The sequence below is a fragment of the Loxodonta africana genome, chromosome 8, assembly GCF_030014295.1.
Source record: "Loxodonta africana isolate mLoxAfr1 chromosome 8, mLoxAfr1.hap2, whole genome shotgun sequence".
Taxonomy (NCBI): domain Eukaryota; kingdom Metazoa; phylum Chordata; class Mammalia; order Proboscidea; family Elephantidae; genus Loxodonta; species Loxodonta africana.
Genome location: NC_087349.1, coordinates 36646674 through 36790852, shown reverse-complemented (window position 1 = coordinate 36790852; position 144179 = coordinate 36646674). Strand labels below are relative to the sequence as shown.

The 144179-nt window shown below is 37.3% G+C and overlaps 2 protein-coding genes and 1 non-coding gene across 6 annotated transcripts in view; 1 reads left to right on the top strand and 2 right to left on the bottom strand.

Annotated features, from left to right (window-relative positions):
• Positions 1–46454, bottom strand: part of TMEM168 (transmembrane protein 168) — a 47287-nt gene extending 833 nt beyond the window's left edge. The window contains exons 1-5 of one of the 4 annotated variants that reach the window (XM_003407217.4): positions 46011–46454; positions 39582–40836; positions 20816–20958; positions 18387–18661; positions 1–10065 (exon numbers count right to left, since the gene is read on the bottom strand). The exon at positions 1–10065 is cut by the window's left edge and continues 568 nt beyond it. In XM_003407217.4, coding sequence (XP_003407265.1) covers positions 9518–10065; positions 18387–18661; positions 20816–20958; positions 39582–40709 — 2094 coding nt within the window. In that variant the 5' untranslated portion in view covers positions 40710–40836; positions 46011–46454 and the 3' untranslated portion in view covers positions 1–9517. The other 3 variants (XM_023544563.2, XM_064289795.1, XM_064289796.1) reach the window with 3 other exon arrangements.
• A 15913-nt stretch (positions 46455–62367) lies between these two features.
• BMT2 (base methyltransferase of 25S rRNA 2 homolog) lies at positions 62368–143937 on the bottom strand. Its single transcript, XM_003407218.4, has 5 exons — positions 143753–143937; positions 122941–123082; positions 107702–107872; positions 80749–80863; positions 62368–75582 (listed from the first exon to the last, which is right to left on the bottom strand). The coding sequence occupies exons 1-5, from the start codon at positions 143910–143912 to the stop codon at positions 74953–74955; spliced, it is 1218 nt and encodes a 405-aa protein (XP_003407266.1). The 5' UTR covers positions 143913–143937; the 3' UTR covers positions 62368–74952.
• Positions 127015–127133, top strand: LOC111749770 (5S ribosomal RNA). Its single transcript, XR_002784963.1, has one exon. It is a non-coding gene; the product is annotated as a 5S ribosomal RNA (ribosomal RNA).
• Positions 143938–144179: the final 242 nt, after the last annotated feature.

Genomic DNA, 144179 nt, shown 5'->3' with positions numbered 1-144179 from the left:
AGATATGTATTTCTTAAGAGACTTATTGCAAGGAACAGGCTTGCACAATTATGAGGACTGCCTAGGTAAGTATGAAATCCATAGCACCTTTGCATCCTCTCCCACTCTGCTCCCTCCTTCAGTTCACTGTGCTGCAGATTCCAGCAGCTACAGCTACCCCAACCCCAACTTCTTCCTCCTCAGAGGGACTACCATCTCTGCTTGGACTTCCTCTCACAGTGCTGCAGTTAATTATCTCCAGGCAGAAATTCAAGTCCCAGGTCCAAATGGTTAATGCCCAAAAGTTGGCCGTTTAAGCCTACCCAGTGGCACCTTGGAAGACAGGCCTGGTGATCTGCTTACGAAAGGTTACAGTCTTGAAAGTTCTATGCAGCACAAGTTCTACCTGACACACAAGGGGTTGCCATGGGTAGGAATCCACTCTTGAAGACAATAAACAGAGGGTCAGGGTGGTTGTGCAGTTTACCTCATGAGTTTCCTTTTCAGGCATCACAATCTTAATGCTGTCTATTGTCCAGTGCCTGACAACAATTGCCTCATATGTTTTATGCAGTTTTTATTTGTTTGTTTATTTATTTACCAATTACCCCGAAAGAGTCGGAAGCAGAAACGTTTCTTATTTGGTTTTGTATACCCATTATCTGGCAAAAAGAAGGCAACCAATTAGAAATCAACATAGGAATAAGTATAAATCAATGAACTCAGAGAAGGAAGAGAAGAGGCGGATGGAAAGAATGAATCTATATGTTTAGGAGGCAGTGACTAGATGACTGTGTACTGAAGTAAATTAAAAATTTTAGTGTAGAATGTAGATCTTTAATAAATCCTAAATCAGGAATTAGATTCAATATCTTTAGAGGAAAAACCTATTCAATTAAGGCTCACCTCTCTCCATTTGACAAAATAATAAATACAGAAAAATCTGAGCCAAAATTTCTGGATTGCAATTCATCTTTTTTTGTTTTTTTATCCATGTAGCCAATCAAAGTTCTATTGATTCATATATTTCAATGTTAGCAACTGACAAGGTAGAGGCAGATTTTGAAATCTTTTAAGTTTTGAGGAAATCTGATTTTTAGAAATTTTTTAACCTTGCTGTCTACCTCAGAGATAGGTTTCCGGCCATTTGATTCAATCAACCAATTAATTATTTCATTATTATTCATTTATTGTTACTATGTGAGAAAGTAATACATTTGCTTTGTGGACTTGAAATATGTAGCCAGGCCCATATTTATGTGTATCCATATATTTGTTAAAGTATACTAAGCTGAGATATATATACAAAAATAAAGCCGTGAGCTATCTGAAAGCATTTTTTTTCAAGCTAATATTATTTACATAGTATCAGGTGGCAACAACTTGATAGGATTTCTAGATGCTGCTGTTCATTTAAATGACAACCATCTCCTTCTTTATTCATCTAAATTTATTTCCTAATTAGCAAGCTTTCATTTATATTTTACACTGAAGATGTTACTCTCTTGCTAATGTTTTCTGAAAATGAATTAAATGTTTTGGAATTCCCATTCTTTGCAATGTTACCCACAATTTGTTATGATCCACAAGTCAAATGCCTTTGCATAGTCAATAAAACACAGGTAAACATCTTTCTGGTATTCTCTGCTTTCAGCCAAGATCCATCTGACATCAGCAATGATATCCCTCATTCCAAGTCCTCTCCTGCATCTGGCTTGAATTTCTTGCAGCTCCCTGTTGATGTATTGCTATAAATTGTTTTTTTAATCATCTTCAGCAAAATTTTACTTGAGTGAGATGTTAATGATAGTGTTCGATAATTTCCATATTCTGTTGGATCACTTTTCTTTGGATGGGTACAAATGCGGGTCTCTTGAAGTCTGTTGACAGGGTAGCTCCCTTCCAAATTTCTTGGCATAGACCAGTGAGCACCTCAAGCACTGCATCCTTTGTTGAAACATCTCAATTGATGTTCTATCAATTCCTGGAGCCTTGTTTTTCATCAATGCCTTCAGTGCAGCTTGGATTTTCCTTCAATATCATCAGTTCTTAATCATATGCTGCCTCCTGAAATGGTTGAACGCTGACCAATTCTTTTTGGTACAGTGACTTTGTGTATTCCATCTTCTTTTCATGTTTCCTGCATCGTTCACTATTTTGCCCATAGAATCCTTCAAAATTGCAACTAGAGGCTTGATTTTCCTCTTCAGTTCTTTCAGCTTGAGAAATGCCAAATGTGTTCTTCCCTTTTGGCTCTCTAACTCCAGGTCTTTGCACATTTCATCATACTTTTATCTTCTCAAGCTGCCCTTTGAAACCTTCTGTTCAGTTCTTTTACTTTGTTTCTTCCTTTCGCTTTAGCTTGACATCCAGGAGCAAGTTTCAGTCTCTTCTGACATCCATTTTGGTCTTTTTTTTTCTTTCCCATCTTTTTAATGACCTCTTGTTTTCTTCATATATGGTGTCCAAGCAGCACTGTTCTATTTACTAGTAGAGCTCAGATTGTCAAGTTCCTGCCTCTGGATTTAAAGGAGACTTGGCAATGCTGCATGGCCTTGTGGACCACGTCCTAGTCCTCCAGACCTAGCTGTCCACAAGATCTAATGCTCTCCACTCTACCTGCCATGACCCTCCCATTCCAAACATGATGTCGTGGGGACCAATGACACAAAAACTCAACTCACTCAAGCTGTTATATCTGTTAATCACTGTTTATGCTTCTCCTCTTCTCTGGGCATCTCATGTGAATGCAAATCTATGACCCATATATATCATGTCCCCTTCTTCATGCCAGCTTTATGACACCAGCACTGTCTGTTCACCCAGCCAAGCTCTGCTTCACCTGTGACTGATGTGCTTAGAGACCAGTATGTTCCCAACCTACGTGGAACTGTTCTTAAAAATAACATGACAAAAAAAGAAATAACAATAACGTGACATTTTCAGGGATTTGGAAGTGATTTTAAATATCAGGACAGAGGATGATTGGGATGAGGAATGGCAAGAAATGAGCCTAGAGATGTTGAAAACTGCCAGACCATAAAGGGAGGCCTAATGTGCTAACGTAATGAATCTATCCTTTATGGTGATAGGGAGTATAGATTGTTCTGGCAAAAACATGGAGGTTATTTTGAAACAGACACGAGACAGGAGAAAAAGAGACCAGTTAAGGGTCTATAACAATAACTACTGGTTGAAAGAAATGAAGTCCTTTGTACGACAGAGGCAGTGAGAATGTAGTCAAGGGGGTGGCTACATGAAATACTAGAAAATACAATTGGTAGGGCTTGGAGGCTAATAGGGTATGTATGTGTAATGAGAAAGGGGGAAGGTCAAGGATGAAGCAGACTTTTTTGCTTTGGGTAATAAAGTGGGGGCAGTAATAGAAAGAATGAAGCAAATTGGAGATTAAGATGCTGGGGCTCTGATTTGCACTTGAGTTTGAGGAGCCTGGGAAAAATTCAAGTGGAGATGTTCACTATATAACTGAGTACACGTACCTGGACTGCCAGAGACATCTGGGCCGGAGACAGAAATTTGAGAGTCATCAGTGAATATACTTCAAATCCGAGGTGTGAAAGAGGTAACTGAAAGCAGGTAATGGAATGAGCTGAGTCTGGGGATGGGAAAAACCAAAATTCCTTAAGTAGAGAAAGGTGTGGCAAGCAAAAGCATGTCCAGAGAAGTAGCAGGAAAACCAAGAGTAGCATTACAGAAGCCAAGGATAGAGAAACTGGAGAAAGGAAATGGTTAATGCCCCAGAGATCAAGATATCCATTTATCAATATGGAGGTCATTGGTGATTTGGTCAGGACGCAGTCAGTGGAGCACCATGGGTGGAACCCAGATTGCCATGGATACAAGATATAAAATGGAAGCTGAGGAATTGTAGACTAGGTGTAGAATATTTATTCTTTAATGTAACTTGGCTATGAACAAAAAAGTGAAGCTCTGTTGTAAGATCGAGGGAGAATTTCTTTACTACCGAAAAGCCTTGAGAACATTCATACTGTATTCCAAGGGGAAAGTGCCATTAGAGGTGTTGATGACACAAAATTGATAGATGGTAATGGTTAGGTCTGGAGTCAGAGCTGAGTTACAGACCCAATTTCTTAGATATAGCTGTGTAATTTTGGGAAAGTTACTTAAGTTCACTGCCTCTGTTTCCTTATTCATAAATCTACATTAGAAGGTGGCTGTGAAGATTTAATGAAATTATGTATATAGAAGTGTTTAGCACAGTGTCTAGAACACAGTAAACACTCAGTAGATGATAGTCATTGTCATTTTTATTGTTATTGATAAATTGTTTTATGTGGAAAGGAAGAAAGGGATCTAAAGTTTCGACAGAAAGAGGAGTATCTTTTTTGTTAGGTAGGAAAGAAGGGAGAGCCTGTGGATGTGGGATTACAAATTAAAATCCCCACCCCATTTCCCTTACAAATACCAGTCATTTAGAACAAGAAATCAATATGTATAAGGACTCCAAAGAACCTACAAATATCTCTTATAAAATTGCAAGGGAGCGGGCTGACTCATTAGGGGGAGAGTAAGTGGGAGTATGTAGTAAGGTGTATATAAGTTTATATGTGAGAGACTGACTTGATTTGTAAACTTTCACTTAAAGCACAATAATTTTTAAAAAAAGGAAAGAAAAAAATTGCATTAAAATGGCACCATTCTAAATTTCCACATATATACATACCCACTGCTGTTGAGTCGATTCCGACTCATATATACATATGTATATATGGATAAAGTGATTTGTTTAGAGAAAATTTATTGTGCTATCCGAATTCCAAGCCATAAAACAAAGGATTTCTTTTTTAAAAACATCCTGCATGAAGCGTCGTTAATATCCAAATTGTGTCCAAAGAACCTGCAGTGTTCTGGGGTGAGGAGACTAAAACAGAAATAATTCACTGCAAGACTAAAACTGCTATGAATTCTTGTGGTTTATATTAAAAATTAACGCAAATTTTGCATAGTACTCATGGATACACTGGTATGTGTTTTTTTAATATAAAAATATTTTTACTTAAGATGGAGTAAACATTGCTGGTCTAGGAAGATATGCCACGTTCCTCACTTATCCCTGCCACACCGCTAAAAATCTTTGACTTGGGATAAGCAGGTCCAAACCAAAAAACAAATCAAAGCTTGCCAAAACTATCCACTTCTCATTACTTTAGGTTCGTAATTATAAAAAAAGTATCTAAATATTGTACAGGCATCGCACAAGATGGGTCAATCTGATGAATTGTTTTCTTAATCAAGCAAAAATGGCTTTCATATATTAGATATAAAAAAAGAAAACTTTGTGGTGTCCTAAAGTTTTCCATTTCTAATCACCTTTGGTGTATGTAGTATTTCCTAATAAACATAAACTTCTTTAATCAATAAAATGGTTGCCCAAAACAATGCTATTGCTTGTATTTTAGATTCATACTTTATCTCTATCTATTGCAAGTAGAACAGGGAAGATACTCCAAAAATGAAATACTTACTAGCTTGTCCTTAACATGCATATGTTTACAGGCCTATTTTTCTGACCTGACAATTTGGTTGTCATTGATATGCATAGCCAAATTCCTTCTTTGTTCATGAGTCACACTTCCTTTTTTAAATAATTTTCATTTGTGACACATCTCCAATCTGTCTAGATGTTTCTAATAATGGGAAAATGAAAGATTCAATCTTAATCATTTAAAAGTCACGATGAGAATGAGGGTTTATAGACTCACCCACAAAGTCATTTTTTGGTGACATCAGCTGTATTTGCATTCAAACCGGTCTGATACTTTTTCTGCACCCTAATCCTGACACAAGGAACCCTGGTGGCACAGTGGCTACTAACCAAAAGGTTGGTGGTTCAAACCTACCACCAGCTCTGCAGGAGAAAAGACCTGGTGACCTGCTTCCGTAGTAAAGATTACTGCTTAGAAAACCCTAGGGGGCAGTTCTACTGTCCTATAGCGTCACTATGAGTCAGAATTGACTCGATGGCAACTGGTTTGGTTTTTTAATTCTGACATTTAACAACTCTTAACTACAAATATGAGATCTGTTGTTTTCCTTTCACTGATTCTGTAATGGAACCCTGGTGGCGCAGTGGCTAAAAGCTCAGCTAACTAAAAAGGCAGCAGTTTGAATCCACCAGCCACTCCTTGGAAACCCAATGGGGCAATTTTACGCTGTCCTATACGGTCGCTATGAGTCAGAATCGACTTGACAGCAACGGGTTTGGTTTTGGTTTGGTTCTATAATATTCTTTACTAAATTACAGGCTTAACAAGGATCTTGAAATAATATCCATTTAAGTAACATTGTAAAGAAGATGGAATAATTTACAATCAAGTTATTCCCATTTCTCCTTAGGATTCTAAACTCATTCATCTGGTCAAAAATATTCATTAAATGCCTCCTATAAAGGCAGAGCATTTTTCTGGGTAACTGTGTACCAGAAATATAAAAATGTATAAGCCTCTGCCCAAAAAGCCTAGTAGCTTACAATAAAGGAAGCATTCAAAAGTACCCACAAATGTAACTTCTTTGAGCATTTAGTATCAAATATACTTAATCACATTCTTAAAATTAAACCATTTTCCTCTGACATATATATATATTAACTATCACGCCACCTGTGGAAAAGTAGTGTAGAACATTACTTCAAAAAAGAACAAGTTCTAAATGTGAAAGGATACATATAAAAACGCAGCACCCAAAACAGCATACATTTAAGCAAAAAAATTACAAACAAAATATACATAGTTACAAATAGATTCTAATGCTGATTTTACCTAAAGCAAAAATCTATCCACTAATGCATTAATTATAAATGCTTTTTAATTAACAATGTTAATTTTTAAAGGCATACAACATATGAAAACACTGGTCATAAAAGTGGTCTTCTGAAAAAGGTCTTTTCCATAGAATTCTGTGTTTATTAAGAGCAAAACAGAAAGCTATGGAGAAATCCCCAGGGAGAGGTTAAATCAGAGCAAAACCATATTTTGAATTAAATAATTGCATAACTGAAAAGTCACGGTGAGAAAAATTTATCACTTAACAGTGTACACTTTCTTAAAAGATGTTTTTAGGGGCTAGTGCTTTTGTGGTTTTAGCAAGGTAACACATAAAGAAACAAAGACAACATCGTGTTGAAAAATATCTCCATGTTACCTATTTCTTCTTAGTGGAATGATCAAAGTTTTATTCTAAAATAATTCCTCTCATTCCAAATAACTCCTTCCTAAATATATGACATGTCAGATGAAAGCCATGGGAAAATTCGTCTCACTAATGGTCAGGCCTAGTTTTTTCGTTAGGTGAAAGTAACCAATCATTTTATCCTTCTTGTAATTTTCCTTCTCCACACTATCAGTTACTTTAATGATCTAAAATCGGCATCTTAGGATACTTTCTTCCATTGAGCTTTCCCATCCTCAAAAGTAATTTATAGTTTTATTTATTTTTTGTTTGTTTTTGTAGACTTCATCAAAATGGATATTCTATAACTTCTTGGTTAATAAACTGGCTCAAGTCACATTTTTAGCCCAAAGACTCTTTTTGGTTATACTTTAACAGAAAATATTCAACAGAAAGTTTGCTTTGTGGCTTTAAAACTGTATGTTACCTTTTTGAAATGTGATTTTTAGTATCAGCTTAATATTACTACTTCATAAAGAATACAGAATTTACTTTTATATTTGGCTTTCTCAGAGCAAAGGGATATGCTTTAAAAAATGCTTTAGTTAAAGCTAATTTGCTCAATATTGGCTCAGAGAGAAATTTAAAAGGAGATTTTGCTTAGTAGAAATTTAACTCTTTTTGGAGCTATAAGCTCATCATTTTAACACTTAGCTTTTGTACTATTTCATTTTTTGGACGATGTTGATATAAAATACTTAACCAAATACTGGAAATCTTCCAACCAACCTGCCACCAAGCATGAACTTTTCTAAAACAAGGGCATTTTTTAATGACTATCATTTTTATTATACTAAAATATTCAGTAACTTATTTGTACATTAAATGAAGAACTAATTTTTACCAAAACTTTATTCAAGGGTTTAGGAAAGTCATATTCAAAACACAGGATTAATCAGACTATAACAATGGTGCATAGATAGTGGTATACAAGTTCCCTGATGCTAAGCAACTTCTTCCTAACTAAAACTTCAATTTTCAAGTCACCAGGCAGAAAATAATAGAGGCATTACTTCCTCTCTCTGAGGCTGCAAAATGGCTTCAATGGTAAGAAGTCACACTATTTAAACAACAAATACTAGAATATCCCCAAATTTAATTCTATTCCTCTTATTTCTCAAAGATGAAAATCCAGAATGTAAAGATTATTGGCAAGAAACAGGAGGTAAATTACATCTTAGGAGATACACTGATCAGTGCCTGCTTTAATCAGACAAAACACTGAATTAAGTTTTAAAAATTATAACCACACCATTATGCTTAACTAAAATTGCTAATACTGAATACTTTTTTTTTTTTTTTACATAATACAAGTATACAAGGAAAAAAATAACCTGTTTCCTATTCCTTGACCTTAAGTAAGATAAATGTTATCGCTGATGGAATTTGGAAAATAATTTTCATGGAAGAACATGAACTCTATAGAGATCAAAATCCTTTCTGAATGCTTAAAATTGCCTGGATCAGCCAATGAGAAATCGCTAAATTTCTTTTTTAAGAGTACTTTTTGAAAAGGAAGACAATTTATTTGGAAGGAATTTATAGCTGGAAACATTTTTCATTAAGAAAATATTACGTTACCCTGAGAAAGACTCATAAAACTACCAGTGCTTTCAGAGGCTCCCAACAATGAACAAAGAAGTAACTTGTAGGCTCTAGCCTCTTACACTTAGCTACATGAAAAATGATTTGATCTATAAAAGTAATCTGGGCTTCTCTGCTCTACCGGTAATAGGTCGCCACCAAGACATCTGAATGCGGCTGACTACAAGCAAGTTACACATTCATTTTGGAAAGGCCTCTTCCTTTTTCCTTTTCTAAGAAAAAGAGTTTGTAGTTCTTTAAATGGTCTTGGACTCAAACCTGCTGTTTATCAAAAAGACTCTTCAGTAAGCAAATGGGTAGTTTCCTCATAATAATAGATTGTCTGGTCTACATTTTCTTATCTATGCCTTTAAAAAAAAAGGCATTAGTAATTCATTAGCCGCTGCAGTGCATAAACAACTGGGGTTTTTCTTGTTTGTCTGTTTTGTTTGTTTTTCAAATCTGAGACATATGCAAACATTTGTCAAAGTGCATTGTTATTTTAACATCTTTTATGCATACACACAGAATCAGCATTTATAACTCCTTACACACTTTTAGTATAAAATAATGCTTATTCCCAATACCTTTCATATATCATAATTACCTGAAAAAAGACAAAGTGAGAGGAGCTACAAAAGTAGCAAGATATTTTCCACAAATAAAAATATAGCATACAAAAAATGGCAAGTTGGTGATAAGTGATAGTATGAACTCTCAGTAATATTCTACTCCGGGCTCCAAATTAAGATTTGACAAGCTTGAAGCCTTGTCCTGTGTCCAGCACAGTAGGAAGAAACCAACTCATTTTTAATCTTTTCAAGCACCTAAAACAAGCTTTGCAAATCCAAAAAAGGTTCAGGCCACACAACCAATTTGCCAAATGCACGAGTGGATATGTAACACGAGGAAAGTGCAACATCCAGTGCTTGGCCACATCACTTCCTGTCGGCAAGTGCAGAGTGTAGTCACTCCACCGCTTTGATACACCGTACACTGCTTTCACTGTGCGGCCTTTTTCAGTCCAGCAGATGTTATTACTGGAGTTGCAGTTATATTCCACCCAGTCTTTTGTGAAGTCACCTAGCTGTGGTGGGTCAGCTTCTTCAATATCTACTGTCTTTGTCATCTCTGCTCCTTGCACTGCAATATACTGGTCATTAATTTTTCTCACTTCTTTGACCCATGGGGTTGAATTCTCACTATCTAATACAATAATAAGTCGGGAACAGAAGGAGCCATTCTTTTCTCGCCACCATTCTAAAAGTGTGTCAAGGCGTAGTATGTCTCCACCTGTGAACAAGAGAAAATTCAACAAAGCAATAATTAAGCTTCTTTTTAAGAATCCTCTTATTTTAAGTGCATTTTAAGTTCATGGAATATGTAAGCAAAGAAAATAGATGGAGCCTTCCTTTTAAAGGATCTTTCCAGAAGACCTTTTTAAAAACATACTTTCAACATCAGGGGAAAAAAATACCATGCATCTTTATTACTCACATAAAAAAGGAATAGTCTATGATAAATCAAGAAAAGTTTTTTAACAAAGTTAAATTTAGTGGGGAAAAAAAATTCATACAAGGAAGTTAATATTTCACACTAGGGGTCAGCAAATTGACCCATGGGCCACGGGCCACATCCAGCCTGCTGCCTGTTTTTGAATGGCCTGTAAGCTAAGAATGATTTTTACATGGTTAAAAAAACCCAAAAGTATAATATTTTGAGACACGTGAAATTTATACGAAATTCAAATCTCATGTTTATTTCCATAAATAACATTTTATCAGAACATAACCACACTCATTCATTTATATACTATCTATGGCTGCCTTTACAACAGAGAACTTATGGTCCACAAAGCTGAAAATGTCTGGCTATTCACAGAAGTGTGCTGACCCTCTGCTCTACACCACTGATAAATCAAATCGATGCTACATTCTCTTCAAATACAGGTACCTACTAAATGACAAAGAAACATTCTTCCTGCCTGTTCCAAGAATGAGTTTAAAAACAGATTTATTTTTAAAACAGTTTATACCTAAAGAACAACCAAGGATTAAAAAAATATACTCAGAAAGGTCTAAAGTAAATAAATTTCTGACCAAGAAACCTGCCTTATATTAAGTGGGTTATACATCTGGTTCATTGTAGATTTTTTAAAGTGCTGCATTAAAATGTTATTTATCTTCATTGCTGAGTTTTTTGGCCCTCCCTCAAATTTTGTGCCTAAGGCAAGTGCCGTCCTCACCTTACTCTAGTGCTAGCCCTGTCTCAACAATACAATGACCCCCCCATCACTCCAATTCTAGTAATCTATCCAAAGGAAGCATCAGAAATGGGGACCAAAAAATTATATATGAAGACCTTCCCCACTGCTAACTAAGATAGGATAAATCTGAAACAACCAAGGGGAATGAGGGAATCTTATAAAATAATATTTATAATGAATTTTTAATGACATGAGAAAATGTCTATATTAAGAGAAAATGAATGATACAGAAGTACAGCTACAAAAATATTAGCTTGGTGTTGAGATTTCGGTTTTTCATTTTTAATGCTTTTCTGTATTTCCCCAAATACAGAATATTTCTATAGCATGTGATGACAAGCATGTTACTTTTATAGTCGGGAAGTTTTAATATGCTAAAATTTACTAGCACAAGATCCAACAACCTAACTTAAAAACATATATTTCTATCAAGGACAACCATCCCCCTTACTAACCCATCAAAATGACAACACCAGAAATATAGAGAATTCTTTGTGGATTCTACTAGTGATATAATAATACTCTGAAGTTAGGCAATATTACATTCTTTATGTATAATTAATTTTTTTTATTCATCAACTTGCTCTATATTAAGACTCGAATAATGAAAAATTTGTTTCATTAAATGCTCCAACACTCATGCATAGAATCTCAGAGGACTATTTCAATACAGTCTTCACACATTACTGCATGTGTTACTTCACTGATGCCTCCAGGAGATACCTACCCTTTTAAAAAAAAAATGGCCTAATGTTAACTTTTCATTATTGCCAGCTCTATTAAATTTCTTCAGAGATCAAGGCAACACAGATTAAAAGAGCTAATGCACAAATTTCATCTGCCATCTGCCACAAAAATCACTACGTAACATGCCATCCACAACCATTTCAATAAATATTCTTTAATACATTCTACTTACTGAAGATCAAAAGAGTACATCCTTCAGTATGGATTACACCTCAAATAAAGAAAACAAAAATCCTCACAACTGGACCAAAAAGCAACATTATGATAAATGGAGAAAAGATTGATCAAAGTTGTCAAAGATCTCATTTTACTTGAATCCACAATCAACACCCATGTAAGCAGCAGTCAAGAAATCAAACAGCGTATTGCATTGGGCAAATCTGCTGCAAAAGGTCTCCTTAAAGTGTTAAAAACCAAAGACGTCAGTTCGAGGACAAAGGTGTGCCTGATTCAAGCCATGGTGTTTTCAACCACTTTATATGCATGTCAAAGCTGGTCAATGAATAAAGAAGACCAAAAAAGAATTAATGCCTTTGAATTATGATGCTGGCAAAGAATACTGAATATACCAGGAACTACCAAAAGATAAAACATATCTGTCTTAGAAGAAGTAAAGCCAAAATGCTCCTTAGAAGCAAAGATGGCTATACTTCATGTCACATACTTTAGGCATGTTATCAGGAGGGACCAGCCCCTGGAGAAGGACATTAGGCTTGGTAAAGTAGAGGGTCAGCAAAAAAGAGGAAGACTCTCATCAAGATCGACTGACACAGTGGCTGCAACACTGGGCTCAAACATAGCAACGATTGTGAGGACGGCACAGGATCAGACAGTGTTTTGTTCTGTTGTACATAGCGCCACTAAGAGCTGGAACTGACTGGATGGCACCCAACAACATCTTATGATATCCTAATTCTGTTATAGACATTCTCTTTAGATATCATCAAGAGACTTAAAGCAGCGTTAAAGCCTTTTAAACTGCCTATTTCTCTTCTCTTGTTTTGGTTTGCTCTGCTTTCTGGTGTGAGTAAGTTCTACATTGCATTTGGCTTTTAGCCCAGATGCAAACTACTTAAATTTACCTCAGATAACAGCCATCTGATGCATTTCAAGTAACTGAGACTGCTGTTTAAAGGCTCTGTGTATCTGTGATATACTGCTTTACAGATTATCTACATTTGTCTTTCGTGTATGTCCCTCTTGTTATTACCATAATTGTTTTTTACCCTCAAGCAAAGAGGCAAAAATTTCAGGTCTCATAAAGGTAAAAAGACTGCATATTCTAAGAAGTATTGTGAATAAAGAAAGATATGGGGATAAAGGGCAAATACAGATTCTCAGGAACACACCATAATATTTAGTTCTGGCCCTGCTTTTACTTTCTAACCCAGGTAAAATCCAGTCAGTATGCTTCCTTCAAGCTCTTTGTAACTTGATTTGGAACAGATTAAAGTATTTTCCTCAAAGCAGGAGTGTTCAATTCTAGTTCTGAGGCAGAGTTAATCTTCAGGACTGTGTCTAGGGCAGGCCAGGGAGTGAACTGACTGAGAAGAGGGCTCAGTCTCTTGGCCTAGTTCACGAGGTACCCCACGCCATGACAACATGCAGCTGCTTCATTATGGGGCCAATATTTACTTCTTGGAGGTGAGGGAAGTGCCCTGTCAATCAATGCTTTCACCATTACTTTTTCTACTTTTCATATAAAGCTTTTGACAAAAAAAGTTACACAGGAACAAATCATCTTGGCTGACAGGAATTCTGTAATGATTACTGGTGGCATATTACAAAAAAAATTACAAAAATATCATTCTATAATGAAACTGCTAGGCATTTGCCTAATAATATAACCCTACTTTAGAGGTTTTAAGTCTTAATAAATTATTCCTAACACATGGTAAATGAAAATTTAAGAACATTGATTTATATGCTATTTATCTAAGTGTCTACAACTTTTCCTAGGAAAAGAGAATGCTGATATGAATATTGGTAAGCTGAATTTCTTAAATTTATTTCCAAAGCCATTTTTTAAAAAATTCTTGAAATAAAATTTAAAAGATTAAACAACCACCAAAAAAGCACAAAATTTTATATTAGGCAATAAGACCTTCACGTAAACAAAAAAGCTTACTATTAAAATCATCTTCTTATAAATACTTTAAAATAACTAAGAAAATATGGATGACCACTAGAATTATGCCTTTTTTTTTCACATTTGGTTTAACTTGGAGATGCTGTATTATTATAGGCACTGCAGTACATTTTCAACAATTAATCCCTGCTTTTTTTAAAAAAAAAAAAAATTTTTTTTTTTTTTACATCTGAAACTATTATTTCTGTAAAGATTTTCCAGTTGGAATAGAACTACTTTCTCTCTTGCTCTGAAGTACACAGAACGTGCTATACATCAACCTATTAGCTTTGGAGTATACAGAATGTATTAAATCTATCTAGAATTGAAGTAGTCATAAAGTTTAAAGCATTGTTCTCTACACTGAGTATTAAAAAGGGTTACAGGTCAAGTATGTAATTTGATAAACTATGTTCAAGTAGCTTTAGTATTAAGTACTTTCTCTACATTCCAATTTCATAAATTCATGATAACGGAACTATCTAGCTGATCAGAAAATGCCATTTTTGCCCCACCATGGCTTTCATTCTTGACAAAAGCATGGTCAGTGGAAAAAAAATACGTTGAGGAGACAGGAAAGACTAAGCTTGAATCATGCATCCATCACTTATCACTGGTATGACCACAGATAAGTTAAATAACTATTTTCTAATTCCACATTATCCTTTGAAAAATGAGGATGAAGGGGTGATGCTATTTACCCCAAAGGATTTCACATGAGGATTGAATTTAATACTGCATCTAATCAGCACAGTAGCTGAAGGTTAAGATGTGCCAGTAAATATTAGTTTGCCCCTTCCAGACAACTACTGAATTATTCAACATATACTTGCAAAAAGCAAACAAAAATAAGAAAAAAAAAAAAAGATTTTTTCTTTAAGATAATAACCCTGGTTACAAATCTTGCGTGATGTTAGTGAGATCATGCTAGTTTAAAATCATTTCTTTGTTAACCTTGAGTTTGTTTCCTTCCTTCTGAGTTCTTGAGTTGGCACCTCTGCCTCTGTCCTTCCATACTACTTGGACCTGAATATCTCTTTCCACTTATATTTTTATTGTTGTATATGTTCTTGGTTTAAAATATCTACAGTCTCTTATGGGGAAAAAAGCATGATATAATTAAATATAAAAGAACAGTTTCTAATATAAGTTATATTTCCTGTTTTATGATTCATTCAATGATTTTACCCATTTATCAATTATTTATTGGTTTCCTAGGCAATATTCTAGATGCTGAACATACAACAATTCACAAAAAAAGTTCTTGACTTAAGGAGCCTCTATTCTAGTTGGCCACCACTCGTCTGTGATGCTGGAAGCTATGACACTGGTATTTCAAATACCGACAGGGTCACCCACGGTGCACAGGTTTCAGCAAAGCTTCTAAACTAAGAAAGTCTAGGAAGAAGGGCCTGATGATCTACTTCTTAAAAAACAGGCCAGTGAAAACCTTATGAATAGCAGCAGAACACTAGTATAGTGCCAGAAGATGAGCCCCTCAGGTTGGATGGCACTCAAAAGACAACTGGGGAAGAGCTGCCTCCTCAAAGTAGAGTTGACCTTAATGACACGGATGGAGTAAAGCTTTTGGGACCTTCATTTGCTGATGCGGAAAGAATGAAATTAACAGCTATAACATCCATGAATAATCGGAATGTGGAATGTACGAAGTATGAATCTAGGAAAATTGGAAGTCATCAAAAATGAAATGAAATGCATAAAGGTCAATATCCTAAGCATTAGTAAGCTGAAATGAGCTGGTGTTAGCCATTTTATGGACAATCATATGGAATACTATGCTAGGAATAACAAATTGAAGAGGAATGGCGTCACTATCATCATCAAAAAGAACATTTCAAGATCTATTCTGAAGTACAACAGCATCAGTGATAGGATAATATCCATATGCCCACAAGGAAGACCAGTTAATATGATCACTATTCAAATTTACGAACTAACCACTAGGGCCAAAGATGAAGAAATTCAAGGTTTTCACCAACTTCTGCAGTCAGAAATTGATCAAACATGCAATCAAGATGCAGTGAAAATTACTGATGATTGGGATGTGAAAGTTGGAAACAAAGAAGAAGGACCAGTAGTAGGAAAACACGGCCTTGGTGATACAAATAACACCAGAGATTACATGATAGAATTTTGCAAGACCAAGGATTTATTCATTGCAAAAACCATAAACAGCGACTTGGACCTCAACTGGATGAAAATACACAGAAATCAAATTGACTACATCTGTAGAAAGAGATGATGGAGAAGCTCAATATCATCAGTCAGAACAAGGCCAGGGGCTGACTGATGAACAGACCATCAACTGACGTACACAAGTTCAAGTTGAAGCTGAAGAAAATTAAAACAAGTTCATGAGAGCCAAAGCACGACCATGAGTATATCCCACCTGAATTTAGAGACCATCTCAAGAATAGATTTGATGCACTGAACACTAATGACAAAAGACTACGCAAGTTGTGGGATGATATCAAGGACATCATACCTGAAGAAAGCAAAAGTTCATTAAAAAGATAAGAAAAGAACAAAACAGATGTCAGAAGAGACACTGAAACTTGATTTTGAATGTAGAGTAGCTAAAGTGCAAGGAAGAAATAAAAAAGTAAAAGAGCTGAATAGAAGATTTCAAAGGGAGGCTGGAGAAGACAAAGTATTAACATGACATGCAAAAACCTGGAGTTAGAAAATCAAAGGGAAGAATACACTCAGCATTTCTCAAGGTGAAAGAAGTGAATGAAAAATTCAAGCCTCACGTTGCAATAGTGAAAGATTCTACGGGAAAAGTACTGAATGACGCAGGAAGCATCAAAAGAAGATGGAAGGAATACAGAGTCACTATACGAAAAAGAACTGGATGGCCTTCAACTATTTCAGGAGGTAGCATATGACCACCAACCTATGGTATTGAAGGGAGAAGTCCAAGTTGCACTGAAGGCACTGGTGAAAAACAAGGCTCCAGGAATTGACAGAATACCAACTGAGATATTTCAACACGCAGATGCAGCACTGGAGGTGCTCACTGGTCAACACCAAGAAATTTGGAAGACAGCTACCAGGCCACACGACTGGAAGAGATACATATTTGTGCCCGTTCCAAAGAAAGGTGATCCAACAGAACGCGAAATTATCATTAATTTCACATGCAAGTAAAATTTTGCTGATGAACATTCAAAAACGGTTGCAGCAGTACATCAACAGGGAACTGCCAGAAATTCAAGCTGGATTCACAAGAGGACATGAAACGAGGGACATCAGTACTGATGCGAGGTGCATCTTGACTGAAAGTAGGAAATTACAGAAAGGTGTTTGCCTGTGTTTTATTAACCATGCAAAGGCATTCAGCTATGTGGATCATAACAAATTATGAATAACATTGAGAAGAATGAGAATTCCAGAACACTTAATTGTGCTCATGCAGAACCTGTATATAGACCAAGAGGCAGCCATTCGAAAAGAAAAAGGGGATATTGCCGGGTTTAAAATCAGGAAAGGTGTGGGTCAGGGTTGTATCCTTTCACCGTAATTATTCAATCTGTGGGCTGAGCAAACAATCCGAGAAGCTGGACTATATGAAGAAGAACATGGTGCAGGATTGGGCAGTGTTTCACTCTGCTGTACACAGGGTTGTTATGAATCAGAACCGACTCGACACCATCCAATACCAACATTCTAGTTGGGAAAACTGCCAAACAAATTTATGTAATACAGAAAGTTCTTTTCATTTTCTTCCTTGGCAGTAAAGCTTAAGAAGAAAGTGTTTCCGTGGCTCTCATCATTTATGTTAACCCAAGTTATTTTATGCTTTTTCGACTACTGAAAAGCATCAAAAAATTATAGAATTTTGTATTTTAGAATGAATTTCAATGTTTATTTGATCGAACTCATTCATTTTATAGGTAAGAAAATGGAAATCTAGAGAAATTAAGTAACTTGCCTATAATAACACTGTTGTGGCAAATTAGTACCAGAATCAAAGTCTCCTGACCTAAGCAATACTCCCACCACATAAGATAGGCTGCTGTTTAAAAATTTGGTGAGCTTTCTAACACAAACAGAACCTCACATGTAAAGAATTATTGAAAATATGCATCCACAACCTTTAAAGACTTAGATTGCTGTTAGCTGTCATTGAGAAGTTTATCAGCTTCTGGAAATTATAACTATATTTAATAATTCTAAAAATACCTCAAAGGGAAACTGATCAATTTTCAGATAAATCAGTCAGATATCTTTTCTTTCAATCACAAGATATAATTATCAAAACCTGATCTTTAGAGATAATTAAAATTATGCTAGAGAAAAGAAAAACAAAATGGAGCCATAATATGTATACTTGGTAAACTATCAAGTAGAAAACTGAGATTTCTGGAAATTTAGTATCTCTTTGTGAAGGATAAATTTCTAGGAACACGTATATCTCCATAATAGTGAAATTGCCAAAGGTGACTTTACCTGCGAGAGCCCACTCTCCCGTGCCATGGGTATGCCCACTGTAATATAAAACATAGGTATCGTGTCTAGGTCCATCCATAGTCCGAAGTTCAAGGAAAGCTTTCAGCTTGGAATGTAGAGTATCAAAAGACAGTCCGCTTGTGGAATAGTCACATCCATAGGTCTCAATCATATGATAAGCAAAAAATCTTTGGATAGCATTGAGCATGCCAGTAGACCTGAGATTTAACTCTTGAACATGTTCTGGTGGAAGAAGTGTTGGTTGACCATCAGGACTGAAGGAGGAGGAAAAAAAGATTATTTCGGTGTTTAAGAAGTGTTCATTCTCTTTCTCCTTCTTATCTGTCATTTATAATTGATCATCTAAGAATCATCATTTAAAAAAAAAAACTTCCTACTAACTAATTGGCAGAATTTTTGGTGTTTTTAAACCATTTTTTTAAAATTCCTATAGCACTAAGAATTAAGCTTGGAAAATCAACACCTGGTTTCTAAAAATTGTGTATCTTATCAATAAGATACTAACTAAAACTAAAAGCTGGGAAAATAATATCTCCCTATCGAATAACAGATATTGGACAAGACTTTTAAAAAAGCATGACTGTTATATTAATTTGGCCCCAAAAGTTTCAAGAACACCCAGGTGGCTATTAATATATATATATATATATATATATATATATATATATATATATATTTTGTTGAGAAAAAAAATTTAATGTAAAATATGGAAGCAATATTTTAAATTACATATTTAATTTCTGTAATGAAAAGTATGGGCCTTTGTAATATTGTGTTCAAGTTTTATTAACTTAGGGTACACAAATTTTAGAAGTTGTCTATTAATAAGTAGCATTTTAAATCAATTATTAAAATTTAGGCCACTGCCTTATGCTACTAAATACAAATTGGAAATTTAGACCTGATCCTTAAATATAAAATGGTACTGCAGTAAAGATAATAAAACAAGTCTTAAAAATAACAGAATCAAAATACTATCAATATTGAGAGGGAAAAATCATCACACCTTTTCCAGAAAAGGAATTTCTATCAGAGTTTTAAAAGCTTTACATTTTGCTTCACATATTAACAATACTATTTTCATAAAAATTTAGTTTTCATTAAAATAATAAAAGATTTTGTTCCATACTTGTAACATTTAAGTCATAAAAGGGTAAAAGGATAAGGAATAATAAAAATTGTTATGGAAGAAAAATCTATGTAGATTACTATTCCCACACATTCTTTCTTCATACTTGTCACTTCTGTTTATTTTGCCCCTCTTTAAGAGCCTTCAACTTTTCATCAAGCCTTAACATGGGAGAAAATATTTCCTGCGAAAGTGTCTCTAAAAGCTTGGTCATCAGGACTCATTCATGGCAAAGAAACTTTTTTTTTCCAGAGGTGGTTGTTGGTGTTCATTGAGTAGATTCTGACTAATGGCAACCTCATGTGTTACAGAGTAGAACTGCTCCATAGGGTTTTCCTAGCTATAATCTTAATGAAGCCCTGGTGGTGCAATGGTTAAGTACTCAGCTGCTAACTGGAAGGTTGGCAGTTCAAACCTACTCAGTCCAAGAAAAGTCGATGGGACAGTTCTACTCTATCACATTGAGTCACTATGAGTTGGAACCAACTCAATGGTACCCAACAACAGTCTTAACAGAAATAGATCGTCAGACCTTTTCTTCTACGGTACTGCTACGTAGGTTCAAACCCCAACCTTTAGGTTAGCAGCTGAGAGTTTGTGTCACTTAGGGACCTATTTCAGAAGTACTTATCTATAATATAAAAATTAAAATATGGCAATATTTATGGATTCATACAGATTTCCCACATATTTGAGGGCAAAAATTATTTTGAAATAAAACTTAAATATTTATTATATTTATTAAACTTCACTGCCAATTTTTTGAATCCTTGGGATTCGTATGGCACATTCATATTCTCATCAGTTCTTCATAATATCCCTCTGAGATGGGCAGAACATGTATTACTTACATTCTGGATAATGATATCAAGGTTCAGAGGGATTATGATTTGCCCCAGGTAACAGAGAACTAGAATTTAGGACTCTGTGGTTCAGTGCATATTCTGTATTTCACATGGCATTTTCTTAAGCAAGATATCCCTTTTAGGTTAGGACCTTACGTTAGAAAATTCACTTGTATTTTCTGATTTCTAGCTAAAATAGAAATTAGACATTTATTTTTCAAATATTTAAATATGATATTTAAATATTGAGTCCTGAGGATTATATTACTCAGAGTAGATAAAAGTTTTAAAGAATCTGGAATAAATGAAGAAATACCACACATTATTACATTTTGAAAATATAATTTTGAAAAATGGGCTATATTTAATAGTCATACTTATGGAGATATTAAGAAAATGTTGAATCAAGTAGTTACTTGATGATATTACTGTACCTGCAGAAGTTGGTGGGAATCACAATTGCATATCCAACAGATGTTCCTCCTAAACAGTTACCGAGTTCATGGAAGAGCCCATGAGCCATGGATTCCAATGGCAAAACAATGAGAAACATGCTCAAGAAGATTCCATTTGTTGGCTAAAAAAAATTTAAAGGACATGTTTACACAATATATTTGTGTACGTGTCTGCATGTGAATATGTATTTATATACATGTATATTCATTCACAACTTTTAACCCCCATTTCGAAAAAGGACAATTAATGACCTAAAAATAATTATAAGTTGAAGCACTGAAGCAGCCAAATATTCACGGATGAGTTAATTAATGTAATGAGCCCTAAATTTATCTCTAAGCTTCTCTGAAGTTATGGCAAAACAAATACAGCAAAATATATATATATATATACACATTTTTTTCCATTTGTAACATCCCACCTCAACTAAAAAAGAATCACCTCTCTCCATATGACAGAGAAAGAGCCAGAAAACAAGTCCTCTCCTGAAAAATCTCACATCAAATCATCCTTAATACATTTCACTAGAAAGAGTACTTTAGAAAGGGCTCCTTTCTTTTCCCATGAAAGAAGTCCAGATATTGACAATAAAATATTTTTTTAAATTTAAGATCCTAAAGCTATCAAAATGAATTGCATTCTTGCATTTAATTAAATTTACAGTATAGTTTCCTCTCAAGAAGTTCTAGTTTCTCTATATGTCTAAATTCAAATTTGTAAAAAGAATTAAAGACATCTGAAACATCCTAAGAGCAGAATGGAAAGTAGAGAAGCAAAGGAAATATTAAAAGGAGGCAGATGAGGTAGTAACTGCAATAAAGAAGCAGAAAAAATTAAAGGATCTATTTAAATGAAAAGATAATGGAAGGATGCCGGTCAGTTCTGACACATGTCATTAGAAGGCTGATATTATTCCTCCTCCTTTCTGTGTTGCTACCGCACAAATATACTATGCAGTCACGTGCCTATGTTCAAGGACACATGTTTTCAACGCTAAAAGGGGGGGAAAAGAGGGTCTCATCTGACTGTAACTTTAATAAAAATAGGAAGTTGATTTCCATATTGGAAAAGCGAATATAGTATCTTATTTTGGTACATTCTATCAATGATATTAATAACACAATATATGCTCAATTTAGAAACATTGTAAGATACAAATAAGTAAAAGACATGTCACTAAAATCATTCTAAGTACAACCATTCAGACACAGCTACTATTAACATTTTTTAAAATATTTCCAGATTTCATGCAATAAATATGCTCATGCTATATATCCATATATATTCATGCAATCTGTATATACACATGTATATAGTTTTTTAACCAAGGTGGGATGAAATAAAATTTTCTGTAAACTGTTTAATATATTGTGAGACTATTAACATAATTTACAGACCAAATGGTATTCTTATTTTAAGTATGAAATTTTAGTTAGCTGATACTCTATTACTGGTATTTGGATTGCTTATAATTTTCCATTTTTTTTTTTCTTTATAAACAAAGCCAGAAAAAATACCAAGTTCTTTGATTACTGATGAGGCTAAATAAATACCTTTGACCACTTGGAGTTCATCTTTGGTAAAGTGTTAAACTATTTTACCCACTTTTCCAAAGGGTTGCTTTTTTCTTACTGATTCATAGTTTTTTTCCTCAACATATTTTAGTTAAAAATCTTTTGTTGACTGTGTTGCAAATAACTTCTCTCTATGGCTTCCTTAATGGTCTTTTTTGCTTAACATAAATTCTTAATTGTATTATACTCATTTGGGGTCTTTTGTTAGTTAAATCTTTCTTACCCAAAAGTCAAGAAGATATTTCACATTATCCTCTAAAGGCTATATTGTTTTCCCCTTCCTTTTTAGCTTCATAATGTAATTGATTTTTGTTTATAAGGTCTCAATGTCATTTTTTTTCTGTATGAACATCCAACTGTCCAAGCACCAATTACTGAAAATATCAACCATTCCACATTACTCTGTGATGCCACTTCTGTCATAAATCAAATATCTACAGATTCTCGATTGTGTTTCATCTATTTGTCTACACATTCAAATATTTTCTTTAGCCTTTATTTCTCCCCTTTCTGGGATGTCAATCAAACAAAGATTAGGTCTTCTCACTGTATCTTCTATGAGTTTTGCATTTTTTTCTAAACAGTCTTTCCATACTTTTTTTCCTTTTTGGAGCTCCTTTCTGCATAACCTCTTCTGAATTATATTTTCCAGTTCACTAATTTTCATTTCAGCTTTGTCTAATCTGTTAAACTTGCACATTGAGCTAACTTCATGTATTTTATTTCTTGATTTTAAAATTTTTATTTGGTTCTTTTCAAATCTGCCTTGTCATTTTTTATACTTTGCAGTTTCCCAACATTTATTATCTTTGCTTTTATTCTTTCAACTTTGTAAGCATGATGGTTTTCTCTCTGTGCTAGATAATTCCAATATTGTAAGTATTTTAGGTCTTTTTGCTGTCTGTTGATTTTGCTGCTTCTTGCTCTCGGTGTCATGTATGTAAATGTGTGTATTCATAGTTATATTTATGAACTGACCACTGTATGTAAAAAAGAAAAGCATTAAACGACAAACTTGAAGCCTAGGATAATATCTTCTCCAACAAAGGATTTTTGTTTGTTTCTTCCAGGCAGCTGGGGGTACTACCAGTCCATGTATCTTAATCCAGGTCTGACCACTTAATCCAAATTGGACCACTGAGAAGACACAGGTCAGCATGCAAGTTTATGAGAGGACTGTAATACGCTTGGGCTCTACCCTTTTCCTTTGGTCTTAAAGCTTAAAATAAAAACCCCGAAACCCACTGCCTTTGAGTCGTTTCCGACTCATAGAGACCCTATAGGACAGAATAGAACTGCCCTTAAAATAGGAGATGATTTATCAGAGACTCCCACCTCCAGAGGCCCTAGGTTTTCATTTTTTGTGAGGGCACGTCTTTCCATTTTTTCAAGTTGTCTGTATATAATCTTCAGCAGAGTTTTATAGTATTTCTTTATAAAAGTCTCATAAGTTTCTTTTTTCTAGACATTTTGTTTCTTTTGCTCTTATGAATGGGATCATTTCTACTACATTTTTCTAACTGATAATTTCTAGGCTATTAATTTTTGTATATTTATATGTTATCCTTTGCCACATTAATACTATTAAAAACTATATTTTCACTAGAAACACCATTTATTTCTTTTTATATAACTTATACAAGGAGACATGCTTTTTTCTATGTCCAAGAAAATTTGCATGTTTTTTTATACTGGTTGGTTTAATGATAATTAGATCAGTAAGCAAAATCAACCTCTTATGACAAACATAATTAATAACCTAAGGCACCCTCACAGCATAACAGTTAAGCAATCAGCTGCTAACTGAGAAGTTGGCAGTTAAAACCCACCCAGCAGCTCCGTGGAAGAAAGACCAGGAGATCTGCTCCCATAAGGAGTAATGCCTAGAAAACCGTACAGGGCAGTTCTCTATCACATGGGATTGGTATGAGTCAAAAATTGACTCAATGGCATCTAACAACAATTTATAACTTTAAAGGAGCAACAAAATTCTCAACAAGCATTCTCACAAATATTACTACATTTTTGAATGGGTTTTTCAGTTAATTCTTAGGTTTGCCAGGTAATCATCTTATCTGCAACTAATAAGAATTTCACTGCTTTTTCATTTCTTTAACTTCTAATTGTATATGTTACTCCATTATGATAAAAATGCTTTGATGAATTAAACTCCGATTCACATAAGAGGATTACTTTCAAGTTATGCCAGCCATTCATGTAAAAGAATTACTGAATAGTCAATAAACAACATTATGGCAACTTTACTATTTCTGCCTTTAATGTTACAGAACTAGAACTTTTCTGATCAAGACAGCAGTATGAGGAACCAAATAATTCACTATCTTATCCTTTACAGCAAGGGACACAAACTCAAATGCATTCAGAGGCCAGGCAAGCAGATGTGTGACGCAGCTTTGGAAGTTAATAGGTAGTGGTAGAAATTCTAAAGGAAGCTGCGTTGCCACCTAAACATTCGCACTTAAAAAAATGTCCTGGCCAAATAAAATTAGTCAATAATCTTTAGACATGTTTAACTTTGCTGGACAGAACATAATTATAGGATTTTTAAACAAAACAATTACAAAGAAATAGCATCCTCTTTAAAAAAAAAAAAGAAATCCCTATACATTAATCCTAATACCAGGATAGTTAGTTATTAAAGGCTAGAGTGTGATCTCAAGTGTTTGAATATTCATAATGTTCCATGAGTTACTAAGAAATTTCATGACACAGAGAAAAAAAAATACTTTAAAGAAAATTCATAAACAAGAAATTTGTTATTTTCCTTAGAACAGGGAACTTAATTTTGACACTGAAATGGTAAAAGATTAGAAAGTTGTACTATCAAAAAAAATGTTCATTTTTACTTTGTTTAATCAAATCTTTTTTTTTTTTTTTTAATTAAGACCATTTACTAATTCGCTATGTGCTACAGCTGCTAACCAAGAGGTTGGCAGTTCGAATCCACCAGGCGCTCCCTGGAAACTCTATGGGGCAGTTCTACTCTATTCTATAGGGTCGCTGTGAGTCGGAAGTGGGTTTTTGGTTTGGCTATGTACCAGTTTTTCTCCTCATTTCCTATAGAAAAGAGAATGGAAGTTTCCATTCCTGAAAGCAGGCCTAAAAATATTTATTTTAAACCTGATCCTATTTAAATATGTCAAATGTAGAGACTGGCCCTTCTTAACTAAATATTCATGTGTATAGAATACTAATGGTTATTACTGATTTCTGCATTAAAGAATTTTATAAAGTTACTAGTACTAAGATTTTTATTGTGAAATTAAAGATACATTGTAGCTTTTACCATTAAAAAGCATATCAAGGAGTTCATAATTTGGCAGTGAACTACATAAATGATAAAGTTTAATTGCCAATCAATTTCCGGATGACTGAAGGGGAAAGTCTAGTTAAATAATTTAAAATTCCATCTAAAATATTGACATTGATGTTATTTAATATCCCTGGTGTCAGTTATACAGCACTGATGATAATTAGTACAATTAAAAAAAAAAAATTGCCGTGAGTCAATTTCAACTCATAGTGACCCTACAGGGCAGGGTAGAACTGCCCCATAGGGTTTCCAAGAAGCTGCTGGTGGATTCAAACTGCTGACCTTTTGTTTAGCAGCTGAGCTTTTAACCACTGTGCCACCAGAGAGGCCTTCAATTAGTACAACAGGCTAAATAAGTAGATGCTCAGAGTTTACTGTTCATAGTTCACAGACAATGGTGATCCGGCACTACTTGCTTTTTATAATCCGTAGAAAATTAATGGAGAATTTCATGCCTGCCATTATTTTTTAAAAAGCAAATTATAAAAAAAATCACTAAATAGTACTATTAGGCTATTTTTAATAAGCAAGCTTAGAAAAACAGTATTAAATATTCTATCAAGCTAACAAACACACAAAAAAGTGAAACATGGTTTGGCAATACTAAAATTCATAACCTTAACTGAACAGATGGCAAGTATGTCCAGGGGAACAAAAACAAATTTAGGGTGATTTATCCACTTGCCACTTTCACAAAGTTTCCATTTTAATGGCACACAAACCTCTATACTATAGCTACAAACTTGAAGTCACTAGTAACTTCAGGGTACCCATTACATTTTAAACAATTCCGTACAACAAATAAGAACAACTTAATTGAACAAAACCAGTAAGTGTAGCCTAGAAGTAAGGTTTAAAAGAAGCTTCTGAGACTTTTATAAAGAAATACTATAAAATTCCCCTGAAAGTTATAATTTTTTTTTTTAATCCAAAGTGGATATACACTGAATGTAATACCAAAAAACCCATTACCATCGAGCCAATCCTGACTCATATCAACCCTACAGAACAGAGCAGAACTGCCCCATAGGGTTTCCAAGGAGCAGCTGGTGGATTCAAACTGTCAACCTCTTGGTTAGCAGCCCTAACTCTTACCGCTGCGCCACCAGGGCGCCACTTAATATAACTGTAGACCAATGAAAAATTTGTAAGTAATTTCCTTTTTGTGAAAGTAGTTACTAGCTTGCAAGCTTTTAAGACCCCAGGCATTATGCAACAAACAAGGAGATATAACAGAAGCACTAAACACATTATTAGGGCAATTAACTGGGATGTCCCATGAAACCAGGGCCTCCAAACCAAGAAACCAAATACCCTGAGATGTTTGGTTGTACACAAGCAGCCTCAGCAGTGGCTCTTGCAAGTGGCCATTCAAGGCACGACAATTAGTCTCTAATCACCTGAAGCAACAGAGGAAGAAGCATCAGGAACAGAAGGAGGGTATGGAATGTGTCGCTAGTTGCCTCCATGAACCTAAGACCAGAAGAACTAGATGGTATCTGGCTAATTGCCTCCATGAACGTAAGACCAGAAGAACTAGATGGTATCTGGCTAATTGCCTCCATGAACATAAGACCAGAAGAACTAGATGGTATCTGGCTAATTGCCTCCATGAACATAAGACCAGAAGAACTAGATGGTATCTGGCTACCATTACTAAGCATTTTGATCAAGGATTTCACAGAAGAATCCTGATCAAAAGGGGAAAAATACAAAACAGAATTTCAAATTCTCATGGACTCCAGACTTCTGGAGCCATGGAGGCTGGATGAACCCCTAAAACTATTGCCCTGAAATAATCTTTAAACCTTAAACCAAAAATGTCCCTTGAAGTCTTCTTAAAATTAAACAATAGCTTAGCTTACTAGTAAAAACAGTCTGCCTTGAGCATTATGCTCTTTTAAGAATTATCTATTTGGGATCAAATTGACAACAGCAACTCAAAAGATTAGATAGGAAGCTTAGGGGCCAGTGAGTTTATGTTCACCGAAACAGAGGGTGAGAATGGCTGCGCGACTTGAACGTAATCAATGTCACTAAATCGTACTTGTAGAAACTGTTGAACTGGTGTATGTTTAGCTGTGTCTGTTCTCAACAACAACAACAAAATAAATAAAATTTAGGGGAAAAAAGTAGTTACTAGCTATTAATACTCTATTAAGTTGGGTTTTCAAGTCATGGTCAAAATATTCAACACTTTGAATTCCTAAAGTTTTTCAGGTAATAGGATTAAATCTCTACGTAACGCATAGATACTGATGTTGAAATCTCACAAAAAAATCTGGCATTTTCAGGGAAGACATATAATTCTTGTTCGTTTGTTTGTTTAGGAGTATTTTTTTCTGAGTCACCTTAAGTTAGCCAGATTTGGGAAATATTATACACAGAAGTCTAAAGAAAGTGAAGCCCAACTAAGAAATAAAACATAACAAATGCATGTAACAAAGTAATACATAAATGAAGATATTTTGGTCTTTAATATGAGTAACCCAGATTTAAGAAACAAGAGATAACTTTCAAACTTTGCTTAATTCAGGATATTTAAGAACACTAAGAAAGCCATTTTATACTTTTCAGGTCAAATGACTTCTTCATGTAGAGGCAGGGTAGACTGGTACAATTACAGCTTAGCCACTTACCACCTGTGTGTACATAAGCAACCTTTCTGAGGCTTAATTTCTTGAATCTATAAAAGGGGGAAAACATCTATTTTATGAGCTCATTATGTGGGTTGGAAATATGTACAATATACCCCGCACAATAGATGGCCACTGTAATTTGCAATGACGCATTTTAAAATTGAAATACAGCCATTATGAGCAAAGCAAAAGAAATCTAAATGGGTACTACTTTTTAATCTAAATGACTTTTACTATATAGGAGATCTTAGTGTAGAGCTGTTAATACCCTAGCAGATGCATTAGAAATCTATTCTCTGGCTAAGCAGCCTCAAAAAGAGATAACAAACAGAAAAATATTCTTAGACCACTATCTTGACAAAGGTGAAACAACATTGGTACAGGAATGAAATTCTACTCTTACTTTCACCACAGACAAAATAAAGAGGTTAGATTAAATAACTATATTGTCAATTTCCGACTCTAAAATTACATGGAACAAAGTAAGGTGATTAAGAGTGAAGCTTGTGAAGGCAGATTGCCTGGATTCATATTCACCAGCTTTAAGCAAGTTTTCTAACCTCTCAAGCATGTTTTTTATCTATAAAATGGAAGCAATAATAGTATCTATCTATGAATGTCATGAAGATTAAATAAATTAGTACATAAATGGTGCATAGAACGGTGGCTAACACAGAGAAAACAGCTAATAAATGGTATTATTATTAAAATAGGAAAAACTGACATCTACAGTCATTCATTTTTTTTTAAGTTTTTAAATGCTGGAAAACCAGTTGGGGGAAGAGGAAATACCACGTTCTTACTTCATGAAGAAAGCAACACTGAGACTATGGTTGCTGGTGTTGAGCGGAGAAAAGCATTATACTCTTGTTTTCACAGTGTTGTGGCAGAAGTGGTGAGTAGCAAATTAAAAGATGCTTTCTTATACATTAAAGTTGACAGAGTTAGTGTTGTCCTTCTCATATGGACTAAAACAGCTCAAAACTTTAGAAAGAGAAACAAAACAAAAAGTTATAAAAAATGTACACTTGCAGTTTGGGCATGAGGTTTGAAAACTCCCTGTTCCCTGTGCCAAGTGAAGTAGCGGAGTAATATGTCTGATCCCGCTGTTATGCTAGAAATGAAATTATGATGCATCTGTAGATGCCACCCCTTTTTTGGATGTGAGGTCAATCTTGTTATATATATCTGTCACATCAGGTGACTGTCATTGCTCCCCATATAAAGGAATCAACTGTGTTTATGGTTTTTCTGGTTTGGGTCAAAAGGGTTTCTATAAAAAGCTGCATCAAACCTCATGGAATCTGCAAATGACAATGGCTGGCAATGAAAGGCATATAAAATTTCATATGAAAGACTTTAGAGAGACTCTCTAAACATAATAGCCGTGGGGTATGTTTCCTTGGGCATCCGGCCAATTTCTCCCCTCTTATTCTTCTGTGAATTATCAAATATCACAATTCCAGAAAAGTCTATAGCTGAGCAATAAGACACACCAAACGCTATGGTACTGTATAATTCTTTCTTAGTGCCTGATTTAAGGAAAAAGTATAAACAAGGAAAGCAAATAGCACATTCAATGAACATAATACAAATTGCAGCAAACAACAGATGTAATTGCGCAGTCTAAAGTTGGAATGAGATTATGAACAAAACACAACAGAAGTTAAGGCTAAACTTCCAGTTTTTTACATGTAAATGACTTGGAATGAATACTACTGACTCATTGTGAAGATGTTATTAAACTCAGCAAAACTAACAAACGGCAACAACAAAAAAAGCTATTCATATGGTCTTTGGCAAAGATCCTACTCAAAAGAAGTCAGGCAAAAATTTCTTAGATATGACATCAAAAGATGATTGATTTAAAAACAGATAAAGTATACTATATCAAAATTAAGAACTTCTGCTCTTCAAAAACACAACATGAGACTCAAAGCCAACTCTTCAGACAAGGATTGGACTGAACTATAAGATAGAAAATGATACTGGTGAGGGCTGAGCTTCTTGGATCAAGTAGACACATGAGACTATGTGGGCAGCTCCTGTCTGGAGGGGAGTCGAGAAGGTAGAGGTAGACAGAAGCTGGCTGAATGGACACGGGAATACAGGGTGGAGAGAAGGAGTGTGTAGTCTCATTAGGGGGAAGAGCAACGAGGAGTATATAGCAAGGTGTATATAAATTTTAAACGAGAGACTGACTTGATTTGTAAATTTTCTCTTAAAGCACAATAAAAATAAAATAAAAAACACAATAAGAGAATGAAAAAATAAGCTATACAATGGGAGAAAATATTTGCAAGTAATATACCTGATAAGGGGCCCTGGTGGTGCAGTGGTTAAGAGCTCAGCTGCTAACCAAAAAGTTGGCAGTTTGAATACACCAGACGCTTCCTGGACACCCTATGGGGCAGTTCTACTATGTCTATAGGGCTGCTGTGCAGTGGAATTGACTCAACAGCAATGATTTTTTTTTTTTTTTTTTTTGAGGCCTGATAAAGGGATTTGTATCTTGAATAAAGAAGTCTCAGGACTAAATATTAAGAAAACAACCCAATTAGAAAAATACCCAAACAATATGAACAGGTACTTCACTAAAGAACATAAAAATGACAAATAAGCACATGAAAAGATGCTTAACATCATTAGTCATTAAGAAAATGCAAAATAAAACCACGAGAATGGTTAAAAAACAAAAACAGATGATACCAAGCCCTGAAGGGTATGTAGAGCAACTGGAACTCTAATTCACTGCAGGTAAAAAGTAAAGAGTTAGGTAGTTTCTTATAAACATATGCTACCATACCATCCAGCAATTCCACACGAATAAAAACTTAGGCTCACATAAAACTCTATCTACTAATGTTTACAGCAGCTTTATTCATAACTACCAAAAACTGTAAACAACCTCGATACCCCTCAAATGAGTAACGGATAAAATGATGTACATCTATAAAACAGAATACTGCTTAGCAATAAAAAGGAATAACTACTCATATACACAACAGCATAGATGAATCTTGAATGAATCATATTAAGTGAAAGAAGTCCGACTCAAACAGCTACATATTATATGATTTTACATATATCACATCCTGGAAAAGGAAAATCTCTAGGGTCAGAAAATACATCAGTGGTTGCCAAATGCTGAGGGTTGGGAAAGGGATTGGCTACAAAGGGGCAGGAGGGAATTTTGGGGGGTGATGGAACTGTTTTATATCTTAATTGTGTTAGTGGTGGCCATACAACTAAATGTATCTGTCAAAACCACAGAATTACACACTAAGCGGGTGAATTTTACTGTACATAAATTTTACCTAAGTTAAAAAAAATTTTGTTATTAAACCAAGTAAAACTAACAAAAAATATTCATATGCAAAAAAAGTTTAAAATAAGCGGCTGAGCCCATTTTGAGCAAAGGCTAGGCAGTTTAATCTCACGTTTTTGTTTGGTTTTACTTCTCAGGTAACAAAATGAGAGTACAGCTGATGCCCCCAAAAATACTTAAAACAAATACTTAACATAACAAATATTTATTATCTCACACAGTTTCTGAAGGTCAGGAATCCAGGAGTGGCTTTGCTGAGTGGTTCAGCTAAGGGTCTCTCACGAGGTTACAGTCAAGCTGTCAGCCAGGACTGTAGTCTTCTCATAGCTTGACGGGGGCTGGAGAATCCCCTCCAAGTTGACTCACATGTAATTGTTATTAAGTCTCAGTTCTTTACTGGGTATCACCTGGAAGTTTCCATTCTTCACTATGTTGACTTCTCCATAGGCTGAGTATCCTCATGACATGGCAGCTGGCTTCCCCCAGAAAAAGTAACCTGAGACAGTGTGTCCCATATCTTTTACAATCTAATTGAATAATCTAATCTCAGAAGTGACATGCCATCACATCTGTCATATGCTACTGGTCACACAGACCAACTCTATTACAGTGTTGGAGGAGACTACACAAGGGTATAAATACCAGGAGGTGGGAATCACTGAAGTCCATCTTGGAGGCTAGCTACCTCAACAACCAGAAACATATTAAATAGACTCAGCCTCAATAGTAATCTCATAAAAATAAAACTAGAGGCATCCTTGGTGATGGTTGTGCAACATTGGGAATGTAATTAACACCACTGAAATGTACACTTAAAAATGGTTACAGTGTATGCCAACAAAAACACCCAAGCGACAAAAGGCAAAACAGGTAAATGGGACCTTATAAAAAATATTTTTCTTCACCAAAGGACTTTATCAAAAAAGTGAAAAGACAACTGACAAACTGCGAGAAAATGTTTGCAAACCATATACTGATAGGATCTATCCAGAAATTTCTTAAAAACTTCCTCAACTTAACAGCAAAAAGAAAAACCACCCAATCAAAAAATAGGAAAAAGACTTGAACAGACATTTTCACCAAAGAGGATATTCAAATGGCCAACAAGTAAATACATGAAAAGATGCTCAACATCATTAGCCATTACCCATTAGCCATAACCAAACCTGTTGCCTTCGAATTGATCCTGACTCATATGTACCCTATAGGAGAGAGTAGAATTGCCCTGCAGAGTTTCCAAGGAGCAGCTGGTGGATTCGAACTGCTGACCTTTTGGTTAGCAGCCGAATCAAATCAAACATCACAGTAGAGATCAATGAAGTCCTGGTGGTGCAAAAGTTAAGTACTAGGCTGATAACCAAAAGGTTGGCAGTTTGAACCCACCCAACAGCTCTGTAGGAGAAAGACCTGGCAATCTGCTTCCATAAAGATTACAGCCTGGAAAACCCTGTGCGACAGTTCTACTCTGTCACATGGGGTCACTATGAGTCAAAATCAACTCGATGGCACCTAACAACAACAGAAATCAATGAAAAAGAAGGGGGGGGGGAAGAGAGAGAAAAATCAATTAATACAAATCGGTTCTTAAAAAAGATCAACGGAATTGAAAAACCTTTACCTAGACAGACCAGGAAAACAGAAGATACAAAATGAAGTCAGAAATGAAACAGAACCTACATAAATGAGAAATTATGAGAGAATGTCAAGAACAACTTTATGCCAACAGATGAGTCAACTAAAATGAGATGGATAATTTCCAGGAAGACACAAATTACCAAAATTGACTAAAAAATAAATAGAAAACCTAAATAGATTTATAACAAGTAAAAAAAAAACAAAAAAAAAACTGAATAATTGAAAATCTTGCCACAAATAGAAGATCATATCCAAATGGCTTCACTTATGAATTCTAACAATAATTTAAGGAAGACAATACCAATCCTACACAATCTGTTCCCAAAAATATAAGACCGAAAACTTCCTAAACTCACTCTATGAGGCTACTATCACCCTGACATCAAAGCTACAAATAAGACATAACGAGACAAGAAAATGTCATGAACACAGATGCAAAAATCTTTAATAAAATATTAAGAAACTGAATCTAGCAACATGTAAAAATAATTATACACCATGACCACGTGGGATTTATCCCAGGAATGCACAGTCGGTTTAGCATCCAAAAAAAAAATCTATTAATGTAATATACCATATTAATAAAGGGAAAAAAAAAAACACATGATCATGTTAACAGATACAGAAAAAGCATTTGACAAAATCGAACACTCAAGAAATTCTCTAAAAACTAGGAAAATAAGGGAAATTCCCTCCACCTGATAAAGAGTATGTACAAAGCACCTGCAGCCAGCATCACACCTAACAGTAAGAAACTGAATACTTTCTCAGTAAGATGGATAACAAAGCATTGTCCTGAATAAGGCAAGAACAAGAACTTAATAGCATACAGATTTTAAAAAAAAAAAAAGGGAGAAGAGAGGAGAAGAACAGCTCTTGCTAGAGTTTCCGACATTATCGTCGTCTTAGTTTAATGCAGCTATAATTTTTTTATAAAGGAAATGCCACAAGTGGATGGCTTTAACAGACAGAAATTCATTTTCTCACAGTTTAGGAGGTGCGAAGTCCAAATTCAGGGCGCAGCTCTAGGGGAAGGCTTTATCTCTGTTTTTTTTTTTTTTTTTTTTTTATCTCTGTTAGCTCCAGGAAAAGATCCTTGTCTCTTCAGCTAGCTTCCTGGCTCCTTGGAGATCTCCATGTGGCTTGACATCTATCTTTCCCCATCTCAGCCTGAAGGTTTTGCTCGTTTAAACTCTTTTACATCTCAAAAGACAATGACTCAAGACAAACCTACAGTAACCCTGCCTAATTAACATAACAAAGACCACCCATTCCCAAATGGGATTATAACTACAAAAAAAAACATAGAGGCTAGGATTTACAACACAAAATTTTAGGGGACAGGATTCAATCCATAACAATCATCATCATAAAATGCCTTAATTTGCAGATGACATATATACGCACACACACACACACACACACAATGTCAGGAATCCTAAGAAATTGCTCAAAAAACTACTAGAACTAATAAGCAGGTTTAGCAAGCTTGGAGAATACCAGATTAATAAAGTCAAGTGTATTTCTATATATCAGCAACCAAAAATCTGAAAGCAAAATTGAGAGAACATATGCATCCACAATATTTTTTAAAAAGGAATAAACCAAAACCCACTGCCACTGAGTTGATTTCTCAAGAATAAATTTAAAAAAAGACCTGTACACTGAAATGACAAACCATTGTTGAGAAAAAATTAAAGATTTAAATAAGTGGAGATGGGAATTGCTTCCAAATTAATCTATAGATATAACACAATCCCTATCAAAACAGCAGCATTGTGAAAGTGACAAACTGAACCTAAAATGTATGTGAAAATCCGAAGACCCAGAATAGCCAAAACAACTTGGAGAAAGAACAGAGTTGGCGGTCTTAACAGACGTCTTGATTTCAAAACTCACTATAGAGCTACAAAGAAATCAGGACAGTGTGGTATTCGCATAAAGACAGACATAAAGATGAATGGAACAGAATAGAGAACTCGGAAATAAAACCTTACATTTATATTTAATTCATTGTGGACAAAGATGCCAACACAATTCTTTGGAGGAAAAGACAGTCTTTTCAATAAATGGTGCTAGAATAATCATACATCCATATGTAAAACAACACCCAAAACAAATGAATTTAGATGCTTACCTCATACTATACACAGAAATCAATTCAAACTGGATCACACAGCTAAGTATAAGAACAAAAGTGATAAACTTTTAGAACAAAACATAGGATAAAAGTTTTTGAGACTTAGGGTTAAGCAAAGATATTTTAGATATGATACTAAAGCACAATCCATAAAAGAAAAAGTTGATAAATTGGACTTTATAAAACTAAAAAAATTTTATTCTTTGAAAAGCACCATTAAGAAAATAAAAAGATAAGTTACAGATTGGGAGACAACATTTCTAAACCATCTATCCGATAAAAAATTTTATCTAGAATATTACATAAACTTAAAGCTCAATAATAAGACAAATAACCCCAACTTTAGAATGGGCAAAAGATTTGAATAGATACTTCAACAATGAATATATGTGAATGGCTAAAACTCATATTAAAAGATTCTTGACATCATTAGGAATTAGACACATGAAAATTAAAACAATGGTAACACTCCACACCTAGATTAATGGACTTTCTCAAACTGATCAATCTTAGGAAAGGGTAGAACTGAAGGTGAGGATCTGGAAGTTGATTCCCTTAAAACTATCTTTACAGACATAGAAAGCTTTTGTGTACCTCCAGTGGTAAATGTACCCTATTTGAAGGCCACTGGCATAAGGGAAAGAGTTTGGTGACTTAGAAAGTATTTGGTTAATAGGATTTGGTGACCTGGAAAGGAGTCAAGCATGAATGAGGTGACATGGAAAAGGAAAAAGTACTTAGGGCTGGGAAAGGCGCTAACAGGAATGAGAAGAGAGGAGGGAGAGCTCTTGATAGTTTCTGAAATCATCATCATCAATCATAATTCTGACAGTCCCTAGCACTGGTAAGAACACAGTAAGGAAGATATCCTCAGGCGACACCCAAGATGTTTTCATCATTTGGTTGACTCCCACATATGTTCCCTATCCCAGCCCAAAATGACTAAAAAAGCACCATGGCCAGAAAAGTCCCCCACATCTCCCTTTAAACGTTCACATCTAGAAATCATCTGCAGCAACAAACACACAAAGCAGAGACTGCAACAAGCAGACTTGATCATCCCACGCTGATATACTCAAATGATAGCACTGGTTATACTGTAATCACAATTGTTTGTTTCCATGTCTGCCCTCTTCCCCCTCCAACTAAAGACTGTGACTTCTTTAAAGCCAGAGACATTAAATTCGTTATTCATCTTTAGATCCTCAGTACCCAACACAGTGCCTGGAATATAGTGCATGGTCAACAAATGTTCAAATGTAAGTCTTGGTTTGTTAACATGGTAGATACAAACTACAACCCTGCAGTTTGTACATCTTCATCTAAATAGGACTATTGTGACATACAAATTATTATAAAAAATGTTTTTTCTTAGGACAGTGTCTAATCTGTAATCAAGGCCCTTACATGCAACACATGGGGTCTCCATGAGTCTGAATCGACTCAACAGCAAGTTTTTGTTTTGTTTTAATACATCTAATAACTATATGTTATTGCTGTTAGGTGCCACTAGTTGGTTCTAACTCGCAGTGACCCTATGTACAACAGAACGAAACAGTGCCCAGTCCTATGCAATCCTCATGATCCTTCCTATGTTTGAGCCCATTGTTGTAGCCAGTGTGTCAATTCATCTCATTGAGAGTCTTCCATTTTTTTGCTGACCCTCTACTTTATCAAATATGATGTCCTCCTCCAGGGATTGGTCCCTCTTGACAACATGTCCAAAGTATGTGAGATGAAGTCTCACCATCCTTGCTGCTAAGGAGCATTCTGGCTGTACTTCCTCTAAGACAGATTTATTCATTCTCTGGCAGTCCATGGTATACTCAATATTCTTCACCAATATCATAACTCAAATGTATCAATTCTTCTTCGGTCTTCCTTATTCATTGCCCAGCTTTCACATGTATATGAGGTGATTGATAACCATGGCTTGGGTCAAGCAAACCTTAGTCCTCAAAGTGACATCTCTGCTTTTTAACACTCTGAAGAGGTTTTTTGCAGCAGATATGCCCAATGCAAAACGTACTTTGATTTCTTGCGTGCTGTTTCCATGGGTGTTGATCGTGGAACCAAATAAAATGAAATCCTTGAAAACTTCAATATTTTCTCCATTTATCATTATGTTGCTTGTAGGTACAGTTATGAAGATTTTTGTTTTATGTTGAGGTATAATTCATACTGAAGGCTGCAGTCTACAATCTTCATCAGTAAGTGCTTCAAGTCCTCCTCACTTTCAGCAAACAAGGTTGTGTCATGTGCATATCACAGGTTGTTAATAAGTCTTCCTCCTATCCTGATGCCCTGTTCTTCATGTAATCCAGCTTCTCTGATTATCTGCTCAGCACACAGATTGAGTAAGTATGGTGAAAGGCTACAACCCTGATGCACAATTTTCCTGACTTTAAACTACGAAGTATCCCTTGTTCTGTTTGAATGACTGCCTCTTGGTCTAAGTACAGGTTTCTCATGAGCGCAATTAAGTGTTCTGGAATTCCACTCTTTGCAATGTTATTATTATTATTATTATTATTATTATTATTATTATTATTATTATTATTATTATTATTATTATTATTATTATTATTCACACAGTCCAATGCCTATGCAAAGTCAATAAAACACAGGTAAACACCCTTCTGGTATTGTCTGCTTTCAGCCAGGATCCATCTGACATCAGAGGACATTCCACATCCTCTTCTGAATTAGGCTTGAATTTCTGGCAGTTCTGTGTGGATATACCGTTGCAACCATTTTTGAATGATCTTCAACAAAATTTTACTTGTGTCTGATATTAATGATACTGTTTGATAACTTCCGCATTCTGCTGGATCACCTTTCTTTGGAATAGGCATAAATATGGATCTCTTCCAGTTGGTTGGCCAGGTAGCTGTCTTCCAAATTTCTTGGCATAGACAAGTAAGCACCTTCAGTACTGCATCTCATATGTTGAAACATCTCAACTGGTATTCTGTCAATTCCTGAAGCCTTGTTTTCACCAATGCCTTTAGTGCAGCTTGGACCTCTTCCTTCATTACCATCGGTTCTTGATCACATACTACCTCCTGAAATTGTTGAATGTTAACCAATTCTTTTTTGGTACAGTGTATTCCTTCCATGTTCTTTTGATGCTTCCTGTGTCATTCAATGTTTTGCCCACAGAATCCTTTAATATTGCTAGTTGAGGTTTGAATTTTTTCTCCAGTTCTTTCGGCTTGTAAAGTCCCAAGCACGTTCTTCTCTTCTGGTTTTCTAACGCTAGGTATTTGCATGTCATTATAACACTTTACTTTGTCTTCTTGAGCCTCCCTTTGAAATCTTCTGTTCAGCATTTTTACTTCATCATTTCTTCCATTTGCTTTACTACACTACATTCAAGAGCAAGTTTCAGTCTTTTCTGATATCCATTTTGGTCTCTTCTTTCTTTTCTGTCTTTTTAATGACATTCTGCTTTCTTCAGGTATGAAGTCCTTGATGTCATCTCACAACCAACTGGTCTGTTGTTCAGTCATTAGTGTTTGATACATCAAATCTACTCTTGAGATGGTCTCTAAATTCAGGTAGGATATACTGCAGGTCATACTTTGGCTCTCATGGACTTGATTTAATTTTCTTCAGCTTCAACTTGAACTTGCATTTGAACAACAGTGGGGAAACCAGTGGACTAGACAGAAGCTAGACAACCTGGTTCTGGTTAGTACTAGCCAAACAAGATATGTCTTGTTTGGCTTTCAGTTTCGTGTCTGTAAAATGAAAGGTTTAGAGTAAAACCTGTAAGTATCCTTCAAATGCTAATGTTCTAAGTATGTTTGATATATGAGTATTTCCCTAATGAAAAACTAGGAGATGGGGGACACGTCACATGCTGAGTATTTCTATCATTTTGGTACCACTTTGTCAGAGATAAAACTAAATTATTGTGTCAACATTTATTCAGTGCTTCGATTCTATGGTCAAAATTAAATAGGCACCAAAAAAGAATCTCCTCTAGAAATCAGAAACTTGACCTTACAATTCTAATAGTTCAACTTTTGACACTAGTACTTTATCACACAACATAGGCATCAACGCAATAAAAAAAACCATTAGCTTACCTGCCAGGAAACTGCTCCCAAAATTGCTGTTGCAAGAAGACTAAAGAAAACTAACTGCTCAGAAATTAAGCAAAAATGACGCATCCCTTTGGATGCCATGATTCTATCAAGGCTATTGTTGTCTGCTCTGTGGGTAAAATATACTTTATGGCAGTCATTCAATTTGGTATGGAATCCCCAAAGAGTTAAAAGAAAAATAATATGGCAAATCATCCAGAAAATTCCAAAAATGGAAAAACCTGGTATTACAAAATACCAGAGATGAGTGTCTCTAAGTTTAAATGCTGAAAGAATAAAAAATGTAAGCTCAATCATTCCAGTGAAAACAACAGAAAGTCTTCTGCAAATTCTTCCACGGTACAGAAAGGGTTTCCACCTTTCAGTCACTGAAAGTCCACTAAAATAGATGTCAAGGAAAGGATCCGTTATCAGGCAAATAAAAAAACATGCAAAAGCAACTGGATTTTTGGGAATTTCCAATGAGGAGAAAAACAACAAGACCCCAAAAATAACTAAGTTTGGAATAGCTAGGAAAGACTTCATTCTCAGGTCAATAATCAGCATCGCCAAAGCTACAACAAGTAAAATGATACTCAGAGACTTCTCCACCAACATAGTTGTACTGGCAATGGCAAATCCAACAAGCTCCAGAAATTCAACTGTGGTAAGTAAAGTCGGCCGATGACGGACATAACCAGAAATTCTCTCCACCAAAGCACATAATATCCTCAATACTATGGAAGTTAGAAGCAAATATTTGGTTGATTCTTCTTTCACATCGTTTTTAAAGGATGCATTATCAAGAAAACATAAGAGACCAAGCAAGAATCCAAACCAAAGATTGGAGAGACTTAAACTTGCTGCTTCCATTGAAAAATAATAATAAAGTATGCTGGCAATTCCAAGAACAAAGAGACCAAGGATAAAAATAACCAGAATTAAAGAATTTGCTGTTTTTTCCCATCTTACATAAAGACCTAAGCATATAGCAACCAATAAATTGATTCTGGCTAAATAGCCAAGGTACCGCACTGAAGAATGCATGTTCACTTCCCTATTTACTTCTTCCAGTCTTGTCATTGCTAAGTAGAGACAATGACTAAAGCAATAACGCAGTGATTTACACATGAAATCTGGCAATTGGACTTTCTTCCCACGTTGTAAAAATTAACTGCTTGTATTTCATCCAGCCAATCCAATGTATGCGTAACTTCTGTTCAACATTTTCTCAGGTGGAATTTTTGTTTATAATGATCTAAAAAAAAAAAAAGAAATGATATTTCAGCATGAATTTTATATAATTTACCTCGCATATGCATCTTCCTTGTACAAAATAAGTAACAAATATAGTTTCTTCAGAAACCCAATTTAAAATCTGCATTTGCATATATCTTAATGGGTAATTGTCTCTGGCTTAAAAACTTGGCAGTTTACCCAAACGAAAATGTGCTTTCTACTCATCATATACTAAGACTTCAAGATGAAACCATCAACGGGACTGTTCTTCTAGACATGATAAGGAATTCATCTACTCCATTCTTACACTAGCTAGTATCTGGTTTTCCACCATCATGCAGATAAGAGATGTTACACTTAGCTTAGATTGTAGCAGATGGCTTTGTCATGATGGAAATCTACTCAGCTCTTACATGGAATGAGTAACTTCATTACTTCTAATTTGAAAAGCACCATTTTACAGTAATAGTGACCATTATTACCTGCCTAAAATCCTTTTTTACAAAAAAAGAAAAAAAAACAAACTCGTTGCCATCTCATAGAGACATTACAGGACAGAGTAGAACTACCCCATAGGGTTCCCAAGGGGTGGCTGGTAGATTTGAACTGCTGACCTTTTGATTAGCAGCTGAGCTCTTAACCACTGTGCCACCAGGGCTCCTTTTTTTCAAGGTAGCTCTAAAATGCTATAAATTCTTAGTTTTTATAATATTTAATAAACTCCCTAATAGTAAAGCTCAACTGCATTAAAGTTACTCAGTCTCTAATGTTGACCATAATTCTCCCTGTACCTTTACCTCTAGGACAATGTTTCTTTACCAAACCTTCTTTCCAAATCTAATCTCTCTGTGGCAAACCAATTACTGCCAGTCAAATTCAAACACAGGAATGCTGACCAACAGTTAATATAAAGTAAACTAAGCCCTTAAGAATTCTACTTAAAAAAAAACCATACCACACTGATTATTTGTTCGAGCACCCAGATAATTATTACAACCTTAAGTGCACACTGATACTGATAAGCATTTCTATGAGTTACACTTAAAACACGACAGGGTGATGTTAAAAAAAATTCAGTACACTCCAATCATCAGTTTCTCACACTTAAGTGAAAGAAAAATCAAAATATTATTTTAAAAATATTACTATTCAAAAATTATTTAGCTATCTATGAAATAATTCCCCAGAATCCCTGGTGGCATAGCGGTTAAGAGCTACAGCTGCTAACCAAAAGGTTGATAGTTCAAATCCACCAGGCGCTCCTTGGAAACTCTACGGGGCAGTTCTACTCTGTCCTATAAGGTCACTATGAGTCAGAATCGACTCAATGGCAACGGTTTGGATTTTTTATTGAGATAATTCTTCAAAATTTTCTAGTATACTGTTTCACAAGAACTGGTCTATTATGATGGCTATGGTCACGCTGAATATCCCAGGAGAACTCGACCAGATAAAAATTCAAAAAGAACTAGTTTGTGATCAGTTTATGTACACTTTCTTAAAAACAGGCCACTAAAAGGAAGACCCAACAGAAACACCATACAACCTTGGAATTAACCATAAATTACCCATTAGGCTGAAGAAGAATGTCACTGAATCAACTTTAGGGTCTCTGGTAGGCTCTAAGAATCGTTACTAATTCTACTTCTATATTATCAACAAGCATATTTTTAAAGCTAAATCAGATTAGCTAAGCATTCTAATTGATTTCCCTCAATTGCATTTTCATTCAGTATTTTCTTACTCAAGATACCACACCAAAAAACTCAAAACCAAACCCACTGCTGTCAAGTCGATTCTGACTCATTTTTATTTTCTTACTCAAGATTCCACGCCAAAAAACTCAAAACCAAATCCACCGCTGTCAAGTCGATTCTGACTCATAATGACCCTCTAGGACAGAGCTGAACTGCCCTGTAGGTTTTCCAAGGAGTGGCTGGTGGATTCAAACTGCCAACCTTTTGGTTAGTAGCCAAGCTCTTAACCATTGTGCCACCAGATACCACACACTATAAAAAAGTGTTTTCCTTTGGTATACTTTGGTTTATCTTTTACTTAAGAGTGAGAAACTGATAATCTGGAGTGCACTGAATTTTTTCTTTTTTAAATATCACTCCTATATGTTATTCGATCATTCAACAAATATGTTGGAATACATATCCTCAAAGGGCTGATGGTACAATCTGAATTCAGGCTACTGAACACTTTAAATTCATTAGGCATCCTTCTGTTTCCCTGGTCAACACTCTACCATTCTCTGTGCTATTCAAACCTCTCTTCCCTCTCCTCAAACCCGACCCAACTTCCCACTGCATTCTCACCAAATGACTTTGCCTCCTACAGAGTCATCACAAGGGAGTTCACTTGAGTTTCCAACACTACAAACCCACCTCTACCAACATCTCCTGATATAAACAAGGAATGAAGGATGTCCCTTCCCTATCTAAGAGAAAATCTTTTGGCCATACTATATATCTCCTTCCCTTCTGCCTTCTCCAGGATCTCACGCTCTCTTTTCTCTTCAAACTCTCCCTCTTCCCTAGTTCTTATCCATTAGCACTTAAACATTTGTAAATCTTTTTTTTTTTAATGATCCAAAGAAGAAAAAAAGCAAAACCCAGAAACAACACAAAACTTCCTCATCCTCATCTCTTCTTCCAGGTTCAATCTTCTATCCTCCTCTTGACAGAGAATATCTGGCTGCTTCACTTCTCACCCACTCACTTTTTAAACCACTAAACAGCGGTTCCTATCACAAAGTGGTAAACTGCTTTGCCGAGGTCTGAAATGACCTGTACATTCCTAAATCCAATGGGCATCTTTTACTCCATTTTCTGCTCATTCTTTAAACAACTGTTGACACTGTTGTTTAAAGAATGATTCCTCCTACCTTCTAAAACCTTCCCTTTGCTTCCAAGGACCAGTATTGAGATTTTCTTTCTAACTCATTAGTCTCTCCTTCTCAGTCTCCTTGCAGGTTCTCAGTTCTGAACTTATCTTTGGATGTTTGCTCTTAAGCCTAAGCTCTTCTTTTGCTACACACTTTCCCTGAGCAATCTCATCTATTTCCATGTCTTCAATTACTATCGATTTACACATATACATTAATCTACCTAATAGCAACAAAGGCAACAGCTCTGTTCTGCACTCTTTGTATAGGCAAAAACCTGGAAACAAAGCAAATGTACCCGTGTAAATAATTTAATAAAGTACAGTACATCTGCATCATGGAATATATGAAGCCACTCTCCAATGTGCAAAAAACAATTTGGAAAATAATTGCTTTTAATGGATAATTTACAGAAGTCTTTCCCCACTCTGAACTGTTTAAAACACAAATAGCCTGAACAGAGACTGAGGTAAGTACTGCAATGATTTTCAGTTGGTCTGCCATCATTTATGATTCTTCCATGGGAAATTACTCAAAAGGCAGATAGAAATGTGTCTATATAGAGAATAGAAGAGTCAATCTACATACAGGGAATGTTAACTAATAACTGCCATGAAACTTCATATACTACTCTAACCCTTCTGTCACTTCCTGCATTTAATCCTCAAGTCCTGTTCATTCTACTTCCTAACCCAAATACCTCTTAAATGTTTTTACTTCTCATTACCAAGGTCATCATCCTAGTGTTGGCCAGCATCTCCAGCTTGAACATCTCCCTGCATCCACTCTTGTCCCCTGCCAAGAAGTGCTCTGTTTAAAACCCAAATTTGTCACATCACTGCTACATAAAGCCCTCAAATGGTGTCCCATCACCCTCAGTGATAAAGTCTTTTTAAAGGCCTTCCACTTTGGACCTCACTAACTCTCCTGCCTTATCTCTTACCATTCTTCCTCCCACACTTTGTATTCCAGCCATACTAACTTGCAATGCGAAACTACAAAAATGCTATCCCCTCTCTAGTTACACTCCTTTCCCTTCACCTGGCCTCACCCAAGTCCTCACACCAGGCTTACTCCTAATCTTCAGGTCTCAGCAGAAATTTTTTTCTTAGGGAGGTCTCCCCTGACCCATTATATGACCCGTTTATTTATTTATTTATTTATTTATTTATACTTCCTTTGGGAAACCCTGGTGATGTAGTGGTTAAGTGCTATGGCTGCTACCCAAAAGGTCTGCAGTTTGAATCTGCCAGACGCTCCTTGGAAACTCTATGGGGCAGCTCTACTCTGCCCTATAGGGTCGCTATGAGTCAGAATCGACTCCACAAGAGCAGGGTGGTTTATACTTCCTTTGTAAGAGCAAACTATTCATCATCACTTGTTCAATGCCTGCAGTCCCCCACTAGATCACAAAGTCTCTGAGGGTCTGTGTTCAACACTGAATTTCTAGTGTCTAGTTTTTTTTAGTAAAAAGTCTGGTATGAAGTAGGCATTCAACAAATATTTGAAGAAATAAAAGACTAATACAGAAATAACTACATTTAATAACAGTGTTTCCAGTTATCAAACAATTATTAATGCACAGTGAGAATAAGTAACTCCTCTAATATCCCACAGCTAATAAGCCGTAAAGCTTTGGGAGGTTCCAGAAATTGATCGGTTGCTGTTTCTCCCATGGCCTTATTCCAGCCTTCATAGTTAAAGCTTCACCCACATTCCTTCAAACCAGTAAGTTCTCATTCCATGCCTTTCCTCCAGCGCATGGCTCACTAAGTCGTTCAAGACACACCGTATCATTTGCATTATCTTTCGACTAAGAAACTACTGTCCCATCTAGGGACAGTGGCAAAAGTTGAAAGATACTGAGAAGCCAGGGTTGGGGAATTACAGTGCTTCAGTTCTATTCGAATTGAAGATAATAACTTTTGGGACCATCTTTTACGAAAATGGCACCTCGAATACTAAATCAGCAATAGGTCAGCAATAGCGATTTTTCTCCCATTTTGCCTCCTTCTAGAGACATGTGGGGAGGCCTGAAATAGAGCCTGGTTGTCCTCGGTCACCCCTGTACTACGGGAGAAGCGAGCACAACGGGGCGCCAAGCTGAGACGGGGAATCTCGGGGCATAAGAGAGGCGCCCCCACATCCTCCACCCCCACTGTCAACTCCTCTTGGGACTGGTATCCCTACCCCCGCCCCGTGAGGCCGGCTGGGCGGAGCTTGGGACCCAGACCACGCCGAGCCCTGGGCGGTGTCTGTGCTCCGCTCTCGCTGCCCGGCCGTTCACCCCGTGGCCCCCCTACCTGACTCAGTCGCCGGCACCAACGCTTTCTAACCCTCGGAGTGTACTCCGGGGCCAACTGAGTAAACGGGGCCCTTGGGACTGAGCCTGCGGCTCGGAGGCGAGGCAGCAGGCCAGGGGGATCAGTGTCCCGAGGCCACGGGCACTAGCATAGGCCAGTCTCGGTGGAAACTTTCTCCGTTACCGGCCCTGCCGCGGCCGCCATGTTCCCGCCGCCGAATCCGCGGGGGTACGGAACGCCGCCGGGGCCAAACTGCGTTGCGCGCTTCCTTGCTGAGGCCCCTCCTAAACACGGCCCTCCTCCCCGCCCAAACCCGCCGCGGGGAGGTAAACCCAGGTGCGCCAGGCGGTGCTTGGGCGCGAGGGGCTCCACCCCGGCGCCGGGGGAGCCCAGGACTCTGCCGGCTCCCGGGACTTGGAATCAGGGGCGGAGAACCGGAGCAGGAAGACCAGCAAGGATCAGGCTGTCCTTGTACATCAAACGTCCAGGCCGCTGCCTCGGGCTGGACCGAAACTGGGGCAGGATGGGCGGGACTTCCACATGTAGACTGTAAATGCTGCGGGAGGCTTTGCAGCTCTTTTAATACGTAGCTTTGTGTTCCATTCACTATCTAAAGCCCAAGCCCTTCGGGCTCGCCTTCAAAGCCCTTCTCGTCTGGACCCAGCCTGCTTTTCTTATTGTCTCCCTTTAATCCGCTACCCGGGCCTTCACTCCGTGGAGAACACTTAGCTCCTCCAGCCCTGGTCATCCATGCCCCCTTCCCGAGTCTTACACTTTCCCCAGCCTTCTATTCTCAGGGTCCTTCCTAGGAGCGATTCTCATTTGCATTCTGAACGCACTGAATACCCGGAAGAAGGCATTATTGGGAAGCAGTGTTTGATCCTGGCTGTAGTCTTTGGGATTTGAATCCTGGTTCCTCCTCTTCTTATTTATGTATGATCTCGATTTCTCCAACTATCAAGTAATAATACTTTATTTGCAAAGTTGTGGTGAATATTCAGTGTTACAATTTTTTTTTTCCTAGTAGCTATGAGTCGGAATCGACTCCAAGGCACTGGGACTGGGTTAGTATAAGGTAGGCCACTCAGCAAATATGAACTTCCTTTCCCTCTCCAAGAAGCCTTTCTTGCCTGCCTGTGCCTTCTAACCCCACTGCTTTTCCTACTGCTTAGGCAGGACAGTTAACCTCTCTGAGCCCCAGTTCCTTATATGTAAATGGTGCGCTTGTAATACATACCTTACAGGATTGTTATAAAGATTGAATAAGTTCCTGTCTCGAAAAAATCCTCAGAATTCTTAGGTGGTTTTCCAAAATCCTTTTCTAGGTATAGACAAGATGTTGTGTAGTCTGGTCCCTTTTTGCCTCTATCTTGACCTCCCACCAGCTCTCAGTACCCAGCGTGGTTTCATTTCCTCAAATGTGGAGACATTGCCTGGTTTTTTGTTCACCATTAAATAATTGTAGCATAGTAACTGATACATAGTTATACATAGTTGGCACTTAAATGTTTGTTAAAGTCGTTGTACACAATAGGCTCTCAACAAGCACTAGGTTTCTTCTCTCCTCCCACCTATCTTGTGTTGTTGGGTAGAGTCCATGCAGACTCAGGGAAGCCATGTGACAGAGTAGAACTGCCCCCACAGGGTTTCCTAGGCTATAATCTTTACGGGAGTAGATTGCCAGGTCTTTTCTCCTGCAGAGTGGCTGGTGGGTTTGAAGTGAGGACCTCCCAGTTAGCAGCCTACCACTTAAACATTGTGCTACCAGGGCTCCTTATCATGTATTACAGTTACTTTTATATTTGTCCTATTTCTCCTAATACAGTGCAATTTTCCATTTAACAGATGATGGGGATGGGATGAACCATTCTAGATTCCCATATGTAGATGAAAGTTTGAGTTAGATTTTTTTTTCCATGCTAACTCTGTTTTAACTGTAAATGTGATCACTACCCGACTCTCAAATCTGTAGGTCTGGCTCTCTGGGGAGCACTAGTGTCATAGATTGAATTTTGTCCCCCCAAAAATGTGTGTATCGACTTGGTTAGGCCACGATTCCCAGTCTTGTGTGGTTGTCCTTCATTTTGTGATTGTAATTTTTTGTTGAGAGGATTAGGGTGGGATTGTAACACCACCCTTACTCAGGTCACCTCCCTGATCCAAGGTAAAGGGAGTTTCCCTGGGGTGTGGCCTGTACCACCTTTTATCTCCCAAGAGATAAAATAAAAAGGAAGCAAGCAGAGAGTGGGGGACCTCGCACCATCAAGAAAGCAGCACCAGCAGCAGAGCACGTTCTTTGGACGTGGGGTCCCTGTGCCTGAGAAGCTCCTCAACCGGGGGAAGATTGAGGACAAGGACCTTTCTCCAGAGCGAACAGAGAGAGAAAGCCTCCCCCTGAAGCAGATGCCCTGAATTTGGACTTGTGACGTACTACACTGTGAGAAAATAAATTTCTCTTTGTTAAAGCCATCCACTTGTGGTATTTCTGTTACGGCAGCACTAGATTACTAAGACAACTAGTATCACATTTCCAGGTACTTGCTAGATGTTTCTATATGTTGTCATCACTTCTAATTCAATTGAATATATACATATATATTCCATATGTTTCATTTTTCTTGCATCCACAAGCAACAGTGAAGAAATGAAAAGCAGTAGTAAAGAAATCAAATGACATATTGCATTGGGCAAATCTGCCGCAAAAGACCTCTTTAGTGTTAAAAAGCAAAGATGTCACTTTGAGGACTAAGGTTTGCCTGACCCAAGCTGTGGTATTTTCTATCATCTCATATGCATGCAAAAGTTGGACAATAAGGAAGACCAAAGAAGAATTAATTCATTTGAATTATAGTGTTAGAGAAAAATACTGAATATAATATGGGCTGCCCAAAGAATAAACAAATCAGTCTTGGAAGTACAACCAGAAGGCTCCTTAGAAGTGAAGATGGTATGACTTCATCTCATGTACTTTGGACATGTTATCAGAAGGGACCAGTCCCTGGAGAAGGACATCATGCTTGGTATCATGGATTGAATTATGTCCTGGGCCATGATTCCCAGCATTGTGTGGTTGTCCTCCATTTTGTGATTGATTTTCCTATATGTCGTAAATCCTAATCTCTGCCTGTGGTTAATGAGGCAAGATTGGATTATGTTGAAGACGATTAAGGTGGGACTGTAACACCCTTATCCAGGTCAGATCCCTGATGCAATGTAAGGGGAGTTTCCCTGGGGTGTGGCCTGCATCACCTTTTATCTCTCAAGAGATAAAAAGGAAAGGGTAGCAAGCAGATTGGGGACCTCCTATCACTAAGAAAGCAGTGCTGGGAGCAGAGAGCATCCTTCAGACTTGAGGTTCCTGCGAGGAGATGCTCCCAGACCAAGGGAAGACTGATGACGAGGACCTGAGGACCTTCCTCCAGAGCCGACAGAGAGAAAGCCTTCCCCTGGAGCTGGCACCCTGAATTCGGACTTCTAGCTTACTGGAATGTGAGAGAATAAACTTCTGTTTGTGAAAGCCATCCACTTGTGGTATTTCTGTTATAGCCTCACTAGACGATTAAGATACTTGGTGAAGTAGAGGGTCAGTGAAAAAGAGGAAAACCCTCAATGAGAGGGATTGACACAGTGGCTGCAACAATGGGCTCAAACATAGCAAGGATTGTGAGGATGGCACAGGAACAGGCAGTGTTTCGTTCTGTTGTACACCGGGTCACTACGAATGGGAACTGACTCGACGGCACGTAACAACAACATTTCATATATATAAGAGACTAGTGACTGAAGCTGAAATGCAAGTACTCTCTCAGTCAATCATGTGCACCAGCTAGAATCTCAAAAAACAGGCATGGAAAGTCATGTTCTTTGGGGGAACTGCAGGACTGTAGCAAGATAAGCTCCTGTGGCGGTAGTAAGAGGGTCTTGCAGTAGCATCCAGCATTTAGTATAGTGTTGTCAGTAGTGCAAAATGCCTGTGCTTAGCATCAGTAACCACGGAGTCCTCTCCTCAACAGCTCTGTTGCCTGTTTTTGGTTGCAGTCTCTAGCCATGTAGGTCCAAGCCTAGATCTCCAGCAATTCTCCAAGCTACCATTGGTTGCTGTCACGTTGATTCCAAGTTATGGCGACCCCATATGTGCAGAGTAGAACTGCTCTGTAGGGTTTGTAAAGCTATGACCTTTTGAAAGCAGATCACCAGGCCTTTCTTCTGAAGCATCTCTGGGTGGATTAGCACCACCAACCTTTCAGCTAGTAGTTGAGTGGTGAACGATTTGTGTCACCCAGGAATCCTGAGCTACCCACTATCCTTTCATTAATTTCTTTTCTGCTTAAATCTGCCACAGTTGTTTTCTGTTGCTCACCACAAGACCCCTCATTAAAACAGTACTTTTTCATCTTCTACCTCAAATATGTTCTGCCTTGTGACCTTCAAGCTGTTTTTTGATGCTTGTTACATTGTCGGTGTACTTTAGACTACTTCCGTGGGATAAGTATGTTTTTGAAAGTTAACTTTAATCTGCACACTCTAGGGTGGTTAATTAGCATTTGAAAGACGCTAATCAGGAATCCTCACTACAGAGCTGGATGCACAAGTGATTCAAATATCACTATATAAACCTGAACTAGAGGTTCAATAATTAGCATAAAGAATTAGAAGTACTTTTTCATTGTGGAAATGAGAGATGCATGTCTGCCTAAAAGTATTGTACAGGCACCTCTGCCCTTACATAAATGTGATATAAAAATTTGCTGAGGCTAGCTGACTGATAGCCTCAGAATGGCTCCCTGACTCTAGACCAATGTTTCATCCTTTGCCACAAAAAAGAGGATTCTGTTACATGATACAAGTGTCACATTTACTTCAGAGTAAACTCGTCATTCAGGATGCCCAGAACAACAGAGAAAATGGACTTCAGCGTATTTATAGAACAATTGTATAGCTGTTCTTGTGCTTACTTGCTAATAAATAAGGAGCCCTGGTGGCTCAGTGGTTAAAAATAATCGACTACTAACCAAAAGGCTGGTGGTTAGAAACCACCAGGGGCTCTGCAGGGACAAGATGTGGCAATCTGCTTCCACAGAGATTTACAGCCTTGGAAAACCTGCGGGGTCACTATGAGTCAGAAACAACTCAGGAGCAGTGGGGGGGTGTGTACTAGCATTCAATCTGAGGCTTGCCTCCATTATAGGATACCCCCTAGTAGCAAGAGACATGTAGCTCTCATCAATCTTTAGTTGTTGAAGGCTACCAGTATTCACTAAAATAACTTGACAATTGCGAAAGATCCTATGTTGTTAATTTTCATCTGCCATAATGCTTGCATTTATCATTTCCATTCAACTTCCATCACTACCACCCTAGTTCAGGTCCTAACACCTTGACAAAATCGTTTCAATTCTCTTGGAATCGAGATTTCTGGGTTTGTGGAATTGAGGTGGTCCACCAAGGCCATTTGTCCTCAGGTGTCCTTTTGAACCTGGGGCCTTTAAGGAATATGTTCTCTGAAGTCACCTTCAAGTTAAACAACAGCCTAGTAAGCAGCTTAGTGGAGAATGTTTTACCGCAGGCATAGGGTTCTTTTGGAAAATCATCTATTTGCAGCTGGTTGCCAGAAGCGGGAACTCCAGGGTCTGACTAGAGTCTGTGTTTTATGATGTATGACATGCTCTTGGTGACTCTGTTTCTACAATCCACTACCCTAAAACCCTACACTGTGCTTTGATGCTGTCTCCTTGAGAAATTAACAATGGCCTATATGACCTGCTTTCACTGTCCCCCCTTTAGAGCACCACTCCGATTTGTTCACGCTGCCTAATTTGAATCGTATTTACTCACAATAAATATATGCTGCCATACTGATTTTTGGTGTTTCTCTAAGCATTTAGGTTTTCTACAACCTGAATTACTTCGATAACTTCCCAGTCTAATCCATCACTGGCTGATTCTCAGAGCAGCACTCTGTGTCACTTCTTGGGTAAAATCCAGTGACTTCCACAAGCTACAGGAAAAAGTCCAAGCTCTCTAATCTGGTACCTGAGGCTCTCCAGGACCTATCTAAACCCTCTTTGCAGTCGTAGTTTAACTATTTTCTCACCAGAGGCAAATTTTTAAAAGTCAGCTTAAGCAGCTGAGGGCATTAACTTTGTACACCACCCAGGTACTCCACAATTCCCTTAGGGATTCAGAAATGCTACCTCCTCTTACAGCTTGGTGAGATGCAAAGAACAAAAGAACCTGGACTAGGAATGTAGCTTCATCATATGATCTTTAAAAAAAATTGTTGTTTACAGTGATGGAAAAATCACATTGATTAAGGGTAAGTTTGCACAGCTGATTCATATAATTGCTGTCAATAAGTTGTATGCTTGTAAAAAGTTGAATTACCAAAAGTTATGTGATAGATACTGTCTTAGTCGTCTGGTGCTGCTACAACAGAAATATCACAAGTGGCTGGCTTTAGTAAGTAGAAGTTTATTCTCTCACAGTTTAGTAGGCTAGAAGTCAGAATTTAGGATGCCAGCTCTAGGGGAAGGCTTTTTCTCTCTGTCAGTTCTGGGGAAAGGTCTTTATCTTCAATCTTCCCGTGGTCTAGGAGCTTCTTAGCACGAGGGCTCTGGGTACAAAGGATGCCCTCCCCTCCTGTTTCTTCATTCTTGGTGGCATGAGGTCCCCCTGTCTCTCTGCTCACTTCTTTTATGTCTCAAAAGAGACTGACTAAAGATACAACCTAATCTTGTAGATTGAGTCCTGCCTCATTAATATAACTGCCTCTAATCCCGCTTCATTAACATCATAGGGGTAGGATTTACAAAACGTAGCAAAATTATATCAGATGACAAAATGGTGGACAATCACGCAATACTGGGAATCATGGCCTAGCAAGTTGACACATATTTTTTGGGGACACAGTCCAATCCATACCAGATATATTTACAATGACAAAAAAAGGGAGGAGGGTAGCCACTCAAGATGTTTATGTACAATCAAACACCTCATGGAAACTGGTTCCTGGGTGTGGAGGTTTACGGTCATGGTTTCATGGAACATCCCAGTTAATTGTCCTAATATCATGTTTAGTGCTTCTGTTCTTCCTAGTTCATTGTGCAGTGCCTGGAGTCTTAAAATCATGTAGTCAGCCATCCAAGGCACAACAATTGGTCTCTTTGCCTGGAGAAACAGATGAAGAAGAGTCAGGAATAGGAGGAGGAGATGAAATGTGAGGCTAATTGCCTCCGTGAACAATTGCCGCCTTTGACAGGAGAGGAGGAGACCTGCATGGTGCCCAGCTTCCATTACTGAATGTTCTGATCAAAGACTCTAGAAGAATCATGATTAAAAGGGGAAAAATGCAGAACAGAATTTCAAATATTCATGGACTTTAGACTTTCTGGAACCATGCAGGCTGGATGAACCCCTGAAACTTTTGCCCTGAGATAAACTTTAAACCTTAAACCAAAAATATCTCCTGGAGTTTTCTCAAAACCAAACAATAGTTTAGCTTAAGTAGTAAGGAATGTCTGCCTTGAGCATTAAGCTCTTTTAAGATCTATCTACATAGGATCAAATTAGCAATAGCAACTTGAAAGATTGGATAGGAAACTTAGGGAGCAATGAGTTTAAGTTAATGGAGGAGGAACAGCTTGGAAAAGGAGGGTGAGAATGGTATACACAACTCGAAGAGTGTAATCAATGTCACTGAATTGTACGTGTAGAAATTGTTGAATTGGTGTATGTTCTGCTGTGTATATTCTCAACAACTATAAAAAGAAAATAAATTATAAAAAAAATTAGTTACTCTGAAATTGTAATATGATTAAATAAGAAAATATCTGTACATCATCTAGCAGATATCCAACAAATACTACTTTGCGCCTTTCCAACAACTTCCATCTATTTTCACTAGTCTCCAGATTTTGAAATTTAGGAGATAAGCTCTAGGGAAAAGAGAATAAGAGTGAGTGCACTACCTCTAACCAGTCTTTCATACTTACTACTCTTAGCTGTTTGCTTTGCCAGTGCTGTGTGATAAAATCTCCGGAGCAGCCTTGAAGTGTGAGAGTGAAGTGCTGTTAAACCCAGCTCCATGTCCAGTTCTAAATGAATGTTGTGAGGTTCTAAGTGAATGTTCTGAGGTCTTACTTGCATGTCTTGCCATAAGTACCTCACAATAAACGAGTTTATTCATGATAAACCTGGGTATCTCTCTGCTAATTTCTAAGTTTAAAATCCTACATGGCATTATGTATAATAGAATGAAACATCGCCTGGTCCTGCACCATCTTCATGATCACTGGCATGTTTGAGTTTGTTATTATGGCTATTGTGTAGTGACTTCCAACCTAGAGTGCTCATCTTCCAGCACTATAGTGGATAATATTCTTTTGTGATCCATAAAGTTTTCATTGGCTAATTTTCAGAAGTAGATTGCTAGGACTTTCTTCCTAGTCTATCTTATTGTGGAAACTCTGCTGAAACCTGTCCACCATGGGTGTGACCCTGCTGGTATTTGAAATACCAGTGGCATAGATTCCAGCATCATAGCAACATGCAAGCCACCATAGTATGACAAACTGACAGATGGGTGATAGAACTGTTGTCTAATGTTACCCAAGTGTCTTAGTCACCTAGTGCTGTTGTATAGAAATATCACAAGTGGGTGATTTTAACAAACAGAAGTTTATTCTCTCAATCTTCAACTGGACTAGGAGATTCTCTGCACAGGAACCCTGGGTCCAAAGGACAAGCTCTGCTCCTGGCACTGCTTTCTTAGTGGTCTGAGGTCCCCCTGTCTCTCTGCTCTCTTCCTTCTTTTATACTTCAAAAGAGATTGGCTCAAGACACAATCCAATCTTGTAGATTGAGACCTGCCTCGTTAACGTAACTGCTGCCTACCCCACCTCATTAACATCACAGAGGTAGGATTTACCACACATAAAAAAACCACAGCAGATGATAAAATGGTAGACAATAACACAATACTGGGAATCATGGCCTAGCCAAATCGAGACACCTATTTTTGAGGAGACACAATTCGATCCACGGCACCAAGTATCTAATATCACCCTTCATGCTACTGAGATGAGTTTTGAATTAAAAATTACAATTCAAGGTCTGAGCTGGGTAATATTATGGCACACACTGGGGTCATGTCCCATGCTAGGTGCTTTACACACATGTAATGCTCTTAACAACTCTGTGAGGGAGATATTATCAGCATCCCCACATTAAAAATGAGAAGATAGAAGCTTTGAGAGGTTCTGAAGTTTGAACAAGGAAACTTATCTTGTAGCAGACTTCACAGACCGGACTTGAATTCAGGTCTTGGCCACTTAATCAGGATATTATCCTCCTATATGTTAAGCAAAAGCCTGTGGGCATTTAGCAACTAATGGACACTTCCGTTTGTTCTCAGGATAGGTACAGAGACATTCACTTATAACGATCTATTTTGCTATTGCCTGGCACAATTTATCCTGAAATTAGAAATATCAGGGTCAGCTCCTGACTTCTGGCACATCCATAGCCAAGCACCTGGATGTAAAACAGTGACAAGGAACACATTTCAGTGGCAGGAGATTTCAGGCTATGGTTATTGATGGCAGTATAATGATCATAATAGTTGGAAGACCGTCCATTCTTCAACACCTGTTCACACACAGGCAAAGCCTGTGTGCGCCAGGCCAGGAATGTCACCCAGAGGAGTTACTGCAGACTAGGAACACCTGTTGAAAATATAATCATGCTAATAAAAACTCAAGGGAAGGATAAGTGGGCAGCATCCATGATGGAAGAAATAGATGATATCGTCATAGGTTCCAGTCCTCTATGGTAGGTAGTCACACATCAGTCCTATAGTATTTCTTCCTATGGTCTTTCTCTTTTTTTTTTTCCTCCTCTCTCTCTTACAATGCTTTAGTCCAGTCTTAGGGCTAATCTAATTCAGGTTCTTCATAGAAAATCTGCTGGGCCTTTTCTCTTGTGATTTCTTTTGGCTTCCAGTCCTGAGCCATCAAGTGCAACTTTTTAAATATCATGCCCCTCTGATACAGGCTTTTCAGTCTCATTACTGCTGTTCATATTAAATAGGGGAAGGGTTACAATATGCATCCCTGGCTGTGTCTTAGGATCACTTGGGAGATTTTTAACCTACATTCATTCCCAGGCCCAATCCATACTTATCAAATTAGAGCCTCCGGAGTGGACCCTAGGTAAAAGTTTTTTTTTAAAGGAAGTCACACAAGTGATTCTAATGTGCAGCAAGGCCTGAGAACCACTGAGTTATTATATCTGAAACTTGCTCTTGAATGTAGAGCAGCTAAAGCAAATGGAAGAAATGAGGAAGTAAAAGAGCTGAACAGAAGATTTCAAAGGGTGGCTCGAGAAGACAAAATAATGTATTATAATGAAATATGAAAAGACCTTATCATGGATTGAACTGTGTCCCCCAAAAAATATGTGTCAATGTGATTGGGCCATGATTCCCAGTATTGTGTGGTTGTCCTCCATTTTGTGATTGTAATTCTATTTTATTTTTTTTTGTGATTGTAATTTTATGTTGAGAGGATTAGTGTGGGATTGTAATACCATCTTTACTCAGGTCACTTCCCTGATCCAAGGTAAAGCGCATTTCCCTGGGGTGTGGCCTGCACCACCTTTCATCTCTCAAGAGATAAAAGGAAAGGGAAGCAAGCAGAGAGTTGGGGACCTCATACATCAAGAAAGCAGCACCAGGAGCAGAGCGAGAAGCTCCTCGACCAAGGGAAGATTGAAGACAAGGACCTTCTTCCAGAGCCAACAAAGAGAGAAAACCTTCCCCTGGAGCTGATACACTGAATTTGGACTTGTAACATGCTAGACTCTGAGAGAATAAATTTCTCTTTGTTAAAGCCATCCACTTGTGGTATTTTTGTTATGGCAGCACTAGATGACTAAGACAGAGCTGGAATTAGAAAACCAAAAAGGAAGAACAAGCTGAAGGAACTGAAGAAAAAAATTCAAGCCTCGAGTTGCAATACTGAAGGATTCTATGGTTAAAAAATTGAACAATGCAGGAAGCATCGAAAAAAGATGGAAGGAATACACAGAGTCACTGTATCAAAAAAATTGGTCAACGTTTAACCATTCCAGGAGGTAGCATATGATCGAGAACTGATGGTATTGAAGGAAGAAGTCCATGCTGCACTGAAGACATTGGTGAAAAACACGGCTTCAGAAGCTGACAGAATACCAGTTGAGATGTTTGAACAAACGTATGCAACACTGGAAGCAACCACTCTTCTATGCCAAGAAATTTGGAAGACAGCTACCTGGCCAACCAACTGGAAGAGATCCATATTTGTGTCCATTCCAAAGAAGGGTGATCCAACAGAATGCAGAAATTATCAAACAGTAACATTAATCACACACAAGTAAAATTTTGCTGAAGATAATTCAAAAACAGTTGCAGCAATATATCCACAGGGAACTGCCAGAAATTCAAGCCTGATTCAGAAGAGAACATGGAACAAGTGATATCACTGCTCATGTCAGATGGATCCTGGCTGAAAGCAGAGAATACCAGAAGGATGTTTACCTATGTTTTATTGACTATGCAAAACATTTGACTCTGTGAATCATAACAAATTATGAATAACATTGTGAAGAATAGGAGTTCCAGAACACTTAATTGTGCCCATGCAGAACCTGTACATAGGCCAAAGAGCAGTCATTCGAACAGAACAAGAGGATGCTGCATGGTTTAAAATAAGGAAAGGTGTATGTCAGGGTCATATCCTTTACCATACTTATTCAATGTATATGCTGAGCAAATAATCCAAGAAGCTGGACTATATGAAGAAGGATGGGGCATCGGGATTACAGGAGGACTCATAAACAACCTGCGAAATATAGATGACACAACCTTGCTTGCTGAAAGTGAAGAGGTCTGATGAAGATCAAAGACTACAGCCTTCAGTATGGATTATACCTCAACATAAAGAGAACAAAATTCCTCACAACTGGACTAATAAACAATTATGATAAAAACAGAAAAGATTGAAGTTGCCAAGGATTTCATTTTACTTGAATCCACAATCAATGCCCATGGAAGTGGCAGGTCAAGAAATCAAATTATGTGTTCCATTGGGCAAGTCTGCTGCAAAAGACCTCTTTAAAATGTTAAAAAGCAAAGATACCAGTTTGAGGACTAAGGTTCGCCTGACCCAAGCCATGGTATTCAATCACCTTGTGCATGTGAAAGCTGGAGAATGAATAAGGAAGACTGAAGAAGAATTAATGCCTTTGAATTATGGTGTTGTCAAAGAACATTAAAATACCATGGACTACCAGAAGAACAAACAAATCTGTCTTGGAATAAGTACAGCCAGAACACTTCTTAGAAGGGAGGATGGCGAGACACTGTCTTATGTACTTTAAACATGTTATCAGAAGGGAGCAGTCCCTGGAGAAGGACATCATGCTTGGTAAAGTAGAGGGTCAATGAAAAATAGGCAGACCCTCAACGAGATGGTTCGACGCAGTGTCTGCAACAAAGGGCTTGAAATAGCAATGATTGTGAGAATGGCACAGGACTGGGCAGGGTTTCGTTGTATCGTACAGAGCTGACTCGATGGTACCTAACAACAACAAAACATTATATCCATTATTGCAGTTGTGCTCCAAATGTGGTCCCCAGACCAACTGCATTGGCATTAACTGGGAACTTGCTAGAAATACAAATTATCAGGCCCTACTCCCAAATATACTGAATCAGAAACTCTGGGGTGGAGCCCAGATGTGTGTATCAGACAACTCAATAGTACCTTAATAGCAATTTCCTGATTGGCACAAATGGTTAAATGCTCAACTACTAAGCACAAGGGTGAAGGTTTGAACACACCCAGAGGTGCTTCAGAAGGCAGGCCTGGTGATCTGCTTCTGAAAGGTCACAGCTTTGAAAACGCTGTGGATCAGTTCCACCCTGCACACCTGGGGTCACCACAAGTTGCAATCAACTCTACAGCTTACTAACAACAAAATAACAATTTCTTTCTCTCTTATGTAAAAAAAAAGTCTAAAAGTAGGTGTTCCAGGGCAGGTGTTAGAGATCCGGTTCCTCCTGTCTTGATGCCTTGCCATTCTCTAGACATGGCTTTCTCCTCATAGCCCAAGATGGCTGCTTGATCTCCAGCTATCACTTCTGAATTGCAATTATCAGAAAGGAGGAAGTACAAAGATGGGCATGTACGTTCCTCTTCCTCCCCCAGTTAAATATTTCTTCTTGGAAATTGTATGAAATAGTTCACCTTGTATCTCATTAATTAGCATTTAGTATTTAGAGAGCCTGGAAAATGTAGTAATTTTTTGGGTGGCCGTTGTGTCCATCAACAACTCAAGGTTCTGTTTCTTAGGAAGAGGAGAGAGTAAATATTGCAGGACTACAAGCAATCTTTGAGTTTCTTAACTAACTCTGCTTCTTTTCTACCTCCTAATTTCTTATTAAGTGAGATAATAAACATCATTATTATTTGAACCACTTCTGATTTGCTATTTTAACTGATCCATCTTATTTTGCAAGCCTTCGCACTGTATTAGTGATGGCAAATATTTTACCATATGGCTGAAACATACTTTAGTTAGTCTTCCTAAATATTTTTAATATTTAGGATCTTTCAATTTTTGCTACCAAAAATAACACAATAATGAGCATTTGGGCTCATTGCACTTGTTCTGTATGGCATTTCTGATTATTACCTTGGACTAGATTCCTAGATAGGTTAAAGAATATAAAAATTTTAAGGTTCTTAATTCAGAATGCAGATTTTCTTGCCAGAAAGAACCATTTTGTGCTTCCACTGGCAGTGAACTACATTTATGGCAGTAAAAAAAAAAAAAAAAAGAATCTTTTAGAATATTTTGCTAACGCTCCTTTAACGTTTTGAAGATAGTGCATTACTAACTTCTTGCAATCCAAAGATGCTGATGAAAATTTGATGTCAGTTTGATTCTCATTCTTTTGTAGGTCATCTTTTTTTCTTAGATTTCACAAATTTTCCTTTACCCTAAATATTCCGGACTTTTATTATATTATGTTTAAGTACAGGGAAACCTATGTCTTTACCCGGCAAAAAGAGTCCTTTTTTATTGAGGGGTTCTAATTATTCTTATGTTTAGAAGAAATATTGGCCATTATTTTTTCGAGTATTTTCTTCCTTCCATTTCCTTATTGACTTATTAGGAATTCCTATCTCTAAGGATATGTTAGAGCTGTATCTAAACATCATTTTTCTTAACTTTTCTTTCATATTTTTAACCTATTCACTTCTTTGTGCTGCATTCTGAGATATTTTCTCAGTTTACTTTTACCAATACTAATTTATTACTCAGATTATTTATTTTATTTTTCTTTTCTAGGCCTCTAGTTTTTTTTAATTTCTTTTTTCCTTTTTTAAAATGTCTGCTACACTTTTTTTTTATTTTTATTATGTCTTAAGTGCAAGTTTACAAATCAAGTCAATCTCTCATACAAAAATTTATACACACCTTGCTATATACTCCTAATTGCTTTCCCCCTAATAAGACAGCACACTCCTTCCCTCCACTCTCTCTTTTCACGTCCATTGGACCAGCTTCTGACTCCCTCCATCCTCTCATCTCCTCTCCAGACAGGACATGCCAAAATAGTCTCATGAGTCTACTTGATCCAAGAAGCTTACTCCTCCCCAGCATCATTTTCTATTCTGTTTTTCAGTCTAATCCTTGTCTGAAGAGTTGGCTTTGGGAATGGTTCCTGTCTTGGGCTAACAGAAGGTCTGGGGACCATGACCTTTGGGGTCCTTCTGGTCTCAATCAGACCATTAAGTTGGTCTTACAAAAATGTGGGGTCTGCATCCCACTGCTCTCCTGCTCCTTCAGGGGTTCTCTGTTGTGTTCCCTGTCAGAGCAGTCATCAGTTGTAGCTGGGCACCATCTTGTTCTCTTGTTCTCAGGCTGATGTAGGCTCTGGTTTATGTGGCTCTTTCTGTCTCTTGGACTCATAATTGCCTTGTGTCTTTGGTGTTCTTCATTCTCCTTTACTCTAGGTGGGTTGAGACCAATTGCTGCATCTTAGATGGCCGCTTGCTAGTGTTTAAGACCCCAGACGCCACTCTCCAAAGTGGGATGCAGAATATTTTCTTACTAGATTTTATTATGCCGATTGACTTAGATGTCCCCGGAAACCATGGTCCCTAAACCCCCACCCGTGCTACACTGGCCTTCGAAGCATTCAGTGTATTCAGGAGACTTCTTTGATTTTGGTTTAGTCCAGTTCTGCTGACCTCTTCTGTATTGCATGTTGTGTTTCCCTTCACCTACAATAGTTCTTATCTGCTATCTAATTAGTGAAAACCCCCTCCCTCCCTCCCTCCCTGCTCTCGTAACCATCAAAGAATATTTTCTTCTGTTTAAACTATTTCTCAAGTTCTTATAATAGTGGTCTTATACAATATTTGTCCTTTTCCAACAGACTAATTTCACTTAGCATAATGCCTTCCAGATTCCTCCACATTATGAAATGTTTCATGGATTCATCATTGTTCTTCATCGAAGTGTAGTATTCCATTGTGTGAATATACCGTAGTTTATTTATCCATTCATCCATTGATGGGTACCTTGGTTGCTTCCATCTTTTTGCTATTGTAAACAGTGCTGCAGTGAACATGGGTGTACATATATCTGTTTGTGTAAAGGCTCTTATTTCTCTAGGATATATTCCAAGGAGTGGGATTGCTGGATCATATGGTAATTCTATTTCTAGCTTTTTAAGAAAGGGCCAAATCAATTTCCAAAGTGGTTGCACCATTTTACATTCCAACCAGCAGTGTATAAGTGTTCCAGTCTTTCCACAACCTCTCCAACATTTATTATTTCGCATTTTTTGGATTAATCACAGCCTTGTTGGAGTGAGATAGAATCTCATTGTAGTTTTCATTTGCATTTCTCTAATGACTAATGATTGTAAGCATCAGTGGTTCTTCTTGTCTTTCATTTTATTTATATGATAGATTACATTAATTGTTTTTCTAATCTTGAACTAACCTTGCATAACTGTTATGAATCCCACTTGGTCATGGTGAATTATTTTTTTGATATGTTGTTGAGTTCTATTGGCTAGAATTTTGTAGAGGGTTTTTGCATCTAAGTTCATGAGGGATATAGGTCTGTAATTTTCTTTTTCTGTGATGTCTTTACCTGGTTTTGGTATCAGAGGTATGCTAGCTTCAAGAATGAGTTTGGGAGTATTCTGTCCTTTTCTATGCTTTGAAATACCTTTAGTAATAGTGGTGTTAACTCTTTTCTGAAAGTTTGGTAGAACTGTCTAGTGAAGCTGTCTGGGCTGGGGCTTTTTTTTTTGTTGGGAGTTTTTTGATTACCTTTTCAATCTCTTCTTTTGTTATGGGTCTATTTAGTTGTTCTACCTCTGTTTGTGTTAGTTTAGGTAGGTAGTGTGTTTCCAGGAATTCATCCATTTCTTCTAGGTTTTCAAATTTGATCAAGTACAATTTTTCATAGTAATTTGATATGACTCTTTTAATTTTGGTTGGATCTGTTTTAATATCGTCCATGTCATTTCTTATTTAGTTTATTTGCTTCCTTCCTGTTTTTCTCCTGTAAGTTTGGCCAATGGTTTTTCAATTTTATCCATTTTTTCAAAGAACAAGCTTTTGGTTTTGTTAATTCTTTCAATTGTTTTTCTGTTTTCTATTTCATTTAATTCTGCTCTAATTTTTATTATTTGCTTTCTTCTGGTGCCTGAGGGTTTCTTTTGTTGCTCTCTTCCTATTTGTTCAAGTTGTAGGGGTAATTCTTTGATTTCGGCCCTTTCGTCCTTTTGTATGTGTGCATTTATTGATATAATTGACCTCTGAGCACTGCTTTCGCTCTGTTCCTAAGGTTCTGATAGGAAGTGTTTTCATTGTCATTGGATTCTATGAATTTCTTTATTCCATCCTTAATGTTTTCTATAACCCAGTCTTTTATGATCAGGGTATTGCTCATTTTCCAAGTGTTTGATTCCTTTTCCCTGCTTCTTCTGTTATTGATTTCCTCTTTTATGGCCTTATGGTCAGAGAAGTTGCTTTGTAATAGTTCGATGTATTGGATTCTGTTAAGGCTTGCTTTATGACCTAATATGTGGTTATTCTAGAGAATGTTCCATGTGCACTAGAAAAGAAAGTATACTTGGCTGCTGTTGGGTGGAGTGTTCTGTATATGTCTATGAGGTCAAGTTGGTTGATTGTGGCATTTAGAGCTTCCATGTCTTTATTGAGCTTCTTTCTGGATATCCTGTCCTTCACCAAAAGTGATGTGTTGAAGTCTCCTACCATTATTGTGGAGCTGTCTGTCTCACTTTCCAATGGTTTTAGAGTTTGTTTTATGGACCTTGCAGCCCTGTTATTGGGAGCATAAACATTTAATATGGTTATATCCCCCGGTATATTGTCTCTTTAATCATTATATAGTGTCCTTCCTTACCCTTTATGGTGGATATAACTTTTAAGTCTATTTTGTCAGGAATTATTATTGCCACTCCTGCTCTTTTTTGATTGTTGTTTGCTTGATATATTTTTTTCCATCCTATGAGTTTTAGTTTGTTTGTGTCTCTAAGTCTAAGGTGTGTGTCTTGTAGGCAGCATATAGACAGACCGTGTTTTTTTTTTTTTTTTAATCCATTCTGCCACTCTCTGTCTCTTTATTGGTGCATTTAGTCCATTCACATTCCACGTAATTATGGACAGGGATGTGTTTAGTGCTGTCATTTTGATGTCATTTTTTGTGTGTTGTTGACAGTTTCTTTTTCCTGCTTAATTTTTTGTGCTGAGTAGTTCATCTTTATATATTGTCTTTTCCTCTTATTTGTTGTTGATTTTGTTTCTGCTGAATCTCTATTTTTTTCCGGGGTCTTGTTTGATGAATAGGACTGTTAGTCTCCTTTGTGGTTATCTTAATACTTACCCCTATTTTTCTAAGTTTAAACTTAACTTCCTCTCCACTTGAAAGATTTATGACTACATTTCTTAGTCTTCTTTATTGTTTTAATGTTGTCTTCTTTTACGTAATAACATCACTGTTTTCCTGTTTTAAGTGTTTTTTTTATCTTGATTCATTTTTGTGATTTCCTTGTCTGGGTTGACCTCTGATTGCTCTGTCCAGTGTTCTAGTCTTGGGTTGATACCTGATATTATTGATTTTCTAACCAAAGAACTCCTTTTAGTATTTCTTATACTTTTTATTTGGTTTTTATGAATTCTCTAAAATTCTGTTTATCTGGAAATATCCTAATTTCACCTTCATATTTGAGAGACAGTTTTGCTGGATATGTAATTTTTGGCTGGCAATTTTTTTCCTTCAATGCTTTATATAAGTCATCCCATTGCCTTCTTGCCTGCATAGTTTCTGCCAATTAGTCCGAGCTTGTTCTTATTGACTCTCCTTTGCAGGTGATTATTTGTTTATCCTTAGCTGCTCTTAAAATTTTCTCTTTATCTTTGGTTTTGGCACATTTGACTATAATATGTCTTGGTGACTTTTTAAAAAAATCTACCTTATGTGGAGTTCTATGAGCATATTGGGTAGATATCCTCTCATCTGTCACAATAACAGGGAAGTTTTCTGCCAACAAATCTTCAACAATTCTCTCTGTATTTTCTGTTATCCCTCCCTGTTCTGATACTCCAATCACTCGTAGGTTAATTCTCTTGATAGAATCCCACGTTTCTTCATTAAAAAAAAATTCTTTTATCTGATTTTTCTTCAGATATATTGGTGCCAAGTTCTTTATCCACGAGCTCACCAATTCTGCCTTCCACTTGCTCAGTTCTGCTCCTCTGACTTTTTATTGGGTTTTCTACTTCTGTAATTTTGTTGTTAATCTTATGAGTTTCTGGTTGCTGTCTATGGATTTTTCCAGCTTAATAAATTTTTCATTATGTTCCTGAATACTCTTTTTAATTTCTTCAACTGCTTTATCTCTGTGTTCATTGGCTTGTTCTGCATATTGCCTGATTTCCTTCCTGATGTCTTGAAGGGTTCTGTATATTAATCTTTTGTATTTCACCTCTGGTATTTCCAGGGATGCACTTTCGTCTAGAAGATCCCTTGATTCTTTGTTTTGAGAGCTTGAGGAGGTGATCATGGTCTGTTTCTTTATGTGACTTGATATTGACTATTGTCTCTGAGCCATGCATAACTTATTGTATTAGTTTATTTTATGTTTCCTTACTGTGTCATAACTTCTTGTTTTGTTTTATTTTGATATGCTCAAATGGGTTGCTTGAGTGACCTAGCTTGATTATTTTCACCTTCAAAGCTCTGACGTCCTGTCACGAGATGGTTAGAGCTGTTATCTCGTATATCAGTCTTGGAGTCCATTCATTTTTCTTGTATGGATTCAGCTCAGGTGTCCAGGTAGCTGGTCATCAAGTGTGTGGCACAGGCTTTGTCCTACAGTCTTAGAGGAGCTGGGGTGATTGGTGTAGGTACTGATTGCAGCAGGGGGTCATGCTCTGAACAAGGCAGGGGGCTGAGAATCATCCCGCAAGTGACTCTGAGGAAAGTGTGTCCCTCTTCCCTAGAGCATACAGGTGGATGTGTTCTGCAGACAGACCATGGGCACCCAACGCTTTGGTTGTAAGTGCTGGGAGGTACCAGTTATCCTTGGCCTCCGTCACAGGTGGCTGTGTGACCTGAGTGAAGCCACCAGTCCTTAGGCCCCTGATGTGGGTAGGTGAGGACCCTGTTCAGTAGGCAAAGTGGTGTCAATCATCAAACAGCCACCTCTCCACTGCACAGCTGAAACAGTTGCAGCCTGCCAACAAGGGCCTATTCTCCTGAAATAGGTCCACACAGGTCCATGCAGGGGGGAAAGGTATTCAACGTCCATGGACCGTTTATGTCTGGACAGGAGCTGCTCTTGTCTGGAGCTCCCCAGGTTGGTGGAGTTGGCAAATTATCTTTTCCCCCTAATTGTGAATTTATCCCTTCTCCAGGGCCCGGGGGCGCAGTAAAACATACGCAAGTACTTAGCTTTTGCCAGGAGTGCTTTTCTTCTCTGTTTCCAGAGTTTGAGTAAGTTGTGTGGCTGGCTGCTTCTCCCTGAGGAAACTGCGGCCAAATGCTACTCTCAGCCCACTGCAACTGCTCCCAGGAATGGTCCCTGAGGGATCCCGGTGATTCAGGTCCGGTAACTCCTCTCTGCTTCTGAACCGTCTCTTCCTCCCCTTGCTGCTCAGTCCATTTTCTAACTTTGCCTTTGATGTTCAGGGCTCCTAGCTTGTCATAAATATAATCGTTTCACTTGTTTTTCCAGAGCTTGTTGTGAGAGAGATCACTGGAAGCATCTGGTTATTCTGCCATCTTGGCCCCGCCTCCCTGTTACACTTTTATAATTTTGTTTTTCTCATTTTATGGCATTTCCTTCATCTTTTGAGGATATTAAAAATAAATGTTCAAGTATCATTCTTTAATGCTCATTTTATTCTATTTCATCAGCTATAAAGTTGTCTAATTTGTTGAATTTATCCTTTCTCTCTTTCCTGGTGTTGACCTTCTTCAAGTTTTAGAAATTTCTTGGTTTTCTACAGTAGCTTCCCATTGTGATCCTGGTGCCTTCTTGCTTGGTCTCTTGCAGATCTGGCTTATTGGTATAGTTTTCCCTTGCTTTCTCTTTTTAAGGAGTCTACATTTTTCTGATCCATTGAGAATTCCTCTCTAATATTCGATGTGTCTAGATTCATATTAAATTATTTTAAATGTATTTTCTATTATTTCTCTGGATACAACATAGGAGGCGGGGATTTTTGCGTTATATTTATATTGAAATTTTGCATATTTTTAAATTGATACTTTATAAAAACATATTGTTACATTTAATATTTGGCTATCTCACCAAATTATTTTTTAAATATTATGTTTAATAACATTTTCCAAAAAATAATTATGGTTCCATTTGTTATATTTCTTACTCCTGAATCATATTTTATTTTTGAATCATATTTTAAAGCACAATTTAAAAATTTTGGCCCAACTTTAAAGAAATTGTGAATGTAGGCATTCTTGTACACTTTAATAGAAAAAACTTCTTGTATTTTCACCATTAAATATAATCTTGATGGTCATTTAAAAGAGAATATTTAAGGAAAAGATCTGTTAATTCTTAATTAACTGTGATAGCTTTTTCATTGTGTTATATTTCAGAAATTGGTTTTAAATTCCACCAAATCTTTTTAAGGACCTTTTGAGATGTTCATATGTTTTTTTTCTCATTGACTGCTGATATATTAATCTATCATATTAACTACCATTATTAATCTGTTTTTGTAATTCTGGAATAAATTCTCACTGACCTTTTAATGAACTGCTGAATTAAATATTTTGTTTTTTATATTTTTAAGTGAGATCTGTGCATGATTTTCTTTTCTAGTGTTATCTTTTTAAGTTTTAGTATAAATGGTATATTCATTTTATAAAATTAATTGGATAGCTTTCTATTTTTTTCTTTTTTCCTATTTTCTGCAACAGATTATATAGCATGGAAGTAAGTTTTTTCTTTAAGTTTGAAGTAATTCAATCCTAAAGCATGTGGGTCTTTAGTTTTTTTGAGAGGTAACTATTTGTTATTAAAATATTTCTCCTATGCTCGTTGGCCTTTCAATATTTTACTCCTCCTTAGGTTTACTTTTGTTACTGATATGTTTCCAGAATGTTGACTATTTAATCAAGATTCTCTAATTTGTTAGATAATTTTAAAAAATGTTCCCTATCATTTCATATTTTAATGTATAAATTTAATTTTTGAGAAGCTTCATATCTTTTATCTCTGTTTTCTGTATACTATCAAAAATATCTTCTAAGAGTTCCACTGTAATTTTCCTCTCTGCTCTACTTCTTAATTTAGCTATTTGTTATAATGAGAAGCAGTAAAGAGCAGTGGTTAAGGCAAAGAGTTCTGGAGCTAGACTGCCTGAATTTGAATTCCAGTTGTACCATTTACTAGCTGTTTCCCCATCTGTAAAATGAAAATATTAATAGTATTTATTCGTAAGATTATTGTGAGAATTGTGAGTTATACATTTAGAACAGAATTTGACAGTAAGTTTTCAATTAATGTTAACCACTATCATTTTTACATACATCTATTTAGCCTCTTCAGGCTTCTTTCAATTTTCCCCTTTGCTTGCTTTTCAGATCAGCATCTTAACAACCAGTCAGTTAGGCCTGAGGCAAATCTTGGTTGAGCCACTTTTCTAACTCTAGCTTTAGGCAGTTGCTTAACCTTTCTAAGTTTCACTTTCCTCCGCGGTAAAACATGGTAATCGTACTTACTGTATAGCCTTGTCGAAAGGACAAAACTGACAGATTTGCAAAGTGCTTAATTAGTACCTGGTATATAATTTTTTTTTTTATATAATAATTTTTTTTTTTTATATAATAGTTGCTTAGTAATGATACCTGTTAATAAGTTATCATGACTATTGAAAGGACTTTATTTAGAGCTGAATGCTATTTAAAAAAAAAAAAAATTTTTTTTCTGTTGCTTCTATTGTAATTTTGTAGACTGTTGTCACGCCAAAAGGTAATACTAAGTCTCCAAACTTGTCGTTATGCACAAGATCTCTGCTGTGCCATAAATAACTTTAGTTGGTGGCTTTAGAAAAAGTGCTCTGCATGGATAAGGCTGCATTTGGATAACTTGGAAGGTGATAGAAGCAATATTAGGTATGCTTTTGTAGGGCTAGAGAAGTCAGTACTTTAGAAATTAAACTACATTTAAAGGGTTTTCTTCTCATATAATGCAATAATATCTCTAATCCATTCCTACTCTTAGGTAAAATTGTGATTCTCCTAACTCATATTAAGTGCAATCCCTTATATTTATGGAGCCATCTCTATGCTTAATGAGAGTTGAGTTAAACATACTGTAGAAGTGGTTACCTAGTTCTATAAATTTGTATTTAAAGGGACAAGACAATCTTGCGTTATGGTTTGTTTTGTAGATTTGATTGAAACCTCGCAGGGTAGATTTTGTAGTGAACTGAGTATCTTTTACCTCATTCTGGGAAGTCACAGGGGAGAAAAATAGAAGATATGAAAATGTAACACTGCCTGGTTAAACTGCTCAGAATATGTTAAGTAGTAAACTAATAAACAGCATCAGATCACCTCCAGAGACTTAAAGAAATTGGCGCATAATCTCAGTTCCATTTTATAAGACAAATAAATTCTTTTAAAATATTTATCAATCACCTGCCACATACAGGCATTTTTCTAAGCTGAAGATACAAGGTGGACAAGGTCCTTGCCCGTGTGCATAAACAAGGAAAAAGATAAACGTCAAGTGATTAGAGCTATAAAGGAGCCCTGGGTGCACAATGGTTAAGTGCTTGGCTGCTAACTGAGAGGTCAGTGGCTCAAATCCACCAACTGCTTCGCAAGAGAAAAGACTTGGATATCTGCTCCCGTAAAGATTACAGCCTAGGAAACCCTATGGGGGAAAAAAAAAAAAACTCTATTGTATAGCATCACTATGAGTCAGAATTGACTTGACTGGCACACAACGTTTAGAGCTATGCAGAGATTTTAACTAAGGTGATGTAAAGAGTCTGCATTGTATGGGCTGGGAAGGCTCCTTTGAAGGGGTGATATTTAAGTTAAAAACTGAAAGAAAAAAAAAGAAACTAGCCATGCAAATATAAAGAAGAAGAAATTCTAGGCAGAGGGACAAGCTAAATGCAAATATGACCAGGCTTGTTTTTTTTTTTTTAGGACCTTAATATAGAGGGGGAAGGAGAGAATGGTAGGTTGGCTTGAAGGGATAGGGAGGGTCAATCATTTACATTTGCCAAGTCAATGATGAGGGACACTCATATTTAAGTAAATTGCATTTAGATTGGTTAAGGATAGCGTGCCAAAAAGGTCAAGTGAACAGATTTGACTGGTAGATACCACCATACACTGCAGAGCAAAATGTATCATTCTTATTCTGCAATGTTGAAATTTTAATTTGTTGCCTTGTGTTAAAGCTTACATACTTTTTTCTTAAGCTATATTGTCAGTTTCTAAAGAGCAGGACAGACATCTATTTCTTATAGTTCCTAGTCCAGTGTAAGTCCTAAATAATACAATAAACAACCTAAAGTGATTATAAGATCTGTGCTTGCTTACTTCTGAATTTCATGTTTCACATTTTGTGGAATGTGAAATTTATAGAAGCATTACTATCTGTATTTATTTGTAATACTATCACTGTACCAATGATTGAAAATGTTACTTCTTTACACTTGAGAAATTTTAGGGAGGAATGCATCTGTTCATTATAAAACACTTGTATAAAATTGATAATAGCAGTTGAGTATGTATCTAAAGGGTGTCAGCCACAAACAAAACTAAAGAGATGGTTTGTGCCATCCTAACTCCCATTCTGTACTTCCTTATTCTAACTGGCTCAGTTCGCCAAGCTAACAGAGTCCCTTACTTTGATAATACTTTGGGTTACACAAGCTTCAGACTATCCTTTCCTCTGTATCAAAATGATGTATCTTCTTACTTTCAAATCCCAGGGCCCTATTCTGTTTCCATGGTAACCTGCAGTCTGATACTTTAATCTCTGCTAATGCTTCAGTGGGGTTGGAGAACATAAAGCTCCTTTTAGTTAGGGCCACTTACTGTCTGAAGTCTGTTTCCCAAGCATGTTTCTTCTTGCACACAGGCTCCAGGGATTTGGCCTGCCTAAACCAGTTGTCATCGAGTTGATTCTGATTCATGGTAACTGTATGTGTGTCAGCTGACTTTTCGGAAGTGGACTGCCAGGCTTCTATTCTGAGGTGCCCCTCGGTGGATTCAAACCTCTTGTCTTTTGGTTAGCAGCTGAGCGTGTTAACTCTGCATCACTCTGAAACTCCTCTCTTCTTTTCAGAAATTTCCTTATTTCTAAGAAATCTTTAATCTGTGTTGGCTTTGGGAAAAATGTTATCTTAGATTCCTAGTGAAATGGCTTATGGCAATTTGGAAACAAATGATTTTTGCTTTTTTTTTTTTTTTTTAAATCTTTCCTTCATATTTTAGCCTGTGTCTGCAAACTCATTTAAATAGAGATGTGTTAGAGAACATGACTGATAAAAAATTAACACTGGCCAAGGCTGTGTTTGTATTCCATTCCAGCACTACTGCTCAAAAAAAACTACGGACAAATGGAGCAAAAGCTTGATTCCCCTCCCCCCCTTTTTTTGCCGTCTTTTATAACCAAAGAATTTATATTTAGCATGCTTTTTTTTTTAAGAAGGATGAACAATAAATCCCTCTTATCCACAATATGGTGCCTCGGTGGTGCAGTGGTTAGGCATTCAGCTGTTAACCAAAAGGTCAGCAGTTCAAATCCACCAGTCGCTCCTTAGAGAGCCTATAGGGCAGTCCTACTCTGCCCTATGAGGGTCACTGAGTCAGAACTGACTTGATGGCAATGGGTTTAGTTTTGATCCACAATGTGTTTATAATATGCTGAACAGTTTTGTGTGTATGTGTGTGTTTAAACTTTTTTGCCTTCTGTCCTGTTTTTGGGAAACATGGGATTTAAGCAGGGCAAAGCTGTAAATCAGTAGGCAATAATCCCTAAAGGCAGATATTAAATACATATAGATTGTCTTCTCCATTAGATCACAAGCTTGATCAAAACAGGGACCTGTGACCACCCTGATCCCTGCTGTTTCCCCAGCACAATGCACATGGTAGAGTTTGCATGTTTGTTCAATGTATGAAGAAACTCTTTCCCATCATGAGAAAGCCATTTGCTGTCCTAAAAGGACTGACATACTTACTAAATTATCTCTGACAAAATGAACTTTCCAAGGAAATAAGAGTATGAAATGGTTGATATACAATAAATTAGAGTTTATGCTGTGGGCCTGGTTCTGCCATAAAAAGCATGACAATACATGACAATGAGAAGTCACCTGACCTCTCTGGGCCTCCAGTGAATACATTTAAAAAATTAAAGAATTTGACTAGATGAAACCCAGTTGGGAAATTCTAAAATGCATTCAAGTTCTAAACTGTTTGCCAATTGTGAAATCACTTAATGAAATACTTAAGTCAAGGACCACAACACTTTTTTATAAATAATAAACAAAGAATATTAGAAAATTTAAAATTTTTAATAAATGTGCTTTGTTCACAAAATGTGAAAAAATACAAACACAAACATACATTTTCTGTTATGCCACCTCCCCCAACTTGGCAACTATTGTATAAACTACTTGATCTAGTCATGATCCTGAAGAATACAACCAAATGACCATCATTTGCTTCTGAAACACTAAATTATTTTGGAGAATCCTGCTGTGTGACAGGAGGCCCCTTAATGTCTTTATATCCAAATGAAATCATTCTGAAGAGTACCTATATAGTATTAGGAGGTCCTATTAACTTCTCTTGTCATTCCACATATAACCTGGCACCAAGCCACATGACTGCTTACATTTCAACACATACACTGAATTGGCTTTGGTGGAATATATATAGATTTAAATCTTGTGCCATCCTAATTTGAATAAGCTAAATTTACAGTAAGAAACAATACTTATAAATCCAAACAAATTTATACTAAGTGGTAGTAGGTTTTATAAAGAGATTTTTCTTTAAAGTACTACTTAAAATAACATCATGCACACTTGGGAGCATAAGCAGAGTCAACATCTGTAAACAATCAGAAGAATTTATAGCACCAACATTTCAGTTGTAACACAAAGGCTAACTCCAAGGTCATAAGTACACTAGCCCCTCAAAAGCACTGTTTTCATTTACTTTCAAAGCAGTTTCATTTGATAACATTGCTTTCTTTGCTCTTAACATTACATTTAGCCAAATCAAAGAAGACAAAATAGTATGGCAAAAAAGGTATTATCAAAATACAATTCTGTGTAATCCTGAACATAGCACTTTTTTCCTTTTGGGGGAGTTTAAGACATGACCCTGTAGTGCTTATTTCAAAGAGAGTCAATCATGATAATTAAGGAAATCTTATGCTATTGAAAGTAAATATAGAATTTCCAGTTACTTCTGGCATATCTGAGCAATCAATATTTACTGCACTTAGCCGACTGGCTTTTTTGGGGTTAATTACAATCTTGTTCCTTTCATTCATTTAGCATGTGAAATTTAATCTGAAATATCGGGTACATATGCTCAACTGTTTATGTCTTAAAGGATAAATTTTATGCTTCTAAATAAAGTCTGACATTCAAAGTTAACTACAGCAATTCACAATATGCACAAAAACATCAGTTTTACCAGAGTAAAGAAGTACAGTTTATGAAATTTAGGATCAACTATTGAAAATGCAAGTTTTCTTTAAAAAAAAAACACACACACATTAACCATGAAATCTGAAACTGTGATAAAGTTTCAGTGCAAAAACCTCAGTATGAGGCAATTTTAATGTAATAACCACTTGAAAAAAAATCCACACAGTGGCACTCTTAAAAATGACACTTTACATAACAATTGCTGGCTGACAAGACAATGTGGACTAAATGTTCTTATATGTCTAAAACCAATCTTGTCTTGTTTGGACATACATTTCCCTTTAATCATTTGCTTCTGATTCAGAAACACAGAAAGACATTATTCAATGCCAACTAATGGTTGTCAACTACTGGTTTATATATTCAAAGAAAAATTTCTTCTAGGATTTAGATGGAAATTGGAATACTGAAGGTCAAGACCATTTTATGAGATTACCAGCAGAGGGTTAATTTTATATTTTTCTGTATAATTGCAGACTCGTAGTGCAGCATCTCCTTCATGGAAAGGCGAGGACCTTGCCAAATTCAGTCTACTGTATTTTTACACAAATATCATGCACCTTCTACTTTTGTTTGCCAACCTCGCTCCCCCCTCCCCGTGAGGCATTTTCATAAGCTCCTCTATGCTAATTTTTTTTTCACAGCAACATGTAAAAAAAAATTGACATAGCAGTGCTTATGAAAATGCTCCACCAGGTGGTGGGGGGAGTGTGGTTGGCAAAAAAATGTAGAAGGCGTGCGTTATGTATGTGAAAATATGGTAGTTAGAACAGAAGCTCTCTTACAAGTGCAAACCCTTTCACAGAGGTGTTTTAGGTCAGCATCGAGTACTATACTGTTCCTTGCTTATATAGAAAATTTCGTAAATGAAACCTAAACTAAAAACAGGTAGATGTGAACTTTCACAGATAAATATACTTAACACCAAGGTCCAAAATACTACTTTGGCAATGGTGTTTATTATACTGTGCTAATGAAACTATAATACATAATTTGGGGGGAACCTCTCTCCCAATGTCTGACGCTGTCAAATGAGATTTTAATGGAAGAAAGAAGGATAAATAGAATTATCACCAGTTCCAGAAAGTTCAGGAAATACTGGATCATCAGACAAAACTGGACAGAAAATGGCTTTCTGCTGCTGACAACAATTTAGTTAGAAAAAAAAAAAAGTTAAGTGCATCACCAAGCTAAAGCAATCTGTGTCACATTTAACTTGTGAGTCATCAAAGTGCAACCTACAGCTTTCTACACATCTTAAACTTTCCCACTGCAATGGTTTAATGTCAACATAGAAAATCTGAAGAGAAGGAAAATACAGAGCGAATTATGCTTCATTTTTCACGATAGCACTGAAGAGAACAAGGTAACTTTCTATGATATCTTAAGTGCTAAATGCTAAAGTATCAGTGGTTTTTGCTATGACAGGAGTCACTGCATGTTAACTTTAAGCTTTCTATATAAGAATAAATTTTAAAATTGAGACGTAGAAAAAAATAGCAAACTCTGTAAACCTTTGCAATTCTTCTATGCAAACCAGATTTTAAGTACTGAGCTCATAGTAATATTTCCAATTAGTGTAAGCAATTAGTTTAGGAATCCGGACTTAAAGGGTCTTTGCTTTTATATTAACTTAAAAGTAATATGGGATCCTCTAGCTCATAGAAAGGAATAGAGCTGGCTTGGCTTTCTCCAGAATCTGAGTCATATGGAGCATCAGGGAGCTCTGCAAAACCGTATGCTAGCTGTTCATCTTCCATATCGGATCGAACATAGCAGGAAGGGTTAGAATATTCCTCATCTTCTATACTGTTGAAATCCTGAGGGATATATAACATTCCTGGGTAGTTCCTACTAACCAAGTCACTTGTGGTTTTTAGGGAGATTTTCCTAAATGCCATCAGATGCATATGTGAAAATTTTGAATATTTGAAACGTTTAAAGCCCAGGGACTCTATAGCAATCTTCCAGCTTTTCATCATCATAGCATGGCGGTTCTGATGGGAGGAATCAGGTGTGATGATAAGCAATAAACCATTCAACACTAACAGTTCATGAGCTTTCTTGCAGCAAATCCATCGCTGGTAAGGTGATGGAAAATAAGACAGGAGGAGAGAGAAAACAACCACGTGGAAAAGCTCTCCAGGAAGAGCATCAATAGGGTTTTTCAGCTGCTTCAAAAAGGCATCTATAGCATCTTGAGCAAGCTGGAGTGGTTGCTGAAGCTGTAAGTTCAGGAAGTCACATTTATATACACTCTGCAGAAAGGGAAAAACAAGGCATATTAAGAACCTCAATACGATTTTCGCTTTATTAAACAGATTTTACATCAGACTATCTCACAGCTTTTCTATGTAACTCCAGCTTTGATTACGCACCTTTCCTTGTAAATTATTAAGCTTGTACAGCCTTACTCAACCAAAACTTTCAGTCTCAAAAATCTCAAAGAGCAATTAGGATAAGAAAAACCAAACTGGCTGCCTCTGGGTCGATTCTGACTCACAGCGACCCTACGTATTATAGGGTAGCATCGCCAACCTTTAGGTTAAGAGTCAAGCGCAAAATGTTTGCAACGTCCACGGATTTAAAGAGCAACTAACATCTGAGAATTTCTAGTTATAATTTAAAAATATACATTTCTGTCCAACAATACATTAGAAATTAGAAATAATTTTCTAGTATACATAATTTTGAAAAATCATAAGGTTTTATTTGAAATTTAATTTAGTAAGAGTTTACAAAAACAATCTATTTACTTCTAAACTTAGTCATATCCACACTTCAACATCTCAGTTTCAAAAAAAAGGGCTAACATAAAAACAACTTTAAAATAGGTAATACCATGAAATCAAGATGAATCAAAGTCAAAAAGGATACTGAAGATTATAAAATCTGTACAAGCAGCGTAATGCCACAACTTTTCAAGATCTTGAAAAGGTCTTTTAAACCATTAACTTTAACCATCTTAAAAAGTAATTTTAATGTCACATTTATTAAACACTTAATTCCTGATGTGAAATAAACTACATATTAAATTTAATTAACTCAGTCAAAGGACTCTGGGAACCACTACAACTAAACGAATATAACATTGCCTAGTTGGTTGAATATTAAAACTCTATGGAAATGATCCTGAATAAGAAAGCAGCTTTAAAATTTGATTAAAAACTTGTCACCCTTATCATATAGCAAGGAGCCCCGGTGGCGCAACGGTTAAGCGATCGGCTACTGACTGAAAGGTTGGCAGCTCTGCGGAAGAGAAGACCTGGTGATCTGCTCCCATAAATATCATACCCTAGGAAACCCTACAGGGTGGCTCTATTCTATCCTATAGGATCCCTCTGAGTCAGAATTGACTTGACAGCGCACATCAAACCCGTTGCTGTCTAGTCAATTCCAACTCAGAGGGACCCTACAGGATACAGCAGAACTGCCCATAGGGTTTCAAGGAGTGGCTGGTGGATTTGAACTGCCCACCTTTTGGTTACAGCCAAACTCTTAACCACTACCCTACCAGGGCTCACATAGAGCAACAGTTATTAACAAAGATGGAATTAACAGCTTAGTCTCTCATTCTTGATAGTGGGTAGACAAGCTGGACACATATTCATCTGGATGGTCTAATAGCCATATTGCACTTTGAATTTACTGTGCTTTTTTCTTCTAGTTGAAAAGTTGATGTCATTTTTTCAAAACGTTCCTTCTTTTCTAATAAAGGCATTTAGTTCTCTAAAAATTTTTACTAAATACTACTTCAGTGGCATTCTACACATTTTGGTATCTTATGTTTTCATTTTATCTTTATTTTAAAATAGGTTCTAATTTCCCTTGTGAGTTCTTTGACCCATGAATTATTTAGAAGCATGTTATTTACTTTCCAAATATCTGGAAATTTTACAGTGATGTCTCTGCCTAATTTCATTCTGATTAGAGAACATACTTTGTATGACTTGAATCCTTTCGAATTTATTGAGACTTGTTTTATGATCCACAATATGGTATAGATTGGTAAATGTTCCATTTGTACTTGAAAAAAACAGGTGTAGTCTGCAGTTTTTGGGTGGAATGCTCCATAAAGGTCAATTAAGTCAAGTTAAATGATAGTGTTTTTCAAGTTTTCTACATCCTTACAGATTTTCTGTCTACTTGTTCTATCAATTACTGAGTGGGGGTATCAAAATCTCCAACTATAATTTTATAAATGTCTATTTCTCTTTGTTATTTTATCAGTTTTTTGCTTCATATATCTTGAAGTTCTGTTATTAGGTGCCTAATTTTTTAGGACTGATGAACTGACCCCTTTTATCATTAAGAACTGACCATCTTTATCCCTGGTAATATTCTTTGCTTTGAAATCTACTTTGTCTGATTTTAATATAGCCACACCTGCTGGTCTTTCTTCATCCTTTTGCTTTTAATCTATTTCTGTCTTTTTTTTTTTAACTCAATCTGATAATCTCTGTCCTTTAATTGAGATATTTGTTACTGTTGTTGTTAGGTGCTGCTGAGTCGGTTCTGACTCATAGTGACCCTGTGTGCAACCCAGGATCCTGTACCATCCGAACAATCATTGCTTTGTTTTAGCCCATTGTTGCAGCTACTGTGTCAATCCATCTCGTTGAGGATCTTCCTTTTTCACTGATCCTCCACTTTATCAAACATGATGTCTTTCTCCAGGGACTGAGATATTTAGGCCATTCTTTCTAATGCAATTATTGATATGTTTAGGTTTAAATCTAAAATCTTGCTGTTTGTTTTCAAATTTGTTGCATCTGCACATTCTCCCTTTCTTTTGTTACTGACATCTTTTGGATTAACTTAATATTTTTTTATGATCCCATTTTATTTCGACTTTGTTCTGCTATTTCCATGGCTGTTTTTGGGTTTATACTATACATCTTTAATTTATCATAGTTTACCTTCAAGTGATATTATACTACTTCACATGTAGCATAAAAAACCAAACAAACCAAACCCATTGCCGCTGAGTCGATTCCAACTCATAGCGACCCTACAGGACACAGCAGAACTGCCCCATAGGGTTTCCAAGGAGCAGCTGGTGGATTTGAACTGCCGACCTTTTGGTTAGCGGTTGAACGTATAACCACTGTGCCATCAGAGCCCTTGTGTAGTATAAAAACCTTCAAATAGTATATTCCATTTCTTTTATCCCACCCTTTGTGCTACTGTTATTATACATATATTATAAATCTCACTGTATATTATTATTTTTATTTAAATAATCAATTATCTTTGAAAATGATTTAAATAATAGGACAATCTTATTTATTTTTACATATAAAACATCATTTTTGGTACTCTTCATTCATTTCTATACAGCCATATTTTCACCTGGCTGAAGGACTGCCTCCTTTAATATTTCTTGTAATGCAAGTCTGCTGATGTTGAATTCTTTCAGTTTTTGTATGCAGGGAAAAGTCTATTTCGCCTTCATTTGTGAAATATATTTGTACTGGGTATGGAATGTCAAGTTTACAGATTTTCTTCTTTCAGTACTTTAATGTGTCTTTTTAAATCTCTACTTATTTTTAAGACTTTCTCTTTTCATCTGGTTTTAAGGAATTTGATTACAATATGCCTTGGTGTAGTTTTCTTCATATTTCTTGTGGCTGGGGTTTGTTGAAGTTCTTGGATTTGTGAGTTTACAGTTTCCATCAAATTTGGATTTTTGGCCCCTATTGCTTCAAATATCTCCTCTCTTCATTTTGGGGGACTCTAATTATGCTTCTGCCTGGCTGCTTGATTGATTGCTACTGTACATCTTTATCACGTTTACCTTCAAGTGAACTTGCTGATACTCTGATTTTTTTAAATTCTCTTTTCTATGTTTCACTTTGTATAGTTTCTATTGCTATGTCTTTAACTTTTCTTCAGCAAAGTTTAATGTGTCACTAATCCCACTGTATGTGTGTCTCATATCACACAATGTAGTACCCATCTCTACAAGTTAGTTTTGGGTCTTCTGAATATCTTTTTAAATATGGTGCCTGGAGCTATATCAAAAGTAAAGCTGCAAACACTAATTTATGCTATTCAAGAAAAATCTCATTTCTTTTTCTGATAGAAATAGGAATTTGCCTGTTCTGAAATTACCTATCTTCAAAAAACACCCTTAACACAAACTCTTGGCATCATGTGAAGAAGACAAAATAAAGTTTGAGCTGATAAGGTGATACTGGTTCGATGAAAAGACTACATCACAGAAATGGACTCACTGTGATGTTCTCAAAGGAAAGAATAATACCTATCATTTCTTGAGGACCTATGATGTGCCAGACCAGTGGCAGCTGGAGATCATATTCTTACAACTCTTTTAAAGGTAAGGGAAATAGCCTATGTGATGTTAAGTAGTTTCATCTACTCAAGTACAAACAGCTGAGACTTAATAAAGTTTTGACTGACTTCAAAGCCCTTGGCTGTTTCTACCCTTCCATAGTGGATCTACATCACAGTGCATTTCAAAAGAGATGCATTAAAAAAATAGACCAAACCAAACAAAAAGTCTAAATAGTACAGCTATCTGGAAATCTTAGCAATCTACTACAGGTTCTTAATTGCAATGATTTTTACTATTCCATTCCAGATTATGGAACAAAACAGTAAAGAAAATAAAGACAAATATGATACTGGTCACATTAACATTGGTTAATACTAGATATTTATTTTCAAAGAATATAAACTTAGCTTTGAATAGAAATGATCTCTTTAACAACTTGTACACAGGAAATACATGTGCCGTTTTAAGAATTGCTATGGATTGAATTGAGTCCCCTCAAAAATGTGTACCAACTTGATGAGGCCGTGATTCCCAGTACTATGTGGCTGTCCTCCATTTTGTGATCTAATGTAATTTTCCTATGTGTTATAAATCCTAATCTCTGCATGTGGTTAATGAGACAGGATTAGATTATGTTAAAGAGGATTAGGGTGGAATACAACACTCTTATCAAGTCATAGCCCTGATCCAATGCAAGGGGAGATTCCCTGAGGTGTGGCCTGCATCACCTTTTATCTTACAAGAGATAAAAGGAGAGAGAAGTAAGCAGAGAGGTAGAGAGCTCCTACCACTAAGAAAGAAGAGATGGGAGCAGAGCATGTCCTTTGGATCTCGGGTCCCTGTGCTGAAAAGCTCCTAGATCCAGGGAAAGATTGATGATAAGGACTTTCCCTCCAGAGCCAAGAGAGAGAAAGCCTTCCCCTGGAGCTGGCACCCTGAATTCGGACTTCTGACTTCCTAAACTGTGAGAATATAAATTTCTGTTTGTTAAAGCCATACACTTGTGGTATTTCTGTTATAACAGCATTAAATAACTAAGACATGAATGTAAAGGCTGTACTTTTTCTTCATAAATATACATGTAAAATACTCAAGTCTGAAACAAAACAAAACTATGCACACCTACCTCTACAGCAGGTACAATATCTATGCCAACAGTTAGAAATTCTTCAAACTTCAGAAATGGGTTGAAGCAGCTGCCAACATCAAGTAATCTGATCTTTCCTGAGGCTTGTAGCAACCTAAAAACAGATATTTTATTTCATACAAGGAAAACTGCAAGGGTAAGAAAAAATTTAAATATTTGAGAATAAAAAAGATCAAAAATATTCTCTAACTCTTCAGCCACAGGATCCCTTTACACATCTAAAATTTACTGAAAGCCCCATACAGCTTTTGTTTAAATGGGTTGTATCTAACAACAGTTATCCTATTAGAATTTAAAACTAAAGTTTAAAAATATTTAATTCACTTTAGAAACAAGAATCTATCCATTACATGTTAATACAAACAACACTTTTTAAAATTAAAAGTAACCAGATTAAAAAAAAAAAAGGAATAAAAAATGAGGCCTTCTTTTAAAATTTTTCAGGTTTCTTCATTTCACAGAAATAAAAAGCTGTCAAATGGAAAGAAAATTTAATTGGAAGGAATGTAGCACTTTCTATTACATTTATGAGCTAAATTTGTAGCTCACTTCTAAACAAGCATTTCTGGCCAGGGTGGCCTCATGCATATCTGTAATTTTTGTCATTTATGGCTGGGCAAGATTTATGACCCTGTGCACCAAAGCTGTAAACAGAGCACAAAACAGCAAACACTTGCTCTGTATGGCATATCGAAACAGCACAACATAAAAGGGGGAGCGCGCCACGTAGGAGGTGAGAGCTGGCCACAAAAATGTCACCACCTTTTTCCCTCAGTAGGTATTGTTCATACTACCCTTACCAGCAGTTCCATGTTATCCTTCGTACTTTTTTCATTTTCCTCATTTGCAATATTTTTCATATTTTAAAATTATATTTGTTTTTATAAGCCACTTATACCCTTTTTGAATATAAGCATTCTAGAAATTCTCTTTAAACAAAATAATTAAAATACAGGCATGTGTCACGTAATGTCCCTTTGGGCAACGTCTAACTGTATGTATGTCTGTGGGATGGAGCACTCAGGTGTCTGAGTGCCAGCACGATGGACCCTGTCTTGAGGGCGGAGCCCCACTTCTGCCCGGCTATTGTGCATGGCCTGGAAGCTACCTAGTATGTGGAGATGGAGGCCCAGGCCCAAACTCCCAATCTCGGTCCACCTCAGCTCACAAGACTCAGGAGGTCTAGTCCCTGTGTTTGCCTTGTGTGGTGCTGGTGGATAGGTATGAACCCCAGGTGCCCCAGATTGGACACCCTCAGCCTGCACCGTCCCCTCCTCAGGCAGGTTCTCATGGGTGAGCTAGCCTTGCCAGCAGCTGGATTAGCAGAGAAGGTGGTGACAGTTGTGTCAGCAGTTTGGAGGAGAAAATACAGGCTGACTGACCCACACCTTCTTTCTTGAGTCGGACTCAATTCCATGGCAATGGTCTTTTTTGTTTGTTTCTTCAAATGCCACATCAGACCTGCAGGTCTGAAGAGAAAATGCTGGGAAGCACATTTTTGTGGCTAGCTCTCACCTCCTACGTGGCGCGCTCCCCCTTTTATGTTGTGCTGTTTCGATATGCCATACAGAGCAAGTGTTTGCTGTTTTGTGCTCTGTTTACAGCTTTGGTGCACAGGGTCATAAATCTTGCCCAGCCATAAATGACAAAAATTACAGATATGCATGAGGCCACCCTGGCCAGAAATGCTTTTTGTTTCTCCCTTTTCCCCTTGCTGTGTTTTTGCTTTAAGGTGACACTTTAGCTCCCTGAGAGTTTAAACACACTACTCGTATTTTTAACACTTTCCCATAGTCCCACTTGGCAGGAAGCCCATCCTGCTGCCCCCCACCGACAAGAACAAGTGCTCTGCTGCTGGGAGGAGTGAGTGACCAATCCTCTCCCCTAGTGCCCAAGGTGGCAGGCATCGCAGGCCTGGCTGGGGTAGGGGCACTCCCCTGTTGTTCAGACCCCCATCTGGGGCCTTCCCACCATGACCTTCACAGGACTACGGGCCTAGCGCTCACGTAAGGTGTCTGCAGCCGCAAGGCCCAGCAGACCCAGGTGTTCACACAACATCCAAGTCCAAATCACATAATGTCCTATTTCACAGAACCTATCTATAGTGGATGTCGGAGCTCTGGTGGCGTGGTGGCTAAGGGCTCAGCGGCTAACCAAAAGATCAGCCGTTCAGATCCACCAACTGCTCTTGGGAAATCCTATGGGGGCAGTACTATCCTGTCCTATAGGGTTGCTATGAGTTGCAATGGACTGGAGGGGAATGTTTTTTTTTTATAGTGGACTTTAAGCGATGCATACCTGTACTTTATACAGATGTGCCTAAAATAAAACTGCATCACCCAGTTTTCCCATTTTAATTAGTGCTTAAAATTTCTCTGCAAGGGGAGAGCAGTGGGAAGCAGACCCCAAATTCTTCTAAAAAGACCAGACTTAATGGTCCTTCTGAGCCTAGAAGAACCCCAGTGGTCATGGCCCCCAGACCTTCTGTTGGCCCAGAACAGGAACCATTCCCAAAGCCAACTCTTCACACAGGGATTGGACTGGACAATGGGATGAAGAGGGACGCTGGTGAGGAGTGAGGTTCCTGGATCAGGTGGAAACTTGAGACTATGTTGGTATCTCTCCCCTGGAGGGGAGATGACAGGGTAGAGGGGGTTAGAAGCTGACAAAATGGACATGAAAAGGCAGAGTGGAGGGAGGGAATGGGCTGTCTCATTAGGGGGAGAGCAACTGGGAGTATGTAGAGCAAGGTGTATATAAGTTTTTGTGTGAGAGGCTGACTTTTAATTTGTAAACTTTCACTTAAAGCACAATAAAAATAAAAAAAAAATTTTTCTGCAAAAGAAATACTTTATACTAACATTACGCAGAGTTATCCTAGATTCTCTTAGACTTAATCTGAACAATCTTATTAAAATCTTAAAACCATTATAGGATTTTTAATTACATAGTTCAAAATACATCAATACTTTCGAATCAGGATAATTTTTATGTATGGAATCAAAGTCAGTTATGAAGACTAAATCCTGGTACCAACACTTCTGTTTCACCCCAAGAAAATTTCAACAAACGGTATTATTACTTATGCAAATTCTTACAGTTACCAATTTACTTGGTTGGGAAAACTTCTTGCTCTTATTTGCAAGTTAAATGGTAGTTAACACAGTTGCTACATATCTTCAATTCAAAAATAATTTTGACTTAGGAAAACAAACAGCAAAAAAAAAAAAAAAAGGTAAATCACTTAACAAAAGTAATAAATAGTGTGACAGAAACCAAAACCAAACCCATTGCCATCAATTTTGACTCACAGTGACCCTATAGGACAGAGGAGAACTGCCCCCTAGGATTGCCACGGAGCGGCTGGTGGATTTGAACTGCTCATCTTTTGGTTAGCAGCCGAACTCTTAACTACTACGCCACAAGGGCTCCAAGCAGTGTAACAGAACTTTTTTTTTTTGACTAGGACCTCTTCACCTAGTGATCCTCACTGCAGTTTAAGGATCTGGAAACTATAGTATGGTATCTTGGCAGCCACATTGTATTTCAGAGTATCTTTCACTTATAGAATACAATCAAACCTTTGTCAGATCTAATTTTTGATATGGAAAATATTACAGCTATGGGAGCTGTTAACTTGAAACCCAAGTTGTAGACACAGAAATAAGGGATTTTGAAAAGCAATGATAATAATAAAACAGAAATTTATAACAATAATATATAGCTAATAAAATTATTTAATCTTTGATTATAGATTATAATTTGATATTTATCTGAATAGTACTTCAAACCTTCTACAAAAAATCCAAGTACTTTAATACCATTTTAAAAAATAGCTTTAAATGTACACATATCTACAATTTGACAAACACTTATTGAATACCTATCGTGCCTGCCAGCCTCTCTGCTAGGAGTTTGAGGTAGTAAGTTGAGCAAGAGTCCTAATGCTCCAGCTTTTCACAGGCCAATTTTCTTCAGATGCAGACTGCCAGGTCCTTCTTCCTAGTCTTAGTCTGGAAGCTCCGCCAAAACCTGTCCCCCATGGGTGACCCTGCTGGAATTTGAAATACCTGTGGCATAGCTTCCAGCATCACAGCAACCAGGATTACAGGAAGACTCATTAACAACCTGTGATATGCAGATGACACAACCTTGTTTGCTGAAAGTGAAGAGGTCTTGAAGCACTTACTGATGGAGATCATAGATCATAGACTACAGCATGAATTATACCTCAACATAAAACAAAAAGCAACATCATGATAAATGGAGAAAATATCGAAGTTGTCTAGGATTTCATTTTACTTGGATCCACAATTAACACCCATGGAAGCAACAGTCAAGAAATCAAAGGACGTTTTGCATTGGGGATATTTGTGGCAAAAGACCTCTTTAAAGTGTGAAAAGCAAAGAAGTCACTTTGAGGACTAAGGTGTGTCTGACCCAAGCCATGGTGTTTTCAACTGCCTCACATGCATGCAAAAGCTGGACAATGAATAAGGAAGACTGAAGAACTGATGCCTTTGAATGATGGTGTTGGAGAACAATTCTGAATATACCAGGGACTGCCAGAAGAACAAACAAGTTCATCTTGGAAGAAGAAAAGCCAGAATGCTCCTTGGAAGTGAGGGTGGCAAGACTTCATCTTATGTACTTTGGGCATGTTATCAGGAGAGATCAGTCCTTGGAGGAGGACATCATGCTTGGTAAAGTACAGGGCCATGAAAAAAAGGAAGACCCTTGACAAGATGGACTGACACAGTAGCTGCAACAACGGGTTCAGACACAGCAATGATTGTGAGGCTGGCGCAGGACTGCAGAGTTTCGTTCTGTTGTACACAGACTTGCTATCAGTTGGAACCGACTCAAGGGCACCCAACAACAATAATAATGCTCAAGGAACTCAGTCTAGTGAAGGCGACACACATAAAAATATATAATGTGAAAACAACACTGAGTGTACAGTAGAGGAGTGTATAAAATGTTATAGGAGCAGAGCAACACTAAAGAGAAAGAACACCCACAGCTGAGACCTGAAAGATAAGCAGGCTTTTTCTAGGAGAAAATGGGAGATGGACAGTGGAGAATAAAGGGGAGGGTTGTTGAAGTGGGTGACTATCATTCTGGTCAAAGCATAGGAAGCACAAAGGTGTATCTTCCAAGTAGGTGTGGACTTGTCATAGAATCTCTGAAACTCACTGAAGTGCCTTTTGAAGTGTCCAGTCACAGATTTCACTGTATTGTATGTAGTCTTTTTAAAGGTCTACAATGCCACTTATTGTTCCTTTTGCCTTTAACACCGTTTAAAATCTGATCTTGAATTTAAAAGCAATTAAAAACAAAAAAAGCCTCTCATCATTTTCCCTTGAACACAGAGAAGAAAATATTACCTGAAACAGCTCTTTTACTGATTTACCCAAGATTTGAAAATTCAATTCCACTCTCATAAATAAAAGGACAGTGGTGGTTCAGTGGCAGAATTCTCACCTTTCATGCTGCTGATGCAGGATGCACCTTAAGCACAGCCACCATTTGTCAGTGGAAGTCTGCATGCTGTTGTGATGCTGAACAGGTTTCAGACTAAGACCAGGAAGAAAGGCCTGGTGACTTATTTCTGAAAATCAGCCAGTGAAAACACTATGGATCACAATGGTCTGATCTCATTGTGATCGGGTAGCCGTGAGTCGGGGGCTGACTTGACAGCAACTTACAACAAAAAACCATTAATAAGTACCCACATGTATACAGCAGTATTTTTCAAACTGACTTATATGTAGTCATACAACAATCAACATGTACTTTCTTCAAAGAAGTAGAAGACAGTTACTATAGTTACTGGAAGGGAAAAATACCACCTGCCTCATAGGGCTGTACAAAGATCAAGTGAATTAGCTACACATCATAGATGGGGACAAGAAATAAAGAAGTTATAACTATCAAAAGTTTTATATAGTAAAAAAGGCTCCAGAGACAGATAAGCCACAGAAATCTGTCTTTATCTAGATTTTACTACTAATTAGCTAAGTAATCACGGAAATTTTACTTATCCATTTTGCGTCTCAATTTCCTCATCTGTAAAACAAAAGGGTAGAACTAGATGACCTATAAAGATCATCGTAATTCTAAAATTTTAGATAGGTTCTTAGTGGGATAAAATATCATACCCTTGCCCAATTCGAACTTTTCTATATCAACTGCCAATTGCTAATAACTAAATGAATAAAAGTTTAGACTTATTAGGAAAAAAAATACTACCTAGGGAATTTTCTTAAGGGACAAACTTCCTGAAAATTTTAAATTTCACTGAAATCTACTCTGCCAGATTGCTAATATATAGCTAACAGCAGCAAAGCTCTAAGGTTCACCTTTTTCAATGTGCCACATATAGGGTGAAAACTGGCATAGTTATGGCACTTTCAAATCCAACGATAATAAACCAATGGGCGTCTTTCACTGTCTCCATATGGAGGCAGAATGGAGAGACTCTGTCATTTAGGGTGCAGGGGCTTCTGCATGAGGCATATTTTTTTTATCTTCTGCCCCTTGATTCCCACTGTGCTGGTTAAGTAGTTTAATAAGGAAATACAGGATTTTATTTCCCACACAATTTTCTGTCTGGCAAGCTGCCAAAGGCAACTTCGTCTTAAACTTTTCAAGGCATGTTAAGAGACTCTAAGTAAAATGTTCTGCTCATTACATGGCCTTTCCCCCTAGAAAGCAATACACATACAAGTCACATTTTGATATAATTTGGGGTAGTTCACAGACTCTATCTGGATCATCTAAGATTCCATGCATAGGTAGTGATGATGAAGACTAAGGTTTACGGAATCATTGTCTTAAGTCTGGTATGGTCAGTTATGTCAAAGAGAAAAATTAATAATAGACATCTTACTTTGATTTTAAAGTTTTTTGTTATCCATAAAACCAAATTTTTAGCTGCCAGGTCAGAGACCACCTAGTAATCTGGTATCAGTTGACTTCTGTTCAAGAGAGGGAGGGGGAGAGACAGGGTTCAGTCAATCATGTTAAGATTAGCCAATGGTTGATCTTCTATTCTCCTTCCTCTTCTCTTCATAAGCTTCACTGTAACGAGCCTACTTCGAGCCATTTGCTTTTTTTTGGTAATCAGAATGGTCTTCCTATATGAATATAGAATAACTGCTCAGAATAAACCTTATGTTTCAATTTCTTTGGTTTCTGATTGTTTTTAACAGTTACAACAGAAAACCACTTAATCTTAAGTAAAAGATTGATTTTAAATTCAAAAAGATACCTAATAGAATTCAATTGTAAGGTGTACAGTTCGGCCTCATGAGAACAGAAAAGTTACCAAGCAGATACTCTTCTCTGTCTTTTCCTTTCCAAAAAGCTGTCTCAGCTGCCTGCAAAGAATTTCTAGATTCCAATGACTAATATAGTTACAACCCTGTATCCCAGGGGACATTTTATTTCTTACTTCAGTTTATAGTACCTAGTATTGCATACACAGGGCATTAACTAAGAATATTATAAAGCAAGGTTACCTTTGGGATCCCATCTCTGAATCTCCCACCTGCCCCCACCTGTCCTGTTTAGCAGCCTTTGTTAGGATATGCTCCTTAAATTTCCTTCCAAGGCACCTATAATGCTCAGATAGCTCTTCTCCAGTTATACCTTTGATGCTTCATTCTCTTCCCACACCAAACTGGGGCTTATCCCAGCTGTATCATTTTCAACAGTAACATCTCTCCAAAAATTAACATCAAATTTAACTACAATAGGCTATGATTTACCACCATTAAGAAGGCTCAAAAGGAATGTGCGGTAGGTGTTCAGAACAACTTCATTAAATAGTTTCAATAAATTTTGTGGTTGAAGGCAGCACTGCTGGAATATGTGTTTGTGTTCTCTGAAGACTATTCTGAACGGGACATTTGAACACATTTTGCTAAACGCACGTTTTATGGCTTTAGGGTTTTATTAAGTTCTATATCCGATGGCCATTTTTTGACATGGAAAATGTTATTTCAAAAAGACTGAGTAATAAAAAAACCTATCACTGTATCTTATGACAAAAAAAAGGAATGGCTGAATTTACTGGTCATGTCTGATCTGACATTAATGCTGACAAAATAAATATTTGGAAAAATCAGTTTGTTCTAAAAAGGAAAATCTATGTAAGAGATCAAAAGGTTGATTAGTCAGTAGGCAAAAAACTTTCTGAAGGACAAAAAATGAAATACTGTTAGACTGGTTTCTATTTTCAGTCTATCAGCTCTACCCTTTTCATTTACATTCTGAAAAGTGATGAAACACACTGATTAGAAAACAAAGTTTGGCTAAAAAAATTTATTTCAGTTATGGAGACTCTACATTTCAATGCCTTTTTGAAATATTCATTTACACTCCTCAGCACATTTTCACTTTTGACAAATTTATAGACAGAATCTTAAAGCTGCATTATTTATAAATATTTTTTAAAATTAGAAATTCATAGGCTTCTCTCTACCTTCGTTTTACAATATTTTCCATCGTTAGATTATGGTAAAGTCTTAAAGAAAAAAATCTTATTAAAGACATATAGCTAGTTCAAATCATAACTTCCTACTTAAATTTCCTATGCCATTCTTACCTCACTATTTTCTTTGTTCATTTTTGCAAAACAGCTATATTATTAGATCATACTTTTTTTTTTTTACCCTCTCCCCCTCAATTCCCATTCTGCTAGCTAAGTAGTTTAATAAGGAAATACAGGATTTTATTTCCTACACAATTTTGTCTGGCAAGCTGCCAAAGTCAACATCATCTTGTACTTCTCAAGACATGTTAAAAGTCTCTAAGTAAAACTTTTTGCTCCTTACATAAAAAATTTTAGCAATATTTACCCAAGAATGCAGTTTACAAACGTGTTTTTTTTTTGTTGTTGTTGTTAAGTGTGCGCTACAGAGCCGGAGGTATTCCACAGCATCTCTTCAAGGGCCAACAAGGCAGATACAGGAGATACTGAGAAGCTTCAACTTCTCTTAAACTCTTTGACCAGAATAGTGATGTGTTTGCTTGAAATGGTGGGCTTCCCTAAAATGTTTCATCTGAAGAAAAGGTTCTATGGTTAAAACACACTGAAATTAATGATCTAGGCCTTATTTATTTATTATCCCTGCTGGCTGGAAGTATGGGAGAGAGAAAAACAGATTTTTGTCTCATATTTTTTTGGGGGGAGGGGGAGAAACAAAAAGGAAATGCATTTTTGACAGTCAGTATATAAACAGCATACTGTTACTCCCTGAATTCATGAGAGATTTTTTGAAAGACAACTTTTAAGGCTGACAGGTGACAAATATGTTAAAAAAAAAAAAACAAAAAAACAGGTGACAAATATGTAGGTAAGCTCTATTACTAGATACCTTACCAAAAAACCAAACCCACTGCCATCGAGTTGATTCCGACTCATAGCGACCCTAGAGGACAGAGCAGAACTGCCCCATAGAGTTTCCAAGGAGTGTCTGGTAGATTCGAACTGCTGACCTTTTGGTTAGCAGCTGTAGCACCTAACCGCTATGCCACCAAGGGTTTCCAAGAGATACCTTGGGCCACATAAAAATCATTAGTTCCACCTGTCCTTTTGTCTCAATCATTTCTTCAAGGAAGCAGCAGAAAAAAGGTTAAAACAGAAAATTCCTGACTCTGACCTAAGACTTGGCTTATTATTTGATGTTAAGCAACCCATTCTTAGCACTTTTCATATAATCCCTTTCATTTCTATATATGTCACAAATCCTTGTAATTCTAACTGGTTGGAAATTGGTTTTGATTGTAATATTGTAACAGCCAGACGACAGCTTCCCCTCAATTATTTTGTCAATAAAGAACCAAAAAATTTATGAAGAGAAAGATTATGTACAATGATTAAAAGTTACTCATAAAACTAAATAATCTGCACTAAGTAGACAAAGAAAAATCAAGCTTGAACAAGGAAAAGCTAAGACAGGGATTCATTCATGGAGTTAATGATTTATATCTGATAGAAGAGCTTTCATGAAAGTGCATTTCATGAAACAGTCTTACAAGATGCTCCTTAGTCAACGGGTCGATAAATGTGGGAAACTGTGTCCTCTTCTTGAAGAATTACAAGCATGTAACCGTATAATAGATACATAACTAAGAAATTCAATTTAATTTTTTAAGTTCAGTGTCAGTGTTTTCCCAAATTTGTTTTGCTAAGAAGCTCCCTTTTCAAGTATATGTTAACATCTTAGAGAATTCCTCTGAGGAACTTTGAGAATGGAGATGGGGGAAGGCAGGCTTCATGAGAAAGGCAAGGACATCCAGTTTCTAAGCAAAATATCTGGGAAAATAAAAACTGAAAGGATAACTCAGAGCTGCCCACATACAGAGGTCAGGGAGAGATAAGAGATTTAAGCGAAAATATCTCAGCCACAGCCTGAAGTGAACGCACAGATTTCTGCTCTTATTGGCAACATTCTTTGTTGTCACTATCATCTTGATCACCATCATCGTGATCAAATAATAATGACAACCATCACAACAGCAGCAATATAAAATTCTCATTGAGACAGATAGGGTTAACTGAGCTGGTAGAACAAAAGAGCTGTTAAAAAATTACCATCTAGAAGTTGGGTAAACAGGAACCACACCCCATCAACATGAGATAAGGCTGGAACAACCTGTGAATTCCTATCTCCTTCTTAGTGTTTTTCTAGTCCCTTCCCCCTTTACAGGCTCCTGCATGAGCAGAAGTACAAAGTGTGACTGCTGTTTAACCTTCCTTAGCCCTCTGAAGATGGTGATGTAGTGCCAAAGATCAGTGCACTTGTGCTATATCCCATTAAGAAGTGATACCAAGGGCTGCCGAGAGGACTCCATCTTGAATATTAGTGGGTTCCATCTTGGATGCCAGATGCCCGGGCAACCTAAATAACACGAACTGCCATTCTGAGAAGTACCCTCCCCTTTAAAGGAGCCCACTAAATATTCGTTACTCTGTTGTCTCCACCAACCCCATATAAGCCCTAACTAGCCTTGCTTCCCTTTTTGAGTCAGTCTTTTGGAGAGGCTTAGATCCCTGCTGACTCCAGCAAAATAAAGCTTGCTGAAGATAAAGTTTGTCTTCTGTGTGTATTCTTACTCAGGAAAAGACGAGAACCCTTTGTGTCAGATTGGTGATTGGTAACATCATGAGTAGGTACTATTACTTTCATTTTATAGGAGACTGAGGTTGAGAGCAGTTAAATAACATAGTGATTTCAGATGGGATTAAAATAAAGTTTCAATCAACAGCCTGAACTATTAACCACTATGCTCACTGTATCTAATATAGAAGAAAGTGGCAGGATGGATGCAATTCAACAATTTTCACATGCATACAATAAATATGCTATGGGAATATACACTAGGAATATAGTTACTCATCTCAAAAACAAGTTAACCATATGTATTAGCTTTGTATTGCTGTGTAACAAATTACCACAAACTATAAAACACCACCTAGTTCTGTGGGTCTGCAATTCAAGCAGGCTGGGCTGACTATTCTGCTTAGAGTCAAATAAGGCTGAAATCGAGGTATCAGTTGGCCTGGGATCTTACATGGAGGTTCTGAGGAAGAATCCACTTGTAGGCTCACTGAGGTTGTTGGCAGAACTCAGTTTTGTGTGGATGCAGGATTGAGGGCTCTGATTTCTTGCTGGCTGTCAGCCAAGAGTCATTCTCAGCTCCTAGAGGCTACCTGCATTCCTTGGCTCTTGGCCCCCTCCATCTTCAAAGCCAATAGAATGTCAAATCCTTTTCATGCTTCAAATTTCCCTGACACTTTCTTTTGCCCTCCTCTTCTGCTGTATCTAGAGAAAGTTTTTTTTTGCTTTCAAGGGCTAAAGTAATTAGATTAGGCCCACCCAGACAATCTCACTATTGTAAGGTCACTTTAAGATTAGTTACCTTAATTATATCTGCAAAGACCCTTCACAGTAGTATCTAGATAAGTGTTGTTTGGATAAACAAGGGACAGGAATTTTGAGGGCAAAGGGGGACATCTTTAGAATTCTAATTACCAACCACAGCTTGAAAAGAACACTACCTTCTATTAAAAAAAAATAATAATAATAATTGTAGAAGTTTATTCAGAATATTTACTTGTGTGATTACAGACAGACATTGAGAAGGACTCAGGCTCATGTGTTTTGTTTGTGGTGAGCTTTTATGGTACACAATCTGAACACTATTTGTGGCAATCTTTCATACCCTTTTTGTAAAGTAAAATGGAAATATTTACCAATGGCATTGAAATATTCACACCCTTTGACCTGGCCATGGAACCATAAATTTCACTGTAAGGACATAAGAGGAACAAGATAGCAAACATGAACTTGATGAATTATCATACAAATATTAAAAATAAATGCAAAGACCACAGTAGATGCATAGTTTATCTTCACCCTGTCAGTGAAAATACAATGTAAAATACCATCCACTCTGAAAGCAGCAATGTAAAAACACACATGCAAATGGTAGGTAATAGTAATTCTGGGATGGTAAACATGTATAATGATTTTTAAAATTAAAAATTCCCTAAGGTTTCTATTATTAAATGTTTAACTATCCCAACTATAATGCTTCTTAACATTTTTTGTTTAAAAATCCTTTTATCAGTTACAGAAAAGATGAATTTTTGATAAGTTGTTAATAATCATGAATTTCAAATTAGTAAGGTTTTATTATATTTCAGTGATTTATTTCTGAAAGCTTATATACTTAATGAACACAAGTATTTTCTTTTAGTTTTAACAAGGCTAATTTGTAAAGGGCTTCTATGCTACTCTTCAAAATGGGGAAACATAACTCCATCTATCAGTGTAGAAAGACAGTATCAGGACTTCTATTTGTATGTGATTTTAATTTTTATACCGAGAAATTAAGCTTTACTTTAATAGAAGAAATGACACTGGCATCCCCACTCAGCTCCTGTGTCAGATGGCCACGCTTTGGCTGTTATGCGAGGTTACCTGAGGGATGAGAGGGAGTTCCAAACCATGGAGGAATGGCAGAGGCATCCTTACTACTTGCAGCATACTCCAGCGTATTGCAGTTTCCTTGCTCACAGGTAAGTGAATACCAAACCTGTTGCCGTCAAGTCAATTCCGACTCATAGTGACCCTACGGGACAGAACAGAACTGCCCCATAGGATTTCCAAGGAGCGGCTGTGGATTTGGACTGCAGACCTTCTGGTTAGCAGCCAAACTCTTAACCACTGCACCACCATGGCCCCAGCAAGTGGACAGACTGAATTATTGGTTAATTAAAGTAAGCCTTATTAAAAAAAACAGCTTATGATTGAAGATAATCTAAAAATGCAAATACAAGGATGTTACCAAAAACGACAAATTGTGCACTTCTTAGAAAAATATTTTTTGGCCCCACACTGAGTCAAAAATGACTAAATCAGACCTGATATGAAGTTGGAAAAAATACAAAATTATAAAATAGGCTAACTGAAATGCAGATTTCTATTCACTCCTGTTAACAATAAACCATGCCCTAAGTGATTATGTCCTGAGGTATTAACTAACAACACAGTGGAGCTATAATTACTAAGGTATTTTAAATACTATTTCAATTATTTCATCTGTTATTATTTATAACATAAGCAACTTGTTGATAATCTACATTTCAGTTATTTTTAACTAGTTGCAACTTTGCGGTTGTTGTTGTAGTGCATGGTATTCTTTAACAAAGGGCAAGAACCTAGTCTTTCAAGTGAGAATATATTTTACACGTAATGGAAACCTTTCATAAGTTAATATGGACTTACTTGTCTTCTTAATGACTTAATGAACATAATCTTTTCTTGACAATAAGGGTATTCATCATGACCATTAATAATTTTCACAGATTTATGGACTCTTTGCTCCCACAAATAAGCATGCCTATGTTTTTGGAATTATTTATTGCTTTTCTCTAAGGAAGCTGGTCTCTTTGGTCATATTTCATTGTTGTTAGTATACTTGACCCTCCTTCTGACTTCTAACTTGAGATTTCTCATCTACTATACATTGAAATATTCTCCCCTTCCCTTTTATTCTTCCTTTTCCTTTTTGTGTTTGAAGGTCCTAGTTACATGGTGTTACAGACTGAGTTGGGTTCCCCAAAAAGGTATGTTGAAGTCCTAACTCCTACAGTGGTGAACGTGACCTTGTTCGGGGAAATAAAGTTTTCCTTTGCAGATGTTATCAGTTAAATTAACAAAGTCATATCTAAGTAGGGTGGATTCTAATTCTAATTCCTTCTGAGTGACATTTTACAAAAGAGAAGGAAAGCTGCAGAAACAGTGGCACACACAGGAAGACAGATGTGCCTTGTGAGGATGGAAGCAAATGCACGTATAAGCAACAAAGGAATAGCAGCATTTGTTGGCAGATACCAGAAACTAGGAGAGAGGTAGAAAATAGTTCCTCACTCAAAGCTCCAGAAACAACTGAGATGGCCAAGACCCTGATTTAGACTTCTAGCCTCTAGAACTGTGAGAAAACAAATTTCTGTTCTTTAAAGTTACCCACTTTGTGGTATTTTGTTATGGCAGCTCTAAGAAAGATACACGACAACTGCTGAAGTGATCTCATCTTAACTCTGGTTAAATACAAATTGTCTGCAAGTGGCATGACTATTACGCATTAACTAGGGTCAGAATCCAAATAGCGGAGATATTAAACTACCTATGTTTTCTGAAGATATAAAGTCTCAAAAAAAAATTTTTTTTAAACCTTTTCTCAAATAGCCTATGTCCTAAAATTTAAATTCTTTGCTTTTCTCTTTGGGACCATTCATAATGTTCTCATCTTTTGTGTTTATGGCTCCATTCTACCCCAAATGTTTTAGGTCACATCACCTTACTCAATGGTGTATAGAACTGTAAGAAGAAAACAAAACAAACACAGTACTATTAATTTTCCCTGTTTCTAACTTCAATTAATCACCTCTGTTACAGAGTCAGAGTTTAACTTAATTATGAGGTTGGCACTCTTGGGAATTTTGGTTGAAGTGAATTTTAAGGTCCTTCCTAAAAAAGAATTCATTCATTTATTGATTTACTCGCTCAACAAACATTTACTGGGCCCCTTCATATGGAAGGTTACTGCACTAGGCCCCAGGGATACAACAGAGAATAATACAGTTCCAATATCTGTCCTTGTAGAACCTGACAATCTAGTACAATGGTTTGGAAAATTATAAGAATTAGGAAGATTATAATACCCCTTGGGCCAGTTACTAAGTGAAGAACTCCTGCTTTTAGAGTTCTCTAATGGTTTTACAAGTTCACAGCCAATATTAAGGCCTAAAGAAAACCTGGCACTTAGGCAGAGATTCCCGTGTGATTTATGATTTTATAATGGCCTGCAGATAAAGGTGGATTAATTTAGAGTACTGTGGATCCTATCAGATTTTCCCAGGTTTTCAAAAATTGCTTCTACTTGAAAACACATATCCAATGTACACTTAATATATGAAGTACACAGATTTTAGGAGGAATGGACTTTTGTTCTTGAACGGTTCTTAATGCAAAAAGACACTGCCCAAAGGCTTAGAAACTGAGTGAGGCAGACAATCCCATTTTGAAAGGCTTGACTATGCCACAATCACATCTATAGCTGAAGAACATTAGGCCAAAGTTCTGCATTGTGACCACTGTCACTGCCAGCTTAGATAAAAATTAAAGCAGGTAACAATACTTATCTGAGGTCCAAAATCCACTACTTTGGAGAGCTGAGGTGAGAAAGAATCCAGCTGGCTAAGGGTTCTTCAACAACTTATATATTTCAAAGGTTTCTTCCCAAAGTTCACATTCTATCTCCAGTTCTTAAGGCCATGCTCTTAATTTTAAAACATGGCATTCTTCAGACGTAAAGCAATTACTCTCAAACTTTCTATATTAGACTGTTCAATTGTTTCCACAGGTGTTGATGACATAGTGGTAAACAAGACAAAGCTATTGTCCTCAAATTTACACAACCGGAATATAATTTAGGTAATTTGCTATATAAATGAAGTATTTTATAAATTATTTCTACATGCCTATCTATAAAAAGCTGAATGGAAGGGGAGAGCGGAAAACAACCACAATATAGGTGCATAGTACTACATGAGTACTAATCATCTAAAAAAATCATAAAGAAAACATGATTTGTGAATTGAAGTATCTATATTTTCATTCACATGGTTACCCGATACTAAGAATTCAGCTATTATTGCTATAATATGAATATAATTGGTATAAAATACATTATAAAATTTCAAAATTCTGTGTAACACTGAGGCTAATCAAAAGAAGCCAACTCTGACTTTGGTAGCTCCAGAGCCAAGTAGTCGCCCCGGGCCAAGTGAAGCACAAGGAATGGGAGAGTGCCAGGGAAGAAAGGCAAGGAGCATCAGTGGCCAGCTGCCTGCGGCTATAACAGCTTTGCCTGGTGAACAGGAGGAGGTCAGGAGGGAAGAGGCTGAAACTCAAGAAGAGGGCTGTTTATTGATTAGAGTTTCAGCTCCTATTATATCTCTTTAAATAGCAGCTGCACCATAAGCTTCGTGGTAGGTTTAGAAAACTAAGATGTCAACACTATTCTCTACCACAGAACTTGTTCAGGCCTGAATACCAGATCTCAGAAGAGTCGTTTCCCTACTTCGTTTTGCAATTAACAGCAGCCTTCAAGTCCACCCGTACTTTTCTTTTCTTTTTTTTTTTCCCTTTTAACATGCTCTCAAACAATGTTACAATTACACGTTCTCAAAGGAAAGAGATTGTAAGCAAAGTGAGGAAACTGTTAAATACCACAAGAAGATGTTTAGAAATTGGAGTTCTTGTTTCCTACCACATATGTCATTGCCAATTACATCATTCACTGCACTGTCATTATTTTATATACATAATTGGAAAATTAATGCTAGTGATAAAGAACTTAGTTCTCAGTCTTAAAGCAATTGAGACAAAGATAAAACTCATTAAGCTTGTTTAAAGCAGTGAATTTTTAACCTCTCAATTTCATACACACTGGACATATAGTTACAGTCCTGGTGGTGCAGTGGTTAAGGTGCTCAGCTGCAAACCAAAAGGTGGTGGTTCAAGCCCACCAGCCGCTCCATGGAAGACAGATGTGACAGTCTGCTTCCACAGATTTACAGCCCTGGAAACCCTACGGGGCAGTTCTACTACGTCTTACAGGGTCTTTATGAGTCATACATCAACTTGATGGACATGTCACTGAGAAGCTAAAAATCCAACTATGGACTCAATTACGAAAATTAATTAAAGAATGTGTATAACATACTAGAAATACAGTCACTAATTCTGTTTAAAGCATTAGGTATAATTAAGGATTTTCTTTCTATTTTTTACAGGTTTTTTAATGAAAATAAAAGCCATTTTATAACTGTCTAACTTTCATATGAACCTGTTTCAACTCGTAAACATTTTTCAGGAATTCTTTACACATGAATGAACTGCCCGTATACAAAGAGGTTACAGTGTCTACTGGCCCACCACCACTGAAAGTCTAAATGAAATTAATCTGTTCCCCTACTTTTTCCTTGATGTTGTAATATGACTTTGCATATATCTAAACTTTTTTGAATAATGCTCCTGGACAGATATATCATAAAACATGGCATAATGATTCTGAAAAGGACTCAGCAGAAAAAAAAAATTACATTTAAGTAAAATTAAAATGAAAATGTCAATTAGTTTTACTATTAAATATTATTAATATTTAAAAGCAAAACACAGAAAATTAAAGCTTTGCTCTAAGAATACCTTAGACTTGCAACTACTAGTTTTACCATTAAGCAACCACGAATTGTTGTGCTGTTGAGCCAGTTTCGACTCGTAGAGACCCTACAGGACAGAGCATAATGCCTCAGAGGGTTTCCTATGCACGCACATGTATCTTCTGCTCCTTGGATTTAGCCAATTGCTACTCTCTCCATGCAGCACACATTCCCAATTCTGTAAACGCTGTTGTATTAGCATCTTTATCACAGTTAGGTGATTCGCGATAATAAAATTTTACTCTATACAGACTTGCATGTACAAAATAAAATGTGTGTTCCAGTTGCTAGGGCAGAACTGTTCCAAATTTCCCTCAAAACATTATCTTATCTTAACCTTTTCACTCACTATCACGCTTCTCTTAAGAGTATCATTACTCTATAAAATTCTCAAAGCACTGAAATTTAGCTGCTACCCTTAACACTACACAAAATTCTCTCAAGGTTAATGACCTCTTAATTGTTAAATCCAAAAACATCCTTTCAGTCTGCATCTTCCTGATGATTAGGCTGCAACTCTTCATGCTCAGTGTGGCTTCCTCTTCCTTAGATGTAAAGCATTCCCCATAGCACCACAGTTGAGGTTTCTCTTTCCTTCTTTTTCTACTCTACTATCTTTCTTCAGATCAATCTGATGTTATCATGTGGCTCCACCAATGAAAACAGCCCTTCCAGATCTAAGTTCTGTATCTGTTATTTCTGACTTTTGAACTCATTTCTGAGCTCCAGACTCACATTTTCAACAATATGCTAGATAGACATTTTGACACAGAAGTCCTGGAAATAACCTTCAAACTCAACTTATCCAAAACTACTAATTACTTTCCCATTCCTTAAAACTCTTCTCATATTCTACCCCATAAATCACCTACTCCATAAGCTGATGCTATGGTTAGTAGAACCTATTTCCCTCCCTCAACTGGGTTTTATAACTTTGCAATGTCTCTTGTACTCATCTTCTCTCTGGCCCTACCCTGGTATACAGTCTCAATTGCAACTGGTCTCTCTGTTAGAGTAGCTTCCAATCCATACCATATACAGGACCTCCCCTAAAAAGATATTATTTCTTTTCTCAAGAACTAGGAGGGCTTCCCATCTTCTGTAGAAACAATGGAAAAATAAAGGTGTTTTATTACCTAAGACTCAATCTACTGTGTTAGTCACTGTTTTCTAAAAACACAATGTGCTTTTGTATCTTTGTTCATCTTTTTCTTCTCACTATTAAGCCCTCTCTCCTTTCCTACTCATCCTTTGAGGCTTAGCTCAAATGACAGCTCTGTGAAAAATTCATTAAATCTTCCTGCAAAAAAATGATCATTAATTTCTCTGACTTTCATAGCACATCCCTTACATTCCTGTTAAAAGTCTCTTGCTGATTTTAAGCAAGCATACATGGCTCATTAGACATAACATCATCACAAATGGAAGATGTAACACAAGAGAGTTAAGAATCATCCCCTATTTATTTTGCAACCTTTTACACTGAGCCTATGCTAATAACCAATACATGCTTGCTGAATCCATTACTTTAACAAGCATTTATTGAGGGTCTAGTATTTTAGTATATACATATGTTAGCACTACGCTAGGAGCTGAGTTATCCACAAAGCAGATGTGGACTTTACCTTCACAGAGTTTACACCTTCATCTAAGAGGAAAGACAGACCATTAACAAGTAAGAGTAAACTGATGAGAATTAGAATAAGTACCATGTGTTAGAGCTGGGGTTTTAAAACTTTTGGTCTCAGAATCCCTCTACAAACTTAAAAACTAACAAGGACTTCAAAGAGCTTTTGTTTATATGAATTATATGTATTGATATTTACCATATTAGAAATTATAACTGAAAATTTAAAAAATATTAATTCATTTAAAAAAGCAATAATAAAATTATCACATGCTAACATAAATAACATTTTATGAAAGATAATATTTTCCAAAACATGACACTGCTTTATATTTTTGATGTTCAGTTAAACAGAAAATATTTGGACAGTCATAATGCTCTAGTATGGAGAAGTACTTTGTGTGTACTTTCCATTTATCCACACATCCTATTAAAAAGACTGTTACTCAAGAGTTCAGATTCAATAAAAGTTAATAATTTTTACTGCTTTATCAACAACATTCTTAAAGTGAAACTTTTTTTTTCCCCCTTAACTGTGAGTTTATGGTGAAGAATACAACACTATTAGCATAGTCTGACGCCACTGCCTTGATCTGTGCTAAGATGCCAGCAGTTTTATCCGTCACTTTACATTTCAACCATCATTACAAATGAAACACTGTGAAAAAGGCAGGTAATATCTTAGTATGAATATGGAAAGATTTTCAATTCACAGACTCCCCCTCAAAGAGTTTCAGAGACTTCCAGTCCACGAACCATGCTTTGAGACCTACTGTGTTAGAGGAGTATGTCCTATTGTTGATACTGAGTCTAGGAGTAAAGAAAGTTCTTCTTGAGGAAGTTTAATGTTGAAGACAATATCTAAAGATGAACAAGAAATTATTTAAGTGGAGGGGATAGATCATGGGTTTAAGAGAATATTCTAGGCAGGGGAAAAAAAAAAAAACAAAACAGCAGGTAACAGCTAGAATTCTACAGGAATAAAAGAGAGATCCATATTACTGAATCACACAGTTAAAAAAAAAGTATTGAGAAAGGAGAGAGGCAAAGGTCAGTCACAGACTTTTTAATGTTAAGGAGCTTAGACTGTTATCTTAAGGACAATGAGAAATCACCAAAAATTTTTAAGTAAGAGAATTGACATTATCAGGTTTGTGTTTCATAAAAATCTCTCAGGCTGAACTGTGGAGAATTGACTGGAGGAAGACTGAAAGTAGGAGCCTACTGCTATACTCCTGGTGACAGATGAGGATAGAGCAAAGTAAATGGACTAAAGAAATATTGAGAACTGAGAACTGATAGTAGGACTTGGTGATTAACTAGGTGTGGGAAGTGAGATAGGTGAAGCAGTCAAGAATAAATCCAGTTTTCTATCTCGAGCATAAAGATGGATTTAATGAAACACTGCAGGAGGAACAGATTTGAGTGGTTCAAGGGTAGGAAAGGGGAGACAATTAGCTCACCATGACACCAGTCTATCTCACATAAAGATATTTGGTAGGCAACTAGATATTTGGAGGTCTGAACTAAAGATACAGATATTCTTAGAATCATCAGCATATTAATGGTATCCCAAACTACAGGACTGAATTAGGCTGGTCAGGTGGGATATGCTGAGTGTGAACATTAGGGAGCCCAGGACCAACATTTTAGAGACAGGCAGAGAAAAGAAAATGTCCTGCTATTATGAAAGAACATGTAAATGGACTGATAAAAGAATAGGCTATAAGAGCACATAAATTAAGATGAAGAATTTTTTTTTTCTTTTAAGATAAGACTGCAGGAATAAAGAGAAGAATATGGAAGAAGTTGATTGTCAATAACCTCTAAATTGCCATTAAGCCCCAAAACATAGGTAATAGCACATGGTTCTGCTGACCCCCTAAAATGAAAAACATTCATTGACATTTGTTCCAGGAAGCATTTTAGGCTTTAGGTAACCATTAGGAAATAGTAATTTGTTAGTTAAAACAAAACACTGAAGACTCCATTTTCTAAATTATCTTTCTATAACTTCATATATTAGCTTTATAGTTCATTAGGTCTAACTGAATTCAATTCTAGTTATTAAAATAATAAACAATTTGTTTTAAATAGTAAATCAACAGTTGGGGGCATAGTACACAGAACTATATCAAGGATCTTATATACTAACTTTAAGAGAATGTTTTTGGAATGCTTTAAATCTTTTACTATGGAAAACCACTTACTTTAAGAATCCCCGGATGAAATTTCTTTAGTTAGAAAATACTTTGTAGCCATCATTTTCCCTTATATATATTCAGACTATAGAAGTCTGAATCACGGTATTCTTCTAACGAAGATTATCCAAATGATGTTTCTAACCTATACAATCACCACTTTCATTCTCAACATCCAGTACTTGAGGCCATTATCAGAAAGACGCTCAGAGTTTCAAGGTTTTTATTTATACTTCTTCCCATATTTTTTAATAGCTAGAAAATTGTACACTATTATTTTATTTTTTTCAGAAAAAAATAAAAAGGAAACTTGAGAATGTTAGATATTTGCCCAAGGTCATTCTCTGAGCTAGTGCTAATCTTGGGAAAGGAACCATCTCCATCACTTTTTAGAAAAGAGCAACTGCCCATTGTTCACATTTTAGAACCGGTAATAAGCACTATTTCTACATAAATACCTTTAAAAAATCAGAACATACACGGCTTAAAAGGGACTTAATATCTTGACACTATTACTTAAGCTCGAGATCTAGTATTTGTAATCACAACATAAATACTATGTTAAATGCTGAAAAACATTAAAGGAAACATTTTATCTTACTAACACTTCAGCAAAGTAAGTGAAGAATTTTATTTTCAGGTTCAACTTTATGTATATAAACCAATACAATGATTAATACAGAATGAATTTCAAACTAGTTCTAATTACTTTTTCTAATCAGGTCCTCTTTATTAGATATTATATACCATCATGTATCACATTCTGTCACAAACTTTCTGAGAATACGTCCAGTATCTTACATCCTATGGAAGAATGGATATAAGGCCTGTAGTAAGACCCTTGCATTGTCCGTGACCATCTCATACTCCTTACAGTTCTTCCTTTGACTCAATGCCTTCCTTTGACTCAATGCCACCACCCCTTCCCTCCCCTTTTTCTAAAACAGCCAACTGAGTCTCAAGTAGATTATTAAAAACATGATTCTACTGTCCTAAATATGTCCTTCCTTCCTTCCATTCGTCCATGAAGCATGTGCTAAGTTTCTATTCCAAGAACTATAAATATCAAGTTAATATCCTGAGTACATAAAGAACTTGTACAAATTGATAAAAACAAACACTTAAGACACCAACGTTTAAGTGGGCAAATGACATTGCAGTGCGGAGGATTTCTTACATGTAGCCTTTCTCACCATGTGTCATGGATTGAACTGTGACCCAAAAACATGTGCATCAATTTGGCTAAGCCATGATTCCCAGTATCGTGTGGTTGCCCTCCATTTTGTGATTTTCCTATGTGTAATAAATCATTTTTTTTTTTTTTTTTAAATAAATCATAACCTCTCTCTGGGGTTAAAGAGGATTAGGGTGGGATGTAACACCCTTGCTGAGGTCACATCCCTGATCCAATATAAAGGGGATTTCCCTGGGGTGTGGTCTGTACCACCTTTTATCTTACAAGAGATAAAAGGACAGGGAAACAAGCAAAGAGTGGGGACCTCGTACCACCAAGAAAGTAGTGCCGGAAGCAGAGTGTGTCCTTTGGGCCTGAGGTTCCTGTGCTGAGATGCTCCCAGACCAAGGGAAGACTGATGACAAGGACCTTCCTCCAGAGCCAACAGAGAGAGAGAAAGCCTTCCCCTGGAGCTGGAGCCCTGAATTCGGACTTCTAGCCTACTGGACTGAGAGAATAAATTTGTCTTTGTTAAAGCCATCCACTTGTGGTATTTGTTATAGCAGCACTAGATGATCAAGACTCCACGGTCATTTAACTCCCACCAGGTGAATGGGAGGGGCTGTGCAGACAGAGTAATTGTGGCCCACCAAACAGATTGGTCAGTTTTGCCATCCTGCTGGGTGAAGTTAGAGGAGGTAAGACGCTGCTCCATGTTGTTTATAGACATTAACAGACAATTCCCGAAAAAAAAAAAAAGAAATGATCCTGATTCACAGCTTTGCCTTAGCTGCTAAGAAAATTAGAGCCAAAACTGTAGTCCTACTTATAGCAAGAGTAATAGGACTGAATGGAAGAGCTTCTTCCATTATACTGACTGACAATGGCTTCTTAAGAGTGCTGTGTAAAAAGATTCTAAGGCCAAATCCAGGTTCTGTAGAAATGATCCTATAACCAATTATATACGTAAAAGTATAATGAGAGCACACGTGCCATGCTTCTGCCATGGTAGGTACTAGAACTTCATAGAATGCATTTTACTTTTCTAATTTCATATTATTTTCCTTTCTTTTAGGTTATAAATTTACCGTTTCTTATTGCATTTTATGTATCTGTTAGAAATGCACATTAACACAATAGGATGCCATTTTATTACATCATGTTAATAAAAATGAAAATACCCAATGCTGGTGAGTTTTGGCAAAATAGGTACTTATACTGCTAGAGGTAATGGAATTAGTATAATCTTCCCCAAAAGTAAATTCAGTAGTATGTGTAAGAGCCTAGAACCATTTATACTCTTCAACCCAGAAATCCACTTCTGGGAATCTATTTTAAAGACATAAAAATTCAAGCACAAAGAGGTTTAATGCTGAGCTGAAACAATTGTGAGAAATTAAACAACCTAAATTTCCAACAAAACAACAATGTAATCAAGCAAGATTCTTTCCATCATATTCTCCTTCAGAAAAGAGGGCACCACCTTGTACTGAGCCCTTGCAAAATCTCTACACTGCTGGGCTCAACACTTTGAACAATAAAGTACTGTTTGGGGGAAAACCAAAACCAGCCTGAAATGACTTCAAACATTGTAGCTTTGGGTGCTTTCAGAGTTCATTTGCAGGACGTAGCAAAAAAGGAGGTAAACAAATTTAGCACAGATTTAGTAATTACACGTGGAAGCACAGCTTTAAAACTGTAGTTCTTGGACATTTTCTTACAAAAATCATTATCAAAAAGCAACAGTGTCTGGCAACTAGATAAATTCTCCAGTTTCCTCCTTAATCTTAGATTTTTCTTCAAGATTAGCAGCTAAAGCATAACTAAATCCTGTAATATAGATCTGATTAATCTCAAATCACGTTTATACAATCAATCAGCTGGGAGTCCGTCAATGTTACTTCAGATTGGGAAATGGGAAGGCTGGTTCAGTGTCTTTAAACTACATTCTTTTTGTTTACTGCAACTTTAAAAAAAAAAAAGATTTTTAAAAAGACAGCAAAGTAAGTAGTTATTTTGTGTCAATCACAAATATTTATGTACAAGATGAATTAGGGAGGGAAACGCAGTTATCTTAATATTAGGAGAACTAATTTTTCTCCTTCAAAACTAAACCAGAGACAGGGATTTCCAGCTATGGTAGAGTAAAGAGGTTGGCAAACCCACATCTCAAGAAACAGCTATAAAACTGGACAAAATTGTCAAAAACAACCACTTGGCTCAAACAAAGGCAAGTAAGTTGAGAAGTGTTTATTCATGCAAACCAGCTGACCTTAGGGTAAAACCAGTGGAGATCTGCATTGTTCTTGCCTGAAGCAGCTCTCATCACCCCCACCCGCTGCTCAGTAGATATGGAAGTTCTGCCAGGACAGGGGCTACCTTTGAAAAACAGCAGTTGCCCCACTGGAGGGGCTAACTTGCGTTGGAGCAAATGGTGAAAAATCTACAGAGTTTTGTCAGTAAAAGTAGCAAACGTGGCAGGAAACAAACAGGGAAAGTCTGCCATTCTGTTAGCCTCAGGTTGCAGTCTGTTGAGTTGAGCTGCAGACTAGAAAGCTAGTTAGAAATTTAACAGAAAGATTCTAGAAATGAGAGAGGCATTGAAGGGCTAGATAAACTCTTCATGTGACCACATCACGCAAATATACAGGGAAGATCCAAGAGGGCCTGGTGGAAAGAAAAAGGTAAGGCAGGCTTGAAAACTGACTGAATTTTAAATGCAATTCCCAGCCAACACATCCACTGGCAGAGTGTGGAAGCCTTACTAGCTTGCGGTGTTTGAGTGTAACCTCTAACATATCATTCATTGTTTGACCACTAAGCCACGTAGACGTGGGGCAAATCCTACAAAAGCAGCCAAAAAAAAAAAAAGCAATTAAAAAAATCTGAGCATAGACATCAGCATGTGCACAATATGAGGGAGACAGATTCCACAGATTAAGTTCAGGCACATTGCTAAAAAAAACCCCACAAGCACTACTATCACCAATCTCCTTGGGTAAAAAATCCAAACTGAGAGTTTCAAAGCAGCTATTATAAATAAGTCCAAAGAATTAAAGAAAACCTTGTTTAAAAAAATTAAAGGAAAATATGATTGCAATGAATCAGCAAATATGGAATCTCAATAAATAAAAAAAAATTTTTTTAATAAAGAAATAGAGACTATAAAAAAAGAACCAAATAGAAATTCTAGAGTTGATACTTTCCATTTGTACCTGTCTTTGATAGAATTATAGGTATACAATTTTTTTATATTGGTCAACATTTTTAAAAAATTTAAAGTGTTTGTAATATCTGAGTTATAGGATGTTTAGTAAGTCTTTATGCTTTATAAGCTTTTTGGTAACTTTTGAACAGAAGCAAAAAACATGCCTTGTCTTTTCCTACTGAGCTAATCAAGGGTATGTCAATTTTTAAATGAAATTGCCTATAACTAACAAGAATACTTTCAACATGGTTTAAAATCAAATTAACCACAGGTAATGCTACACTTATGAATTTGGAATTGTTTTAAGACTTTCATTTTCATGGTTAGCTTTCACTGCCTATCAAGAATATTTCTAGAATTATTCAAGTTTAGCATTTTCAAGAGATTAATAAAAAAAATTACTTGGTACTGCAAATCATTCTGGCACTAGGGTATATAAAGTATTTTAATACTGCTAATAATTAATTAGATTATAATACTCATGGGCTTATAAAATAAAATTTGTGCCTATGTGCATAAAATAATTATTTTGACAATAAAATAATGGCAATTCGTTCTATTAAGTCTTCCACTTTTTCTTTTCCTTTTCTTGCAATGTCTTAGTTACTATATAGCCAATTTAAACAATACATCATTTAATTGGCTTTTACTCTTCTGATTCCTTGTATTGCCAGCCATAAAAATCATTACTTTAACATTTAATATTCTTTCTTATTTTTAGGGAGGACAACCTAAGTTATAGAACCACTAGTTCCAGATATTCCTTAAAAAGTACGCTAGTTTTCTATCAAATAATATTAACAAATTACTGGAGGAACAAGCATACTGCCCACTACTTGATGTAAACTATTACACTATTTCACATTACCATAGCTATCCAGGATAATGCCAATAATTGAACTAGAAAAAGTATACTTACTCAGTTATAAATTCAGGGTTTGTAAAGCTGAGGTTGGTTAAATGACCTTCAAGTTTAGAAGACTCATGCGTATTTAAGGCTGAAGTGGTCTTAGTGGCGAGTACAGCTCTTTTTTCATCTTTCTCAAGTGCTTTTCTCTTCCCACCGTTTTGAAAATATTCTCTGCATACACTACAAGGCAAAATAAAGTTATATTTTCAGATCCTGGGTATGAATATAAAATAAAATAAAAAACGATTAGCCTTTATTAATCGAGATGGGAAACTTTCAAATTAAAGAATTCTGAAAATGGGAGCCCTGGTGGTGCAAACATTAAAAGTTACAGCGGCTAACCAAGAGATCGGCAGTTTGAGTCCACCAGGCGCTCCCTGGAAGCCCTATGGGGCATTTCTACTCTGTCCTATAGGGTGGCTATGAGTCAGAATTGACTCGATGGAAATGGGTTTGATCGCTGGGTTTTATTTTGAAAATATCAAGTAAAGATAAGTTTGATGACTTTGTAACACTTTCAAATCTTTTAAATTACTATACATCAAAGAGTAATAGCCCATCTTCAACAAGTAAAAAATTTTTTAAAGAATACAGATGTGCCCATATGTTTTTCTAAACTTCATTCCTAACTTAAACTTAACTAAAACATAACTTCCTTTAACAAGGCTTAGATAACTCTGCAATTCAGTAATGCATCCAGAAAGATAGTAGTTTGAGCCATAACCAAACACTTGTTTTTGACATCTCTCCTGGCTTATATTAAAGTCAGGTGGTCAACATATTAAGTGAACATTTATCTTTTTATTTGCTCTGACAGGGGCATATACAAATCTAGTTCATGCAGAAATGACATCACATTGTGAAGGTATACCTTCAAACAGAACAGGGTTTGAACACAATAAACCCGTTGCTGTCAAGTCGACTCTGACTCATAGTAACGCTACAGGACAGAATAGGACTGCCTCACAGGGTTCCCAAGGAGCGCCTGGTGGATTCGAACTGCCAAGCTTTTGGTTAGCCGCTGAACTCTCAACCACTATACCACCAGGGTTTCCTTCAATATAATAGTGTTTATACCACTTGGAAATTATTCCTGTTTATCAGACCATTCCTGCTTGTCCCAATTCTTATACTACTAAAATGCAGATTTTTCAAGATGTATCATTTTAAGCTCACATACGTTAGCCCATATCAGGCTGCTATCCAGAACCAGAAACTGATGACTGGCATGTATTATCAAATAATTTTCTTAGTATTTATAATGTACCTAATAAAATTTTAGGGTGAGTATAAGATCTTATAGTAGGTTGGCAGTTTAAATCCAACAGGCGCTCCTTGGAAACTCTATGGGGCAGTTCTACTCTGTCCTATAGGGTCGCTGTGAGTCGGAATCGACTCGATGGCAACGGGTTTTTTTTTTTTGTTTGTTTTTATAGTAGGGTATTAGAGCCTGTGGTTGCACAGTGATGGGGGCAGCTCTACTCTGTCCTATAGGGTCGCTACCAGTCGGAATCAACTCGACAGCAATAGGAAGGAAAAAAAAAAGGAGGGTATCATCTAATAACTAAGTAAATGGGATAACAAAAATGAGCCATAGAATCAACTTGAACATTCATTAGCTATAAAAGCTATAGGAACTTCAAGGAAAAAAAGACTAACGAGACCTAGCTCTGGCCCTTGAAGAGCTTACAATTTGACAAGAGCTATACCCTTGAAAACAATGGATTGACATACTTATCAAAGCTACTTAAAGTTAAGGAGAATAAATCCTGAGCAAATTTTCTTTACCTTTAGATTCTGAAAATAAATAGCATTATTATTATGTATAGCTCATGCTTTGAACAAAAGCTAGATTTTTTTTTTTCCAAAGATACTACTTAGAGAAGTTCCAAAAGCAGAGGGAATGAACAGTGAGAATTAATTTAAAACTGGTTTCTGCAAGTAGAACTAGGGTCTCAGGGAACAATGCCCGCTTCTCTCTTACATTTATAGCATGCCATTGGCCCAACTTCAGTTTTTCTTACTACTTATTATTTAAGACTTATTTAACTTAACCTATGTAGATTTATGGGGTGGTTCTACTCTGTCCTATAGGGTCGCTATAAGTCGGAATCGACTCGACGGCAGCAGGTTTGGTTTTTTTTTTTTGGTATTTAGATTTAGCTTTATTACATTACATACAAGAGTTAAAGTTTTAATTATATATAAAAGTTGAAACTCATAACTATTAAACATTTATTAGGGTCATGAGAAAACAAGTTGAAGACATAGTTGCTGCCCTCAAAGAGCTGACTAGTGAGGAAGACAAATAATTATATAACAACAAAGAAAATACAGTTGACAGAGATAAAGCCCAGATACATTATATTATGTATAACTATATACATCTATATACATATTTGTGTATATATATACACCACCCAAAAAAACTATATATATATACACACACACACACACACAAATATATATATATATATTAAAAACACCTAACCCAATCCAAGAGCTGACAAACTCAGGAAAAGCTTCCCATAGGGGGTGTAATATGAACTGATTTTAGAAAGAGGAGTAGGAATAAATCAGGCAAGGAATGATTTACTTGAGGAGAGGAGTGCTTTTCAGGCAGAGAAAATAGCATGAACAAAGGTATAGAAGAGAAAAACAGCATGGATCCTGGAGAAATGTACTCAGTTCAGGACATGAGAAGTTTAAAGGGCCAGGGAAGAAAATGACGGATGGACTCACACGTGAAAAGGCCTTGTGACCAGCACACACATGGAGAGGAAAGGTAGCCAGGTAAGACTGGAGAGGTAAGGAAGCTTCAGATCATGTATGGCCCATAAGTCAATTTAAAAATGTGGCCTTTACAAATCTAATTTAATGAAAGACAGCAGTTTAGTGGTTGCCTGGGTTGTGGGTGGGGCTCACTGTTAAAGGGGTACAAGGGAGCTTTTTGGAGTGATGGAAACATTCTACTGGACTTTTTTGCAAATAATGCGTCAATACATATAATGCACCTAGGAAAATAATGCACAAGGCAGTTTGTGGTTTGCAAAAAAAAAAAAGTGCAACATGTGCATTATTTGTGTAAAAATATGGTATATCTTAAAGAGCGGTGGTGGTTACATTAGTGTAAACCATTTTCAATACCTATTGAACTGAACATTAGGATGGGTGCATTTTATTGTATGTGAATTACACCTCAAGAAAAGTGATAAAAGATGTACCCTTTATCAACTTGGACTTAATACTTAAATAAAGTTCCTATCATGTAAAATTTCAACTAAGGCATGAAACACAAGAGTGAAAAGCTTGCTACCTTTCTATTAGGTAAAAAAAACCACACAAACCTCTTAGGTAGAATCATAAAACTGCCAATATTCAACAGTTCTTCAGTTATAAAAATCAGTATTTTACGTGGTTCAACTTAATAGTTACCAAGAAACTTGGTGCAAAATATTTAAAGGTTGGAATTTCAGGTTCTCAAAAGATAATGGCAGCCATCTAAATTCCAGTCTCCCCATACACCCTCAAAAAATGATCAGAACACAGAGAAAGACAAACCTTGTTCATGGACAGGATGATTCAACATTATAAAGCCATCAGTTTTCTCTAAGTTAATATAAATATTCAATAAAACCCCAATAAAAACACAATTTTTTCTCTAGTTACAGGAGTTGATTTTAAAGTGATTCTAAAGACAAGCAAGAATATCTATGAACACCCTGAAAAAGGTGGTGGTGGTAGTGGTAGGGGTGGGGCAGATTACAGAACGGCGCTACAACTCTAAGTCTTTATGAGTAAAACAGCACATGGATACATGATATGGACTAATGGAACATCACAGAAAGTCCAAACACAAAACTAAATATGTGGGGAAGCTTGGTATATTCTACAAATGTCACATCAAATCATTGGAGAAAAACTAGACTTTTTCATAAATGATGGTGGGGCAAATGGTAGTTATTTGGGGGACAGTTTTAGATCTATGCTTCACAACAAACTCCAAATTAAATTCCAAACAGGTTAGAGGCCTAAATGTAAAAAATGAAGTCTTTTAAGTACTAGAAAAAAAATATGAGTGACTTATTAAGAGAAATTCCTACAGTAAGGAATCAGGGAATCTTTTCCAAGACACTCAAAATCTAGAGGCACCACCTGGTCGTGCGGGTGACGCCTACCCAGTTCGCGTGAGCGGTGCGGCGCACCGGAGGGACAAGTCCCCGGAAGGAAGTGACAGGTCTCGGAGCGGGGAAAGCAGCGTCCCAGCAGGGGAGCTGTCCCACTGGGGTTCGGGCGCGCGTGGGCGGGACGTGAGCGCAGGGTCCAATTATATTCCCCTGAATAGACCCCGGGGGCGGGCCCACCCGTTCGTGCGGGAGACGCCCACCCAGTTCGCGCGAGTGGTGTGGCGCACTGGAGGGAGAAGTCCCTGGGAGGAAGTGACGGGTATCGGAGCGGGGAGAGTAGCGTCCCAGCCGGGGAGCCGTCCCGCCAGGATTTTGGCGGACGGGGGTGGAGCGTGAATGCAGGGATCAGCTCTATATTCTGTGGTGCTACACTCCTAGCTCTCTGATCCCTCCCCCACCCTCCCCAGGCGGCTCCATTAACATCCGAATACCCTGAGCCAGAGGGAGAATTGAGATAGGGATCTGACTGCATTTTTTTATATCTGATTACCTAGAAAATCTAGTTTCCCAGTGATGGCTCGGAGACAGCAGTCCATATCAAACCACATAAAGAAACAGACCATGACAGCTTCTCCAACCCCCCAAACAAAAGAATCAAAATCTTTCCCAAATGAAGATACAATCCTGGAATTATCAGATACAGAATATAAAAAACTAATTTACAGAATGCTTAAAGATATCACAAATGAAATTAGGATAACTGCAGAAAAAGCCAAGGAACACACTGATAAAACTGTTGAAGAACTCAAAAAGATTATTCAAGAACATAGTGGAAAAATTAATAAGTTGCAAGAATCCAAAGAGAGACAGCATGTAGAAATCCAAAAGATTAACAATAAAATTACAGAATTAGACAACGCAATAGAAAGTCAGAGGAGCAGACTCGAGCAATTATAATGTAGACAGGGACTTCTTGAGGACCAGGGAATCAACACCAACATAGCTGAAAAAAAATCAGATAAAAGAATTAAAAAAAAAATGAAGAAACCCTAAGAATCATGTGGGAATCTATCAAGAAGGATAACTTGCGAGTGACTGGAGTCCCAGAACAGGGAGGGGGGACAGAAAACACAGAGAAAATAGTTGAAGAACTCTGGACACAAAACTTCCCTGACATCATGAAAGACTAAAGGATATCTACCCAAGATGCTCATCGAACCCCATTTAAGATTGATCCAAAAAGAAAAACACCAAGACATCATCAAACTCGCTAAAACCAAAGACAAACAGAAAATTTTAAAAGCAGCCAGGGAGAAAAGAAAGGTTTCCTTCAAGGGAGAATCAATAAGAATCAGTTCAGACTATTCAGCAGAAACCATGCAGGCAAGAAGGGAATGGGACGACGTATACAGAGCACTGAAGGAGAAAAACTGCCAACCAAGGATCATATATCCAGCAAAACTCTCTCTGAAATATGAAGGAGAAATTAAGATATTTACAGATAAACACAAGTTTAGAGAATTTGCAAAAACTAAACCAAGACTGCAAGAAATGCTAAAGGAGATTGTTTGGCCTGATGACCAATAATATCAGGTACCAGCACAATACAAGGTCACAAAACAGAACGTCCTGATATCAACGCAACTCAAATAGGGAAAGCACAAAAACAAACAAATTAAGATTAATTCTAAAAAATAAATAAATAAACAAAATAATACACATAACAGGAAATCATGGAAATCAATAGATAAACGATCACAATAATCAAAAAGAGGGACTAAAATATAGGAGGCATTAAACTGCCAGATGGAGAGTGATACAAGGCGATATAGAACGATACAAGTTAGGTTTTTACTTAGAAAAATAGGGGTAAATAATAAGGTAACCACAAAAAGGAATATCAATCCCATAACTCAAGAAAAAAGCCAAGAAAAACATAACGACTCAGCAAACATAAAGTTAAACATTATGAAAATGAGGATCTCACAAGCTACTAAGAAAAACGTCTCAGCACAAAAAAGCATGTGCAAAAATGAAATGGCCAACAACACACATGAAAAGGCATCAAAATGACAGCACTGAAAACTTATTTATCTATAATTATGCTGAATGTAAATGGACTAAATGCACCAATAAAGAGACAGAGAGTCACGGACTGGATAAAGACACACGATCCATCTATATGCTGCCTACAAGAGACACACCTTAGACTTAGAGACACAAACTAAAACTCAAAGGATGGAAAAAAATATATCAAGCAAATAATAAGCAAAAAAGAAGAGGAGTAGCAATATTAATTTCTGACAAAATAGACTTTAGACTTAAATCCGCCACAAAGGATAAAGAAGGACACTATATAATGATAAAAGGGACAATTGATCAGGAAGACATAACCATATTAAATATTTACGCACCCAATGACAGGGCTGCAAGATACATAAGTCAAATTTTAAGAGAATTGAAAAGTGAGATAGACACCTCCACATTTATAGTAGGAGACTTCAACACACCACTTTCGGAGAAGGACAGGACATCCAGTAAGAAGCTCAATGGAGACACGGAAGACCTACTTACAACAATCAACCAACTTGACCTCATTGACTATACAGAACTCTCCACCCAACTGCTGCAAAATATACTTTCTTTTCTAGTGCACATGGAACATTCTCTAGAATAGACCACATATTAGGTCATAAAACAAATCTCTGCAGAATCCAAAACATCGAAATATTACAAAGCATCTTCTCAGACCACAAGGCAATGAAGCTAGAAATCAATAACAGAAAAACTAGGGAAAAGAAATCAAATACTTGGAAAATGAACAATACCCTCCTGAAAAAAGACTGGGTTATAGAAGACATCAAGGAGGGAATAAGGAAATTCTTAGAAAGCAACGAGAATGAAAATACTTCCTATCAAAACCTCTGGGACACAGCAAAAGCAGTTCTCAGAGGCCAATTTATATCGATAAATGCACACATACAAAAAGAAGAAAGAGCCAAAATCAGAGAACTGCCCCAACAACTTGAACAAATAGAAAGTGAGCAACAAAAGAACCCATCAGGCACCAGAAGAAAACAAATAATAAAAACTAGAGCTGAACTAAATGAATTAGAGAACAGAAAAACAATTGAAAGAATTAACAAAGCCAAAAGCTGGTTCTTTGAAAAAATTAACAAAATTGATAAACCATTGGCTAGACTGACTAAAGAAATACAGGAAAGGAAACAAATAACCCGAATAAGAAACGAGAAAGACCACATCACAACAGAGCCAAATGAAATTAAAAGAATCATTTCAGATTACTACATAAAATTGTACTCTAACAAATTTGAAAACCTAGAAGAAATGGATAAATTCTTGGAAAAATACTACCTACCTAAACTAACACATTCAGAAGCAGATCAACTAAATAGACCCATAACAAAAAAAGAGATTGAAATGGTAATCAAAAAACTTCCAACAAAAAAAAGTCCTGGCCCAGACGGCTTCAATGCAGAGTTCCACCAAACCTTCAGAGAAGACTTAACACCATTACTACTGAAGGTATTTCAAAGCATAGAAGAAGATGGAATACTACCCAACTCATTCTATGAAGCTACCATCTCCCTGATACCAAAACCAGGTAAAGACATTACAAAAAAAGAAAATTTTAGACCTATATCCCTCATGAATATAGATGCAAAAATCCTCAACAAAATTCTAGCCAATAGAATCCAACAATACATCAAAAAAATAATTCACCCTGATCAAGTGGGATTTATACCAGGTATGCAAGGCTGGTTTAATATCAGAAAAACCATTAATGTAATCCATCATATAAATAAAACAAAAGATAAAAACCACATGATCTTATCAATAGATGCAGAAAAGGCATTTGACAAAGTTCAACACCCATTTATGATAAAAACTTTTACCAAAATAGGAATTGAAGGAAAATTCCTCAACATAATAAAGGGCATCTATGCAAAGCCAACAGCCAATATCACTCTAAATGGAGAGAACCTGAAAGCATTTCCCTTGAGAACAGGAACCAGACAAGGATGCCCTTTATCACCACTCTTATTCAACATCGTACTTGAAGTCCTAGCCAGGGCAATTAGGCTAGACAAAGAAATAAAGGGTATCCAGATTGGCAAGGAGGAACTAAAGCTATCACTATTTGCAGATGACATGATCGTATACATGGAAAACCCTAAGGAATCCTCCAGAAAACTAGTGAAACTAATAGAAGAGTTTGGCAGAGTCTCAGGTTATAAAATAAACATACAAAAATCACTTGGATTCCTCTACATCAACAAAAAGAACACCGAAGAGGAAATAACCAAATCAATACCATTCACAGTAGCCCCCAAGAAGATAAAATACTTAGGAATAAATCTTACCAAGGATGTAAAAGACCTATACAAAGAGAACTACAAAGCTCTACTACAAGAAATTCAAAAGGACATACTTAAGTGGAAAAACATACCCTGCTCATGGATAGGAATACTTAACATAGTAAAAATGTCTATTCTACCAAAAGCCATCTATACATGTAACGCACTTCCGATCCAAATTCCAATGTCATATTTTAAGGGGATAGAGAAACAAATCACCAATTTCATATGGAAGGGAAAGAACCCCCGGATAAGCAAAGCATTACTGAAAAAGAAGAAGAAAGTGGGAGGCCTCACTCTACCTGATTTCAGAACCTATTATACAGCCACAGTAGTCAAAACAGCCTGGTACTGGTACAACAACAGGCACATAGACCAATGCAACGGAATTGAGAACCCAGATATAAATCCATCCATGTATGAGCAGCTGATATTTGACAAAGGACCAGTGTCAGTCAATTGGGGAAATGATAGTCTTTTTAACAAATGGTGCTGGCATAACTGGATATCCATTAGCAAAAGAATGAAACAGAACCCATACCTCATACCATGCACAAAAACTAACTCCAAGTGGATCAAAGACCTAAACATAAAGACTAAAACGATAAAGATCATGGAAGAAAAAATAGGGACAACCCTAGGAGCCCTAATACAGGGCATAAACAGAATACAAAACATTACCAAAAATGATGAAGAGAAACCTGATAACTGGGAGCTCCTAAAAATCAAATACCTATGCTCATCTAAAGACTTCACCAAAAGAGTAAAAAGACCACCTACAGACTGGGAAAGAATATTCAGCTATGACATCTCAGACCAGCGCCTGATCTCTAAAATCTACATGATTCTGTCAAAACTCAACCACAAAAAGACAAACAACCCAATCAAGAAGTGGGCAAAGGATATGAACACACATTTCACTAAAGAAGATATTCAGGCAGCCAACAGATACATGAGAAAATGCTCCCGATCATTAGCCATTAGAGAAATGCAAATTAAAACTATGATGAGATTCCATCTCACACCAACTAGACTGGCATTAATCCAAAAAACACAAAATAATAAATGTTGGAGAGGCTGCGGAGAGATTGGAACTCTCATACACTGCTGGTGGGATTGTAAAATGGTACAACCACTGTGGAAATCCATCTGGCGTTATCTTAAACACTTAGAAATAGAACTACCATACAACCCAGAAATCCCAATCCTCGGAATATACCCTAGAGATACAAGAGCCTTCACACAGATATATGCACACCCATGTTTATTGCAGCTCTGTTTACAATAGCAAAAAGCTGGAAGCAACCAAGGTGTCCATCAACGGATGAATGGGTAAATAAATTGTGGTATATTCACACAATGGAATACTACGCATCCATAAAGAACAGTGACGAATCTCTGAAACATTTCATAACATGGAGGAATCTGGAAGGCATTATGCTGAGCGAAATGAGTCAGAGGCAAAAGGACAAATATTGTATAAGACCACTATTATAAGATCTTGAGAAATAGAAAAAACGGAGAAGAACACATACTTTTGTGGTTACAACGGAGGGAGGGAGGGAGGGAGGGAGGGAGGGAGGGAGGGAGGGAGGGAGGGAGGGAGGGAGAGGGCTTTTTATTGATCAATCAGTAGATAAGAACTGCTTTGGGTGAAGGGAAAGACAACACTCAATACAAGGAAGGTCAGCCTAATTGGACTGGACTAAAAGCAAAGAGGTTTCCGGGATAAAATGAAAGCTTCAAAGGTCAGCGGAGCAGGGGCTGAGGTCGGGGGTACTTGGTTTGAGGGGACTTCTAAGTCAATTGGCAAAATAATTCTATTATGAAAACATTCTGCATCCCACTTTGAATTGTGGCGCCTGGGGTCCTAAATGCCAACAAGCGGCCATCTAAGATACATCAATTGGTCTCAACCCACCTGGAGCAAAGGCAAAGGAAGAACACCAAGGTCACACGACAACTAAGAACCCAAGAGACAGAAAGGGCCACATGAACCAGAGACCTACATTATCCTGAGACCAGAAGAACTAGCTGGTGCCCGGCCACAATCGATGTCTGCACTGTCAGGGAGCACAACAGACAACTCCTGAGGGAGCAGGAGACCAATGGGATACAGACCCCAAATTCTCATAAAAAAAACCATACCTAATGGTATGACTGCGACTAGAGGAATCCCAGAGACAATGCTCCCCAGAACTTGTGATGCCACAGGACAGGAACCATCCCCGAAGACAACTCATCAGGCATGAAAAGGACTGGTCAGTGTGGAGGAGAGAGATACTGATGAAGAGTGAGCTAATTAAATCAGCTGGACACTGGAGAGTGTGTTGACAACTCTTGACTGGAAGGGGGATGGGAAGATAGAGAGAGAGAGAAGATGGCAAAATTTGCACGAAATGAGAGACTGAAAGGGCTGACTCAATAGGGGGAGAGCAAGTGGGAGAAGGGAGTAAGATGTATGTAAACCTACATGTGACAGACTGATTGGAATGGTAAATGTTCACTTGAAGCTTATTAAAAATTAATTAAAAAAAAAATCTAGAGGCAATAAAAAGGGACTAATACATGTAACTATGTAAAACCTTCTTGTCGGGGATGCCTGGTGGTGAAGTGGTTAAGTACACGGATGCTAACGGAAAAAGTCGAGGTTTCAACCCACAAGCTGCTCTGCAGGAGAAAGATGTGGCACTCTGCTTCCATAAAGATTTACATCCTTGGAAGCCCTATGGGGGTAGTTCAACTCAGTCCTTGACTCCTGAGAGGTAATCTTTAAACCCTTGGAATTTCCTGAGTGACTGAAGTGTCTTCCTTATCTATGAGGGCTCCCAAACAGCCTGACAGGTTATGCTAATGAGATGACTCTTGGGTAGGGATTGGCCAGGCCAGTCTGACCTCAGAGGAGGCAGACTGGAGGTTGAGTTCAACTATGTGGGCAGATTCAATCAATAATGCCAATGTAGTAACAACCCATTGCCGCCCACAGGATTCCAACTCATAGCGACCCTACAGGACAGAGTAGAACTGCTCCAAAGGGTTTCCAAGGAGTAGACTGTGGATTCGAACTGCCAGCCTTTTGGTTAGCAGCTGAGCTCTTAAGCACCATGCCACCAGGCCAATGCAATAGAACCTTATATAAAAGCTCTGGACACTGAATCTTCATAAGCTTCCTGGTTAGTGAAAGACAAAGGTGCTCAAAAGGGTGATGTGTCCCTTTTTGAGACATGGAAGCACTGTACCGGGAACCCTCTCATTCCTTGCCCTATGTGTTTCTTCATTTGTACCCTTTTTGCTACAGTAAAACTGTAATCAAAAGTATAGCACTTTTCTTAGTCTATGAGTCATTATAGTCAATTACTGAACCCAATGGAGTAGTAGGAGCCAACAAGCCAGAAGTAAGAGTGTCATGGGGACCTCCCAACTTGCGGCTAGTGACTGAAGTCTTGGGCAGACTTGGTAGTCTGGAAGACTGTGCTTCAGCTTGTGAGGTCTGACCTAGCTCTGGTGGTTAGGGTCACAGGACAGAGTGCTCCATTTGCATTTAATGTCAGAATGGAGTGAATCAGAAGAGATTGGATTTAATTGATCCAACTTACTTTTTCATGGCAAAAAAAAAAAAAAAATAACGTACGCAAAATCACAAACGAAGGGCACAAGATGAGTAAATTATATAAAGAAAGCTTTCAAAAAATCAAGGAAAAAAACACCAGAAAACACGAACACAAAACTCAGAGAAAAAAAGGAAGGCAAATGATTCCTAAATATATGAAAAGGTGTTCAGCCTCATTCATAAAAGAGATGCAAATTAAACCTATACAAAGATACCAATTCCTGTCTATCAGATTGGCAGAAGTTCAACAGTTTATACACACATTCCACTGGTAAGACTGTGGAGAAATAGGCATTCTTATTTTTTGCTGGTGGAATTGCAAAATGACATAAACCCCTAGGGAGCACAATTTTGCAATATCTAACAAAATGAAACGTGAATTTACTCTTTTACCCTGCAATTTCACTTCTAGGAGTCTAAAAAGATACAATGGAAAAAATACAAAAGGAATATGCACAAGGTTATTCATCACAGAATTATTCATAACAGCAAAAGTTTATAAATAACTCATGAAAATGAGGATGATATCTATATACCAAATGGAGTGATGACTAGGATATATTTTTAACTAAAAAAGAAAGGTAGAGAACAGAGTATATACTACCATCTGTACAGATAGGAAAGGACAGATATATATGTACAAACACATACATACACGTATCTATATCTATCTGAACTTGCTTCCTTTTGCAAAAGGAAATATTAGTAGGATAAACAAGAAATAAATGATTACTTTCAGGGGGTAGGAGCAAACAGAAAATGGAAGGGAGCCTTTTCTGAGTATACCTTTTTTGTTAAGTTTAAACTTCTGAATCATGTAAATATTTTATATTCCCCCAAATCAAAACAAAATAGGAGGAAACGTCCCCCACCCATAACGTGGAAAATAAATTGAAACCATTTGTACTGCAAACTGGTAATATAACCACACAGAAAAGAACTGTTTTAAGTATCTCTTGAATACAGTACTTTGACTTTTGGTGGGATATGTTTTAAAGACAAAAAAACTGCAAAGAAATCTTAAACTCTGCTCAGTTATTTTATCGTTAGAAGAGTAGTAATGTGATTTTGAAATTATTTGCTGTAAATTTTAGGGTAAGACAAATGTATCAATGTTATTCAGAGCTAAGTCCTTCAGCGTAACAGAAAAGTGAAGTGTGAGGCAGATCATTTTTTTCAAGAAGAAGGTACAAGCAAATGCTCCTATGAGAATACCACATATCAAGGTCTATTTAAAAAATAAAGTTTGAAGGCTTGCCTGCTGTATCAAAATACTAATTTAAAAGTAGTACTGCTATAACCAAGAATGATAGTGGTGTCCTGACTGGATTACATTACCTTCTGTTACAAGGGAAATATTTGTGTTTCTTAGCTTGAAGGGAAACTGCATATTCTGTAGAACGATCAGATTTATAACTATTTTCGCTGTAGAACCAGGCAAACAAAACCAAACATTTTCATTCCAAGCATCTCATTTCCTATCATTCTGGCTCCTTCCTTTAGTAACCCAAAACTCCACAATTCTTTGATTCTACAATCCACTGAAGTTACTCCCTTTTCATTGCTCCTCACTCACCTCATATTTTCAACTCCCTTCTTACGTATCATAATCACCATACTGTGCACACTGTCATTCCCTTGCCCAACTCTTGAGTCATTACACTCATTTAAGCAGCAACCCTATTACACTGTCCTGTCCACTCACACTCTCTCTCCAAGAAAATTGTTTCATATAACTTTGTTCCTTGATTATTGTAATAGCTTCCCGACTGGATTCCTTATCCCTTCTACAGTCTATTTTTAACACAACAGTTAACTTTTAAAAATTGTTAACACTTTAAAAGGTTAATGAAATCTGATCACTCCTCTTGTTAAAACTTCTGATGGCTTTCCATATCACTCAGAAGAAAAGCCAATGTCTTTACAATGTCCTGCAAGACCCTACAAAATCTAGCTGTTCATAATCTTCCCCTTCTCATTCTGCTCTAGCCACACTGGTTTCCTTGCTGTTTCTGAAAAATGCCAGCATTCTCCTGCCTTGTACTTGGGGACTGTTCTCTTATTTCATTTATTTTGTGCATGTCACTTGTGAGTACCCCCTTCTCTGTATATTCCATTTTAAACTTTTATTTTTCTCGTGGTACTTAATTTGTCTTACCTAGTATATATTTATGTATCGTTGCTTGCCCCTCACCCCCACTGGCATGTAAACTCTGTGACAGCAGGAATTTTGTCTGTCTAGTTCACTGTGGTGCTCCCAAGTGCCTAAGATAGTGCCTGGTACACAGTAGACAATTACTAAATAATCTATTAAATGAGTGAATAAACTAAGTTAAACACATACTCTTCTTTGGATTATTTCTTTACAGAATGAAATATGTATCATTATATAATTTTTAAACGGGATTAAAATAGGAATTTTGAAAAAAGAAGAATTAAAATGAAATATAAACTCGGAGTTACCATGAACTTTTTCCATTCAGAAAGATAAAGGTTTGTTTTCTGGGAATTAGTTTTTAAGTAAGTCAATATACATATCCACTTTCATAATCTTACCATTTTGAAAAAGCTGATCAGCAGTATTTTATATGCTGATGTTTTTAACATTAGAGCCTTACGTTATGAGAAAATGAACATTATCCAAAGGCCAATTCCAATGTTGGAATACGCTGAATCACATGTCAAAAGTTAAGGATTTAAAAACTTCTAAGATGTTCCCAAATTTTAAACTACAAGAAATATTCACTTTTACCTGATTCCAAATATGGATAATTATAAAAAAAAAAATTTCTGTAACTTATTAATGATGAATTAAGTATTAAATCTTTTGTATTTTATATGTATTAAATATATTTAAAGTAATATTTTTGAAAAGTTAAAACAGAAAATTAAAAACTATGTCAAAAGAGAACAATTTGATTTATAAAAAAGATGAATGACATAAACCTAGGGAAACTGAGGCAAGGGGGAGAAGTATTTAAAAGATATTACCCATTTAAAAATATCTCCTGTTTTCCATGTTGATAACATAAATTATAAAACACACAAGCATCACTTACATTTAAGAGTTTAAAGAGTACATTAGAAACCAAAAATGTTAATTCATAATAACAAGTTCATAATAATACTCACCTACAACACCATTCAATACGACCTTCGCCCTCACAAGTTTTTGCCCAGTGATTATCTGCCAAATTCTTCATGGCAACAGCATATTCACAAAGTGTTTCCTCGTCCTCACAATGTTCTCGCCAGATCTTATCAAAGTCTCCCACTAGAAACAAGGAAAAAAGTAAATTAAGTTAACGTCAAAACATATTCAGGCTCTTACAAGTTTCAGCATAATCTAAAATTATTTAAAGATGAGTATAAGCAAAATCATGAAATTAAACTAAATAAATATTGAGTTCCTATGGGTTTATATTTTATAAGTTCCTTTATGTATAATTTTAATTTTGATGATTTAATAATCAAATGTGGAGAATTAAAAGACCTGGACACTTGCTCTGGCTCTAAAATTCATTAATTAACAATGAGATGTTGAAAGAGGACTTACCTTTTCTATGCCTGTTTTTTAATCTATAAAAAATAGATTTTATTAGTATTTTCAAAATCATGGTCTTTGATATGGTAAAAGGAGTGATTTAAACAAAAGTTCTATGATCATATGTGCTGGGAAGAACTATACAAATTTCCTTTCTATAAGACTTCTTAGTTTGGATTCTACAGAAGGCACAATCTAAGACAAGGTCCTAGGTGCAAGTAGCTTATTTGGGAGGGAATCCCAGGAAACAGGAGTGAGGGAGTGAAGATGAAGCAAGAAAAGAGAAAAAGCCAACACAAGGGTACATTCTTGAGGTTGCTCCTATGGGCAACAGAGAAGCACACGAAATGCTTCTTGGAATTGTCCACCTACAGAATAGGAGGCTGAAACATGTATCCAGTGGTTCCCACTTCATTGAGGATTGTTAACAACCTGCACTTCTAGTCTGGTCTCAGATGCTGAATAAGGTGACATCTTCCATGGCACCAGCAGTGCAGGAGAAAGACAGAAAGTAGAAAAGAGAGCTGCATACATATAAAGTGTGACTCTGGGTAAGCTCACACTGAACAGTCCATCACAGCTAAGGACCAAGAATATACGATATGGGGGCACCAGAGGTGTCTATTACAAATTCTCAGAGTCCTAAACATGCCACTGTACACTCTACTAGCTTTAAGATGCAAAAACAAAACTGTGTATGTACACAAAACCTATTCCCACAGTTTTTTTTAGAAGACCTCTAGTTTTTCTCACTCCTCAAAATTCTCTTTAAATATTTCCATTTCTTAGGAAGTTTTAAGGCTTAGTGCCTGGTCCGCAAAGTCTCTCAAACGTGCTGTACTGAAACTGATCCTCTGGTTACTAGATGCATGATTGGTAAAGTATAGCACACTTAATATATAACTGAGAGTAACCAAGGCAATTGTATATGCTTTTTATTCTTTCAACAGATTTGCTGAAAATCTACTGTCTCAAATGCTATAGAGAGTAATGAAGTGAATGAGAGGGAGTTGGCACCAAAGGAAGGGGAAGTACATGTAATAAATTGTGACAGACACTATGCTAGACATATGAAATTAATATGGTCCCTATATAGGGTCACTATGAATCGAAACTGACTAGATGGCAATGGGTTTGGTTTTTGGTATGTTCCAGGTAAAGTATCCTGGGCCCAAAACTTTTAACTCATGTCTTTATTCAACAAAAATGTATAAAATCCCTACTACGGGGCACACATTATAGTAAAAACCTACTGGTATGAAATTGGAAAAAAAAACACATACTTAGTCTTCAGTTAAGGGAAAATTTCACTTCTCAGGATACCCCTGAAATTGCTGTTTGTTTTAAGATAAACTTACTAAACAAAAACAGAATGGTAAAAATTCAGTTTTTCTTAATAGCCCATTATTATTTAAGCAATATTAAAAATAACACTATTTAACGTTTAAATAAAACATATTCAAAATAATCTATGATTTGAATTCTAAAAGTTAAAAAAGAGTTAAGTTGACCAGTGCCCACTACACATATTCCAGACCTTTCTGCTGACTGAGTCAAACTGCGCGCACACACACACGAAATACGTTAAACTCAGTTCTAAAGATTTTTTTAAAATTACTTAGTTATTACGTGAATATTTAAAAGACTGTTTTTTACTTAAAAGGACAATATTTTTCATTATCAAAAGGCAAATCAGGAACTTGAACGTCCTGAGGTCTGCATCTAAACTCTAGTCAATACAGTACAAGAAATGCTTTGTTATTCAAGTCCAATCAATCACAACTCCCAAATGAAACAGTAATTAGCCTTATGACTTATTTTAATATATTGGCATTTTTGAATGATTCAAAATAATTGTGATTAATGATCCATTTCTTACAAGAATCCCAGCAAAAATGAATGTCTTGAAGTAAATATATAAATTTGTAAATATTTTTAAAAATTACCTTGAGTGAAAATTGTTTTCTGTGATAACAATGACAAAACACAAATCCAAAATGCAGTAAAAAATCAACATACACAGATTTTCTTACATTAAAAATTTCAATAATGCATTTAATAAAGTCAGTCTGTACATCATTATGAATATTTAGAGACCTAACTTACATATTCTTTGCATATACATTATGGCTAATGTAAGTACAACACAAACAACTTAGCCAAAAAGAGAAAGAGAGGACTAAAGCTTCAATGAGTACACATACCTCACTTCTCCCACGTACAGAGACTTTAAAAATTTTTAGAAAGCACAATTTAAAAATATATACCCTACAGCCTAATTTGAAATTAGTAGTTAATACACAATTTATACCCATTGCCATCAAGTCAATTCCAACTTGTAGCAACCCCATAGGACAGAGCACAACTGCCCCATAGGGTTTCCAAGGCTATAAATCTATGGAAGCAGAATGTTACCTGAACTAATGGGTAATAGGGGTAGTGGTGGGGGAGGGGGGCAGAAGCGTCCAGGAGCCATTCATCCTCAGTGCTAACTCGAAGACATAAAGACAGATGCTTGTTGTTGTAGTTCAGTGCCATTGAGTTGGTTCACAACAGAACAAAATGCTGCCTGGTCCTGCACCATCCTCACGATAGTTGTTATGCTTGAGCCCACTGTTACAGCCACTGCATCAATCCACGTGGAAGACCTAGTCTCGCCACCCTTGCTATAAGGAGCATTCTGGCTGAATTTCTTCGAAGACAGATTTGTTCATTCTTTTGGCAATCCATGGTATATTCAATATTCTTCGCCAACACCATAATTCAAAGGCATCCTTATACGTTGTCCAGCTTTCGCGTGCAAATGAGGAGACTGAAAACACCATGGCTTGGGTCAGGTGCAACTTAGTTTTTAAAGTGATAGTTTTGCTTTTTAACACTTTAAAGAGGGCTTTTGCAGCAGGTTTGCCCAATGCATCTTTTGTTTTCTTTTTAATTGTGCTTTAGGTGAAAGTTTACAGCTCAAGTTAATTTCTCATACAAAAATTTACACACATATTGTTATGTGACCCTAGCTGCAACCCCTATAATGTGACAGCACACTCCCTTTTCCACCCCAAGTTTCCTGTGTCCATTCAACCAGCTCCTATCCCTTTCTGCCTTCTCATCCCACCTCTGGACAGGAGCTGCCCATTTAGTCTCCTGCACTAGGTACCTAACTGAACTAAGAAGCACACTCTTAAAGAGTATTATTTTATGTTTTATAGTCCAGTCTAATCTTTGTCTGAAGAGTTGGCTTCAGGAATGGTTTTAGTTCCGGGTTTACAGAGAGTCTGGGGCCCATGTCTTATGGAGTTCCTCTAGTATCAGTAAGACCACTAAGTCTGGTCTTTTTACTTGAATTTGAGTTCTGCCCCACACTTTTCTACTTCTCTGTCTGAGATTCTCTGTTGTGTTCCCTGTCAGGGCAGTCACTGGAGGTAGCTGGGCACCACCTAGTTCTTCTGGTCTCAAGCTGATGGAGTCTCTGGTTTAAGTGGCCCTTTTGACTCTTCGGCTAATATTTTCCTCAACTCTTTGGTGTTCTTCATTCTCCTTTGCTTCAGGTGGGCTGGGACCAATTGATACATCTTAGATGGCGGCTCACAAGCTTTTAGGGTCCCAGGCGCCACTCACCAAAGTAGGATGCAGAACATTTTAATAAACTTTGTTATGCCAGTTGCATCTACAGCCATACCACCCTGAACGTGCTCGATCTCGTCTGATCTCGGAAGCTAAGCAGGGTCGGGCCTGGTTAGTACTTGGATGGGAGACCGCCTGGGAATAGCGGGTGCTGTAGGCTTTGGACTCAAAGAGACCCTATATGGCAGGGTAGAACTGCCCTACAGAGTTTCCAAGGAGCACCTGGCAGATTCGAACTGCTGACCTTTCGGTTAGCAGCCGTAGCATTTAACTACTATGCCACCAGGGTTTCTGAGTCAGAATCGACTCGACAGCAGCGGGTTTGGTTTGGGTTTGGTAGGCTTTGGAAACCCTGGTGGTACAGTGGTTAAATGCTATAGCTGCTAACCAAACGGTCAGCAGTACAAATTTGCCAGGCGCTCCCTGGAAACTCTATGGGGCAGTTCTACTCTGTCCTATGGGGTCACTATGAGTCGGAATCGACTCAACGGCACTGCATTTGGTTTTTTTTGGTTATGCCAATTGCCCTAGATGTCCCCTGAAACCATGGCCCCCAGACCTGTGCCCCTGCCACTCTGTCCCTCACAGCGTTTGGCTGTATTCAGGAAACTTTGTAGCTTTTGGTTTAGTCCAGTTGTGCTGACTTCCCCTGTATTGTGTGTTGTTCTTCCCTTAACCTGAGATAATTCTTGTCTATTATCTGGAGAGTGAATTCCCCTCTCCCTCCCTCCCCACCCTCATAACCATCAAAGAATTTTTTATGTGTTTAAACCTTTTCTTGAGTCCTTATTAACAGCAGTCTTATACAATATTTGTCCCTTTGCAACTGACTAACTTTACTCAGCATAATGCCTTCCAGATTCATCCATGTTGCGAGATGTTTCAAGGATTCATCATTGTTCTTTAATGTGGCATAGTATTTCACTGTATGACTATACCATAATTTGTTTATCCACTCATCTGTTGACAGGCAGCTAAGTTGTTTCCATTTTTTGGCTATTGTGAACAGTGCTGCAATGAGCATCGGTGTGCCCATATTTATTTGTGTGATATTCTTATTTCTCTAGGATATAATACGAGGCGTGGGATTGCTGCATCATATGGTACTTCAATTTCTAGCTTTTTAAGGAAGTGCCAAATCAATTTCCAAAGTGGTCATACATTTTACATTCCCACCAGCAGTGAGTAAGTGTTCTAGTCTCTCTACAACTTCTCCAACATTTATCACTTTGTGTTTTTTGGATTAATGCTAGCCTTGTTGGGGTGAGATGGTTGGTATCTCATTGTACTTTTGATTTGCATTTCTCTAATGGCTAATGATCATGAGCATTTCCTCATATATCTGTTAGCTGCCTGAATGTCTCCTTTGGTGAGGTGCCTGTTCATATCCTTGCCCATTTTTTAATTGGGTTGTCTTTTTGTTGCTGAGGACTTGTAGTATCTCGTAGATTTTAGAGATTAGACTCTGAGCGGATATGTCGTAGTCAAACATTTTTTCCCAGTCTGTAGGTTGTCTTTAGACTCTTTTGGTAAAATCTTTTGATGAGCATGAGTGTTTTACTTTTAGAAGCACCCAGTTATCCAGGTTCTCTTCTGGTGTTTGTACAGTTAGCCATGTTGTGTATTCTGTTTATGCCATATATTAGGGCTCCTAGTGTTGTCCCTATTTTTTCATCAATGATCTTTATCATTTTAGATTTTATATTTAGGTCTTTGATCCATTTTGAGTTAGTTTTTGTAGATGGTGTGAGGTATTAGTCTTGTTTCATTTTTTTGCAGATGGATATCCAGTTACACCAGCATCATTTGTTAAAAAGACTGTCTTTCCCCATTTAATGGACTTTTGACCTTTTTCAAATATCAGCTGCTCATAGGTGGATGAATTTATGTCTGGATTTTCAATTCTGTTCCGCTGGTCTATGTAACTGCTGTTGTACCAGTTATGAGGTTGTTTTGAGTACCATGGCATATAATAGGTAGTGTGAGGCCTCCACTTTATTTTTCTTCTAATGCTTTACTTAACCAGGGCCTCTTCCCTTTCCAAATGAAGTTGGTGATTTGTTTCTCCATCTAATTAAAAAATGTTGTTGGAATTTGGATCAGGATTGCATTGTTATCTGTAGATTGTTTTGGGAAGAACTGTCATTTTCACGATGTTGAGTCTTCCTATCCAAGAGCAAGGTATGTTCTTCCACTTATGTAGGTCTCTTTTGGTTCCTTGCAGTAGTGTCTTAGTTTTCTTCGTATGGGTCTTTTACACCATTCCTCTTCGAGTTGTCATTCCCAGCATAGTAGACTATATGATTGTTCAATTCAAAATGCCCAATGCCAGTCCATTTCAGCTCACTAATGCCTAGGATATCGATGTTTATGCGTCCCATTTCATTTTTGACGATTTCCAATTTTCCTAGATTCATACTTCGTACATTCCAGGTTCCGATTATTACTGGATGTTTGCAGCTGTTTCTTCTCATTTTGAGTCATGCCACATCAGCAGATGAAGGTTCCAAAAGCTTTACTCCATCCACGTCATTATGGTCGACTCTACTTTGAGGAGGCAGCTCTTCCCCAGTCATCTTTTGAGTGCCTTCCAACCTGGCGGGCTCATCTTCCAGCACTATATCAGACAATGTCCCACTACTATTCATAAGGTTTTCACTGGCTAATGCTTTTCAGAAGTAGACTGCCAGGTCCTTCTTCCTAGTCTGGAAGTTCAGCTGAAACCTGTCCTCCATGGGTGACCCTGCTGGTATCTGATTACCAGTGGCACAGCTTCCAACATCACAGCAACACACAAGCCCCACCGTACGACAAACTGACAGATACGTCTGATGTGTAGGATTGTTCACTTCTTTGTGGTTACCTTAATATTTACTTCTATTTTTCTAAGTTTAAACCAATCTTATTTCTCGATATCACCTTGATTTCTTCTCCAAGTGAAAGTTCTATAACTGCATTATTTAGACCCTCTTTTTTGTTTTAATGTTGTCATCTTTTACATATTGATGTCTCTGTTTCCCTTTCTTCAGTGCTACAACTTTGATTTATTTTTGTGATTTCCCTATCTGGGTTGATATCTGGTTGTTCTGTCCTGTGTTCTAGTCTGGGGTTGTTATCTGGTGTTACTGATTTTCTAACTGGAGGACTCCCTTTAGTATTTCCTGTAATTTTGGTTTGGTTTTCACAAATTCCATAAACTTCCGTTTATCGGGAAATGCCCTAATTTCACCATCATATTTGAGAGAGAGTTTTCCTGGATACATAACTCTCAGCTGGCATTTTTCCTTCAAGGCTTTATATGTGTCATCGCACTGCCTTCTTGCCTGCATGGTTTCTGTTGAGTAGTCCGAGTTTAGTCTTATTGACTCTCCTTTGTAGAGAACTTTTCGTTTATCCCTAGCTGCTCTTAAAATTCTCTCTTTATCTTTGGTTTTCTCAAGTTTGATTATAATATATGTTGGTAACTTTCTTTGGGGATCTACCCTGATAGATGAGTTTCTGGGATGGATATTGTCTTGGTTATCTAGTGCTGCTATAAAAGAAATGTCACAAGTGGATGGCTTTAACAAATAGAAATTTATTCTCTCACAGTCTAAAAGACTACGAGTCCAAACTCAGGATACCACCTCCAGGGGAAGGCCTTCTCTTCTTGATTCTGGAGGAAGGTCCTTGTCATCAGTCTTCCCCTGATCGAGGAGCTTCTCAGGGCAGGGACACCAGGTACAAACGATGCATGCTCCTGCTCTTCACTCTTGGTGGTATGGGGTCCCTAGGTCTCTCCACTCACTTCTCTCCTTTATATCTCAAAAGAGACTGGGTCAAGACACTATTTAATCTTGTAGATCTCATCAATATAGCTTCCGCTAACCCATCTCATTACATCATAGTGATAGGATTTACAACACATACGGAAACCACATCATATGACAAAATGGTAGGTAGAGAATCATACGATACTCGGTGTCATGACCTAGCCAAGTTGACAGATATTTTTTGGGGACACAATTCAATCCATGACATATATCTTCCCATCTTTCATGATATCAGGGAAGTTTATTGCCAACAAATCTTCAACAAGTCTCTGTATTCTCTCTTATACCCCCTGTTCTGGCATGCCAATCACTCGTAGGTTATTTCTAGTCCCAGATAATTCCTAGGGTTTCTTCATTTTTTATAATTCTTTTATCTGATTTTTCCTCAAATAAATTGGTGTCAAGTGTTCTAATTAATCTCACTAATTCTGACTTCCACTGCCTCAATTCTGCTCCTATGACTTTCTACTGAGTTGTCTAATTCTGAAATTTTATTGTTATCTTTTGGATCTCTGTTTACTGTCCCTCTATGGATTCTTGCAGCCTGTTTGTCATTATGCTCTTTATGATCTTAAGCTTCTCTGTTGCTTTTTCTGTGTGCTCCTTGGCTTAGTCTGCATCTTGCCTGATCTCCTTTCTGATCTCTTGAAGAGCTCTGTATATTAATCTTTGGAATTCTACCTCTGGTAATTCCAAGACCTTTTCTTCCTTCGGGAAGTTTGTTGGTTCTTTGTTTTGGTCGCTTACTGAGGCTGTCATGGTCTGCCTCTTTATGTGATTTCATATTCACTGTTGTATCGAAGGCATCAATAAACTATTATATTTATTTTATGTTTGCTTACTGTGTCTTAGCTTTTCGTTTTGTTTTGATATGCTCAAACAGGCTGATCGCATGAACTAGTTTGACTACTGGCATCTTTGAAGCTCTCACGTCCTGCACCTGGTGGTTAGAGCTGTTACTAGGTATGGGAGCCCAGGAGGAGTCCTTTTACTTTTCTTTTGTGGATTCAGCCCAGGTGTCCCGGTTGTCAGTCACTGAGTGTGTGGTGCAGGCTCTCATCTACAGTTCTAGGCAGGCAGGACTACTTAGGGATGATTGGAGTAGGCACAGGCATCTGGATGCAGTAGGGGGTATGTGCTGAGCAAGGTAGGAGGCTGACAGCTGCCTGAGTGCCTGGGCGGAAAGCGTGTTCCTGTTCTCTAGAGCGTGTACATGGGTAGGTTTTACAGTCAGACTTAGAGTGCCCAGTACTGTTGGCTGTAAGGACTGGGAAGCACCACTTATTCTCAGACCCCTGTCACAGGTGGCTAGGTGGAGTGTATGGAGCGATCAGCCCTCAGACTCCTGACATAGGTAGGTGACGACCCTGCTTCGTGGGCAGGGTGGTGTCAAATGTCGTGAATCTGCCACTCCCCCTTAGCTGCTGTAGTTGAAAATAGGCCTCAGATATATATCCTGTTGTACTGTGTTAACGTGGGCCTATGTTGTTGAAGTGGGCCCACACAGGTCTAGGCAGGGGTAAAAGGCATTCAAAGTTCACAGACCCGTTATGCCTGTGCCTAGGTAAAGGGCTGAGCCTGCCCTGAGTTCCCAGCATGGGGGAGCTGGCAGATTATTTTTTTCTGTTTGTTAATTTGCTCCCTCCCTCTCCAAAGCCGGGAGAATGGCTCTGGGTGCGTGATGGGTTCCACTTTCAGCCTAGGGGGCATGGCAATTGCTAAAGCTGGACCAGGACGTGAACAGAGTGGGGAGAGGGCTGGTAAATGGGAGAGAGGTGCTTCCCAGACTGGGAAAGGGTTTTTTGATCATGCATGGTAGATTGGACGCTTGCACTTAACTTTCGCAGATTCACCGCCACTTTCCCCTAGTTCCGCAGGTTCGCACAGACTCTCCACCACTTGGTTTCTTCTAGTGTGGAAAACACGTCCTGAGTGCTACTGCTTGCCTCAGCCTACATGCATCCGCCAATCCAGCCTACAGGGTACTGGCCTGGTAAGGACTGACAAATCCTCACTGCTTCTGAACTGTCTCCCCCTTCCCCTGCCACTCAGTCCGACTCATCTGTATCTTTGATGTTCAGGGCTCCTAGATTGTCATATACAATCAATTCACTTGTTTTTCCAGGTCTTTGCTGTAAGAGGGACCACAGAAGTGTCTGACTACTCTGCCATTTGGACCCGCCTCTTTTTTTATTTCTTGACTGCTGCTTCCATGGGTGTTGACTGTGGATCCAAGCAAAATGATATCCTTGACAAACTCAATTTTTTCTCCGTTTATCATGATGCTGCCTACTGATCCAGTTATAAAAATTTTTGTTTTATGTTGAGATGCAATCCATATGGAAGGCTGCAGACTTTGATATTCATCAATAAGTGCTTCAAGTCCTCTTTACTTTCAGCAAGCAAGCAAGGTTCTGTCACCTGCATAACACAGGTTATTAATGAGTCTTCCTCCAATCCTGATGTCCCATTCTTCGTCATATAGTTTGGCTTCTCGGATTATTTGCTCAGCATACAGATAGAATAAATATGCAGAAAGCATACAACCCTGATGCACACCTTTACTGACTTTAAACCATGTGTTATCCCCCTTGTTCTGTTTGAACGACTAGATAGAATTAGGATAGAATTAGGTAGCTGTCTTCCAAGCTTCTTGGCACAGACGAGTGAGCGCTTTCACTGGTGCATCCATTCACTGAAAGAACTCAACTGGTATTCCTTCAATTCCTGGAGCCTTGTTTTTCAGCAATGACTTAAATGCAGCTTGGACCTCTCCCTTCAGTAGCATTGGTTCCTTATCATACACTTCTTCCTGAAATGGTTGAATGTTGTCCAATTCTTTTTGGTATAGTGACTCTGTATATTCTTTTTTTTTATTTATTGTGCTTGAGGTGAAAGTTTACAAGCCAATCTCTCATATGAATAGCCACACCCACCCCACCATGCACTCCCAGCTGCTCTCCCCTTAATGAGACAGTACGTTCCTCCTCTCTAACCTGTATTTCCTGTGTCCAGTCAATCATCTCCTGCCCCTCTTCCTTCTTATCTCGCCACCAGACAGGAGTCACCCACATAGTCTCATGTGTCTACCTGAGCCATGAACTTCACACCTGACCAGCATCATTGTCTATCTTATACTCCAGGCCAATTCGTCCATAGAGTTGGCTTCAGGAATGATTCCAATCTTGGGTTATCAAAGGGTCTGGGGACGATGACCGCCAAGGTCCCTCTGGTCTCAGTCAGACCATTAAGCCTGGTCTTTTTAGGAGAATTTGAGATCTGCATTCCACTGTTCTCCTGCTCCATCAGGGATCTCTGTTGTGTTCTGTCAGGGCAGTGATTGGTGGTAGCCGGGCCCCATCTAGTTCTTCCAGTCTCAGGCTGATGGAGTTTCTGGTTTATGTGGCCCTTTCTGTCTCTTGGGCTCATATTTACCTTGTCTTAGGTGTTCTTCATTCTGCTTTGCTCTAGGTGGGCTGAGATGAATTTATGCATCTTAGATGGCCACTTGCTAGCGTTTAAGACCCCAAACACCTTTCACCAAAGTGGAACGCAGAATGTTTTCTTAATACATTTTGTTATGCCAATTGACCTAGATGTCCCCCGAAACCATGGTCTCCAGACCCCCATACCTGCTACTCTGGCCTGCAAAGTTTTTGGTTGTGTTCAGGAAACTTCTTTGCTTTTGGTTTAGTCCAGTTGTACTGACTATCCCTGTGTTATATGCTGCCCTTCCTTTCACCTAAAAAAAAATTTTGTCTACTGTCTAGTTAGCGAATAACCTTCTCCCTCCCTCCCCACCCAGGTAACCATCAAAGAATATTTTCATCTGTGTTTAAACTTTATCTAGATTTCTTACAATAGTGGTCTCGTACAATATTTGTCCTTTTGCAAATTGCTAATTTCATTCAGCATAATGCCTTCCAGGTTCCTCCATGTTACGAAATGTTTCACAGATTCATCGTTGTTCTTAATCACTGCATAGTACTCCATTGTGTGAATGTATCATAATTTATCCATTCATCCATTGATGGGCACCTTGGTTGCTTCCATCTTTTTGTTATTGTAAATAGCGCTGCAGTGAACATGGGTGTGCATAAGTCTGTTCACATAAAGGCTCTTAATTCTCTAGGATATATTCCAAGGAGTGGGATTGCTGGGTTGTATGGCAGCTCTATTTCTAGCTTTTTTTTTTTTTTTAAAAAAAAGCTTTTTAAGGAAGCGCCAAATTGATTTCCAAAGTGCCTATACCATTTTATATTCCCACCAACAGTGTATAAGCTTTCCAGTCTCTCCACATCCTCTCCAACATTTATTATTTTGTGTTTTTTGGATTAATGCCAGCCTTGTTGGGGTGAGATGGAATCTCATTATGCTTTTGATTTGCATTTCTCTAATAGCTAATGATTGTGAGCATTTCCTCATGTATCTGTTAGTAGCCTGAATGTCTTCTTTGGTGAAGTGCCTGTTTATATCTTTAGTCAATTTTTCAACTGGGTCATTTGCCTTTTTGTTGAGTTTTTGCAGAATCATGTAGATTTTAGAGATCAGACGCTGATTAGAAATGTCATAGCTAAAAACTTTTTCCCAATCTGTAGATAATTTTTTTACTCTTGGTGATGTTTGACTTTTAGGAGCTCCCGGTTATCTAATCCATTTTCTTTTGATGCTTCCTATGTTGTTTAATATTTTCCCCGTAGAATCCTTCAATATTGCACCTCGAGGCTTGAAGTTTTTCTTCAGTTATTTCAGCTTAAGAAACGCTGAGCCCGTTCTTCCCTTTTGGTTTTCTAACTCCAGGTCTTTGCATATATCATTACAATACTTTGTCTTCTTGAGTCGCCCTATGAAATCTACTTTTCAGCTCTTCTATTTCATCATTTCTTCTGTTTGCTTTGGCTACTCGACGTTCAAGTGCAAGTTTCAGAGTCTCCTCTCACATCTGTTTTGGTCTTTTCTTTCTTTCCTGTCTTTTTAATGATCTCTTGTTTTCTTCATGTATGATGTCCTTCCACAACTCGTTTGGTCTTTGGTCATTAGTGTTCAATGTGTCAAATCTATTCTCGAGGTTGCCTCTAAATTCAGGTGGGATATACTCAAGGTTGCAGTCTGTCTCCCGTGGACTTGTTTGAATTTTCTTAAGCTTCAACTTGAACTCACATATGAGCAATTGATGGTCTGTTCTGCAGTCGCCTCCTGACCTTGCTCTGACTGGTGATAGTGAGTTTTTCCAACATCTCTTTCCACACATGAAGTAGATTTGATTCCTCTGTATTCCATCTGGTGAGGTCCACATGTACAGTCACCATTTATGTTGGTGAAAAAAGGTATTTGCAATGAAGAAGTCGTTGGTCTTGCAAAATTCTATCACATGATTTCCTGCATCATTTCTATCACGAAGGCCGTATTTTCCAATTACCAATCCTTTTTTGTTTCCAAATTTCCCATTCCAATCACCACCAATTATCAATGCATACTGATTGCATGTTCAATTTTAAGCTGCAGAAGTTGGTAAAAATCTTCAATTTCATCATCTTTGGCTTTAGTGGTTGGTACAGAAATTTGAATAATAGCTGTATTAACTGGTCTTCCTTGTAGGCATATGGATACTATTCTATCATGGACTGCATTATGCTTTGGGCTAGATCTTGAGATGTTCTTTTTGATTCTGAATGTAACACCACTCCACTTCAATTTGTCCTTCCTGGCATAGGAGACCATTTGATTTTCAGATTCAAAATGGCCAATACCAGTCCACTTCAGCTCACTAATGCATAGGATGTCGAAGTTTATGTGTTCCATTTCATTTTTGACAATTTCCAATTTTCCTAGACTCATACTTTGTACTTTCTACATTCCAATTGTTAATGGATGTTCTCAGCTGTTTTCTCATTTTGAGTCATGCCACATGAGCAAATTAAGGTCCCGAAAGCTTGAAGCCATCCATGTCATTAAAGCCAACTCTACATTTTTTTTTTCTACATTGAGAAAGCACCTCTTCCTCAGTCCTTTTGAGTGCCTTCTGTATACTGTACTTTTATTATAGAAATGAAGAATTTCACAGGTACTTATGAGTAAGGAATGGATTTGAAAAAACAGTAAGAACTTCCAAGCACAAGCATATTCTTCAGCATCGAAGTGCCCCTCCTCCTTTTTCTGCAACAGCAAAACCTCTGTTCAGTGTTTTTTCAAAAAGTGGTTCAATAATCACCTGCATGAGAATCACACATGTGATTATTAAATATACAGATTCCTGGGTTCCAGTCTCAGTCCTACTGAATTGCTTTCTGGGGCCTAAGAACAGGACACTGAAGCACAATTAAGATTAATAACCAACTCTTGGGTGTTTTAAAGCTGTAAGGATGATACATAGGTAAAGAAAACAACACTATACCAGAGCCAACAGAGACTGCAAATCTTTAAAGTCACAGCAAATCACTGTCTTCTTAAGCAATGTTATAATAAACCTAATTTTAAATTTTCTTGAGGACTTTAGAATATCACCATAAACACCCTCTTGTTACTATAGGTGTAGCATAAATGATAGCTGGTATAGTTCTACTACTGTGTCAGCACCCAGCACAGTAGAAATTCAACCTCTGTCTTTACTGCACCCTGTGAGGTTTCCACTTTCTCCCTCCAACCCACAACTACTGGTATTTTCCAAGGATCTGTCATTTCCCTACACAATTCATCTGCTCTCAAAGATTTAACTACCAGAGAGGGCTTTCAGTTCTATACTTCCAAAGAGTACATTCCAAAGTAAATCATTACTACCACCCTTTTGACAAGCCAACTTGCCTACTCACCTAGGCCTCTTTGTCTTGCCTGCCCCCAACCCTACCCAAACATACACATTTCCAACCTGGATGCTATGGGCACAACTAACACTCCATTTAGTGGAACACACAAGTATTATTAGTGTCATCTTTGACTATTCCCCTTTAAAGAAACTCCTCACACTCACCTTTAAAAAGTCCTTGATTCACCTTTCTCCATTTTCATGATCCCTACGCTCATATGTATGCCATTATTAACTCTAAATCAGATTAGTATTAAGAGCCTCCTAGCTCTTATAGCTGGTATCCATTATTCCAGTTTCCTTCTCACTCAAATCCATCATACTTTATTTAGTTAAACTCAACCTCTGTGTCCATTGTATAATCTATGAAACTTTAAAATAATATAGATGCCTGTTCTCCACGAAGTTCCAGAGATCATACTGATATGGCACCAAGGCTGAGAACAACTATAATTGTTTTGGTTTGTCCCTCCCTCATAAAATCATCAAAAAACCCGCACAAAATTTTTTGATTTTTATTTATCTTTCAAAAGGCAAAAAGCAACAAAAAAGATACCTTATTACAAAGATGACTAATAATAACAAAATCAAATAAAACCCAGTGCCGTTGAGTCGATTCCGACTCATAGCAACCCTACAGGACAGAGTAGAACTGCACCACAGTTTCCATAAAGATGACTAATAATAACAAAATCAAATAGCTAACATATATTACATGCCCGCTATGCGCCACTTACTGAACTGACTGTCAAAGTTCTCTCTATCTTTTAGTGTTGTTATTTAGCTCTTCTCATTTTTTGTTCCACTGCTGAAAAAGCAGTTCAAATTCTCCTTGGACAAAGTTAAGAAATCTTTCTGTGGACACTTTTCACTTCACTTATTTTGCTAACTGAGCAAAGATGGTATTACAAAAAGCAGTACTTTCTTATTTTATATTAGAATGGGTATGACTAGCAAGAACATAAAAAGAAAACAGTAAAACCTCACTTAAGAGTAAAACAAAGAAAGCTTGCTGAAAGTTTCTTGGGGTCAAGGAGGTAAACAGTATTTTAAAGCAGTTGTGTTAAAGGGCCACTGAAGAAAAAAAAGTCAATTAAAAACAGCCTGTTATTCTGATTTATTTAAAAAAATTCAAGATTTTGTTTTAGGAAAAAGACTAAAATTACATTCATTCTTTGTTTTACAGTTTTTGGTTTTTAGTTTAAAATTATTTCTAATTCAAAGGTTTTCCTGCTCTCCTCAAAACTGCTTATTTTTGGTGCTTGCTATAAAGCAATCTATTGCAAACATATTCTTCGGTTTATCCTAAACTGCTATTCTAGCTCACCAGTAGCCCAAAACTATGAAAAAGAATTTGAATAATCAAAAAGAATTAAACATCTAAACTAGGCTATTTAGTCCCTGACTCTTAAAATAATGATCACAAATGGTAACCTTTGTAACACCATTTTTTCTGGATTTAGTCTACAGAACCAACTTATCCTGAATTCTCCTTTATCTGCTTCATTATCAGTAATCTGTTTTATTTAATCTGTTAACTGCTTTAATGGTATTATCATTGCTACTAATAATGCTGATTTTAAAAAATGTAAAAAAGTATAATAATAAAGGTTACCCATAATCCCCTGACCTTGATGATACTATTAACTGTTTAGAATGCCTTTTTTTTTTTGGTCTGATTGATGTATAAACTTCATGGATTTATGTAATACTCTTTTAATTTGTCTTGGCATACAGAATAAACAAATTTAGGGAATGAATAAACTGATCAAATTTGCTTAAGACATTCACAAGTCAGGTTAAAAAAATCAAAACTAAATGGAATGGAGATTGTAGCTTTACTGCTGAGAGCTGTATCCTTTTACATTTTCTTGGCATTTTTACACGAGTAATTTAAAGTTTTTTTTTTTAATTTAAAGTTTAGCATAAAATGCCAATCATAATAATAATTATTTACAAATAGGATTATGGAAAGAAATCATACAAAGGCAACTGAAAACACGCATGGCTCTACTTCAATTTGGTATGTACTTATCAGGCAGATCTGATTAAACAATGAAGTCCCTGTTTGGAAAACAAATCTAGTTGCTTCTCATCAAAAAAAAAAAAACTGTCCAAACCTCTTAAAAGGAAAACTCTTTTAATACACTAAAATATTTCTTGTTTACATGGAGGTCAAATTTTAAAAATTCTGTATAGCAAAGATGGAAGACACCTATATATGCAAGCATATTTATAAATGCAACCTAAAGGAGGACCTCCTAACTATAAATGGCTGACACTAAAACACCTCATCACCACTGCTAGGGATTTCCTTATCTCTTGGTGACTACTTCAGACAACAGTAGTGCTTAGAACACTGACTTTTATCACTGATTCTCACTTTACCCTTATGCAAAGTGGCACAGGGTCTCTAACTGATGACACAGGACAGACAGTAAAATGGAGAGGAAAAAAGCTGATAAAAGAGTACATAAAACCAATCTGGTGGTCTTCACAATCCTATCCACCACTCCCCAGGCCCCACCCCCAAGCCTGTTTATCACCATCAATAAGCATGAGCTTGACAAATGGATTGGGGAAGGGCGGGAGTTAAGGAGTGTCAAGGATAGAATTGTGTTCTGCAAAAATATGTATACCAATTTGGCTAGGTCCCGAGTTTGTGTGATTGTTCATCATTTTGTAATCTGAAGTGATTTTCCTGTTATGTAAATCCTGGCTCTATGATGTTAATGAGGAGGGACGGGCAGCAGTTGTGTTGATGAGGCAGGACTCAATTTACACTATTGGAGTATGTCTTAAGCCAATTTCGCTTGGGATATAAGACAGACGGGTGAGCAGAGAGACAGGGGAACCTCGTAACACCAAGAAAGCAGTTTGGGGTGCAGAATGCATCCTTTGAACCTGGGGTTCCTGCGCCGAAAAGCTCCAAGACCAGTGGAAGATTGATGAAAAGGACCTTCCTCCAGAGTTGACAGAGAGAGAAAGGCTTCCCCTGGAGTTGACGCCCTTAATTTGGACTTTTAGCCTACTTTACTGTGAGGAAACAAATTTCTCTTTGTTAAAGCCATTTACTTGTGGTACTTCTATTATAGCAGCACTAGATAACTAAGACAAGGAGCAATCTTTTACTACCACAGCAGAAGAATCTCATTTTCATTCTCCTTCCTGCTTCATATCAACTCCACTATAGGGATGCTATGAGTTGGAATCGACTGGACAGCAACGGGTTTGGTTTTTAGGTTTTACCAGAGATAAGAATCCCAGACTCATTATCCAGTCCTCACTCCAATGTTTTGCCTCCTTCTTCACTCCATCTCCACTTATTTCCTTCCCTACCATCTCTCCCTAAAAAAAAACTGACATCTCACAAAGTCCCAATGCAGCTAATCATACATACCCAACTGAACACCCATTTTCATCAATTTATATCCTCCTCCCTAAGAAAAATTCTAGAACTACCTCCTGTCTCTTATCTTCCTTTCCATTCCACCAACATTTACAGTCACCGATATCAGGCTTGGAATTGGGAAGAAACAACTCTTATTCCCATGAAGTATACACAGTGCTAGTGATGAATTACCCAAACTTAAAGCAAATCATTTCATCTTTTTGGGACTCAGCTCGTTCATCTGTAAAATGAAGGAGCTAGTTTAAATCACTACTCTAAAATATGGCTGACACACTTCCACACTGTAATGACAGGGATTCTTAAGCCATAGATCTGGGGTGGAAAGCAGGTATTTTCTCAAAAGCACTCAGATGAGTCCGCTGATCAGCCATGTTTAGGAATTACTGATAAAGGTTAAGGTTCCTCCTATTCTAACATTCCAAGGTTCTAAGCTGGAATTTTCACTGCTTTTTCTGGTAGAACTATTGCTATAAAATGATAGTAGTTTCCATAGTTATCTGACTATAGTTCGGGTATGTAGTAGATTAAGGATGCTTTCATGGGATGACCTAACACTCAAGCACCATTTATGCTACTGACTTATGACCAAAGCTGAGTTGCAAATGAACTTGTAAAACATGTTCACAGACTGGAGACCACCAAAACTACAATACTAAGACACCAAATGAAAACACTAAAAAATACTATTTGCAACTATTGTGTACACAGTCAGACCCTCACAACTGGCTTCTTCACAATGTTTTGCCTCCTTCTTCACTCCTAAGATTCAACTGACATGTCAGAAAAAAAGGTGGAAAGGGCATCCTCATTAAGATGATTTACTCTGCTAGTTCACTGCTAGAGCTTTTGTATATCACTGCAGCAAAGCCTAGAGAAGTCTAGATCATTGGTGGAATCCAGGGCATTAAATGCCTAAAACACAGTCTCATTCAAATATTTACAGACTGCCCAGAAGCACATTCATTCACTTTTGAACTACATGTATCTTTTTAGCTATTGTAACTTCCAATTTCCAATTCTCATCATAGACAAGTGTTCTAGTGGCTAACATTCAAGATTAAAGACATGTTTAAACATGTAGGAACTAAGTAAGTATAAACAGTACTTGAGGAGATATTATATTAAAGAAAATTTAAGTGGAACCTAGTCATTTATGAAAATAAATTATTTTTAAAAAAGGTAAAAACGGAAACTGAATTACGTTATTTCTTTTTTAATAACGTACTTAAGTTTGTACAAAACAGCCAAGATAAGTTGCAGAAAAGTGTCCATTTCCTCATTTCTCCAAACAACATAAAAATCTACAATAAATGCCATTATGTAAGTACATTCTCTGAACATCAAGAATGATGCAATGGTTGCTATGGTAACTACTCATTTTATTAAGTTGTGGGTTGGGGTTTAAAGCATCCTTTTAAAAAACAAATTTCAACATCTTAACTATGCCTGTTAATTCTCTTTCTATTGTTAACTATTAAACAGTAACTATAGATCATCTTTGGTGCTGTTTAAGCGGCCACTATTAAAAGCTAGGCTTAAGTTGCCACAGAAAGACAACTCTGAATTTGAAGTTTGCAAAATGAAACACATCAATTGCCTTAAAAGAAACAAAAGACACTTTTTAAGCAGCTAGAGTAATTGAAAACTGTGTATAAGTCAAAAGTAACATGATACTACATGTCTCTTTCACTATCATAATTTTGCTTTTAATCCTACATATTAACTAAGTATAAAACTAACACCAGAAGACTGCTGACTTTTCAGTTTGCAATTAAGCTAAAGCAGAGCCACTAGAAAGTGAGCCCTCATTTTGATACTTAAAAATTCCTTCTGAGCATGTGAAATGACTGGCAGTTCTCACTATTGAAGCTTTATAAAAATAGCTGTGTAAGAAAAAAACAAACTATATTTAAAAATATCAAGAATAACTGTGGATCCCAACTATAAACACTATCAAAAGGCACAATCAACGGTTACTAAGCTCTTTCCCTTACTTCCGACGGGGTTTCCACCGATGACCAGCCTCACTGGCATCAATGTTCTAGGAGGCTTACTAGTGACATATTCAAACCTCACAAGTATTTTGAGAACCTGCCCTATCTCTCCTGTCTAAATAAACACGAAAATGAAGCATTCGAGGAAAAGGTGAAACGGGTGAGCAGGAAGGTAGCTCCTCCCCATTTTAACAAGGTGAAGTCCAGCCAGCTAAAAGGCCTGCTAACTTCGCAGCCCTGGAAGCCAATGCGAGGAAGCTCCGGCAGGGCCCTGGCTAAGCCCGTAGGAATGGGGTACTAGGAAAGGCGGGTTGACGGGGAAGCAACTGAAACAACAGGCTGGTCAAGCAAAAGAGAGGGAGGGGATCAACTCAGGCTTCTTTCAGTCTATCCTTCACAAATGGATTTCGCCTGTCTTAGTGTTTTACCTTCCAAGTCGCTCGCAACAAGTCGTCCCTACCTCCTCTGTGAACGTGGTCTGTTTGTGTGTGCGATGACAACCCTCTCAGCACCTCGGCGAGGACTCAGTGCCTCCACAGGCCGGGAACTCGCCCGAAAGGCCCTCAAAGAAAAGGGGGCGGGAGGAGCGCGCCTAACGCCGGCTGAGGGCTCGGACAGAAAAGGGGTGTCCGGCCTGGGAGAGAGACATGGGCTGACGTGCAGCTCCCGTAGGTGTCAATGGTGGCTTCTTTCTTTGGGGTAGAGGGGAAGTGACAAGGGGTGCGGGTGATGAGGCCTTCCCCGCCCCCCGCTGTTTACCTTCCCGGTACTTCTTGCGGAGCCGCCGGTGGACGTTCTTCACCACTCCGGAGAGCTTCTCCTGCTCCAGCTTCCGCTCCTGCTCCTGGGGCGGTGGACTGCTCGGTGGCCCGACCCCCTGACCGCGAGCAGTGCCTCGGCTGCCGACCCCCGGCTCCATATCGCCGCCGCCGCCGCCGCCCCTCGGGCCCCCGCAGACGCTCGCCTGGCGGAGGAGGTGGGGAAGGAGGAGGCAGCAGCGGAGGCAGCAGCTGGAGAAGGCAGAGGAGCCGAAGCCACGGCCTCGGAGGTTGCACCTTACCCAAACGCACAAGCTGATTGGTGGACTACGGAGGGCTGGGCGGAAACGGAAAAGGCCAAGGGCCAATCAACAGAGAGCGCCGACGGCCCACCGGGTTGTTTGGGAAGCAAGCAGCTGGAGGAGGCG

Excerpts from the sequence above, each read along its gene's own strand:
- BMT2 (XM_003407218.4), bottom strand. The coding sequence starts at position 143,912 with ATGGAGCCGGGGGTCGGCAGCCGAGGCACTGCTCGCGGTCAGGGGGTC. Across the intron at positions 123,083-143,752 it reads CCGCAAGAAGTACCGGGAAG|TGGGAGACTTTGATAAGATC; the intron begins GTAAACAGCGGG and ends CCTTGTTTCTAG. Across the intron at positions 80,864-107,701 it reads AACCCTGAATTTATAACTGA|GTTGCTACAAGCCTCAGGAA; the intron begins GTAAGTATACTT and ends ATCTGTTTTTAG.